This window comes from Haliaeetus leucocephalus, unplaced genomic scaffold (assembly GCF_000737465.1).
Source record: "Haliaeetus leucocephalus isolate CR32 unplaced genomic scaffold, Haliaeetus_leucocephalus-4.0 Scaffold351, whole genome shotgun sequence".
Classification (NCBI taxonomy): Eukaryota; Metazoa; Chordata; class Aves; order Accipitriformes; family Accipitridae; genus Haliaeetus; species Haliaeetus leucocephalus.
The window spans coordinates 800,101-927,290 of record NW_010972787.1 but is presented as its reverse complement, the minus strand read 5'-3'; the positions used below and the strand labels follow the sequence as shown (position 1 = coordinate 927,290).

Here is a 127,190-nt window from a genome sequence, read left to right as displayed (position 1 = left end):
CCCGGCCCTCGGCGCCGCCTGGTGAGGGCCCGGCTCGGCCTTCGCAGCGGCCTTCGGTGGTGGGCAACTGAGGGACACGGGTCACCCGCCGTGTGGTGGATTCCCGCCGCGGGCGGCGAAGGCCCCCGTAGTTAGCACCCTCCCGAAACACCGAAACGTTACCGTCTGCGGCTGGGGCTAGGGGGGAGGAGGCACCGGCCTGGAGCGGTCTGGCCGGCGGTGGTTGCGCGGTCTGGGCAGCGGGTCCTCCCGGCCGGCCTGGCAAAGGTCCTGGTGCCATCTGAGGAAATCTCCGTGTGCTTGTGGACGTTTACTGTGCAAGCCTCCCCATGCCTTACTGCCCCTGCCTTTGCAGACGGGGAAAGGGAGGCCGGAGAGCTTTTTGCCAAGGATAACAAAGTCGGTCTGTGGCGGAGTTGGTAGAAACCTTAATTTCCGTCCCGCGTTCTAATTATGAGATGTTTCCTCCCACCCCGCAGTTACTTTTATGCAGATGAAGTAATCTACCTCTCACCATCCCACCCTGCCTTCTGTGCTCCTGCCGAGGCGGCTGGTTAGAAGACATGAATGAAACGCCGGTGGTGTGATTACGGCTCATGAGCCGACTGAGTGTATCGTATACAACATACAGCTATTGCTGCTCTCAGACTGGAAGTGTGTATTTATGATTGTTATTCGCTCCTATTCTACTACTGACGTTTATAAAAAAACTCTTCCGGTACTCAGCAGAAAATGAGCTAAATTTTTTTTAATTTTACATCTAATCTATGCAAATCCTACACAGAAGTATGAGCCTGAAGGGCCACTCTGCAGGGCTTATTCTCCCAATAATATGTGATACGTTTGCCTGGACAAAAGATTGTAGAGGAACAGGGCTACGTTGCTTTCCGATATATGCTTCAATAAACCCTCCCTCTTAGAGCTGACATAGTCTGTGAGAGCGATGGCATGATTTTGTCCGTTCAACTCATTCAGGACAAGGTCTGTTGAATTTCTCAGTGTATCTTATCCCTGTCTTGGGCATGAGTTTGGAGGGTTCAGCTCATGATGTAAGAGGCTGGCTCTCTCCTCTGGTTAGTTACTTAGCTGCGCAGAAGAAGTTTGAGACCTCTGCTAAAAAAAATAAAATGCTTGTTCCCTCAATCCCAGATGTGCTGTTGCTGTTTCAGAGTCAGAGTGGTGTCCAAATGCGACTGTGAATATTCATTTAATAGAGGAAATTGGTGAAAGCAAGACTAAAGAATTAGACGCTTGCAGTGCTACTTTTCTGCTTATTATGGAAGCCTTTCCCGGTGATTGAGGAGCATATGAGTCAGTTAAAAGCACTGCAGTGCTGGAGAAAGTGATTCTCAATTATCAGAATAAGAGAGAACAGAATAATATGGAGTGAAATTGATTTTGGAACTACTTAAAGTCACAAGACAGTTTCACGTTAACTTTTTTTTCCTTAGTACGCTATAGTTCCTGCTGAGTTTGTCTAAAGGATCTTTTTGACCTCATCTCCTGCTTAGAAGAGATTGTGATTCTGTAAATCTACAGTACCTTAGTAATTGATTGTGCTAGTTATAAGCACAAGTTAAGTCTGCTCAAATGTGAGGTTTACTGAGCTGCTTGATGTCACTGCATTGCTCATTGGTAAAACATTTCCCCTCTATTGCCTTAGGAAGCGAGTTGCTTCCCAATTAAAACAGATGTTTGGGAGTTGGAACCCAGGATTTTTCTGTCTTGTGACCACAAACACCAAATAGGGCAGTAGTACCTTGGAAAGGGAAGTTGTAAGTGTTCAAAGACTTTCTCTGGGTAGGACAGTCAGGGGCTGGGGATTCATACGCCTCCAGAACTTCCCCACATCTCTCTCTTCCTCGGGGTTTCGTTCCCCATTGTACGTCCACAGTCTTTCCCACATCACCATTTTTCAGGTTTTGGCTGAAACTCAGGATTTCCGTAGCTTCTCTGGGACTTTCACACATTGCACAACACTTCCCTGGTCAGCAAATGGAGGAAAAAGTTGTTAATAAATGAGAACACACTCGTGGGATTAATCAGTACTTAACAGCAAGAAAAGGGAAAACAGGACCAGCTGCCCCATTCTGAAACCAGAACCTCCTTTGTTTCCAGAACCTGTATTTGCATAACTACAGCATAACAATACAGAATAGCAGAAATTTATAAACAATACTTTTTCTATAAAACTGGCCTCCTATACATATAAGCTCTGATTTCCCTTCTGTCTTCTTTATGAATCTCTGTCGTCAGACTTGCTTTAGCAGCTTTGCATCAGTTACCTCTTTTTTTAAATTAAAAAACTGCACATTCATATTTTCAGAATTTCTTTACCTTCTCAATTATGTTGTGCATTTAATCTGCTATTTCCGCTCTCCCCTTATGAGCTACAGCTGTTTTCCATGACTTGAATATTTTCTGCCTGTAACCTAGAGAATGCCTCTTTTATTCCTGCAGTTGTCCAATGAGCTGGCCAGCCCCTGTAATTGAACCTACTCCTCACCCTCTCAGCCTGGGAAACCTGCCTTTCGTGCCTCCATCCACAACAGCCCACTTCTCAGGTAACCCCTGCCCAAAACTCTCTTGATCAGTTTGTTCTTGAGATTATCAGATATGCCAGAGCAGATAACTGATTTCAGCAGAATGTCATCACTGTTAGTGCCTGTTGCTTTTGTCTTCTTAAATAACTGCTGCTTTACTTGAAGATCCTAAACATTAAGTCTACTTCTTGCTGGCTTTCTGCTTCAGTCCTTTGTGTACCTTTTGCAGGTAGACCCTCATCCTTTCCTTCCACTTAACCACAGTTATGGTCCCTGGTTCCAAACTGACATCCTTGAAATATCTAGATGATCTGTCAGCTCTTTGTTTAGCTTCCACCTGGCATTATTTTCCCTTTCACCCACCACATTTTGTCCAGTTACTCTTTCATCTCAGAATCTTGTGCTGCTTCTGCTGTTATTTGCATGGAAAAGCCTACATACTTTATATGACAAAGCTGCTATGACAATGTACATTTTGTTAATTTATGTTACCACAGCAACATAAGTCATGAGTCATGCAAAAATGGAATGTTACATTGTTTGATCTTGTACCTTGGTATTCTGATAAAAAGCTAGGGAAATGTAGTCTGTGTGGAGCTCCTATGGAGCTGGGGCTTAACTAGGTAAATAGCTGTGCCTACAGAGTAGGTATCAATGGCTGGTGACAAAATGGGTTTACCAGGTAGGATCCTCTAGGAATCTAAATCCAGTTCTGGTGAGTTCTGGGAGGAATTATAGGCATGTTGGAGGAGGGGATTAGGATCTTGACAAATAGAAAACTGGTCTAGAAAACATAAGGCACAGGTTGGGGGGACAAAAGCAAGCTGCTGAGCCTAGACAGGTGTAAAAAATTGCACAAATTCAGGAAGAGGAACAATTGGTGAAAAAGTAATCTTCCAGAAAGGAATCTGGAGTCTACCCTAAGTCACAAGCTGAACATGAGTCAGCAATGTGTTTTCATGGCAAAAATAGTAAACATCCCAGGAAGAAGTATGTGTGGGAAGCAGTCCGTGGGCTCTATGCAGCATTGGTGGGACATCGGTGGAAGGGCTAATTTTGAGCACCATAGCTCAAGAAGTTAGTGAACCAACAGGAGACAGGGCAGGTGGCAACAAGAATGAACAGAGGACTGGGAAGACTAAAGGAGCTGGAGTTGTTTGGGCTAAAGAAAAGAAGGCAGAAGAAAGACATGCTAAGAGTCTTCATATACGTAAAGGGTCATTGCAAAGAGAAGGGGAATAATCTATCGTTGGTAGGGTAGGTAGGGTTTTGTAATGGGCTTAAATTGCATCAAGGAGAAAAAGCTTTTTTAATGGTAACATTAGTGAGGCACAGCTTTATATTACAAAGGGTATAATAGTGTCTCCATTACTGGATGTCTTTAAGTACATACTGGACAAATAGTACTATTGATCTGGCATTGGAATTGGAGGATGGACTACATGCCTAATCAAGGTCCATTCCAGACCTATTTTTCTGTGATTACTTGTAATCTGAAGCTTCTCATTAATCATCATTCCTTTACCCAGTCCCGTTGCACATTCTGTTTTCTTTTCAAGTAGGATCCCTAGTCATTCCTGTGTTGTTTGGAGGACAAAGTGTTTTGTCCCATTTTTCTCTGAGTGTAGTTGAAGACCAATGCCTTTCTCATTTTCCTGGCAGCCTGCAATGGACACAAGCTGGTGAATTGTACTGCATTGAGCTGCTGAGATAACTATGGTAATTTCATGTGAGTCAAACATGCAATAAAAATTATTTCGATGACTGTCAGACTGATATTGTCAGTCTGTTCAAACACATTCTCCATAGACCCTACAAAATGTTAACATAAATCTGAAATTCTTAAGACATTCTAGATAAAACTACTCAAGTCATAAAATGTTGCTGTATTCCAGGCCTACCTAATGCACACAATCCTAAATTCTCCAATCTTCACTGCCAGGAACCCATGGAAGTTTTTAATGTGAACTGTACTATGTTACTTATTTTCTAGGCTTGGTTTGGTTTTGCGAAGTCTTGTATATTTAAAAAAATGTAGTTTAACATTCACTTCTACGTTTCAATTTAAAATAAATAGCTTATACCAAGAACAATTGGCATTTGTTTACTTGGCAGATCTGATCAACAGACAGCATTCCTGATAGGTTTTCTATTTTTCCAACCATGTTATCTATTCTAATTAGGTATTACTCCTTTCTACAAACTTTTGCTGTTATAACCTTAAATCAGCATGTCTCTGGGAGCAGACCCATGCACATCTTGGGCACCCTAGAATAAAAAAGTTATTGCAATAATTGCCAATGCTGAATACATTTATTTGCTGAACTTTTAAAGACAATGTTCATCATGAGTTTAAACCTACCCCTTTGCCTCTTAAGGACAACTTTGGCAAATTGTATAGTCATTTTATCCTTTCAGAGAATGAGGATTTTCTTCCTGTAACTGATTTCTTGTTAAAGATTAATAATGTGCTTTTCTATGCAGAACACATATTGCCCATATACCTGTGCTGATCAACATATTCATAGGTGATGTGGAAGAAGAGGCAGGGAATGAAGTGGCAAAATTTCATTATAATATTTGGTTTCTCAAGATCATAAGAACTAAAATCCAACAATGAAGTACCATTGACTTCATGTGAGGCAGAGGACATTGGAGTTGTAATGAAAATGTCATTGTTCAGCTGTGGCTGAAAGAAATAGATATTAAGAAAAGAATAGGAAACAGAAAGCATCATTATGCCACTGTTCATGGTGCTTCAGTTTTTTGAATGCTGCAAGCAGCTTTTGCCTTCATATCTCCATAGAGATACAGTAGAACTAGAAAAGAGTGATAAGGATGATCAGGGATATGGGACAGCTTCTCCATGAAGTGTGGCTGAACAGATAAGACTCTTCAGCCTGAAAAGGACAGCCAAGAGAGGGTATGAGAGGGATCTGTAAACCATGGATGGCACAAACCCCATGACTTGAGTACCTGCCTTTCTTAATATAGGAGTTAGGGAACATCAGATTAAATTGTCAGATGTCAGGTTTCAGAGAGACAAAAGGAGAAATTCCCTGAAACTACCAGTGTTTTCAAAAAGCAAGTGGATATGTTCATGGAATAAAAATCCATCTAGAGCCATTAAAAACTAAAGTGCAGAGATCTCTGCTTCAGCAAATCCCTAAGATAGCCCCAAGCGCCAAGTTCCAGCCCTGCTGGAGCCTTTATACATTTGTTTAGTTCTTGTGTTTGGCAGAGGATGTCTTCAGCTGGCCACTGTCAGAGAGAGGTCCTGGGCTGGACCGAGACACGTGTCCCAGTGTGAGCATTCTTACTTTGTTGTTTATTAGCCTGCTCACTGAGAAAGCTCTGAAACCCTTTGCCTTGTCTGGGGCTGTGCTTCTGCAACCTTGCAGCACTGCGGGAGACACTTAGCCTGGGAAGTGATCAAAAGAATAAGCAGGAGGCAGAAATCTGCCTTTGATAAGTCAAAGCTTTTTTTTTTTTTAATTTTTTGGTTTTTGGGGGTTTTTTTAGTAAAAAGAAGATTGCCTCCCACATTCATGGACACAGACAAGCATGGACAGATGCCTGACTCCATTATTACCTTCTCCTTCATCATGAAAAAGCCAAGCAAAATCCTAAGGCACTTTAAGGCCACAAAATGGGTCAGTAATGCTGGGGGTGGGGGAAGCAATGAAGAAATTCCCTTGCTGTGCCTGCTGGAGAGTGAATCAAGCGGATGCAAACCTACTTTCTGCAGCTGGGAGACAGCACTTGAGGGATCCCTGAAGTGGGTCAGGGTGGGGGTCATGCTCACTGTTCTCAAAATTTCCAGGGCATCAGCAAGAAGAAGTATCCTCTGTCAGCATATCCAGAAGTATGATTGAAAACTAGCATAAGAATCTTCTTCCCAGCAGAACACAGGAAAGCAAGCATTTGTTGTTTGAAAAAGTCTGTCTGACAGGAATATTAAACAGGCTTTCACTTAGCAGGATATGTACATGTTGGCTTCTAGAGACCAGGAAGGAAAGAAGTCACCTCAAGCAGCAGCTTATTGGAGAACTGTGAGACGTTGTATAGCCAGAGGAAGAAGGTCAGTGCTGAGGGATTCTTCATACCTATGATCCCCTTAAGGCTGGGGAGAGCACTGGGAGAAGGTGATGGAGAAACCCAATGTTAGCATAAGAAAAAGAATTTTGTCCCTGTTTTAGGAAGGTCTTTGTTACCTCATATATTCATCTATTGCTACTGTCATGCTTTGGTTTAATGAATAAGTGTGACAAGGACATGGAAGTGTAAAATGCCTTCTTCCCATTTATTTACTATTGGGTGTTTGTATTTTGAAGCAATGAAATTTCAAACAAAAGTAGTTGCTACAGCATTTCAAGTTTTGAGTAAAAAACCTTAAAACATTGAGCACTTCTGGATGCATAAATTTTACAGAATTTTCATTAAGCAAAATGAACCCATCCCTAGTTGGGGTTTTTGATTCCTTGATTAGGAAGAAATTTTCACTCTGAGATTTCGTGTAGTTTATCTGAAAATATTTTAAATGCCAAAAATTAAAATGAAATAGCACTTGGGTGATAATTTTCAGATAATCAAATGCTGACCTTAGCTCTTTTATTTTCTTCATAGCTGGCAAAAATTGGCAGAGCCCTACAGAGGAACAAGCTCTTTTCTGCCCTTCAGCATCCAGTATGGCTCTTAGTTATATTCTGCTGTTTCACCTGACAGTATTTTTATTATAAAGCCTTGGCTGCAGTGACCATGAAAGGGTGGAGTTCAAGATCCTTTGGGCAGCAAGGAGGGCACACAGCAAGCTCACTGCCCTGGACTTCAGGAGAGCAGACTTCAGCCTCTTCATGGATCTGCTTGGTAGAGTACCATGAGATAAAGCCCTGGAGGGAAGAGGTGCCTAGGAAAGCTGGTTAATATTCAAGAATCACCTCCTCCAAGCTCAGGAGCGATGCATCCCAACAAAGAGGAAGTCAGGCAAAAACACCAGGAGGCCTGCATGGATGAACAAGGAGCTCCTGGACAAACTCAAACACAAAAAGGAAGCCTACAGAGGGTGGAAGCAAGGACAGGTAGCCTGGGAGGAATACAGAGAAATTGTCCGAGCAGCCAGGGATCAGGTTAGGAAAGCCAAAGCCCTGATAGGATTATATCTGGCCAGAGACATCAAGGGCAGCAAGAAAAGCTTCCATAGGTACATCGGTGATAAAAGGAAGACTAGGGAAAATGTGGGCCCCCTCCAGAAGGAAATGGGAGACCTAGTTATCCAGGATATGGAGAAGGCTGAGGTACTCAGTGACTTTTTTGCCTCAGTCTTCACCAGCAAGTGCTCCAACCACACTGCCCAACAGATGTAACAACAGATGTAATCTGCCTGGACTTGTGCAAAGTGTTTGACACCGTCCCACACAACATCCTTGTCTCCAAATTGGAGAGGCGTGGATTTGACGGATGGACCACTCGGTGGATAAGGGATTGGCTGGATGGTCGTACTCAAAGACTCAACAGCCTGATGTCCAAGTGGAGAGCAGTGACAAGTGGCGTTCCTCAGGGGTCGGTATTGGGACTGGCACTGTTTAACACCTTTGTTGGCAACATGGACAGTGGGGCAAGTTTGCTGATGACACCGAGCTGTGTGGTGCGGTCAGCACGCTGGAGGGAAGGGATGCCATCCAGAGGGACCTTGACAGGCTTGAGAGGTGGACCCATGCAAACGTCATGAAGTTCAACAAGGCCAAGTGCAAGGCCCTGCACATGTGTCTGGGCAATCCCAAGCACAAATACAGGCTGGCAGAGAATGGATTAAGAGCAGACCTGAGAAGAAGGACTTGGTGGTGCTGGTTGATGAGAAGCTCAACATGAGCCAGCAATGTGTGTTTGCAGCCCAGAAAGCCAACCATATCCTGGGCTGCATCAGAAGAAGTGTGACAACCAGGTCGAGGGAAGGGATTTTCCCCCTCTACTCCGCTCTCGTGAGACCGCACCTGGAGTACTGCATCCAGCTCTGGGGTCCCCAACATAAGAAGGACATGGACCTGTTGGAGCGAGTCCAGAGGAGGGCCATGAAGATGATCAGAGGGCTGGGGCACCTCTCCTGTGAAGACAGGCTGAGAGAGTTGGGATTGTTCAGCCTGGAGAAGAGAAGGCTCCGGGGAGACCTTATAGCAGCCTTCTAGTACATAAGGGGGCCTACAAGAAAGCTGGAGAGGGACTTTTTACAAGGCACTGGAACAAGTTGCCCAGAGAGGCTGTGGATGCCCCATCCCTGGAAACATTCAAGGTTGGGCTGGATGGGTCTTTGAGCAACCTGGTCCAGTGGAAGGTGTCCCTGCTCATGGCAGGGGGGGTTGGAACTAGATGATCTTTAAGGTCCCCTCCAACCCAAAGCATTCTATGATTCTATAGTAAGTTTTATAGCTCAGTGCCATGGGTGGTCGGTGCTTTTGTAAGATGAAGTTATACCATTTTGTTTCCTTCATTTTGGTAAAGTCTGATCTTACTGACGCAAAAAAAAAGAATCAATGCTTGTGTGTTTTTTTCCTGGGGGGTGGTGGTATTATTTTGTATATAGTTCTGCTTCACGATGGCTCAGAAGTGAACACAACAGTTACCACAGATGAACAAAATGACTTTCGGTTGCAGCAAGGAGTTGTTTTTTTCAAGAACTGTGCAATTTGGCCAAAAGCTGCTAACTACACACTACCATTTTCTTAGTGGTTTTGTGTATCATTAATGAGATAGCAGTAATACCTTCTCTTCTAATGGCTGCTGTTCTTTATACCTCATCTCCTGGGATATGAGAATCTCTACTTTCTTTATTCCTTCCATTTATATAATTCTTCTGCCCCCTTTTTTTGAACAAAATCCTGAAACAAACAACCATTAAATAGTCTCAGTATTTATTTATTCATTGTGTTTGAGATAGCAATACTATGATAGCTGGGACTGCGCATCCATGTTCTCAGATTTTGGTTCACTTTGATTTCAAAAACTGGAAAAGTTTTTGAACCAATAGAACAGTTTCCAGTGTCTGTATTTTAGTTGGGAGGCAATAATGACTATGCACTCACCTTTTAGTCCGCTTCAGTCTTTGAATCTCTTGAGGCCTATTTCCCCCATTCCTGGCCACCCTTGTATGTCCTTATAAGCAGAATCATAGAAATCATAGAAAATATTATGAGAAGAGACATCATTTGGCCCATCTTTATACGCCACAGCAGGATCATCTCCACATAAATTAGTCCTGAAGGTGTTTGTCCTATTTCTTCTTGAGAGTGCCTGATGATGGAGACCCCATATACTGTGTAGGCAAAATGCTCCAGCACTTACTGGTCTGTACTGTTTGAATAATTTCCCTGGGAAATGTCTTTCAAATAGTCATCGTGGGATTAATTCTCTAAGTGTAGATGTCTACAGGTATATATCTACAAATACTATAGGTTTCTAAGTTTCTGCTGGAAGAAGTGGAGATCTGGATGTTGATTCAGTTGTCTACAGATAGGCTTTTAGAGCCGTCTGAGATGGAAAGAGCAACCCTAATGTCTAACCTGTATCAAAAGCCATTTCGCTCTCTCCCATCCATAGGACAGGTACAGAGTGCAATTTATTCCTTTCCTCTTTGTTGTACCCTTTACCCTTATTTATCATGTTGCCTCTCAACCTATATAGGCTAAACAAGTCCACTATTTCGTTAAACACTGTTTATTCTCAAATCATCCCTTTTGTTCCTCTTTGGACTCCTTCCAGCTAGTTCACATAGTTCTTATAATAAGGAACTCGAAACTAAACATGTGGTGGAAGAGAGACTGCATGGCATTAAATGTACACTGTGTGAACCCCAGCTTATCTTTTAGGGCAGTGGGTGGGGAACTTGGAGGAAAAACTCTCTTCCGTTACATCACCATTGAAGCAAAAAGTAGTACATGCAGCTGTGTAGTGCTCACTTCAGGCTATACTTACTGTAAAGCTGAGCACTGGATATCAGTGAGCCACAAGGCCTGGTAGGAGAGTATCAGAATCAGAAAGCATCATGTCAGCAAAAGTGTGCTGGCTGTTACTTGATGATTTATGTCTACAATGCTTTAAAAAAGATGCTTGCAAAAATAAGATGCCAGAAGTGCTCTTAAGAAACTTTATCCCGTCGATCACTAGTTTAAGAAAGTATTGCCTTCAGTGTTGGAAGTTGTGGAGTAAATTTTCAAGTTCACATGTGGGGGAGGAATACTGAGAGGATTTTTTGCATATATCTAAAAAGCAAGTTGATCTAAAAATATGCTCCATTGTAGCTCGGTGTTCAGAAATATTACTCTCTTCAGTTCTATTTTTATAAACAGCTTCAATGATTTATAATAGTTCCTTAAAAAAATTCCTTATTACTGTAGTACATCTTATGATGGAGGATAATTGTTTCTGAATCTTTTAATTGTTCGTGTGTCAATCAATCTACAAGAAACTTAGAACAGTTTTTTGAGAATAACTGAACAAACTTCAAGTGGAGAGAGTTGTCTGAGGTCAAAGGAAATACAAAGAAAATACAAATGACCAGACTGGCAATAGGACTGTGGGAGAATGCAGGAGTATCTGCAAAGAGCATTTGTGGAAAATCCATACCACTTTGATCATATCTTGATTTTAATAGCATTGTGATACTAATGATGACCATAATGCACATGTAACCTGGGATTCTGAATTTCACATGAATATCATTGGTTTAGAGAAATCATCACATTTTGAAAGATAGAAACCAAGATAGAAGATAGAAAGTTTACTTCACATGCTGTTGCCACTGTTCATCTAGAAACATCATATTTAACTCCTGCTACTTTGATGTTCTGGGTTCAATATCATCTGAGAGGAAAGATAGGACATTCTCTTCTCTGTGGAGATAGAACTGAACTAGTTTTTCAAGTCTGAACTGTTCTTGCACCTCGAGATCCTCAGGGCAGAGCCCACTGAAGGTTTGGAGTGGGCTTTTTGATCAGTTGTTTTGATGCAGAGTCAAGATCCTGGCTGTCTCAGCTATGGCATGTGACTTGACACATGGACTGAAGGCTTTTATGTTAAAAACCTTGTGAGAATTAGTTGGGTTTGTGATTCTGAAATTGAAGACCAATCAACATCTTGACTGGATACCCTCTGCTTTATGATATTGTATAATAATATGTAAGATTTTCCACTCACACCATATATTGCAAAGTACTTTGAATTCATATTGTTATTCATTAATAAACCTCTCCTGGAGTATTCTCTTACTATTATTACTGCTACTTGATATCATTTTAAAATTAAATTATTGGCAAATCAGAATCAGTTTATTATGATGTGCTAACTGCTTCTAAGTTTCTCCATGGCCTTTCAGGTATGAGTTTTGTCTTTATAAAGCTTTACATTGTTCAGGACTTGCTGACATAAAGGACAACCTGCTTCTTCCAGTTATTCAATTATTATTTATTGTTTGTATTATTGTTACACTTAAAGGCTTATTTAGTAGTAGATCGAGGACTTGTTCTAGATGTTGTGCAAACACAGAATGAAAATAGTATCTCTGTCCCATCCATAGCACATAACTTAGAACAAGAGAAGATAGGCGGATGCCACAATCAGAGGCATGTGATCTGAACAACCATTGGTTTTGGAGATATGAAATGAGATATATCTAGATTTATATGTAGACAATTCCATTTTTCTCATTTGAAAGTGACTTTTCTACTGAAACTGTGTGGTGAAAAACCCCAAATAATCCAAATTGAATTGAAATCTCTTTTTAAACCCAAGTAATTTTTTTTTTTTTTTTTTTTTTTAGATTGACATGAACACTTCTTATCCTGATTTGGGGTGGAGATTTTTTTTCAGTTCTTGAAAATTTTCCCTAGGTGGGAAAATAATTTCCCATCTGCCTCTTTCTCAGCAGACAGTGGGATGAGGGAAGACTTTTTGGGTCTTGTGGCAGAGCCTGCACTAACACAAGGATGTATACAGTAAACTGGACAGCTCACTTTCTATCAACATCAAGCAATTTTATAGTCAATCTCCCTGATTTTGACTTTTTCCAAGTAATATGTAATAGCAATTACTAAGCATGCCACTAGTGATTTTCAAAATTTAGAGTTAACCATGTTGCAGGTCACCTGTGTTAAAGGACAACTTCTCTCTAGGAGCACCATGAGAAGCAATGTTATGAACAAAGTGAAACCATGGCTCACTGCTTAGCCATTTGACAGGTAGGATGTGGAAAAGGCCCTGACACTGGTTCTCTTTTTCTCTTGTCAAATGTCAGGTTAATTTTAGTTACCGCTATTGGTTTTTACTTGGTGTTTGTTCTGTCTGTAGTTGGTCTGAATTTGTTTGAACATTGCAGGCTGCTGAACTTAAGGCAGAGTGACACTAAGTAGGGTTGATTTTGTGTTAGCAGAAGATTTATTTCGACACACTGTTGTGGGGTGAAATCTCACCATCTATTTAAAAGTGACAGTGTGAAAAGATCAACACGTTACAAAGGCGTAATGATTTCTGATATGATGTTTTAATATGTCCCACTGCAAAATTTGCTGGCTTGATTGCTGTGTGTACAATTTGCCAAAATTACTTATGAAAAACACATTCTGAAAGGGTGGCATCTTAGGCAGAGGTGAAAAGACAGCTCAGAAATGCTTTCCTAGCCCAAATACACTTGCCCCATGTTAGATCTACCCTAAAAAGGGATGGTTAATCTTTTAAATGTCTTGCAGTCCCCCAAAGTATTCCTGCATTTCACTGTCTATACAACACATTAACTACAATATATTGTGATTGCCACCCTGGTTCAAGTAAAAATAATACTGCAATTATTTATTACAATCCAAAATTAATTTAGTGCAGGTCTAGAGGAATGTACCTAATGCCGGGTGGAAAGCTGCTTCTCTGTCAGCAGCAGCATGTGGGTTTTCAGTAAATGAGGACATTTGGTGATGTTTCAGCTTTCACAGATGAAAGGTAAGAAAGATTTACATTTATACATAAACATGCACAGCATGTGGGAGGCTCGTCTGCCTCACTGCTTGCAGCAACTGTTCAAACGAAAATGAACACTCGTTAAGAGTACTATTCTGGGAAGTGCTAAGAGTCCATGCTGTGCACTGTGCCAGCAGCCCAAAGAGCAACTCACCTTAGATGGATGCCACAACATGGTCTGGCTAACAAGCATAACCTCAGCTTTCAGAGGCTTATGGAGTTCAATGAATTGTTTGTTGATCGTACATGAAAGAGCTCAGCAGCTAGTGGTGGAGGTTCCACCATATACCAGAAACATCCATACCGTGTCCCAGGGAGAGATACAAGCTGGTAATGTAACAACATCAGTACAATTACTAACCCAACAGGAGGTAGGGAGGTGGGAAGAGTCTGGGACGTGTATCTGCCTTGGTACCAGAGCACTTGTGTTTCTGCTTTTAATGAAATCCCGGCCGATTTGGGACAGGCCTCTGTTGCAAAATCCTCAATGGATTTGTCTTACTGGAGGCAAATCTGTCTTGGTGTTTTCTGAGGGGATGAGGGCAGAGCCACTTTCTTCCTGGGATAGATGGGAGAAATAGTGAGCTCCTTGGTGTCCCAGATCCATGTGATGCTGTAGGATCCTTCTTGTTGGAGATGACAGGAATTGCTTGATGGCAACATTAAACAGCTTTGATTTTAGCTCTTGTCTATTTGTGGGTTTTGCCCCTGCTAACAGTCCTACGTAGTGGGTGTGTTCAGGGTTCTGGTACCTAGGTGTTCTGCATGAGGTTTATGTTCGCTCTGTATCTATCCATGGGTAGTTTCTCTCCACTGGGATTTTGGTCGGCAAAGAACCAAACTGTGATGGTTTGTTGAGCAGAGGAATGGTTCCCTACCATGGAAAAAACAGTTCCCCAGACTCTTCTTAGAGCTATAACCTGTTACAGACAGAGCTGGGTGTTCCTGGGACAATATCTAATGTCATATTAGAGGGAACCAAGAGAGTACTGAAAAGAAATCACAAGGCTACTCTCTTTGCCTTCTCTAGATCTTACTCAAAAGAGAATCACTTGTTCTCATATTTGCTGCTTTTTAGTAGGTAGCAGTGAGACTTTAACATAAGAGACAGTTGCCTGACATCAGTCAGGCCATTAATTTAGTCTTACCTCTTTCTGCAAGAGGCATTACTAACCAAAGATTAGAACCTTGCAGCTTAGGCTTGGCTCAGCTGTCTTGATAACAGTTCATAAGCAGCTTGCCAAAATATTAGCATAGTATGTACCAGGACTGGCTCTAGGCATATCGCTGCATGAACCAAGCCTCTTTGTATGCTTCTCCAAATGTGTTGCTGAAGGCTACAGTTGCAGGAGGATGATACTCCAGTAATGGTTTGCATAAGGTTAAGTTTGTGTCCTGTTATCTGAACAGAGCTTGCAGCAAGCCTGAATGAAACTTGCTGTTCTTGCCTCATTTTCTGTTAATACATTTTCAGGATCAGCTGCTAGTATTACTGTGTGTATATTTGCATCACGCTTAATCAGTATGATTAATCTGCCATTTTTACACAGACAACAATCTTCTATATTAGGAAAATGCCAGGTCCTTGCCTTAGATGTCACAACAGCTCTCCCCATATCAGTCCTTATTTTGAGGACTAATTAAATTTGATTGAAATGATGTCATACCCTGGGATTAACCCTCTTTTTATTTGAGAGTAGATGAATGTTTCCTTCTTTAATGCGATTCATTGTTTGTCTGGGTGAGAGTTATGTGTCTGGAAGGAGGCTAAAGTTTAAAACAAGTAAAAATGCAGCCTTCTGGTCAATTGCTTCTTATCCATATAGGGCAGAAATTTGTAAAACACCCAGTTTATCTCTCCCTAACCAGATTAAGACCATGACTTCACTCCAACTAATAGCAGTGTGTCTGAGCAGGTTTAAAACTAGATTGCTTAAGTACCACTGGCAGTTTCAATGTGCCAGCGTGGTACCCCGCATGAGCTGTTAAGCCTGACAGCATGACTTTGGGGAAGCTCTAGTGACTCAGAGAGTTTCGCTGCTGCTCTGTTGCATGCCACTGACACTCGGTGTCACTCTGACTGCTCACGCGTGTTTCTCAGCCCACTCCTGGATACCTAAACTATCCACTAGGGCTCTGATGAGTCTGAGAGGGAATCGGTCTTCTTCAGGATCACTCCTAAATCTGGTGTATTGTCCTGGTTTCAGCTGGGATAGAGTTAACTGTCTTCCTAGTAGCTGGTACAGTACTATGTTTTGAGTTCAGTATGTGAAGAATGTTGATAACACTGATGTTTTCAGTTGTTGCTCAGTAGTGTTTAGACTATAGTCAAGGATTTTTCAGCTACTCATGCCCAGCCAGGGCACAAGAAGTTGGCACAGGACACAGCCAGGGCACCTGACCCAAACTGGCCAACAGTGTATTCCATACCATGTGATGTCCCATCTAGTTTAGGAACTGGGAAGTGGGGGCAGGGAATCGCCACTCGGGGACTGGCTGGGTGTCAGTCGGCGGGTGGTGAGCAATTGCCCTGCGCATCATTTGTACATTCCAATCCTTTTATTACTACTGTTGTCATTTTATTAGTGTTATCATTATCATTATTAGTTTCTTCTTTCCTGTTCTATTAAACCATTCTTATCTCAACCCATGAGATTTACTTCTTTTTCCCGATTTTCTCCCCCATCCCACTGGATGGGGGGGGAGTGAGTGAGCGGCTGCGTGGTGCTTAGTTGCTGGCTGGGGGTAAACCACGACATGTATTTTTGTCTCTACCTTTCCAGCTATCCTAAAATCATTCATAGCATTATGAGTATTAGTACTATGAGAACTGCATTTTAAAAAGTAAAAATTAAAAAAACTATATTACACTAAAGTAGAAGATGTGAGAAAGGCATTGCTTTGTTTAAGGAGAAGAAATGTGTGAGGTTCGTTCTTTCTTGTTCAGCTATGAAGCTCTCAGATTGCTCACTGAATCCAGTTCTTTGATGAGTCTCACCCTCAAATTTGCTTGTCTTGAAATGGATTCTGATTTGGGTTCGAACTTACGCTTATGTCACCATTTTTCTCCAGAAGCCTTCAAGGAAGATTTCAAGGAAGCCCTCAAGTGATCGTCCATAAAGCTCTTTGTGGTCTTTTGGAGTACAGTTTATAACTGTAAAATGTAGCCACTGAAAATGAAATTTTATGTGAACATATTATTTGAGTATCCCTTCTGAGACAGAATGTTTATGTTTATAAAAGGTTGAAAAATATAAGTGATTACTGGTGTTTTATAGATAATAGTTATGAAGATACCAAAATAAATCTGGGAGCAATAGTGTGTTGGTGGTAAATGACTCCTCTCTTTCCCTGTGGTCCCCTAGGTCTGGCTTTCTGACACTGGGATACCATGACGTGTGCTAGAAAGCTGATAAAACCTCAAACAATTAGTTCTGTGCTGTTGGCAGCTCCACTGATCATTGCACGGGAAATAGCATTTTACACTGAGCAGATGCAGTTGCAAAATTTTTATTTTGGAGGTGCCTGGTTCAGCTGAGAAAGTGGCTTCATGGTGCAGCTTCTCACTGTTCATTCCTGGCCTGATGGCACTCGTACTTCACTGCTCTGTTGTGGGTGATGTGTAGGAAACTGAGCCTTTGGGGAGTTTTTTTTTTTAATTCTGTTATTGTAAACTACACTAACTCCAGCTGGTGCTGGAGTAAAGATATCTTATGTGTGCTCATGTATTTTAAGAGCTCCAGCTAATGCTTGGGGGAGGTTTTATATATATAAATACAAAATTAAATACTTTCTGCATATTCGTCTGTGAACTCCTTGTTTTATTCATTGAGGACCAATCAAATGAGGTATGTTTTTAAACTTTTTTTTTTTTTCCACTGGACCCCGACATCCATGTAGTATTAGGGAGGATGGCATTAATTACCCATACAGTGTGATGTTCAGTACCTGTTGCTTGTGCTGTTTATTGCTTTTGATTCTCAAGAAGTGCAGTACTTACTTAACAGACATCTTGAAAAATTGTTTTATTTTGCCAGATTTTTCCCCCTATTTGATGAATGTGGTTTCACCAGGAAAGGTTTTGATAGAGGGTTATTTCCCCCCCCGCTCAGTGATTTTGTGCCAGGCTTTATGAAATGCTGATCTGCTTTTCTGTCCAGAGAAAGCATTCAACAGTGGTATCAGCATTTAAGGGAAAAAAATGACTGCTCACAGAGGTTACGCACTAGTGGTTATGGGAAGAGCCCTGTTCACTTTAAGTGCAACTGCTAGTGGGTTTTACATTAAACTAAAACAAAGTTATCAATCACAGGCTTATTGCAGTAACATGCATACTAGCCAGGGTCATGTTTCTATTCAGTCTGCACCCGCACTCATTGCAGAAAACTGTTGCTATAACCTGTCAGACGGTGTTGATCACAGGAGCTCTGAAGGTTGTTACTTTTGGATAAAGCATCCTCAACTGCTGTTGCATTTGGTGGCATTGCTGTCCATGAGTGACCACTCCAAGCAGCCGCTGTGTAGAGCTGCGGGTGCCTGTCTCCGTGCGCAGCCCCAGCCAGGAAGCAGGTGCTCCCAAATGGCAGCTCAGGGTGCTCAGAGCGACAGTCCCATCATCACCTCCATTTGTGCAGAGTTCGTAGCATGTTTCCCTCATTGTTTTGGCCTGGGCCAGCTGATGCTGTGTTGGACAAAGCCTGGTTTAGCACAGGCCTGGGTCTATTCCCTGCAGGCAGTTTGGATGAGGCCACTCTGTTTTAGTGGATGGAGGGTATCTACATGATTGTAGGCTGTGCTGTGCCAGTTGGTTAGATAAGAGTCTCTGAGCTGTTTTATTTCCTTGTACAGATGTGGCGTAATGGATAGTCAAATGAGCCTCACTATCTGTATTTTAATTATTCCTCTGTCATACGGGTTTAGAAAGTAGTACAGAAGTGCTATGAGAATGAATACATTGAGAAAAGGCTGTGGGATGCTCAGAAAATGTGGCTACCAGGACTACTTAAGAACTATTGATTACCTGGAGCACTGTATTTAATGAATCTCTGCCATTTCTTTTCCTACTTTAATGTTCTTGCATGCTCAGCATGGATGACACTCAAAAAGCATGGAGAAGTAAATGCATATAAGCTATCCTCCCCAAAGTAAATGATAGGAGAAAAATAACCATGCCATCAAGGGCATGTATTACTATATTCCAAGGCATGTGAATGTTTTAACTGCTGTTGGGAGCGAGTGAACCTTTTGTTGTTCCTACCTGTTGTTCCTCTTTGTTTCCCTGTTTGACATAAGGAAAAGCCTTTATAAGGCCCCCTTAAAAAAACTGGCAGTGTGCTACCACCCAAAAAGCAGCTCTTTCTGTCTCCAAGGAGTCCTTTTGGTCTCTCCAGCAGTACTTTTAACACATAGCCTGACTGGAAGGATACAATGCGGTACTCCATCCTGGCTGGCCTGAAGGCTGCCCCTGATCATGTAGAGGCGGACCGAACTGTGATGTGTCATACGCTGGAGCTCTTACGGCTTCATTATTATAACTCCTTAGGTCTCAATCAGCTTAAAAACAACAACAGTTGATTGTGCCAGGTGACAATATGTTTGCTTCATGACTGTGCTCTGCTCTGTATTGTCTCCCCTCCCAGCAAAGTGCCTGGTTCACAGATAATGTCCCCTCAAAGCCCTTGGTGACCCTGGCACGAGCTTCCTCCACCCCTGCTGCTCCTGGGGTGGTGGGCGATGGAAGACGTCCTCAGCTGGAGGACATTCTGGACTCATGCCGTAGCCAGGCATACTCAGCTCCCTCAAGGTCAAAGGCAGTACCATGATCTGAGAGGAATATTTAAAGCCCTGAATGTGCTGGAGCTCGTTTAGTGTCAGAGGAACTCGCACAGACCAGCAGCTAAATAAATACCAAACTAACTGCAGACTCACAAACATGGAACGCCCTTCCAAGCTGAGCTTTTAGTTAAGAATCACCGTTCCCAAAATATCCATCTAGCTTGTCCCATGGGTCACCCCAGCTGTCTACTGTATTAAAGAGACCAGGAATTATTTTTTCTTCCAAGTGAAAATATGTGGCAGGTGTCAGCATCCCTTCCAAGGTAGAAGGCCAGGCTGAACATTTCCTTTCCAAATTAAAGGTCAAATTTGCTAGCAGAGAATTGCAGGAGCCAGAGCAAGATGCTGCTAATCAGATATCTGAAGCATCTTGGCTCAGGGTGAAGCATGGGCCAGAGGAACAGGGATCTGAAGCCCTTCTCTCTCCTGTCCTGCAAGATGTCACAGCCCTGAGCTCCAGCTCTCTGCATGCCATGCGGGCGCTGCCCGTCGGCTTACTTCATCTCTGCGCAGCAGGTTGCCCATCCCTTGTACTCAGCAGGGACTAGCTGCTAGTAGCTCTTTTTAAGAGCTTATATTGAAGGGCAGCAGCTCAAGGGAGGTGGGGTGGGGATAAGTATGGGAAAGGTGTTCACAAAATTACTAGATTCAGTAGTTGAAAAGTTGCGACTCAGATTTCCCCCCCAAATAGGTGCTGTTTTCTTTAAAACACCAATTTGTTTTCTTTCCTGGCCCTCCCTCCACACTCCCTGGCCACATCTCCATATTTTATTCCCCCACAGCAGGAGTTAGAAATGGGATTAATTTGCACTAAAGGCCAAACTCCTCACCCAACCACTGGCCCCAGGGTTTGAGCTGGGAACAGGCAGGAGCCAGGATAACAGCATGGCAGCTGACACCACCGATGTCAGCCACAACCAAGGGTGGAGACCCCACTCCCAGACCTTTAGGTGAGCTCAGAGGCCAGAGGAAAAAGGCAAAAACGGGTGGCAAAGTCTATTTTAGCAGGCTCAGAGGAGCAGGGCTGAGGTACTCAAGGAGCAGTTTTGTAGCTCTGTTGCAAATCTGAGGAGGCATTAAGGAGCACCAAGGTGTTTGTGATATCTCCTCCATGACTCACTAGTGGGATTGCCTGTGGCAACTACTCACCTTACTTTTAAAATTGGTCCAGGATTGGGATTTTTTTTTTTTCCTGATAGTAATTAAGATGCCCAGAAAAATATGTATTTTCTGATGTCTTGCTGATGACTGCTGTCAGCCTGTTGCAGACATTTTGGCTTGTATATGTCAGGATTAGACCTGCTGTGAGTCGGTGGACTGCATGGGCTTGCTCCAAGTCCACTTTATACTGCATCCTGCTAGCTAGACCTGAAAGACCATTCAAATAAACTCCAAATGAATTTAGGAGAGTGCAATGCCTTGAAGGGGACACTGGTGACCATTGCCAAAGCTGTCAGGAGATTTCTTTTCCACTAACTCTATTAGTGAATAAAGCCAGTGCTCATCATTCATCTTCTGCAAAACATGCCCCTTCAAGATGTAAAAAATTGGTACATAAAATCAAATTTTTAAAATTTGAACTATCATTTGTTATGTCTTTAGGTTTTTTGGCTAGGAGGATTGTGAAAAAGAAAGGGAAAATAGGTGAGCCCTAAAAACTGAATAAAAATCTTTTTTTTTCCCCATTATGAAACATAGATTTTCCATTAGCTGAACTCCTCTCCTGGTGGGTCAGTTCCAGCAGCAGGGCTGAACTCTACTTGCATTTAACACCTCTGAATGCTCCTGTGGTCGTTACTTGTGGCGATACCCAGACCTAATTTGTAGAAACAGTAGGCAAGAGAGGGGAAACTCAGTCTGAACATTTTGTCCTTGAAATTATGTGCACAAAGTTAATAACATAGCTAAAACCTTAATTAATGTTATTTTCAATCCCCTTTCTGAACCAGAAGTATTGACGTCTCTGGTGTAATCTCCTGAATGCAACCCCACAAAAGCCTTCGCCCACATACCCGATTTAGGAACCAGAGCTCCTGAGCACATCCTTGTTTGTTGTCCTGTTCAATCAACCTTAAATACCAGTAGCTGTGCTTCAGCAGCAATGCCTTGGGCACGATTCGTCATGCTCTGTGCACTGACTCAGTACCCTGCACTTCACTGTGAATCTAACCTTCCCTTTTCTTTCTTCAATGCCCTTGAGGGTGGAAAACAATTTGCTGGTAGTAGTTCTGCTTTTTTATGGGCGGAGAAAATATTCTATTTATTTCTAGAGACGTACATTTACCTTTCATGTCCTTTTCCTTTTCTTGTTAGCTAAGAAGCTATTGCAAGAGTTTCTTTTTCCCTCTGTGAATTTTTCCACATAATTAGCGAGAAATTACAATTGCAATGTTCACCATGTACTTGTGCTGTGGACAAATCACGTTCAAGCACTGTGAAAAATGTCGTGTCATTTCCCACCAAACATAATGAACAATATCGTATCACCTACTGACTGGCAATCTGTAAAGCACTGACTGCTCAGGAGTTGATGCAGAATGACAATTTAGTGGTTGATGTTCTCTGTTTACTCACAGAGCCTAAGTAATATAAATTTGTAGTCCACAAGATGATGTATAGGGCTTGATTTTTATTTCAGAGTCCTTTTGGAGGGGCTGTGATGGTTTTGGTCTGTCCAAAAAGAGTGATGGCTGTACAGGGCAAATGTGGGCTAGCTTTAGCCACCCATCTCAGGTACTGGTAGCAGGCTAGCTGTGATGCTTGTCTTCTGCTGCCCTTTTGCCCTTCATCCCAGCCTGCTGATTGAAGCTGGCAGCTTTTGGGATGCAGATAAATCCCATTAATAGTGGAACTGGGATCAGAAACCTAGTCATTTCTAAAATTACTTCATCTTGAGAGGACTGAGATAAATGGGCATCTTGCAGGATAAAAAGACATCAACCTCTTCAGTTAAGCCTTCCAGCGAAACCAGTTATGTTTTTGCTGAGATAAAGCAAAGAAACACTCACTGCCCCATCTGCTGTCTCCCCAGGCCAATCAGGTAAAGCTGAGGACTCAAAGTAAAGGAAGGTCATTAATTACCATACAAAATCCTGGTCCGCTCACTGAGCAGTGTCCCTTAAACAAAGCAACAATTCATTGCTGCTACACTGTGCAACATTTCCTCATTCAGTTGGTATGCAAGGGCATGTGTTGCATGGGAGCAATGAAATGGGATGCAAAGGTGAAAAAAAAAACCCCTCAGTCATTTACTGTTATCTGTCTGACAGCCCTAATAACAGTAATTTAATAAATGATTCAATATATTTTACAGGAAGCAGTGAAAGGTCAGTTCTTCGCTGTTGAGGGAACGAGACTTGTATCCCAGATGTCCAGTGTGCAGTACAGGTACTATGTACAACATCCTGAGTATAAAATCTGAGTTTAACTCTCCTGGCCAGATTCTGACTCAGGAAGAGTATGAAGGCCTGATCCGATGGTCCTTCAGAACCAAGGAAATTACATCTAATACAGATAAAGCTCTAACACAGATTAGTTAGGTTAACTTCAACCTCTGATGAAGTCAATGGAATCACTAAATATTCACCTGGGTGTAGCAGAATAGGAAATCCAGCAGGTTATTTCTGCAGCATACCTTAGTTCTCAAGCCTGCAAGCTCTCAGCCTCTCCTTGCTGAGAGGCTCCTTGCTATGCACTTAGAAATCAGTGCAACAGAGCTTGCTTTCTACTCAGGGCTTTCATTGTAAATTGACTGTAATATCAATAGCTTTCAGCCAAAGAAACCTTTCACACCTTTGTTGAAGAAGCCACTTCAACAATTACTTATTAGGTTATACGAAAGAGCATAGGAAACCAACTGCTATTTTTTTTAAATGGAAACAGAATCAGTATCCTTTTAAACAGATGTTTTTCCTAGCAGTGTCAAAACATGTCATGGGACATGCGACACTCCTAATTCCTAGATGGAAACCCAGGTGTGAAACTGGACCACTGGCCAATTTCCTACATAGCTGAGAATTATATCTGGAAAAAACAGGGCTGGAGGGCTCCTTACAGGTCACCTAGTTGTCCTTTCACCCAAGGGAAAATGAATAGTAAGTATGTCATCCCTGAAACATGTTTCTCCAATAAGGACGATGGAGTTGGGCAGGGGTCAGCTGAGGCCTCATCTGCCCTGAGCCAGTTGTGAGTATCTTCCACAGCTTTCCTGCCGGCTCACCTCTGGTTTATTCACTCCCAGGATGATTTATGTCTTTTTGCAAGAGTTTGGCTTCTCTTCATCCTGTGCTTCTCTCTAACTGTACCCTTTCCTGAGCAGTGCTTCATCTTTCTTTCTGTATATGTGTGTCTGTAAATGGGAATTATGGAAGTATATCCATTATGCTAAGGAAAAACAGAAATGTTTTTTCTGATTTTGTTGGGGGTTTTTTGCTGTTTCTGTTTTTGTTGTCTTTGTTGAAACGTGTTTCATCACAGGAGGTTGGGAAAGAAGGGAAGCACTTTTCATCTTGGTTTGGCTAATTCATAACAAAGTCTCCAGCTGTACTAATTCAAAGCCATTATTATGCCTCTTGATTGTCTGGATAATACAAATTAGCTGGATGCATTGTGGCTGGATGCATCAACTGGCGTGTCCCCCATGGTAGGAGGGACATGGCAAGTGACTTAGCCTGTTACTCAGGTATAAGCCTGGTCCAGCCACCCTAAGTTCAAAATAACAAGAAAAAGAGGCACTTGGGGCTGGTTCAATAGATGAATAAAGAGTTTTAGCATTTGTAGCTAAAATTTGACACAGTCCACTTGCAATAGATTTATGAAGACATGTGAACCCAGAGAAAATGGTATTATTTATAGGAGAGTGTCAGAGGTGGAACAGATTAACTGAGATCACGGCCACATCTTTTTAAAATTCAGTAGCAGATCTACATTTCAAATGGTAGTTTCTTTCTGTTGTCTCTCAGCTTAATTTCAGAAGGGCTAAATTCCTGTTTTCAGGCTGATTTGCACAGATGGATTATCTGGCAGAACATAATACGGACTCCTGAAAGAATCAGATTTCTGTAGCTGGTTGCCATAATTCACAGCATATTTAAGGCTGTAAAACTTTGCAGCAGAGAGAAAACAGAGAAGAAAAGACAGGAAGCAGAAGAAATTATGCCAAGGTCATTTCAAGATCATTGAAGTCACGGGAAGGAGATGCATTGATTTCCATAGACTTTGGGTTCACCCCATAGGAGACAATTTATGAGAGCCCCTGGGCATTGGGGTGAGTTTGTCTCTGCAGTTTATTACATGTAGTGGGATTACCACGAGAATATATTTAGCAGAGTCATCAATCTCTCAAACAACTCCTCAACATGCTGTCCCTTCCCTCCTTGTATTTTGCTGTTCCTCCTCTGCACCCTGATTTTGCAGCATGTGGAGTAAGAGGCAGATGCCTTTCAGGTGGGACTGGGACAGGGTAGTGAAGGCTGATCTGATTAATGCACTGTGGGAAAGGAGGGTAGGTCAGAGGAGGAGAGGTGACACCGGGGAAAGTTTACCTCAGAGTCCTCTGTGTGACAGCTGCAGGCACTATCAACGTCTCCTGGCATTCCCTGCACCTGTGAGAAGAGTGGAAAAGAGAATTTCTCCAGGCCTTTTGGACCCATGAGTATTGCTAAGACCTTGAGAAATAAAACTCTGCAGAGGCCACTCCAGATTCTTCAGCAAGATAGTAAAAGACAAGACATAATTGTCCAGCATTCAGGGCAGGACTCAGTTTGAGATTACAAAACCGAAATGTAGGGGACCAAGAGCTCTAGTGCTGAGGAACCTATTGCGGGTAATGGCATCGCAGCTGAGACATCCCTGGGGTGGAGGAAGCTGCTCAGCAGCCAGGCACTAGAGACCTGCAGGCCTGGTTGGGTGCCTGCACATAATGTCATTTAAGCTGCCTGGCCTCCAGCAGGCCGTGGTTCCTTGGAGGTCATGGGGGTGTCTGCCAGCTGTGCGTGGACGTCTTGGGTGTCTCGTGGCATCCCAAACAGCACTAAACCCTCGTCTATGGAAAACTGAGTCAAGAAGTAGGTAAATGTGTCAGGGTGAACTGAATTGTTCTTTGGGGTCTGCTAGCTGTACTTCCTCAGGATTCAATCCAGTTGTCTGCACGTAGGTGCCTGTAGTGGTTTAAGCCCAGCCAGCAACAAAGCACCATGCAGCCGCTTGCTCACTCCTCCCCCACAGTGGGATGGGGAGGAGAAAATATAAAGAAAAGCTTGTGGGTCGAGACAAGGACAGGGAGGGATCACTCACCAATTATGGTCATGGGCAAAAACCAGACTTGACTTGGGGAAAAAAAACCAAAATCAATTTAATTTATTACCAATCAAATCAGAGTAGGATAATGAGAAGTAAACCCAAATCTTAAAACACCTTCCTCCCCCCATCTTCTTCCTGGGCACAACTTCACTCCTGATTTTCTCTACCTCCTCTCCCCTCCAGCAGTGCAGGGGGACAGGGAATGGGGGTTGGGGTCAGTTCATCACAGGTTGTCTCTGCCGCTCCTTCCTCCTCAGGGGGAGGACTCCTCACTCTTGCCCTGCTCCAGCGTGGAGTCCCTCCCACAGGAGACAGTTCTCCACAAACTTCTCCAGCATGGATCCTTCCCACGGGCTGCAGTCCTTCAGGCACAGACTGCTCCAGCACAGGCTTTCCCATGGAGTCCTGGCCATCTTTGGGGGCATCCACCTGCTCCGGCATGGGGTCCTCCATAGGCTGCAGGTGGGCAACTGCTCCCTCATGGACCTCCATGGGCTGCAGGGGGACAGCCTGCTGTCTCACCACAGGCTGCAGGGGCATCCCCTCCTCCGGCACACCTCCTCCCCCTCCTTCTTCACTGGCCTTGGTGTCTGCATAGGGTTTTCTCTCACATCTGACTCCCATCTCCTCTGCAGGTTTTCCCTTCTTAAATGTGTTATCTCAGAGGCGCTACCACCATCGCTGATCGGTTTGAACAAAGGAGGGAAAAATAATGGAATTATGGACCAGAACTTTTATCCTTTACTTAGGCAAAACAACGTTCAGGGTTATTGGCAGTGCTGGTGAAAAGCATTACTTCACATTGAATAATTATTTAATACTGTGTAATCTTGCTAAGATATTGCAGTCATTTCCCAGGAACTAATCTCTAACCACAGAGAATGATAAATTGACTGACATCCATTGATTTGTTTGTGACAGTGTTTAAAAAGTAGACGTTATTAAAGCGCTGTTTTGATCAACACAACTTCACTGATTATATATCTCATCTACGTCACTAGGTTGATTTCCCTCTATGTTATTAACTCTGAAACTTGGCTTCTTCTAACAAAGAGTTATTTCTAAATCAAGTATTTCCATTATGCAGTTAATTCCATCTGTTTTTTGCACATGTACTGGTTAGTGTCGATACAGTCAGTGTTGGCAACATGGTATTATGCGAAGTGCCAAATATAGGAGACCAAGGTACCCCAAACTGCTGACTGATTAGTGGCAGACTCCCCTCAAATACTGCAAACATGCTGGAGAAATCAATGCCACCCAAGCTATTTCTCCACACCTCCAAGAGCCCCTCTGTGGGGTCTGTACCTGTGGAGCATTGAAGTCATGGCAGGCAGACTTCACTTCACCTAACTTCAGTCACCTAGAAGTAAGGTCGAAGCTAAGCTTATGAAATAGCCTCCATCAATGGCCAGAGAGGCAGAGAAAGGCATTTCAAAGGGTGATTCACTTCCCCCATTGACTAAAGAGGGAACTTAATCATTAACTGAGGCTGGATACCTAACTTCTAGACAGCTGAAGTTATGTGACATGAATACCTCCAAAGCCTGAAATCTGTAGGAACATTTGCAACAGCTCTGGAGCGTTTTGCTCTGTACTTAGAAAATTGCTGCATCTGCTGTGATTTTAAGTAAAGGCCTATTGTCAGTAAAATTGAGGCTTCAGTAATAAGCCTGACATTTAAAATTGTGTTAATGAATTGAAAGACCTGGAGAGACCATTTAAAATTACATGCCTTTCTATCTGTGCACTAAATAACTAATGCTGCTCTGGTTACTAATTTCTGCATAGTTTAGCACGGTACTCAGCCTATTATCTTACTCATTTCATCTGCAGCAGACCTCAAGACTGACAAGTACCACTGCGCATATCGTTACCAATCACTGCTACTCTTTCTGCATTTGCCTTAATTGTACTTCATTACTTGTATCAATATCTTTTATTCCAGGACTTTAAATAAAATGGTCTTAGTTTTAAAGGTGCTAGTGGAGATGCTAGTTTGGACTTCGGCACCTCTGGAGACTGTTTAATAGTGAAAACAGATTGCCAAATGCAGAAAGCTTACATTTTTTTCTTCTATCTGATACTAACTTTTCTCCAAGTGTGATTTTAACATTTATTTTCCAGTCCAATGAATCGTATGTAATGGATTGTATTTTGATTATCACCTCTGATTTTTGAGATTTTAGAGTGAGGTTTGAATCTCCTAAAAGGACCTTGGTTTTCAGTTATATGAGCCTATAGCTTCTTTTTGATGGCATCAGGAACCTTAATTTTCCACTTTGGGTTCCCTTTACAAATCCAGGGTCATTGGTTGAAATAGGCAAAAAATAACAGAAGTACTAAGAAATGGGCAATTGTTACCAACTGTGCCCTACATTTCATTATGGTCACAAAGCATTTTAGGAGTCTTTGGAATGATCAAATACTAAAATGCAAATCTTGGCCAGTACCTTTCAAAGCAGAGAAATCATTTGGGACATCTTATTTCTTAAGTACGCACCTTGACACCTTGTCTAAAATTGCTGGATTTGACAAATGTTCCAACTCCCAACCTCTAAAAGTCAATTCCTTTCATTCAGTTGAACTAAAACTCCAGAAACATTGACTGCTAAATGTACTGATCTTATGTTTAGGAGGAAAAAGGCATGCTTCTTACTTCCTGTGCTACTTTTTCTATCAATCAGATTAATGAGCAATCTTGGCTTAGATAGAGATTTTCTGTGCAAGTTTTCTTTTGACCTTGAATATTAAATTTGGCTCTGGCAAGCAACACCAGTAAGAATTTAAATATACGTACTTGGGATTTCAAGGTTTATTTATGTATTTGTCCCTTTTATCTGGTGCCAAGAAGTCTTTCATTGCAGAATTATTTCTCAACTCCTTTCCAATGAATATGTAAAATTCTACCTATGGCAGGGAATGATCTCCCTTTTGATAGATATGTTTGCAATATCTTCTGCCCATTTCCCCCTCACATGCCAATTGTAGTGACATAATTTTGCACTTGTGATCAACAACAAAATTCCAGTTTTCCAAATGCCAGTTAAGAAGTCTGAATATCTCAAAACAGAAGCAGCAGGGGCCTCATCTTCACAAACTGTGTGTTACCAAGTTCAGAGAATAGAGTTGTGATATTAAGTTAATTAAGGCTGCTTATGATATAATCTCATATCCAGGGCTTAAGCAAGAAGAAACCCATCAGCTATGACTCCAAATAGTATCTCTTAAACAGAAGTACCTGTATTTGGAAAGACATATAGCCTATTATTAGTCTTCTTATTTTGATGGGTAAATCTGAGAGCTCCATCAGACACCGCTTCTTTTCAATGCATCTTTTTCTTTCCCTGCTGCTGCTAGTAGCTGATGGGTACTTCGCCTGTCCGATGCCAGGCTCAGTTTTTGGTGGGAGTGCTTTTTTCTCCTTTGATTATAGGTCAGCCTCAGACAGCTCAGGACTTGGCCAGCTTGCTGCCTGCCTCAAAGCCTGTAGATAGCCACTACTCCTCTAACACTGAAAGCTGCAGCATTCCCATTATATGCCATTTCCTTGCATACCTGAGGTGATGGCTGATGGGCCTTCTTGGTGCAGAACAGCTTAGTGGGGAGGGCAGATGTAGCAATGTTCTTGCCTGCAGGTATGAAGGGACTCTGTTGTCTCCTGCGTGAACAGAGATTGAAAGGGTTGCTGACATTTGGAAGATTTTGAGAGACTTTATGGGCTGGTAGGTAAAAACAGGCCACCCTCTCTTCTTGAGCTTTCCTGCCTTTTCCCACTGCCCTGTAACCTATCATGGAATAAAAGTGACAATGCAGGAACAGTCAGCCAGAAACAGCTACTCTTGGATTAGTCTTCCATCAGAAAAATCAAGAATAATTTGTCTGTCTGATTTTTGGAGCAGGAGGCTCTGTGGCATCTGCAAATCAGGACTTGTATCCAGTTTCAGGTCCAGTTTCTCAAGTTGGCCCTCAGATACTGAGGTCACCAGAATCAGTGACTGCTCTTTAAATGTGGACATTGATCCGAAATGCTTCGCATTGAGATCAGAGAATGCACAACGAGATTCAGTGGAAGAGGTGTGAATATTAAGAGATTAAGAGATGACTTAGCGGATTTGTCTGCTGTTACTCAGAGTGCATCACTTAAGTTGACATAAAGTTTCAGCTTAGTTGTGGAATTTGCATCCTGGTGTGAACGAAGAGGTCACAGAAATGGTTTGCCAGACATTGCTATAAGCACATCCCTTGGAAGCATGTGTGCAGTAATTGATTCATTGACTCACTGAATTAAATCGTGTTTTAAGCATTGAACTGGCAGCTGCTAAGCAATTAGAAGAGATGCCTATTCTCAAGTGCTGATAGAAAGAATATAGTCAACATCTTTAAAAACATACCATTACAGCATACTTTGTGACAGGTTTCAGTCCCTTACACTTCATGAATTTTTAGCAAGTTGACACCATAGGACGGCTTTCATCAAACCAGTCCAGTGCTTCAACATTGCCCCAAAATGGCAGACAGGAGTTTCTGGAGAAAAATGAAACAACTTTCCTCCCTGCTTAGGGCCACGGTGAGTGTAATTGCTGTTCCCACATAATTTTCAGCAATTTTCTATTTGTAATAATGGAAACTTTTTTTTTCTTTTCTTTTTCTTTTTTTTTTTAATCACAAAGGAGCCGATACTGCAAAGAGACAGTTAGTTGTTTGTAGGCATACCTTTGGTACTGGCTGATTAGGAGCCAGGCTCTAGCTGCTGACATCAGTGCAAAGCATCCCTCTGAGCCTGATGTCCCACACTGGCATGCAAGCACAAACCCCAGCATTGCTCCACTAGCAGGCACCCACCAGAGACATTCGTGCAGCTTTTTTGTTATCAGAGACTTCATTTGTGGGGATGAACTTCCCAAACTCAACACATCCTGGCAGCATCTTGGCAAGATAATGGGTCTATCTGCCTGTTAGGTCCAGACTGGCAAACTGGTAACAACAGACGCAGAGAAGGCTGAGGTACTCAAGAACATTTTTGCCTCAGTCTTCACTGGCAATCTCTCTTCCCACACCTCTCGAGTGGATGGACCGCAAGATGGGGACTGGGGGAGCAAAGTCCCTCTCACTGCAAGAGACGATCAGGTTTGTGACCACCTGAGGAACTTGAACATACGTAAGTCTATGGGACCTGATGAGATGCATCCCAGGGTCCTGAGGGAATTGGCTGATGGACTTGCCAAGCCACTCTCCATGATATTTGAAAAGTCATGGCAGTCAGGTGAAGTCCCCGGTGACTGGGGGGAAACATTGCACCCATTTTTAAAAAGGGCAGAAAGGAGGACCCTGGGAACTACCAACCTGTCAGCCTCACCTCTGTGCCTGCAAAGATCATGGAACAGATCCTCCTAGAAGCTATGCTAAGGCACACAGAGGACAGGGAGGTGATTCGAGACAGCCAGCATGGCTTCACCAAGGGCAAGTTCTGTCTGACTAACCTAGTGGCCTTCTATGATGGAGTGGCTATATCAGTGGACAAGGGAAGAGCTACGGATGTCATCCATTTGGATTTCTCTAAGGCCTTTGACACGGTCCCCCACAACATCCTTCTCTCTAAATTGGAGAGATATGGATTTGATGGGTGGACTGTTCGATGGATGAGGCATTGGTTGGATGGTTGCATCCAGAAGGTGGTGGTCAATGGCTCAATGTCCAGATGGAGATCGGTGACAAGTGTCATCCCTCAGGGGTCCATACTGGGACCAATGCTGTTTAGTATCTTCATCAATGACATAGTGGGGTTGAGTGCACCATCAGAAAGTTTGCAGATGACACCAAGCTGAGTGGTGCGGTTGATATGCCTGAGGAACGGGATGCCATCCAGAGGGACCTGGACAAGCTTGAGAAGTAGGCCCATGAAGTTTAACAAGGCCAAGTGCAAGGTTCTGCACCTGGGTCAGGGCAACCCCCAGTATCAATACTGGCTGGGGGATGAAGGGATTGAGAGCAGCCCTGCCGAGAAGGACTTGGGGTACCGGTGGATGAAAAGCTGCACGTGAGCCAGCAATGCGTGCTCGCAGCCCAGAAAGCCAGCCGTAGCCTGGGCTGCATCAAAAGCAGCATGGCCAGCAGGTCGAGGGAGGTGATTGTCCCCCTTTATTCTGCTCTCATGAGACCCCCACCTGCAGTACTGCATCCAGCTCTGGGGTCCTCAGCACAGGAAACACATGGACCTGGTGGAGTGGGTCCAGAGGAGGGCCACAAAAATGATCAGAGGGATGGAACACATCTCCTGTGAGGAAAGGCTGAGAGAGTTGGGGTTGTTCAGCCTGGAGAAGAGAAGGCTCCAGGGACACCTTATTGAAGCCTTTCAGTACTTAAAGGGGTCTTATAAGAAAGATGGGGTCAGACTATTTAGCAGGGTCTGTTGCAATAGAACAAGGAGTAATGGTTTTAGACTAAAAAAGGGTAGATTCAGACTAGATATAAGGAAGAAATTGTTTACAATGAGGGTGGTGAAACACCGGAACAGGTTGCCCAGAGACGTGGTAGATGCCCCATGTCTGGGAACATTCAAGGTCAAGTTGGACAGGGCTTTGAGCAACCTGATCTAGTTGAAGATGTCCCTGCTCATTGCAGGAGGGTTGGACTAGATGACCTTGAAAGGTCCTTTCCAACCGCAGCTATTCTATAATTCCATGATTCTATATGTTTTTTCTACTCATTTTCACAATGCCTTACAGTAATTGTGCCTCTTCCCTTCTCTCCCCTGTCATTTCTTTGGTGAAATAACAGGGTCTGTAGCTATCTGTTTGAAGAATGCTCCTTCACTGCTTCTGAAGACAAGCAGACAGTACTTTTGGGATATCTTTCCAGTGTTAAACCCTAATTTGAAGAAGCTTATGATTCACAGGGCACATATAAATGCTACCCACTGTTCACCACCTCTCGCTGTTATACAATCTCGCAAATCTGATAAACACTTCCAGGGCTTTGTTATATTCTCTTTGTTCAGGTACATGAACAGTCTTCTGTAGGATAATATGTAATTGATATAGTTTGACTTTCATTATACTGCAGATTCAAATCCCCATGGAGGATCCTAGTTTATCAGAGGCGAGAAGTCTTCCATTTGGGAAAAAAAGGACTCAGTTCAGTACAAACTGCTCTCTAGTGAGGCTAAGGGGAAAAAAGAAAACTATTTCAATGAAAAACTGAATCTGGGAATAAAGAAAAAGTTTCATCATCAAGAATTTGAGGCAAATAATAGAAAAATCTCACTTCTAGGCCAGCAGACCCAGGCTGCTGCAGGAGAAAAGAGTTTAATGTCAGAAAGGCAGCAAGCTGTCAGAGGGGGAAATTATCCTGTTGGTAGAGCCCTTCTGCCCATTGAGGACACTCTGTACCCACTTGCACTGGAGATACTCCCTTTGGGAGTGCCATGGGGAATTTCTCCCCATGGATGGGAAGAGGCGAGTTAAAATGGAAGATACTTCAGTTGTCAAGCATGTAGATAACTGGATTTGTGATGCCAGCTGTAAGCAAAAGTGGGAGATCTTGTAGGCCTCTACAGAGACTTGTAGGGAGTAGCTGCATGGTGGTTTGCCTTTTCCCATGACTGTCTTTGCTGAAATGCTCCTAGGTAGTTGTAGAGAGGGTGATAAGTTCTCCCCTCAGCCTCCTTTTCTGCAGAATGTCCTCAAGCATGTCTTCTGAGGTAAAGGAATGAAAAACTCTACATCTTCAGATGAGTGGTAGTGTAGAGACTGATAACTCAGGAGAGAAACAGTGAAGATCAGCCTGAAGAAAAAAGTCTTATTTAAACAAGATGCATGCATGTGTGCATGCACACACACACAGAGGTAGCTGTATCAAGGGGCATGTGCTTCCATTGAAATGCTAGAAGTCTAAAAGCTGAAATCAGGGAACAGGTATGTTTGCTTTTAAATTTGGAAGTTGACATAGCAGACACCTCAGAACTGGAAAGGAAAAAACCAATAATAATTGGGATATTGTAACACCTAGGAAAAAAAATATTACAAAAAAAAAGAGTGGCTGCCCACTAACAGTGGTGCTATGTGTTAAAGAAGATGTGCAGTCAAATCAGGTAAATAGGTTAAATGTGTGACTCAAAACACAGTCACCATGGGTAAAAATTCCAGACCTAAATAGCAAAAAAATGCAGTGTTAAGACTATACTTCAGACCAACATGGATGGAGACAATGACTATAAGATACTAATAGAAATCAGAGAGATAACAAATGCAGAAAATCTAGTAAGAATGAGATACATGAGTTTCTTCATATAAATTAAGTACCTGCACTGTGATTGCAACATGATGCTGGGAATACATTTTTAGACTGCACCATTGAGGAGCTAGTCAGGGAAAAGACAGGTGGAGCAGCAGCTCTCCACTGAATCTGGCCTGTTTTTAAAATATTACTGTCAAAGCTGCAATGTTCAATTTAAAAAAAACCCAACAAACAACAATATAAATATGATTATATTTGTAAAGAAACAGACAAAATGGTGAATTATTCATAGGTGACATAAGAATTGTCTGAAAATATCAGAGACTTGAGCAAATGCATGATACTGCTCACTAGCATCTGTAGGAAGACCACCAAAAAATGCCACCATCAAACTACTGTGGTTCAAGAGTGGGGTAAGGCCATCCTTAAAAAACTGAACTTAGTGAAAAAGAAAAGTAGAAATAGACATTAACTCTGGGAAGCAAAATAAAAAAGCATGGTAAAGCAGGCCAAAAAGAAACACAGAGCTTAAGGCATAAAAATTAAGATATCCTTTCTTAAACACACATGAAGCAAGAAACCTACCAGAGTCTATAAACACTCAAACTGCTAAAGAAGTTCTGAAAGAGTATGGGTCTATAACAGCAGAAGAACATGAATTATTTGCGTTGTTTGTTTTAGTGAAGGAGGTTGGTGTTCCTAAGGGCATGAGTGTTGGAGGATCACTCCTAAACCAGACCACCACAAGATCACAGGATGGCTCAGGCTGGGAAGGACCTCAGGAGTTCTCTGGTCTAACCTCCTGCTCATAGCAGGGTCAGGCCTGAGGTCAGACCAGGCTGCTCAGGGCTTCATCTACTCTAAAATTAGTAGAGGAAATTTTACAACATGGTGCTTAAACCAGTGGAAGCTGCTTAGTCTTTGTGAAAGAATTTAAAGGCCATTTTGAAGTTGCTAAATAGTAAGTTGTTATGAATGTCCTGTTGATTAAAGCTGCCCCAGTGACAGAGAAGCTGACAAATGTGTCTGTGATTTTCCACCTGGATTCTACAGGTGGAGTCAGAGATCCATGGGCTACCCTCAGCAAACTGAATGGAACTACAGCAATAAGGAGGATAAGCAGATTCAGGGACAAACATAGACTTGGGAAGGATGAGCAGGTCTTCTGTAGAGTTCGTAGCTAGGAGGCAGTGAGCACAGAGCTAAGGCAATCTGGTTCATGTACTTGGGTTTCCAGAAAGCTTTCAGGAAGATCCATCACTAAAGGCTCTCAAAGATAGTAAGTTGCCAAGGATCAAGGAACGCATTTGCTCATGGATTAATAACTCATTAAAAGATGGGGAAAAATGAAGCCATGGATATAGAGGTATTGCAAAGACTTTTGAATCCTCTGTGGGAGTTATTAAATCTCTTGCTGGAGGTAGGGAAGTATCAGATAAATATTTTGGGGAAGGTCATAGCTGTACTCTCATTTAATAGCATTTCCTTCTTGAGTGATGTGTGACGAAACAAATGTCTCTGAGTTGCATAAAAGCAGTAACATGTCAGGACCTCACAGAATTTCATTCAGTTTCTTCTTTTCCAGTTTCAGTCCAGTCCAATCTTTTGGTGAAAGTGATTCTGCACTGTGAAGACTGGTGTTTCTTCTCTGCCGCCTAAAAACTTTACTTCATTCCTTTTTTTTTTCTAATGTACTTGGCTAATTAACTGATTAAAGAGGCTTTTATTTTGAAAAAAGAAACTATTTTCATAGAATCATAGAATCATTTAGGTTGGAGAAGACCTTTAAGATCATCGAGTCCAACCGTAAACCTAGCACTGCCAAGTCCACTACTAAACAATGTCCCTAAGCACCACATCTACAGGTTTTTTTACATACCTCTGGGGATGGTGACTCAACAACTTCCCTGGGCAGCCTGTTCCGATGATTGACAACCCTTTCAGTGAAGAAATTTTTCCTAATATCCAATCTAATCCTCCGCTGGTGCAACTTGAGGCGGTTTCCTCTCGTCCTCTTGCTTGTTACTTGGGAGAAGAGACTGACCCCCATCTCGCTACAACCTCCTTTCAGGTAGTTGTAGAGAGTGATAAGGTCTCCCCTCAGCCTCCTTTCCTCCCGGCTAAACAGCCCCACTTCCCTCAGCTGCTCCTCATAAGACTTGTGCTCCAGGCCCCTCAACAACCTGGTTGCCCTTCTCTGGACACACTCCAGCACCTCAATGTCTTTCCTGTAGTGAGGGGCCCGAAACTGAATGCAGTATTCGAGGTGCAGCCTCACCAGTGCCAAGTACAGGGGGACGATCACTTCCCTGCTCAGACTGGCCACACTATTTCTGATACAGGCCAAGATGCCGTTGGCCTTCTTGGCCACCTGGGCACACTGCTGGCTCATATTCAGGCAGCTGTTGACCAAGACCCCCAGGTCCTTTTCCTCCAGGCAGCTTTCCAGCCACTCTTCCCCAAGCCTGTAGCGCTGCATGGGGTTGGTGTGACCGAAGTGCAGGACCCAGCACTTGGCCTTGTTGAACCTCATACAATTGGCCTCGGCCCATGGATCCAGCCTGTCCAGATCCCTCTGTAGAGCCTTCCTACCCTCAAGCAGACCAACACTCTTGCCCAACTTGGTGTCATCTGCAAACTTACTGAGGGTGCACTCGATCCCCTCATCCAGATCATTGATAAAGATATTAAACAGAACTGGCCCCAATACTGAGCCCAGGAGAACACCATTTGTGACTGGCCACCAGCTGGATTTAACTCCATTCACCACAACTCTTTGGGCCTGGCCATCGTTTTTAACTCAGCGAATCATAGACTCATCCAAGCCATGAGCAGCCAATTTCTCCAGGAGAATGTTGTGGGAAACAGTGTCAAAGGCTTTACTGAAGTCCAGGTGGACAACATCCACAGCCTTTCCCTCATCCATTAAGTGGGTCACCCTGCCACAGAAGGAGATCAGGTTAGTCAAGCAGGACTTGGCTTTCATAAACCCATGCTGACTGGGCCTGATCACCTGGTTGTCCTGTACGTGCTGCATGATGGTACTCAAAACGGTGTGCTCCATAACCTTCCCCGGCACCAAGGTCAGACTGACAGGCCTGTAGTTCCCTGGATCCTCTTCCAGCCCTTCTTGTAGATGGGTGTCACATTTGCTAACTTCCAGTCAAGCGGGACCTCCCTGGTTAGCCAGGACTGCTGATAAATTATTTTGCTTCTATTTAGACTCCTTAAGGTAAATTCAATAATTCTAAAAGTTGACCTGGCTGGGGATCTCAATAACAAGCATGCATTGCTATGTCCCATATCTCAGGACAAGAAGGTACCCTGCAGGACATCCTCTGGAGCTGTAGAGCACCATCACCTCTGCAGCTCTCCTCAAGATGGAGGTCTGTGCTGCAACCTTCTCTGCTGGCCTCTGCCCCTTTGAACGAAGGATGCCTGGGCCCTGATGTCTCCCAAGGCCCACGCTGATCTCCCAGAGACAGTGCGTCCAACGTGTTGGTGTACATGGGGTTTAGAGGTTGCTGCGATGAGCATCCCGCTGTGAGGGCTCCTCTCAGGTCGGTGCTGTGCTGGGCAGGGCCAGTCAGGCCCCAGCCACTACAGGGACTATGGTGCAGAGGCCCCGGGCGCTCAGGTCTGATTGGCCACATCCTGATGCCTCAGGGCCCACAGGACAAGCGCTCATGCCTGAACTCAGGCTGTCCTCCAGCTGAGGGAGGAGTGGCAGGACTGGTGGTGTGGTGCTCAGAAATACTGTTTGGGCCTCTTCCACAGGTTGAAACAGGGATTTTAAACTCTGCTTCAGGTCCAGAGATGATGAGGGCAGGGGACTGGAGTTATCTCCTCAGTGCTGAGGAGGCTGCAGTGGGAGGCAGAAGAGCTCAGGCTCCACTAACTTCCTCACTGTGAGCTACAATGAATGCAAACCAATAATCTCTCAGTGAAAATTTTAAGAATGATTACAAAAAAACCCTAGATAGATGTTTTGTTACCAAAATAAACCCATGAAAAATTGAAGTAGGTTGTGACGATAACTTTCAAAATGTGTTGTCTTATTTTGTGCAGCCTACATCATGAAGCTAAAAATGATACTTACATTTCAGTGTTGCTATGGTTACTGATACTATTCTTCTGAGTCTTCAGAGGAAATGAATTGATTGTGTTGTGATGGTTTCATTTATTTTGGTCTAATTTCAAACTTTCATGGCCTAATCTGCACTTAGCTGAAGTAGCTGTAGTTTCATTTTTCTGTCTTTGTACAGACAAGTAAGTTTGAACTTTAACAGACAAGGATGAAAGTTTTGGCTTGAACTCCCAGAAGACAGAATTTGTTGTTCATTTACTATTGCTCCCCAAAGCACTCTGTGAGATAAATACCCTGTTGAATGTCCTGATAGACTTTTCCATTTAATTTGATGAATTCTATATATTTAAGAATGCAGAAGGTATTTTTTGTAGTAAGGATGATCTTACAACCAAAAATATTTGTTCTTTGAAGCCTTTTTCCATCCTCTTTCTCCCAACACCACACCAACTCCATGTGCTATTTGCTGTGAATCACAGCACCACAGGGTAGCTCAGGCTGGAAGGGACCTCACGAGCCCTCTGGTCCGACCTCCTGCTCACAGCAGGTCAGCTCTGAGGTCAGACCAGGCTGTTCAGGGCTTCATCCAGTTGTGGCTTGAAAACTTCCGAGGATAAAGTGTATGTTCCTGCCTCAAAACACCTGTGACTTCCATATACAGGAGAGACGAAAAGGCAGAAGAGGAGCCAAGTCACGGGGGGGATTAGGGCCATACAGAGAGCTGGTGGCAGAGCCAGAAGCAAAGGCCTGATCTCTGGTACTCAAGTCAAATCAACAGAAGTCAACAAACTGTTCCATAGACACTGATTTTATGTGGTTTCAGATTTCTCCAGTAGCAACAGAGCTATGCAGCCCTTCACTGTAGGCAGGCCTCTCTCTGGGGTGGTGTCTATCATTGGGCATGCAGTCATGCAGCAGTTAGGAAGACCATCTCATAGCTTTGGTGCCAAGACCAGGCACATTTAGCTTGTGCCCACGCTGGGAGAGGCTGAATTCATTAAAGCAGACATGGTTCTGCATTAATCTTCCTACCTGGTTGTGCTGGATGTAATGGCTTATGGCTGTTAGCATGTAAAGGTGGAGTGATGCCCCAGGGGAAGAAAGATAAGAGGTGCTGCTGCTTGACAACAATGTTGTTGACCAATGAACTGCAAGTGGTTTGAGGTCAGTATGTGGATGATTTAAAAAAAGGAGACATGCAGAATTGGCCTTGTTCTCAGTATGTTTGTGCTGTAATCACGCTGCGCTGATGACAGCTTAAGCTAATGTGCTAGCAGTGTTCGGAGCCTACTCACGGCAGCCTAGAGCTAACGCACATCTCGTCCTACAGTCTCACGTACTAATGAGACCATTTGTTTCTCAGCTGGAGAAAGTGAAATATTGTAGGGACAGCTTAACTTTGTCTAAACCTAGTTTAGCTTAAATCAAATGGGTAGTTGTTTGAATTCACACACACAATGCCTGTGGTGTTTTCATTAACTCTGTTTGGAAATCACTCTAGCTAAATCAGGGCATCCCCTGGTGTGATATAATGAGGTCTCTCCTCAGATGAGTTACACTGATATAAAGAAGCTATACAGGAATGGTCAATGCAGCATAAAACTGTCTGTAAAGAAGCCTTAAGGCACAGCAGATTAAGATGGCCTGCTCAGGGTTATGCACTGGTTTAATTAATTTGGTTTCTTAACTGAATTCCATTAAATTACAGAAAGTTTTGAGTTTAGACAAAGCCTCAGGCCCTGATCTTCCGTTTGGACCTGTCAGTAGCACTGGCTGAACTGCTTTTGGTGAACATTTCATTTGCAACAGCGCAGTGTTGGTCATCACCAGACTGTTAGTGTGTATGACCCAATTTTCCAAATGTTTTCCCTGAAAAGCAGTTTCGGGGGCTGCTAATAGGGGTTTCCTATATACAACCTCTGAGCTCACTAGCTACAGCACAACTCAGGGCAAGACCCAAGTTCATTTTGAATCGTCTGTCTAAGGTGATGTGAACTGATAGCTCCTTGGCTGAGCAAAAAGTTTTTCTTCCTCCTCTGCCTTGAGAGCTGTGTGCCCTGTGCTCACCGCAGTAATGCCATTTCTTGTAGGGTTGGTTCACACAGCAGCTTGGAGTATCCTGGTTGTGGCTGCTCCAAGACCAAGGAAAATTGGAGGGAAAGAGTGGGAAAGCAAGAGGAACATATTGACTGAAGTCAGGGAACACGGGTTTTTCATGGTCCCTTCTGGAGACCGTGTTAGGTGGCTGTGCCTTGTCTGAGCAAAAGCTGCAGGCTGTGCTGGCTCCTCCTTAGACATGGGGTGATGCTGTAATCTGGACTGGAAGAGCCATAAAAGGGGGTTTTCTCTAGAAATTAATGTGAAGATCTGGTACAGAGAGAAAACCTCATGTTCTAACTCATTGGGTCACCGTGTTTCCACTGCTGTTTGCTTGTGCGATGTTAAAAACCAAACCAACCATACAAACAAAAACCTAGGAGTTTTGGACAACAGGGTAAGTCACTGTAACTGGGATGGGTGTGTGGTACAGAGCACAGCAGTTATTTCTGTGAATTGCACACTTACAAAAATGCAAGAAAGGACCTTTACACCACATAAAAGCATGCAAATTTAATGTAACTTGATTAAGATTTGTGTGAATGGTATATATTTTCTTCAAGTGCCAAATACGAGCAAAAAGAAATAACCCAATGAGTCAACTGCAACATTTCCAAGATAATGCTGCTGTGTGCTGGCTCCCTAATTCCTGCTCTGGGAGGTTTTGCTGGCAGTGATGATGGCGCATCTTCTGAGGGTCTAGAAATTACCTGTGCCTCATGGAAGTAGCAATTTGGGTGACTAACCCTTCCATTTTCCTTCTCAGGTGTGCTCTCTGGCTAAGTGACACCTTACCAGGGCAGTGCATCTCCTGGGATGCCTCGTGGCAGTGGCACAGCCGCTTGCCATTGAGGAAGAGATATGATAAATCCTGGGAAACACAGCCCCTCCAAACAGGCTGGCTTAGGGAGAAGGAAGCAGAGGGTCTTCACCTGGGCCAAGGTTGTGTTACATCTTGTTTGGTGTGAAGTGGGAAATACCTGGCATGAAGTGGTTGATAACCATGTTTCATGTGCTTGCAGCTCTGATGGGCTGCCAGGATGATGTGAAACCCTTTCCCTGCCCTGGAGCCAGACCCTGTGTGAGGAGGGAGCGAAAGCCCTTCATTTCACCAGTTGAGGGAGAGATGGGATAAGATGCCAGGAGTTGTGTAGCAGGATGGACAGGATGGGTATCTCCTCACACTGCTGGTGCTGGCTTCCCCTGGGTCAAGAGCTGGGCTGCATTCGGGGCTGATCTCCACACCATCCAAGGGGATTGTGCTCTGCCGGCTTTGGGACAGGGTATGTTCGTGCCTGTGGCATGTGGGTGCAGCCAGGTGAGGAAATACATCAGCACTTCTTTGGAAATTTTGATCATGTGGTTATTTTTTTGCATGTATTTGGCACTCTGTAAGAGTGCATGCATCTGCCTGCATCTGCCTGCAGCCGCAGGACCCACGTGCTGTTGCAGGGGACCAGCATTGCTTCCGGGGCACCCCGGGATCCCTGGGCCTGCTGGGGTGGAAGCAGGGGCAATTCTGCAGCGGTGCCTGCAGCTGGGCAGGTCTCACGGGTGGGTGCTCGGGTGGGGATCTCCGGGCAAAGGGGCGGCAAGGTTGGTCCTTCCGCGGCCCCGGGCGTTGTTCCCGCTGCTCAGCATATGCAGGGCATCTCGCAGCAAAAGCAGATTTGGCGTCTAACGGCTTTTTTCAGCTTTTAGGACGGCACCGTCTAGCGGGCTGTGTGAGTATTACTGACTGCCGGAGGAGCTCCCGTCCAAGCGCATTCTTTCTCACAGCCGGGGGTGGAGGACAGGTACCGCTGCGGCAGCGCCCGCACACGCCGTTGGCCCGGGGATGCTGCGGTCCGGCCCGGAGATGCTGCGGTCCGTTCCCGGGGATGCTGCGGTCCGGCCCGGAGATGCTGCGGTCCGGCCCGGAGATGCTGCGGTCCGGCCCGGGGATGCTGCGGTCCGGTCCCGGGGATGCTGCGGTCCGGCCCGGGAGCTTCGTGGCCTCAAACCCAGCTAATGGCCTCAGCGCAAGCATTGCTCTCCAGCCTGCTGCAGGGCTCACTGCTCCCTGTATCCCATATCCTCAGGGAAAGGATGGGAATTTTAATCCATCATTCAAACTGGCCTTGAGCAATAGCGATATTAATAATTCTCCACAGTTACACTCTTTTTTTTTCCTTGGTGGCTTTCTAGTGCTACTCCCTACTCCCCCCAGCCTCAGACAATATCTTGCTCAGGTTTTTAAGCAATCCGTAGTCACCAGAAAGCATGCAGAAGAAAGGGAGAAGGAAAAGGAGAGGGAGACGGACAGGAGAAACTGAAATTGTTGAGATGTGCCAATGCAGATGCTGCAGATGGAGAGAAGGGAGAGTGCTAAACTCCAGAGGCCTGTGCAGTGTTCCTGTGCCTGCAGAGGTTTTAGGCAAGATGTGGAATAGTAATTTCAGGGTCAGAAGAGACAAGAATTACTCACTGAAAAAAGCAAACTCTGAAAGCTCCAAGCCACCTAATATTATTTTGAAGTTGTCTCTGCTTTGAGTGGACACTGGACTATATGACCGGCAGAGGTCCATTGCAGTCTAAATTATTCTGTGACTCTAATTTTGCTCTATGTCTGCATTTTAAAATAACAAAATTCTCCTTTGGTGATACATGGTCTTTTGGGAATCATATTACTGGCATTAGCCTCATAAAACTGACCACTTACATGTCTAAAGTACTGACACATCTGTCTGCAGCACGGGCACATTTCAAAGGTTACTGGGGTCATCTCCCTTCCTTGGAATTACAGGGCATTTTCTGACAGGTTTGGAAAAGAAAAGAAAGACTACACTGCAGGGTCTGGCTGTCAAATTAGGGCTTTGCACATTGACTACATTCTTAAAACTATATCTTAAGAAGTAGAGAAATGTATTTGCTGATCACAAAACTGACCCCATGCAGGGCAGAAATGAAACATTTTGGATTTGAGGGAGAAGCACATAATGGATATTTCCCGGTTCTGCAGAGTTCGTAGCAGCAGCCCTATTCCATACAAGCAAGAAGAAGATCTACAAATTTCCAGAAAGACAGCAAGTGCATGTTCCAGGAACACTTAAATAATAGTTGTAATAGAGTAATAGTTGAATTTCTGAAGAAAAACTGTAAGGTCAGTTAGTGCCTTCTGTTAGCATGAGCAGCATGTAGAGGAAAGTCTTAGTTAACTTCTGAAATCAGTTGGACTTGAGAGCACAAAGTGGGGATGACATTGTTTGTCTCCCCTCCCTGCTGGAGAAGTGATCCTGCCACTGATTTTGTCCCCTGGCAGGGGTTCAAGGTTACATATGGCTTTTTGAGGGTGCAGTGACCGAACAGCTATCAGTGCAAAGAGATGAGAGTGAATAGCAACAGACCTGGGCCATGTTGCACAGGTCAGGATGCCCTGCTCAGTCCTGCTCTTCTCCCCTGTGCCCACAGTGGGTATGAGGTTTGCTGCTCCCCCTCTCCCCACCCCCCCATTTCACAGCATGGTTTGGAATAGCTGCATATGCTTAAATTTATAGAGACATCAGAAAAAGGCACCCTTGTGCTTATTCTGCATAACTAAGATATGTGAGGTGGTGAGAGGGAAAAGAAATCCCAAGAGGAAGACCATGTCTGTAGCTGTCTGCAGCAGCATTACACAGCCATGGCACTCCCGGCTCACTAAAAGCACATTTGCCCTTCAGTAGTTTCCACATTATTAATGCCTGGGAAAAAAAGGATGAGCTTTGCAGAGATTTATGTGATGTGGGGCACGGCAGATGCCCAGATGTGAGACCACGCTAAGTATTAAGGCAGGACTACAACAGACCCCTCAGCCCTGCCAGCTCTGCCCTGTCTCCAGCGGCTGGCTTTTCCTTGGGGTGACATGTGCCCACCCCAGCATCCCTCTGTGTGCCCCCTGGGGCAGAGCAGCCCCCAAGAAGGGGGCTGGGGAAGGAGCTGGTGCGAGACGGCAGCTGGTACGTGGTTCCCAGTGCCAGCTGTGGCTCCGGACCCGCTGCCACACAGGCCATGGTCCTGCATCCTCTGTGCGCTGCTGAAATGAAAGCCTGAGAAGAAACAAAATTACGGAATTAAAAAAAAGAAATCCCCTCAGAAGCAATATAAAGAACAGGATTTGCACTCCCCCATGCCTTCTAATATAACCATGAAGCAGAGCAATTTTGCATATTTATATTCTTATTCTCCAGGCACCTGCTGAATATTTATTACTGTAATGTCTCTTGCGCCTTTCTGTCTGTTCATAAACAGCTCAATACCAGTGATTTGAGCATTCATCGCTTTAAACTGAGGCCAATAGTTACTGAAAGAAAGTGCTTATTCCGCACAAATTCCCCACATCTTCCACAGAAAAGGTGATTAAGGGACAACTGTAACTCAGGGGCTCTAGAATATGATAATGATGCCCTGCCTTTGGGAACGAGCCATAATTAATTACCTGCCTTGGAGTGATTTTGATTGTTGCTGGCAGGTTTCAGACAAGCCAGCTCCCAGGTGCAGCTCTCCTTTTCCTTGTAAGAGCAGAAGCATCTGCATAGTTGAACACAGCATTTCAGAGCTGGGGGTCCTGGAGCTCTGCCTGTCTGTAGGGCATCAGCAAGTGCTCTGCAAGTTAGGAACAAGGACTTTACATGTAGGCAAGGAAAGATACCAAATGGGTGGATATAAAAAATAATAAATTAACATTCAAAGCTGAAGCTTTTTTTTTTTTTTTTTCATTTTTCATTGGAAGTGAGAACTGCACAAAAAGGTTGATTTCTTTTTTTTTCCCCAAAAGTGGCAGTTGGCCTTGATGGAAAAAACCCTTTATGCTCACTCCTTTGCTTGGACTTCACAGTTTTGTGAACATGCTTCATTAAGTCCTTCTCAGTCAGATCTGCAGGATGGGGGATGCTGATGAAGACACCCAGACCATGGAGTGTGTGCTTAGAGCTGAAACTGAGCTGGGTACCTGCCCTGAGTTCCTGCTGATTCCTGGGCAGGCAGTGCCTGAATCCTGGAGCTGAGCTGGCCATGGGAGCACCCCCTGCTCTCATTCCTGCCAGCACAGCTCCCACAGGATGCTGGGAGTGTCCTGGTCACTCCTTCAGAGCTGTGACCTGCATTAGAGTGAGGTCTGTAATCAGAAAAATTCTTTTCCATCCATCTTGGCCAAATTTCTGTCTTCTCAGAATGCATTTGGCTTTTCTTTTGGGGTCATTGTACTGTGCTTGTTTTCACACAGGATGGTGAGAGGAGGATTGGTGTAGGAGACAAGGCCAGTGGATCCACACCGGGACTATGCCTGTTCTTGGCTGTCTATTCAGACAGACTATTCACTGTTTCTTGGCTTAATTTCCTCTCAAAGTGAGGTTTATGGGATCATGTCATTGGTCTCTCTCTGTTCTTCTCTCCCTAGTAACTTTTGGATCCAGTTTCAACCATGCTGGACAGGAAGGTAGATGTATCAAATAATCAAATAATATGAAATGTCAGCATGTATTGAGTGAAAATAGCTGGAGAAACTTGGTTTCTTATGGAGGGGAAAAACCAAGGCGGTCCTGCCTTATCAGACACCAGACAACCCAGCCCGGGTGGCTGGGATTGAGAGGGAAATGCCAGATACTGGGACACACTGGTCCTGCTGCTCACACAGGCACTGACTCAGTTCAGCAGTGGGGAGACATGACCCAGACCACCTCCAGCCACTTGCCAGTGGGGCACTAGTCTGAGCACTGAGTCCTGGTCTCTGCTGCAGTTCGTGGGTGGGTGCTTTGGGCAGTGGAGATTTAGGGGAAGGTCTGGTCCCACTGTTTGAACAGGGATGGTGGATGCCTGGGCCAGCAATGCCTTCAGCACCTTGTGGGAGAGACCGCCGGACCCTCACAAGGTGACTGGATGGTGCAGTCTCGGCCCAGCCACCCCACCACAGATGTGGTCTGTGGTGGTGACATGGTGCATGGGTTGGCTGTACCCATTTTTTGTAGAAGGGGGATGGAGGCAAGTGGTGGCAGAGTGTCTTTCTGTGCTCCAGAGGGGATCGTCCAGTGGGATTCGGAATGTGCTACTGCAGAAAGAGAAATAGCGCACCAAGCTGTTACTGCTATCACTGTGTTCAGAAAAATGGGATAGGGCTTAAATATGAACTTCATCTTTTTCCCCAAGCTGGGTGCAGAACTGAGCCAGATGGGTGCAGTCTGTGTCGACAAGGGCACTTGCTTTCTAAGAAGGAGTTTTGTTAATCTATCCATCTGCTTAGTATCCATGCAACAGCGAAATGGAGCAGCCTTTGCATATTTATACCCTTGTTCAGCCTGCAGCACTATGAGAACCAAATGACATGATCACAGGGAAGTTTGCCCACTTAGAAACACTCCAGCAACCATAGCAGGATAAATGTGAAATGAATGTTATAATTTAATTATTTTTAATCAGTAGTAGAGCTTGGCAAATTCTGCAAAGAAGTATTCGTCAGTGTTAGCTCAAACAAAAATTGTGCTTTTGCTTTGGTATTCACTCGCCTTTTTAATGGTGTTCTGAGAATACGCATACAAATGATTTGTGCTCAGGTGAATGCAAGTGCGGTGCAGAAAGGCTGTTCTCCAGAAGGGAGGGTGGCCTTGTGATTAAAGTGCCATGACTCAGGAGCTTGGGGACAGGTACCTAGTACTGTCGCAAGCTTTCTTTGTGACCTTGAGCAAGTCATTTCAGGGAAGCATTTTGGACCATGTACTGGATCCGGCACTTGACCATCAGTTAGAATTTGAGTGCTGGATCCTACCTGTGCCTTTAAAAAATTTTGCCGTGTCTGTATCTAAATAGCTTCAATTCCCCTTCTGCAGAATTTGGATAATCACATTTCCTTCTTGTCATCTGTAATTTGTCTTGTCTACTTACACCATAGACTGTTGCGGGCAGGGGCTGTCTCTACCTCTGCACTTCTGGGGTTCACAGAGCAACTCTGAGACCTCTGGAGCTACCATTACAGAAATAAATTTGTGCAGAGTGAAAAACCTTTCCTAGGTTCCTGAAATGGCCATCTTCAAACTCCTTTGATTTCCTTCTAGCCGTGTATCATGCTGGGCAGGGAGCAGAGAGAACGGGAGCATGCCCTGCCAGGTCTGTGTGATCCCTGCTTGCTTCTCCTGGGCTGTGAAGTCTCAGGCACTACCCTCAGGCTATGCATCCACCATGGCTAGAAGGTCTGAAATCCTGGACATCCAGAAAGATCAAAGCACAAACCTTGCACAGACTTTTTTTACCTCAGTTAGATACAAGAAAAAGTTCACACACCATACTGAAGAGGAAAGTAGAAGACCAGCCTCAAGACAGGACAGCCTTTGGCAGGGTGAGAGCAACTGTGAACAGCTTCCCAACAGTGCAGAGAAGACCAGGGGAAGTCTCAGGGCTTTTAAACCCTTCCCATTAAGTCACAGGTTAAAAATGACTTCTGTGGATAGTTCCCAGACACAGGAAAGGGCTGTCTGAACCTGCTAAAATATTGGCTACTGGCCACTATTGTGTAAATGAACACCATGGTAACGGGATAGTGTCTTTTCTTCATGGTGCAGCAGGATACGTATAACACACCTTCGTATATTCCAAGATACATACCCTTATACATGTTCAAAGAGATTATGCTGAACAGAGGCAAAGTGAACACCGCGTGTAGAGGCAGAAATGGCACATCTTTTGGAAGCTTTTGTATTCTCAAAAAAAATTCCAGAATTATCTCCCAATTCAAACAAAATCTGTAACCTCTCTTTCTCTGCAGGTTCAAAGGCCAGTGCAAGTCAAGGCTGAATTGAGGTGTAAGTGTTTCCTCCAGCAGCACACTCTCAAGTCCAGATCTACTGTGCCATGAAGGACAGGGGACCTGGGCTTCAATGAGAGTGACCTCAGCCTGGCTGTCACTTCTGCTGGCTGCTGTTACTATCCCTCCGGCTCACCCTGTTTGGGCAGCATTTGGCACATGCAAAGAGAGGCTGCAAGCAGGACATACGCAGCTCCGCGCATTTCCATGTTGGGGTTTTCCCCCTAACCTTTGAGCTGGTAGTGATGCCGTGTCAACACCCTGCCTCTGTCTGTGGTGTCACCTTTGTGTCCTTGCCTGGCTCTGCTCTGCGGATGTCTCATGGCTTCTCCTGATGACTGCCATGGCCACAGGAGCTGGAGCTATGGCTGTGCAACCAGAAGGACTGTATCAGAGCTGGGCTTTGGGGCCACAGGTACAGGCGGTTGGTCCGGGGGTGCGGTGAGGAGGTGACAGCTGGGGCTGCAGACAGAGGTTGCAGCTCCCAGCATCCATGGCCCGATTCCATTTGATCACGGATGCCATCACCACCTGCTATCATTTGAGCGTGGATGCCATCCCCACACATAGTATTAGGGCTTGGTACCAGGCTAAGCCTCCCCTGGCACTTCTGCCTAATGGGCTGCAGCCACTGGCTGGGATAAGGGTCTCCACAGGTCCAGCCTTTCCCCACTCCCTCGTCTGTGTGGGGCGTGATGCTGCTCTGCTCCCAGGTCTGGAGCCATGCTGTTATGTGGTGCTCTCTGCAGCCAGCTGGAGGTACAAGTGGCTGCTGCAATGTTCGAGGAACTGTGGCATGGTGGATGATGGAGCTGAAAGTTGCATTAGCTGATTGGAGGGTGTTTACAAAACCTGACAGTGTTTCTTTACCTGACAGTGCAAGCTTAGTGCTAACAATGTGAAGACATCAGCTGTGACTCTTTCTCTCCAGCTTGAACATATACAAATCAAAGTGTACATATCGCAAAACATTATACTGCATAACAACTTCAGACATATAAAAGTGGGTTTCACTGATATTTAATACTTGCTCTTCAGTGACAGCAATGTTCGCATTTATGTATTTTCTAGAAGATATATAAAATATATTTGTCTCACATTGTTATAATCTATGCAAACGTCAGTAATCTATATAAACTCCAGTAGCTTGTAATGACAGGGGATGGCACCAGAACTGATCATCCATAGAGCGAGTTATTCTATTGTAAGTTCATTCATGCAGCAAAGCAAATATCTTATTCTAATTTATAAGCTAATATTCCAGCCCACAAGGCACTATTTCTCTGTGATCTTTTGATTGCTTTTGTTCTCTACTTGCTTGATATCCATCAGTTCCATCTTCTTCCACTAGTAAACAAATTTTCTTTATATTTGGCATAAATAAGCAAGCAGTAATGCCAGGGTGACATTGTATGGCAGCAGAACAACAGCAACTGAAATCCTTGTGTTTTCTAGGCATAGTCAGTCTTACTGCAGAGATCTTTTAACATTGCTTCTTAATGCTTTGTTGCAGCTTGGACGGAAAGAGAGATCTTTAATGGCTAGGGTGTTCAATACTATTAAAAATTGGTGTCTTTATCTTTCTTCTTTCCCTCTAAAAGAGATTTTGATTTAAAACTGATTAAGGTTTAAGTTTATCAGTTACCAATTAAGTTTTTCAGTTAACCATCTGCATTTGAACCATTATGTATGTTGCCTTGGTTAAGCCCTGGTTACTAGACAGGTATAAATTTCATCTAATAGCTATCTGTACAATCTGAGAATGTTACTTCTGTCCCAATTCAATCATAGTATTTTATTATTTATTACTTACCTGTCCTAGATTATTTCCATACTTACACACCTGCTTGACAGGATTTACTGGAGTCAACAGTACTATCAGTTAAGTTGAGCTGCTCTGCTTCGAGTTCTTGTACCACCCTGTAACACAACCAAACAAAAACCATCAAGATGGTTATTATATTTTTGAGTGCATTTTCCCAAAACTTGAACTATGATTGATGAAATCTCTTCTTCCAAGATGGATTGGCTCTTTGTTTTGATATTTCTGTGTGCTACACTGTAGGGCTGACAATTTCCACTGTTAGAACTGGACCTTGCCCTTTCCTGGAAAGCCCCTGTGGGGTTTCACTGAAGTGCTGGCACACAGCCTGCCCTCCTGCATTACACTCTGTGGTTTTGGGGCTTTCCAAGTCCCCTGCTTTTTTTTTTTTCCTTTTTTTTTTTTTTTTTAAGTTGCAACCTAGCTGGATAGCTATCTTGATTTTTTTGTTTGTTTTTACAATTTGTTTTATTTGAATATGTAGCTATTTAATGCTTAATACTTTTAGCTGATATTCATCTGGTACTTCACTATCAATGCACTACAACTGAGGTGTCTTATTTCTTGGCCAGTCACTGCCATGTGAGAAGAAGATCCATGTACGACAGGGACAGAACTTACACCATTAGAATGACTGGAAGTTTTTCATCCCAGTCTTTTCCTGTACTACTGGCTGTCTTTCTCAAGGCTTCCTTTGATGTTCAGTTTGCTCTTCCCACTGAGTCGGAGCTTTGGGAATGTCCTTTTATGTGAAATCATTGCTTGACTCCTAAAACTTTGTTCCATTTTGGAGCAGCTGCTCTATCTCTGTGTCTCTGTACACCCCACGGCTCTTAGGGCTGCAGCCTTTGCTAGTGCATCCACTTTGTTACCTCAGTCCCCTTTTTCTGTCTGACTTTTGGTGGGCTTACACATGCAATGCTTGTTTATCACCATTTCTTTTCCTTAGGGTTTGGGCCACTTGTTCCCAGAGGGCAACATGTAGTATTAGCTTGCCATCTCCTGACCATGACCCTTTGTTTTCCCCTGTTGGTGGCAGACAGCAATAGCTTGGCAAATGTATGAAAATAGCAAGTAATTTCTCTCAGTTCTCATTTTGTAATATTTCTTTAGCAGCCCAAGTTTCAGCTGCTGGAGCTGAATGGAGGAGTACTTTCATTTTTGTGTATGTTTTTGTGCTTATCCAAATAGCTGCAAATCCTCTTTCAGGTTCCTCATATTTACCCTAACTGGATCCATCAGTAAACAGTATTAGTGATTTTTCTTCCCTCCGTTTTTTTTTTTAAGTCTGAGTCTGGATTTAACAGCGAAGTTTTCTTCCTGGTATATTCATATTCAGATCCTCATATTTGGTAGAGGTGCAAAAACCTTTCCTCTTCCCAGTGTTTTCTGCCTTTCATCTCATTAAGGCTGGCATCTGCAGTATTAGCTGTGGTTACTACCTGCTGTTTCAAGCGTTCCCAGCTCTGTGCATTTGATAGGTCTGTGCCAGGGGTGACTTCCCCATGTCCCCTGACCCGTGCATGCTCCTCTGCATGGTGCAAGAGCTGGCTGCAGGGCTGCCAGAGCTCTTGCCCTGCACATAGTTTTTCCTTTTGCGTCAAGACTACCCCCACCTTGTCAGTGATGGGTCACTGAACATGCAACAGGCCTCCTATGCTGGGGTATGCCAGTGCAGGAGCCTGAGCAAACTCTTCCTTCAGCCGCCTTGGTGCCCCTGCCTGGTCTGGGCCTCATGGCCACCATCTCTTCTCCTTGAGGGACATGGTCAGCATCTGGCTGTTGCCTGCTAATATTGGAATAAAACCTCTGGAATGTTAAATATTCCTTGCAAGACCCATAATCCTGATATGTTTGGGCATGTGTGTATGTGCTTCAATGAGCTCTATACCTGTTGTTTATCAGCAACCTGACCTCTTGAGCTAAAATTATGCCCAGGTCTTTAAGTTCCCACTGTACCAGTTGGGTCTTTGGTCACCTAAACTGAAAGCCAGTTTCCTCTGTTACCTGCAGCACTATCTCTTTATTTGCTCTTATGGCTGCACAAGAGGGTCCATGGATCAAAATACCATCTACAGAAGGTGTAACTGAAGCTTGGCTGTTTTCCAAGAACTTCTCCACATTTACCATTACACACACAGCACAGGTTGCAGGAGCATTAGGATCCCTAAAGCACTGGCTGCCTGACCTGACTATGAAACAGTCCTAAAATCTGTGTTTCTACTTCATGTCCAGTATAGGTCATGGCTGCTTTGCTTGGTGGCTCTCTGGGCTCCCCCAAGAGGCTCTTGCATTGACCCAGCTGAGGGTCCTGCACCAGTTAGCATTTTGTGACTATGTGTATTCATTTCGTTGTGATCAGCGCTCTAGTTGCTGGTTGCCCCCTGTAAAGCATGGACAGATCTGGGCAGGAGCAGCTGGAGATTTTGAGGAGGTGGGCATCCTTACTGTGCAGAATCAGGTCTGTCTGGGTCAGGCTTTACCACTTGTTCCTTTTCCAGCTCTTGTGGTTTAGTTAATTCAGCTTGTTGTTCTTAAAGGTACTAAAGGGTGCCGCTCTCCTGGCATTTATATTTTCTCTTTCAGTCCTCAGCTCCATGACCTGCTGAAATTCCCTTTTCCATCTCTGTCTCCAGTACTCCAGCAAAATCACTGGCCTTTGCCTCAACTGTGAAATACTGGCTTTTCTCCATTAACCTTGTTTTCTATGGAGCAAACAATTAGTGGCAAATGTTACTGCTTGGACTGTTTCACTGACCCTCTTCTTTCTCTTTACATTTTATATTTATCTGTGCCCGGTAAAATTGTTCTGCCTGAATGGCTTTCCTCTTAAGCTAGAACTGAGTCAAATGCTGTTGATTTACAGGTTCAGTAATTGCCCTAGCAGCTGGTACCAATCTATCCATCATTGCAGGTTTAATTTTGAACCTCAGCATTAGGTTGCTGTCTTGGTCCCTCCTGCATGAAATCTGATCTTGTATTCAGTACCTGCTTTCTTGATTAAAAAAACCCCCTCTGGTCCTTCCTCAGCTTTCTCTTCTTCCAAACTGAGCAACTGCACCATGATTAGGGACAGCAGCGGTGCCTCCGCAGTTGTCCACAGCGGGCTATGGTGTTCTCCCCCAGCTTCTTCCCCCAGTGCTGCTGACACTGGGACAAGGTTGGATGGTGCTGTGGTGGGGTTACGGGTGGCCGTTTCTGGGGCTCCTGCAAATCCCACCACCCCTGTACAGCAGTATCCACACAGGGTCCTAGCAGCTGTCATACAGCTCTAGCTTGTTCCAGGCTCTGAAGTGGGTCTGGCTGAAATTGGCTCCTGCATCCCTTCAGCAGCAGCTGTGTGCCAGCAGTGACCAGGGACATGAGGAGGGTCAGGGTCCAGCGCTTTGCTGAGGAGTGGTCAGAGGGGAGGGGAGTAACCTGGTGGCTCCACATGAGCCGGCCTGGGATCAGACCACCCAGCCCCCTCCCTGGCCCAGTGGTCAATATCTCCCCCCAGGAATCCCTCTTGGAGGGCTGCAGCCACAGCCTGCTGCTGCACAGCTCTTCCAAAGACTCAGTCATCCTCTGGCAAACCAAAGCATCAGATCCACGATGCTGAGTCTCTCTTGCCATTGTCTTCACAGGTGCTTGCTGCTGATCTGGATCCTGATCTCAATTTTCTGCTGCATTAGCTCTTGTAAGCTGTCCATTGCATCCTGCCTGGTCTCACTCCCCCACTGGTGCAGATGGCAGGTTTTCTCCTGCAAGAGGCACATGCGTTTCTGCCTCAATTCCTTCAGCAATTCAGTCTCTTATTTTAAATCCATCTTTCTCTTTTCTAGACATGCAATTTTCTCTCTAAGCCTTCCCTTTATCACTTTTACTAGACTAGTCAATGTAGCTGCAACTTTCCACAAAGCCCATAGCCAGCAACCTGAAGTGTTGACTTTACTGCCCTCCTGGCAGACTGTAAATGCTTTTCCTGCCTCCCCTGCAGCACTTTCGCCCATGCAGTTCACCAGCTGCCATGGCTGGGCTCATGCTGCATGACCCAGATCCTAAACTTTGCTGTGGATGGGAGAGTCTGTCCTTCCCCCTGTGAGCAGTCTTGTTTGTATCTAGGTTGTGGCGCTTAGTACAGGAGCCCCAGTGAGATGCAAGCCTCCCCTCCCCGGGTCATTTTTTGGGCACTCCTTGCACAGGCAAGGAGGTGCTGCAAGCAGGACACACACAGCTCCAAAGAACAAAGCTAGTATTTGCTAGCTAACACACACAGGATAGCGTGGGCTTAACGAGCTACCCAGCTGAGCACAGGGAGCCCACCACCCCTGTACGGCACCCCAGTGCCTTGGCTGGCTGCACGGGCACCACCTCAGGGGAGAAGAGTTGATCTCTGCAGCCCCAGGTCGCATCCTCGATGGTGCTGAGTCTCCCTATTTCATCTTCCTATTTGCTTCTTGAGGGTTTTATACTTTCCCATGATGGGTTTTTTCTCATGAACCCTTGAGCTGGTAGAAATGCCATCTCAACTGCCCTATCTTTGTGCCTGTGGTGTCACCTTGTGTCCTTTCCTGGCTCTGCTCTACAGATGTCTCCTGGCTTCTCCTGACAACTGTGCAACACCTGCAGCAGCCTGAGCCACAGCCACACAGCCATGAGGGCTGTGTCAGAGCTGGGCTTTGGGCCCTCAGGTGCAGGCAGTTGGCCCCAAGGGGGTAAGGACGTGAGGACTGGGATTGCAGACAGAGATTTACATCCCCAGCTGCTGCTGGAGACAGTGCAGGTCAGGGAACTCTGGTGATCCCCTGCTCAGCTCATGTGAACAAATGGAGGCTGCTGATACCAGGTCTCCAGGACTGCTATGTCTCCTTCCTGATTCTAGCAACATCAGTTTTAGGATGGGTGCTGTGGTCCACCGTGCAAGCTGTAACACACCGAGCAGAGACATACACCGGTGAACACTAGGAATGTCATCAAGATTTTTCACTCCTGCAGAGAACAAAAAGGTTTCTTCTGAGCAAAAGAACTGGCAGTCATTGGTGTGTATCAGCAGGATGTTTGAGCAGCGGGGATTACAGGAGTGCAGTAAGTAACAGGGCTGAGTTGTAGTGGGGCAGAGAGAACTCTTAAGTTGTATGTTTTGTCTGTGTATGTAGGCTGGCACGTGGCTTTTGTAGCCACAAATCAAGCCCATCTGTATGATTTACTTTCTCCTCCTACCATCTCCCTTTATTAAGTTAAATCAATCATCCCACTGCTCTGTGATTTATGGCTTTATGTTTTGCTTGGAATGTGCCACAAAGCAAAAAGCGGAAGTTTTGATGTATTAGTAAAACCAAACTTGTCTGCCTAGGGCGAGATTGGAAGAATTTAGTTTCCTCTTGGGTGAATTCTGACAGATGATATAAATTTCCACCCCTCCCTCTTCTTCCTCCTTCTCCTCAACCCATACATGGCTGCAAAGAAAGGCCTTGAAATAGGTGGTGGCCAAGGCTCAGCCATTTCCCAATCTGTCAGCCTGTCCTGGCACACCTTGACCAGCATCCTGCAATACCTGTGGGACTTTAGGGCTCTGTGTCAGCTCCACATGAAGCTATGGATGGATGGATGAAGCTGAAGAACTCAGCCCCATCCCAGGTTTCACTGATGGCCTCCAGCATCTGAGTGTGGCTGGCATCGGCCATGGCCAAATGAGCGTTCAATGACTCCAAGGATGGAGATCCCATCAGCTAGCTGTCTGGGCAACATTACGTGGTATGGTCAGTCTTTGTCTTTACCAGGGTTCATCCAAGGAAAATCTGACCAATGTGGGAGACCTTGTGCTGGGAGGGAATGGAAAAGGAGTTTCCCATTCAAGTGGAGGAGGAAATGACTGGCCAAATACCAAGGCCACTGTCTGGGGACCACTACAGTCCAAACATGCTGGCTTATCCACCCCACGTGCTCTCCAATCCAAATCTGGACGTAGAGTTTTATCTTTGTGTTGAAGGAAACAGCAGAGGGGAGGTATGGCCCTACTACAGCATTGTTCCCTCTTTCACAAATGGAGACATCATCTCTCCCCATTACATCCCTTTAACTGTGCTGAGCAGCTCCTGTCACCCCCGCTCTCTCTGCTATGCCATGAGTATGTCTGGCCACAGGGCCTTAGAAGCCCCACCCTACCCCTATTAAAAGCCCCTTTTCACCGAAGGAAGGTCCACCATGTGTCAAAATCGCCTCTCCTTGTCTCCTGTTCTTCCCAAGGGTGGAAAGCAGCTATGCCCCAAGTCCAACTCTTCTCCTTTCAGTTGGAGGCTTGAGAGGTAGTGGACTGAGATAGTAATGATGTTTATTAATTAAGAAAAACACACCTCTAAAAAGCTTGTAACACCTTAACTACCTTATAAACACACCACTTTTTAGTAGCATAATTCACAATTATGCCACTGCAAGTAATACAGAGTGACAGTTCTATTGCTTATTACTAGTATTAGTACTGATCATAATTATATTACTACAAAGAAATCTTATAAATCAAGCACTTATTAAGCTGCAATTCTATTGCCTTTCCTCCTGCACTTAGTATTAAGGTACCAAGTCTAACCTTCCTTATAAGTTTATGCATCTTTGCTGCACCTTCCCACACCAAGTCTTGTGGACCAGCCTGGTAAGCCCATTTTTTTCCTTTTCCTGAACCCACATTTTTGCCTCCTTTGCACTTCTTTTTTGCCCTTCAGAGTCCTCCCAAGTAAACAATCCTTAATTACTCCTTGGTCTCAACTCTGTAACATTCATACCCAAATTCAACGTTTCTGACACTGTTACTTGGGCATTTTAGGCCTATTACGGGATTACTGATACAATTCTTTAGATGAAGGATGTCTTATGCTGCAAGACTGCATGGTCCATAGCGGTAGCATCTGATTTACATTTTATGTTTTTGGGGGCAGAATTACCTTACTTTAGCCTTACTCACCTACCTAAGTTTAATTAAGCAAAAGCAGTTTCTCATCTCAAGCACAGAGTTTGCATACCACAGCAACAATATTTGTGCATTTTGTTCTCACATCCTATCTCTGTATTGGAACAGTTTTCAGCATGCTCCCGGTTCCCACCAGAGGTCTTGGCCAGTTTTGGAGCCTGGCAATCCATCAGGGCCCCTGGCTCTCAACCCCCAGCCCTGTGGCAGACCCCACATCCAAGTCTCCACAGAGCTGCTCCAAGAACACATCACTGTGGGTGAGCCCAGCTGGTTTATTCCCGCAAAAGCCTGGCTCACCTCCCGTGTCATCCTCCACTGGCTACGTGGAAGAAGATGAGCCAGTTGTTCTACTTCTTGCTGCTCAGCTGCAAAGTTATGGTGGGGAAAGGGGATGCCGAGGTTTTGCTTTGCACCAGCGCCAGAAGGATCCCTCTCTTCCTTCCTTTCTCCACAAGCTTATAGCACCTAAAATTGTCTGAGCTTTAGTGCTGTATAACTGTGTTTTCTACCATTACAATAGTTTTTCTGTGTGCACGTGTGTATATATATTTATACATGTGCATGTATGTGTGTATATATAAATGCATGCATATATACGTATGTACATATACATGTGTATTTTTGTGTGTGTGTATATATATATACACACACACACATATATATATAGTGACTAACACTAGTAACAAGTAGTTACTATATGCAGGATAAAGTACATATGACCCTAGAATAAAAATGCAGTGGAGTACAGGCATGAGATGAGAGCAGAGGCCTTGAAAATACAGGCACAAGGTTATATTTGAAGGCCCAGGGCTATAAATTACTCACCAATAGTCAATCACTCATCACCAGAGGAATTCAATCTTGGGAACTGGGATTGATTTGGAGGACACCAAAGAAAACAAAGTTGGGACCAGTAAGGAAGCACAGCATGTACTTCTATGTCAGGATGACCAAAACTGAAGACCTGATCTGGGCCAACTGAAGGGGTGACTTATAATCTCTCTCAAGGTGCAGAGTCCCCAAATATGGATATAAAATGGGTTTTCGCTGCAGTTGTGAAGTGTGTCTTTATTGTGGAAGTACCACTGCTCATCCATGCCGCAGAGCTGCAGCTGCTCTGTTTCTTGCTTTTGATTTTTATTTCTAGGCGTATTTTTGCTTACATTACTTTTGCTGCCTTGAATATGCTATCACACCTATTAGGAAAAAAGCACAAATACTGTACTAAGCATTAAATGAGGTTCCCTTTCCCTCCCCCTTTCCAGTTGATTGTTTTTTGGTAACCTGCTCTGAAACTTAGATGCAATAACTTGGCAAAGAACTGAATGGTTGGTGGGGAGATTTTTTTTCAGGGAGCAGCAGGCATGGGGCTGTTCCACACATGAAAATGAGCTGGGAGCAGAGGGTGACCCCAGAAAAGGCAGGAGAGTGTCCCCATCGACCAGGCGCAGTCCCACAGAACCTGGGCAGAGACAGATTTTATTGACTGCCCAATGATCATCAAACAAGGTGAGGTGATGAGACAGGTCCAAGGTCAAAGCAGGAAGGCTAGTGAGCAAATCAGGATTATCAGGGCACAGGGTTGGACACCAATGCACCTACAACATAGCTCAGGCAGGGACAGAAGGCCCAGGGCTAAGCTTAAGTGGAGCTCCTGGACCAGTGGACAGTGGGTGCATGGGTGAAAAGTCTTGGTGAGGTTGGTCAGGACAATTAAAGCACTCAGGGTGCTGACAAGTGGGCTGGAGAAGCTGCAGGTAAGTTAATTCCTGGGGGACTAAGCAAGAGTTAGGTTGGTCTCTCCTGGATGTAAGTAGAGCTATGAAGTTTGCTGATCCTCACAGCTGTCTTCCAGATGGAAACAACATCCTTCAGTAGTAGGTCTGGACTCAAAGTGCCTGTCAGGTTCGCAATGGAGGCATCATCTTGCCTGTCTCCCAGGAAGGATATGAAAGTTTCCTTTAGCCTGTGGGTGACAGATGATAATTTTAAGTGTCTGGTCTGCTGGGTATCCAAATGCCCTGACCTTTGGCAGGCAATACTGGCAGTCAATGACACTCAGTGCTGGTACCCCTGAGATGGCCTCGCAGCTGGAAGCCAGGCAGTAGTCTCTGGGGCATCTCTGGTGGTATCAGACAACAATGTGGGCAACTGTTGGTCAATATTGTCAACAGCACCCAAACAGACGTTGTGGCCTCCTCAAAGCTGAGCTCTCGGCTTCACTGACCACCTCTCCCATCTCAGGTATAACACAGCTTGCTGAACTTACCTGTACTCAACTCTATATATCCCCAGCTCCCTCCTTCATGGGGCCTGTCATGCTGTCACAGTGGCATTAGGAGACCTTTCTTATGCAAGAAACAGGGAAAGGGAGGTGGTGTGGCCATATCCTCACATTGGCACATTGGGGTTTCTCATTGGTCCTGTATAGGGGGCACCTTTTCTGTTCCCTTACGTGATCCTTTTTTTTTTTTTCCAAAGGCCAGACACATATGGAACTGTATTAACAGGAATGTAGCCAGCTGGTTAAGTGATTTTTCTCCACTGTTGGCACTTGTGAAATCACATCTGGAAGATTGCATCCGATTTTGTGCTGCCGGTACAAGAAAAACATTGACTTTTTGGAGTGAGTTCAGTGGAGCACAACCAGTATGATTAGAGATCTGGAGCACAGGACATATGAAGAGAAGGTAGAGAACTGGGTTACTCAGCCTTCAGCAGAGAAGGTAAAGGGGAAGTCCAAATGCATCTTTAACTATGTAGTGGGAGAGTGTCAAGAAGATGAAGCCAGACTCTTCTTGGAGTGCCCAGGGAAAAGACAAGAATTAACAAGCACAAGATGCAACAGTGGAAATCTTGAATAAACATAATGAAAAAAATATTCTCCACACAGGTGGTGCAGCCCTGGGACAATGCAGAGTGGTGGTGGCACTACCCTTGGAGATAGTCAGAACACAACTGGACAAACAGTCTGCTGTAGCTTTGAAGTCAGACCTGCTTTAATGAAAAGGGGGGACTAGAGACCTCTAGAGGGCCCTCCCAACCTAAGACTCCATGATGGTATGATTTCTAGTGGTTCTCTTGCTTCCCCATGACATGCCAGATGAAAGGTGCTGGGGTTTCTGCTGTATTTTGCTCCCACTTCTCTTTATCTGGGCACCACAAAAAAACTCGATGATGCTCATCACAGCCACAGTAACTCCCACTTTTGGAAGGCATGGCCCTTCTCTCCAGCAAGCTTCAAGAGCCCACCTTAAAAGGGACTTCAAGACCCCTTCCATCTGGGTCTAAAGAGTTGGCATCTACCCCTGGAACAAACCAGGAAAAATCTGCTCTTACCCCCACTGTGGATCAAAGCTATCCAGAGGCACAATGATCATCTCGTGGAGCTCAATGAGGAACAAATCCAGGTTAACTGTGCAGAGTGCAGTAGTCAGAGCCTTCTCCTGCTCTGCACTCAGCTCCTCGTGGTACTGCTCAGAAACCAGGCAGAAGGGATTCTGCAATGACAAACAACATCAGCAAGAGGACAGCCTGGGACTACCCACAAAGACTGTCTGGGGGCTACATTTGATAGAAGAGGTAGAACTGGGACCCTCTTTGTTCCTGGCTGTTATGCCAGGCCCACCAGAGACCACAGCACCAGCTGCTGGTGTGACCCATGCCAGAAAGCACCACTGCTTCTAGCACAAAATCTTGTGGATGGCCCTTTTCCAAGGGTCTTAACGTGACTTAAGTAGATTAATATTGCTTGGCTCTTGCTGAATGGTAAGATATTAAAATCACAAAATTTTCCTATTGTTTTCCTAAAAAATTCCAAAGTTTTCCACAGAAAATCCACTTTGTCAAGAAGTTTCTCTCTTCCCCTAGCTCTTGTAGACAGTTTTGTGAACCAGGCTGTCTCCCTCACCTGATTCATCTGCACCAGCAGCACAGATCTCTTTGCTGACAATGTCTGCCACAGAGACAGGATGTGCTTCAGTTGAGTGTTTGGTACCACCTGGAGGAGGAGAAAACATGGGCAATCAGTCAGCCAGTTCCTGCTCTTCAGAAAGGCCATGGCTGAGTTGGCCATGTTCTGGGTTAGCTCACAAAAGAGTGTGTGACTTAAAAGGTGATGTCTTAATCCTTAGGGGAGGATATGAGGGATGGAAATGTTCAGCCAGTTTCCCATTTAGTACAAGGAAAGCGCCTTTCTTACCGGCAACTCTCTGAACTGTTCCACACCTGCATCCATCTTCAGCTCATTTTTTACATACGCAGACAACTGGCACTCTGGGTGCCCACCAGTCACGGCCAGGAACTCAGCAGCCACTTTCAAGGTGGCAAGCGTCTGGGAAATAGCATTCACTGATCGGGCTTCTGCCATGATCCGTTTCAGCTGGTTCACACTTAGTGATTCCTATCAATAGGAGAAATACAGCCAGACTGTGACCCTGACACATGAGGTCTGGGTCCTGCAAGTGTGCCTGTACAGCAAAATGACTGTAGAATCTTTGGCACCAGTTCTGTCCTCTTATCAGAGGGAGAGCTAAAGATATGTGGGTGACGTGCAGGGTCTACATGGGAAAGACAGAGACACTACAAGGACATGGGTTCCCCAGTCTAGTTGCAAGCAGGAGCAATAACCCTACAGCTGCCACCTGTGCTGATCCACCATGCCAGTGAATGGCATGCTGTGGTCACCATATCCCCCGGTTTAGACACTTGTATAGGTGAGTCCATCTGAGTGAGTTGCCTAGATTCACTTTAGAGCCAGCAAAGAAAATTGGCTCCTTGTGAGGCTCCAGCCACCTGCCTGATTTGGACTTGGACCTTTTTACACATTCTGCGGGTGCCGTATTCTCTGTTGAGCTCTCTGTCCCCTGGGGTGGCTTATTAATAAGCATTACAAGGCAGAAGGAAGATTGGATAGAAAAAATGATGGTAAGCTCTTTTCGTACCTGTTGCAGCTGTTCTCTCACTTTTGTTTTTGTGTGCTGCAGGGTCTTCATGCTGTTCAGTGTAAACGATGGAGCCGTCTGGAAAGCAAATGAGTGGCTATGAAGACAGAAAGTATCAGTTGGTACAGGCCAAATGGGAAACCCATGACCATGCAGTAGGACACAGTCACCCATGTCTTGGTTGCAGGGCCAGTAGCAATGATAGCCTAGTAGAGGAGGTATAGGGAAGGCAGAAGCAGGGAGGAGCTACCCAAGTGGAATATAGAGACATTGCCTAGGCATGCACGGGTGGAGATAGGAAGGACAAAGCTCATCTGGAGTTGAAACTGCTGAGGGATGTGAAGGCCAACAAGAAGGGCTCCTATATCAGTACATCAGTAGCAAAAGGAAGACCAAATGAAAACTGGGCCCACTGCTCAACAAGGAAGGGGACCTGCTGACAAAGAGACATGGAAAAGATACTCATTGAGATATCCGGTGCTTTCTTTGCCTCACTCTTTATTGTAAAGGCCTGCTTTCAGTCCTCTGTGTTTACTGGCAAAGTTTAAAGGCATGTCACAAAAAAAAAGAGGACCAAATTAGGGACCACTGAGATAAGTTGCTGTTGTGGCAGCTAAGCACCACAGTGCTGCTCACTCACTTCCCTCCCCTCCTTACCCTCAGTGGGATGGCGAAAAAGGAAAGGAAGAATAAAAGTGAGAAAACAAAATGAGTGATGCAAAGGCAACCACTCACCACCTCCCATGGGTAGACCAATGCCCAGCCATTTCCCGAGCAAAAGGTGACTAACCTCCCTAAAACACCTTCTTCTCTGTTTTATTGCTGAGCATGATGTTATATGGCTTGGAATACCTCTTTGGTTAGTTTGGGTCATCTGCCTGACTGTGTCCTATTCCAACCTCCTGCACATCCCCAATCTATTCACTGGGGGGGAGCAGAATGAGAAATGGAGAAGGCCTTTGATGCTGTGCAAACACTGTTCAGCAATAACTGAAACATTAGTGTGTTATCAACACTGTTTTGGTCACAAATCTAAAACACAGCACCATATAAGCTGCTATGATGAAAATTAACTCCATCTCAGCCAGACCCAGTACAGCTGGATAGAGACAGGTCCATGGGACCAGACAGAACACATCCAATGGTGCTGAGGGAGCTGGCTGATGTTGTTAAGATACTTCAGCAACAACTGACATGACATCTCAGCAAGTTTGTGGATGATACCAAATTGGGGAAAAGAGCTGATATGCTAGAGGGCATGGCTGCCATTCAGAGGGGTCTCAACATGCTGGAGAAATGGGCCAACAGGAACCTCATGAAGTTCAACAAAGGCAAATGCAAAATCCTGCATCTGGGATGGAACAATCATATGCAACAGCATAAGGCTGAGAGCAGAGCAGCTTGGAGCAGCTTTGCAGAAAAGACCTGTGTGTCCTGGTAGACAGGTTGAACAGGAGTCAGCAGTGTGCTCTTATGGTGAAAAAGGCCATGTGCACACCAGGCTACATTAGCAGGAGTGTAGCCGGCAGCTTGGGGGAAGTGATTCTTTCCATCTAGTCAACATTTATGACATTACATTTGAGTACTGTGTCCAATTTGTGGTTCCTCAGTACAAGAGACATTGACGAATTGAAGCGAGTCCAGCAGAGACCAACAAGATGATTGAGGGGCTGCAGAACAGGATGCAGGGGATTGTTCGCCCTATAAAAGAGAACTCTGTGGGAAGAATCTAATTGTTCTTCCACTACTAAAAGGGGGATCGCAGTGAAAGCAATAATGACAAGGGGCAGCCATAGATCTCCTACTTAAGCATGCAGAAAACATTTTCACGGTGATGGTGCTAAAACATCAGAGGAGCAGAGAGGTGGTGAATGTCTACCCTTGGAGATTTCCAAAATTCAACTGTACAACAGCCTGAGCAATCTGCTCTTGCTTTGAAGTTATCCTTACTTGGAGAAAACAATTGGACCAGAAACATTCAGAGGTGCCTCCAGCCAAACTCTTTCAGTTTCTCTGTGACTGTGTGTCAGTTTCTTTCCTTATCCTACTCTACTACTGTAGGACAAGCATGTGGACCTGAATCACTACATGACAGCCATGTTATAATGCCCTTGAACCCCTTTTTCTCACTCCCTTGTGGCCAGATTTTCACATTTCACAACTCCAAACACCCAGTAGGCCCTTCCTCTGACATAGGAAATAGCTGGGACAACCAGCAGTCATAGGAGAACCCCAGCTGAAGTTTACATAACCATCTGAGGGTTATGGGAAGTTTTAAATGGGCTGAAGGGACTTAGTTACCTAAGTTCCTTGCTGTCCTGCAAGACTTAATTTTTGAGGTATGTACCTCTGGCCTGCCTTTTCAGATGTGAATAACCGTTTGCAAACCTGGTCCCCTGAGAGCTTCTGGAGGAAAGCCAAAGGCTAATGTAAGTGAAGATGAATACCACAGCAGAAGACTGGCTTCTCCAATATGGACCCACATTAGACCCCAGCCCTATACTATGCCCAGGAACTCAACTCTCTTGAGTCTTTTTAGATAGTGTCTGACTCCTTCTTGGTTGTAAGAAAAATCCAGGCCAACTTCCCCTGCAGGCTTTGAACAGAAAGGCGCACATTGCCATTCACACCACCAAGGTTTGCCGAGCACAGTGTGTTTTTTGACCACACAACTGTTACAATCCAAGGAATGCAGACAGATGCAGAGTGGTGGGTGGCCAAACGCACACGCACCCCATTTGTATTTCCTCCAGCTCTGGAGAGGTATCAGGTGCTGGAAGTAAAATCCTACACCCTCTGCTGGCCTGGAGGACTGCAACTTGGCTTGTGCCGAAAATGCGTCATGCTGAACTTTGATGATAGGTCTCCCACTGATAAAATGTTGGATCACTTGCCGCTGCAGTGTCTGGAAGTCAAAATGGGTTGTCTTGGTGCCGTCTTCCTCTATCACATACTGGGAGTTGGCCAGTGTCGCAGTGATCAGATCATTCTCAGTTATCTTCAGCACTGAAGATGGTTTCACTTCTTCTGCAGAGATGATCCTGGGAAAGAAGAAGTTACCCTTTGCTGTTAAGGATAGCAGCTTGCTTCTTACCTCATCCCACTTTGCAATCAGTGACACGTGCAGCTCTTAGACGAGTCCTGATTTGCTCCAGAGGGATGGTTTGCAATGTACCATTGCTGTTCGTTTGTGATCCGTGTAGCTGTGTCCACACAACTGTTCTGGAGCTGTATGAGAAGCCTCGTCACAAGGTAACCAATAGAAAGTGGAGTTGGGAGGAGTTTCAGGACAGCAGTGTTGGCATTGATGTCCTTTTGCAACAGGTCCAGGGGGACTCTGACATCTGTAACAAAATGGAGGGTTTCTCTTCTGCCTCATGTAGTGTTAGGAAGAATTCTTCCAAGGGGAAAACTGACTAGCCTTTGTTAAAACCTTTTTGAGTTTTTTTATATTAGGTTTTGAATTTTTGGAAGGGTTTTTAATTTGTTTTCAGCTAGAGGGTCAAAACAAAGCAAGCCCAGCAACTGGCATGGGTTCTAGCCTTCATCAATGGCTTAGGAAAGGGAAGTAACAATACCTGGGAAGTCAAAATACCTGAGCATAGTGGTTTCATTCTGATATTACTCCAGACTTTCTGGATGGTCCCTATAGCTCGGCAGAAAGCTGAACGCTGGTCCTCTTCAGGCACAGAGAGGGGAGAAAAACAGCAGTGTCAATGCATGCTCCCAAGAAAAAGGAATTGAAAAAGATTTATTTTTGTCTCCTTGAAAGATATATCTCAGGGTGTGCAACTGCTCAGTAAAGTGTGTTAGGCTGGGCCTTAGTTGCCATTCACAGCTGTGGCTCCAAGCTTAACCAGAGTTAATTTTTTTCTAGCCCATATTATACCATATCTGGCATTAAGAATGCCAGGTGCCGAATTCCAGCTCACATGCACCGTGCTAATACACCTGCTTACAGTCTTAAAAACCTGTCTTGTGTACATTGCCCATTCATAGGTGAAACATCAGGAAAAGTCTCTACAAGTTTCTCAAGTCCTGCTGGCTATACTTACTCTGAGGGTGGGAGGCAATCTGCTCAAGACCCATTCCAATGTTTCAGAGGTCATTCAAGTGTCTCAGAGATCTCTACCCTCTCCCCCAAACCCCAAAGATGGCCATAAAGATGGAGATGACTGAAAAAGTCACCACTGTGAACTTGTGTCAGGGCCCTGAGGGCACTAATAGGCCTTAATAGCTCTGAGCAGCCTGACCTGGGGGCTCTGCCTCACCCCTTCCCCATGGGCCCAGGAGACACATGAAAGCTCAGGGCAGTGCCTGAGTTGTAAGCAGCCCTGTGTCCTGCTCTCATAACTTATTGGCTGGCCTTCCTAGACTCCTCCTGGTCTTATTACCTTCCCTGGTGGTGTGATCCCTTGTCTGTTGACAGAAACTGGCTCTATCACTACCCTTGTCTTGCCCCAATACTGTGGGACTGCACCCTGCTCACTGCTATGGTCACCCTTAGCTCTTGGCTCATCTTCCCTCATGGAGCAGTCTTGTGTTTTCTGCTCCCTCACAGCTTGCAACAGAAATCACAGGTCCTGCTGTAACATTAGAGCAGAATCTGTGGGTGTTGAGGAGTGGTAGAGGCCAGTTTACTGGGATCGGAATAGGTCCGTGTCATACCTGAACCATGTTGGTCTAGAAACTGTTGTACTGAGTACATTTCCCCTCCATGGCTGTTCTGGAAGAAGTGGATCAGAGCTTTCTGCAGACTGAAAATGTCAGGCAGGTGTTGGACATGCTGGATGTTTTGGAGCTGGAAGGGAAAATTCAGCATGACTTTGCTATCCTTGCACTTATCTGAGGAACCAGGATTGTGTCTGGCATTGTGTGGTATTCAGGAGAAGGGCACTGTACTGGGAAATACAGGGAAATGAGTCAACTTGGTGCCCCACTGACACCAACAATGGTGCCTGTCTCTGCTTTGAAGGGGAGGAATGATTCTACAGCAAACCTTAGACATGAGCTCCAGAAGAACAGGGTAGGGGTTTCCTTCACCCTCTCTGTGTTCTTGCTGAAGGAGATGCATCAAAGTCTGGATGGATGTCTTCTGTTCAAATCTCCACATGTAGGACACGCCAATCAGTCCAAGGTTTGGCTGGTCTTTGAAAGGAGTCATCTGGCCATAAGCTATTTGTAGGAGCAGGTTGGAGCCCTGAGGATCTCTCATCCTCTGCTGCTTGACAGAAGTAAGGCTCTGCTCCAAGGCCTGCAGAATTTGAAGGGCTGTTAGGAGCTGCCTTTTGTTACAAAAGGGTTTGGGAGGACTTACAAGTCTTCTCATGAGGGAAGACAATGGTGGCTCTGAAGAAAGGGAAGAGACAGTAAAAACTTCCTGTTGAAGAATGAAGCTGGGACAAGAACAAAATTGCCTAAGAAGAAATCAACAGGGAATTTTCTTGCCCTCCAAGGCATAGAGCCATTTTTTGTAATGGGGATTTGCATCAGCATAGAAAAAGTATCTTAAAAAAGAGGTGATAAACCTGTTTATTGTGTGTGGGAATGTCCCAGTTCATTGGATGTGTCTGGGTATTCACCAGAGCCCATGTGGGCTCTGCACTTGATCCCTAGCAAAGTGGTAGTTTGTACATGGGATACCTGGAAACTCAGTGACCAGTCCCTTGCATACCTGGAAGAATGGCTGAGTCAGGGTTTTAAAGCAGGTTTCCCACTGTCTTCGGTCTTCTTGCCTAAGCAAAATATTCAAGGCCGTGTTTTGTCCTGTAGGAAATGCAAAGCAAAATAAGGACCCTCACCCAGTAGACACTGGAGTCTGTGCAGAACAGCTGCACTCATGGGATGAGAACCACCACTTCCAGTGGCTGTGTGAAAACCAACGTGATGTAAGCCTGCTGGTACCCTCCCTATGCATGGAATGTACCTTCAGTTGTTGTACGGTTGTTCAAGTGCTGGAGAAACAGATGGACAGTCACTGTGGCATCCTCCGTGTTTCTGCTAAGTGCCTCTGCCAGGCATTCAATATCTTTTTCAAGATGGTCCCAGAAGAATTTTGCCACATCCTTTGGCTTCTCTGCCATCAGACTCAGAATTGCCTGGAAGACAGGGTGGTTTCTTAATTTAGCTCTGAAGAAAGCTTACTCCCAGGGTAGGGCAGAAGTTATTCATCATGTGGAAGCTGCAGGCTTCAGACAGACAGGAGGTAAGGGAGAGAAAAGAAGTAGGAGCTGTCTCACCTGTTTATCTGTATAGATTCCCAGCAGCATGGATGAAGGCAGCAGAGCTCTTGCAAGACAGACAGAGGCAGGCGACAGGTCTCTCTCCAATTCATTTGTCCGTATTGAAGGGCTCCCAAGGATGTATCCTTTTCCTGTTTTATCCTCTGTGCTGTGATAAGGAATGTAATTCAATTTACACTCTCAATGACTGGGCTCCTCTTATGTAAGTTAAGATTGACAGAGGCTTGGCCATCACTGGGTCAGAACAAATGTGAACTTGGGGTGAGATGAAACTTTTGGAAGGGGTGAACTGCTGCTGAAGAAATGCCCTTTCCAGCTGTTTCATGCCACTTACGCTTTCTTTCATTTCTGTTCCCCCAGTAGGTATGTCCAAAATTTCCTCCTGCAATTGGACCCTGGGTCACAAAGACCCTGCTTTAGTCAGCTACAGTGTTTCTCCTGTGCCTGGAGAATGGAAAGAGGGTCAAGTGGCCACAGCCCTGTTCATCAGTCTTCGGCTGTAGGGCAGGGAGCATCAACTTACATTTCCTTCCTCACAAAACCTTTCTCAGGTTTGTGATTAATTCCTCCAACTTCAGCACCACATGGGCATTGTTTGACTTCCCCAGGACACCCACACTGTAGGTAAAGAAATAACAGCAGTGTAAGATGTAGGGCAGAAAACCTAACAGCATACAGAAGACCTTCAGCATCACAAAAAGCCAAAAGACACTTACATTGGTGACAATCCAGTATGTGCCACACTGACAAGCTGTGTATGAAAGGGAATTAGATTAATCAGTCAATTTTCTCCCAATTACAAAATCTTCCATGATAAAAGCACAGCCAGATTTCACTAGGAGGGCAACAGCCCAGACTTTTTTCAAGTAAGACCTTCTTCCCATCTGTTGGGATCTGGTCTCACAGAGTTTGCCATAAATGGACCTGAGGTTGCTGCAGCCAAAAGGAAGTTGGTAAAGTACTCAACAGAAGCACAGAGGTAGCCTTAAAGAAAGCCACCCTTCCCTCCATCCACCTGTTCCCCCTTTCCCTCCATCCTCTGGCCAGTCTGTCTCAGGGCACATTTATAGCAAGTTCCCTGTGTCTGCCATCCACATAGGAGCAGCTGGGCTGGACTGAGGTAAAATTTCCCCAGCACTTACTCCAAGATGTATCATATTGACCAATTTTCCAGTTCTTCTGGTCAAAAAGCAGGTCTCCAGGCATGGTGGGAAGGTAGGACCCCTTAGAAAGAAAACACTGGTGTAAAGAAGGATTTGAGGAACTATGTAACCATTTTCCTAGTTTGCTTCTCATCTACTGGAGAAATAACAGTTCTTGAGATAAACACATTAGGTGCAAATGGGTACATGAAAGCTTGACTGAGACATGGACCAAGGGACACAGCATTACATCAACTGGAGATGCATTGAGGATGGCTGGGCTTACAAGAACAGCGATGCCCAAGTTAGCATCTTCATCACTTCTTTGGTATCTGCCTACCAAACTGAGGATTCAGAGGGAAGGAGCAGGATCTGGACACTGCCATTGTCTTCACAGCCAAGAGATGGGCAATGCACGTCTCAATTGCTTTCTGCACTTCTCAAATAACAGGAACAATTTATGCATCATAGATGCAAGGGAGGGCCTAGTCTAGTAAAAAGTTTATCTTTACCTGACAGCTGGCATATTTGTGGTCAGAGTGAAGAAGTTTGGGTTAGGATTTGAGTCGTATAAGCTCAGTCAACAACTAATACTTGGCAGACCCTCAGGCTCCCTTAGACTTACTGGAAAGAGATGGGCATCTTCAGCAGGCTGCATCCTCCACTTTTAATACGGATAGTGATGGACAGTCTCAGTTTGCTCTCAGTGGACTGTCCGGAAGGAAGCAGAAGAACTAGAAGGCTCCATATGGTGTTTGCAACAACCCAGAAAGCTGCAAACTGACCCAAACCAAATCTGGCTGTAAGCTGACAGAGCTGGTTGTATAAAAGCAGGTCCCACCCTGACAGTATTGTCATGAAGAGAAGTATCTGTACCCCTACATCTTGACTTACCTTCACCACATGAGGCTTAAAGCAGATATTTCTGAAAAGTTGAGCGAGAGGACTTTGGGATAGGGCCAGAGTAAGTGCAGTGTGAAACACCACCTCCATCAAGACCTTGTTTTTGTGTCTGCACAGAGCATCCACGATCTTCTTCATCTTGTTTTCCAGAGGCTCTTCGGGGAGCAACGCTGTTTAGAGGATGTTTTCCATTTGTCTTATGACAGGCTAGGAAAGAAATTGAACAAACCAGATGGAATCTAAGGAGATCCATAAGACACCTCTTGATGAGGGGCCCACTGGGAGGCTTCAAAAGTGGTGGTTTAGATAAATGTGATGATCCTTTTGCCTCCAACTCAGGAGGAAATTCTCATAGCTTTCTACAAACACCGCATAGAAATCTTCTGTAGGAGATACAATGGATACTTGGATACTCACAATCAGTCCCTGGGTTTCCTTGGGATTTTTGTTCTTTATTTGATTTTCTGCTCTGTCCAGCACCGAAAGCATCAGTGTTATATTTGAGCAGGCACCCATATGCTATGAAACACAGATGGAAGTTACGTTATGGTAATGAAGATACCACTAGCATGTAGAAGGCTATCTCAAGCCCACTGAAGCATTCAGATAGACCCCTCACAAATGATCATGCTATTTTTGTGTTGTGAATATTACAAACTGGTTTTGCATCTTTTAAAAACGTGTATTTTTATCATGGGGGCAAGCTTGGGGTGCTGTAGAGATATGGGCTCTGAAATCTGTTCTGCCTGAATTTTACTGTGCAATGGTTTCATTTCTGCAATCTTCCAAATACAAAAATAGGTCCCTCCAGGAGAACAGTCACATGCTAAGCAGGTATAGGGATGAATTGTTCTCTAGAGGAGCTTATGTCTCTCCCCAGACTGGAAGAAAGCCCCCAAGAAGAAATTTTTTGTGACTTAAGTTGGGTGTTTCCTATCCCATCGGCTCTAATAAGGCACACAGGCTACAATACAAGATGTATTTCAACAGGCAGGGCTCCAGTTAGCCAGCTGTACACCCTCAGAGCTGGCTGCAAAGAAAAGCCTGGGTGCATCTATGTGCTTTAGTGGCACAACTTCAGTGACCTGTAGATGGGCTTTTAGAAGATGCTTACCTGTGAATTTTCAACCCCTCTGGGTAAAATCCATTTTTCTGCCTGAAGAATCTTCTGCATTGGGATGAACCCATAGTTGTTATAGAGATTTCTAATGAGGAATATTTGAGGCCATGGTGTCTGTGCATTTGCCACCAGCTTCTTCATTGCATTCACCAGGTCTTGCTCCTCTTGCTTGTTCCCACCAGGAGACAGTATGTTTGGATCTGCAGCTACCAGTGAGATTTCTTATTAGACTCACTCCCATGCAGTTGTATATCATAGATCCTTTTTGCAAACACACCACCTGCTTAGGTTTCAATAACACTTTTCCCCCAAGAGTAGAAATATGGCCTGCAACCATAGTATCCTGGGCTTCTTAATACTTACAGCATGCAGGGAAGTTGAATACTAGGCAGTGAATATGGGGACTGAATGGCCCACTGTTTTCCCATTTTTGGTCCTTACAGGATCTTGGTTGGGTAATCTTCTCTAGCCTCTATCTTAAATCAGAGAGGAAAGCTCTCAAAGGCTGTCCAGAAGGTAGAGAGCAATCTCATGGCTCTGTCCTAGGTAGCTGAGAGAAGTGGGAATTATCTGGCCTATTTTACATCTTGGCCTTATAAAGGGTCTCCTGTATCTCCGTTGATTATAAGGGTTGAGGTAAGATTGTGTTGGTCTTGTCACTCAGACTTTACTTGGACACTCTTCAAAGCTGACAAAGATGTAAGAAAGTGACTCAACAGAGTCTAAAATGCAATACATCCGCTTCTCAACCAGGAGACTCACACATGTTCAGTGTGAACTCCATTGACTCTGCCTGTCATTCTCAACAGACTAATGGGAGAACAGAGTGCCAGCACATGCACCTACCTGTATACACTTAAATTATTATACACTGCTGCACACCACTCCTTAAGTCTGGTGAACTATTTATTCAGGGGAAATGCCAATATTCAGGTAAGTTTCTTTCAACTCTGAACAAAACCTGGATATTTTAATACTGAGAAAATAATCCAGAAAAATGAAAATGGTTTCAGAGGAAATCAACAAGTTCTAGGTAATGTATACATTTTGGGTGCAACATACACATCTTTGGATGCAACGTATTTATATACAAAATTTAGCTACCTTAACCCCATTCAGTTTCAATCTTGCCAAAAAATAGTTTTATAATGTCAGAATAAGAGGATTAAAAATTATGTAGATTTAAAGGAAATAAATTAGCCCTTCTGATCCTGAATCACCTCTTGAAAATTCATCTGTTAAACCCCCTAAATTTAGACAAAACTTCGTCTTTTTTTTTCTTCTTTTTTTTTTCCTTTTTTTTTCCTTCAGAAACCTCCTATAATAGTGAATGTTTGCCTTGTTCTAAACCTGCTTATGAGGAAACACAACTCTCATGCTCTCTGCAGCTAGCAGAATGACTCACCACAGAGGACCTGTCTGCCAAGCACAGTGGCCACGTGGCTGATGGAGAACCGGAGACAGGCTATGAACTGGAGGGTGTCAATTTTTGAGGCCTTGGGTGAGCAGAAAGCAGAAAGGTCTGCAGTAGAGAGGCAGCTTTCAGCAAGCTGGTTGACATCATCTTGCGAAGGATACATAAAATCCTGTTCAACGGAAAGACAGAGGGAACGTTAAGAGTCCAAAGCTGCCATAGATTCTGGATAGTCCCCTCTTCATTCCTAAGCCTTTTCACCAGGTACAGAGCTCATTTCTGCTGTGATGTTGTACCCTGTGAATTTCAAGTCCCCAGCAATGACCTGCTTTGCAGGTGTACTGTTTTTCACCACCTTTGAGGGTAGCCCCAACTCTGCTTCTCTGGCAGGACAGGACTGCCTCCTTTCTTGATTCACTTGGTGGAGAATCACATGTTGAACAGATGTGCTTGTGCACATCTGTGGTGTACCGGTTCAAAACGGACCAGAGACCAGGGACAGTTCTGTTCAGAGTATCAGCTGTGCTCAAGGGAGGCTGTCATGGCTTACAAATCAGGCCATGGGCACCCCTGGACTCCAGGAGCTCCAGCTCCAAAATTCAGACTGTACATTGGACCTTATTAACTCAGGCCTGGATTCTTCCAGACTACGCTTAGGCATATAAGCAAGGCAGGTCAGCAGCCTGTTCCAGACACCCTCAGGAGCCAGTGGGGGGAAAGAGAGACGAAGAGTGTGATCTGCAAAGGGCAGGACAGAAAATGAATGTTAGTTTGAGTGTGAATTCCAGGAACACCTCAAGATATTTGCACCTACCTCCAGACAATGCACCACCATGAAGTAGAAATGGTTCCAGTTGCTTTTGTTGATGGTTATCTTTTCCTCCATCTCAGAAAGGTATGTTTCCAGGTGAACCTTTATGTTGTTGAACCTATGGCAAAAAAAGACAGGATGTGAGCATCCATGTAGCCCGTGTGGGTCAGTGATCAGGCTAGGAGCTAGCTCATGCTAACCCATGTCGTAGGAGCAGTTTCAAGAGGGAGGACTTGATTGTTGGACTGGTGTCCATGCACTCTTCAAAGGGTGACAGCTCACTTTTTGACTTGCACACTAAAAATGAAGGATGACATTCATTATTTTTTTTCAGTACAAGATCGGGTCAGGGTCCCAGTGAAATTAGGCTCTTACCCCTTTTTACTGCCTGGTGCTCAGGGCTGGATGGCTTGCAGGCCACAAATTGGGTCAGCCGAGTGATGACTTCTGGGGATGGTGTGCCTCTGTCTCCCAAGATACAGGTGGTAACAAACTCCACAAAGAAGGAGTTACATTTCCTCCTGAATTTGTTATGACATGCAACAGCTTCCCTGTAAGGAGGAATAAAATCAAGATCTACCATCAAAATCCAACAAAGCAAAGAAACAACTTCTGTTTTCTGCTTCTCTGAATGCAACCAGGAGACCAGGTACACCTAGACTGTGGGGAATAAATAAGCTTTTTAAATAGAGAGGGGAGTTAACCCCCAGAAAACCCACTATAACATTTTTTCTTGAATACCAAGGACAAACTTTCTTCTTCCCTGTACTCTCCCTCTCTCCTATCTCCACTCAAGATAGCTAGAGAACAAAGACAAATGGACTCTCATGTAGGATGTATGCCTGGATAGACTGCCTGTTGAGATGGAGGTAGAAGTGCTGGAACTGACCCCAAATCACTTCACATGAATCCTTTCACCACCAAGAGTTTGCTACACATGGTAGATACTGACATTTCCATGGAGATCACGTGTTAATACCACTTGTGTAGCCTCTGCTCTGGTAACTATTCCAGTATTTTATACAAAGTGATAGAGACTGAAACAACAAAACCAGTTGTTTTACTAGTTACAGGATACCTTGTGGCCGCTGTAGCTGTGGGTGTGTAGTCCTCCGGGAAGTTAGCCTTGCAGATCTTACACTGTTTGCTTCTCCACTCACAGATGCACTGTGAGCAGAAAATGTGGCCACAGGGCAGCTCTGCTGGGTCAGTGATCTCAAGTAGACAGCTCTTGCAGTCCTTCACACCCTTCCTGAAAGATGCCACCAAAGGAAGACACAACTCAGGACTGATTTTACACTGGTGCCAGACCTGAGGGTGGTCATGGGATTCTCATGCCCAACTTTTGCTGTGGGCATCAAAACTGGATGGTCATTTTTAACTAGCCTTACTGGTGAGCAGAGAATAAGGGCAACACCTGCTAGTTTAATAAGGGGGTGGCTCCACCAAGGACCATCCCATCTAAGAAATGTGGCCCATCATGCTAAGCATGGCTGGGTGAGGGGGGTGGGTGTTATTCACAGCCTCATTAGGCCTGTGAATACCTACATCAATTACACTGCATTCAATTCCAGGTTGTCTCTGTCATCAGCCAGGCACACCACTGCATAGGAAAGACTTTGCTCCATGGCCTTCTGAGGTTGGGCATTAGGAGTCTCCAGGAGGAATCCTTTGGCCTGAGGAGATTCATCCCCATTGACTAGTGACAATCTTGCCCCACCCCTTAGAAAAAATGGTTTTGATGTAAAATGTCCCCAGAACAGATTTTTTTTTTTTTTTTTGACTTGGACTTACACAAGGTACACAGTGTCAGCATTTTGGTTGCATATCTTGAGTACTTCTGTCACCAACTCAAAAGTTTCTGCTGGCTCAAAATTTTGTGTTTCAGTCAGGCACTGTAGGAAAGAAAGAGTGGTGAAAGCTCAATGGAAATATCTTCTTGGCATATGAAAGAGGAACCATATGGGATGTCAGCACCACAAAATTACATTAAAAAACACCAGAATCAAACAGACCCACCACGTATCTTTCCTCATGTAATGCCAGGAATAATTGGCCTGAAATATGTCTTAAGCTTTCAAGGAAACCTTCCTTTAAATAAAATTCCGATTTTGTGGGGCTATCATGATGAGTCTGAAATCTCAGTGGTTTTTTTGCACTGGATGGTGTTTCCACCCTCTTCCCATTTCTATGCCCTCCCTCAAGCTGGCATCAGAGGAATCCCTGGAAGATAAGGCTCCTTCCAAACTCTGCTGGTCTCCAAGGCTATAAATTGTCCAGGCAAGCACTACATGAGCACATACATTCCAGGTGAAGATGAACTGCTTCACAAGAATTCTCAGAAGCTTCTCATCTATTTGTGTCTCGTTGTGCAGCAGGTGGTCAAAGAACATGTAGACAATGTTGGTGCAGGTCCACTGGTGTCTGGAAAGCACACACACATGGATGTTGAACAAAGCTTCAAGACTTGCCAGAGAAAGCCACAGCTGACCTACTCTACTGTTGGCAATGGTGCAATTTTAAATGGGAGGCTGGCCTACAGACCTCTGAGGTCCCTTCCAATCAAGATTTCTGTGACAGGTCCCAGGTACTGTGAGATGATCTGAGGACACAAGAACTCCTGGGCTGGCTTTGGAGGACTAGACTAAGCAAGGAGAGAAAAATACAGCATCGTCCTGTCTACGTCACTTGTTGGAGTGTCCCCAGACCAAACTGAGTTATTGAATCTTTACTGGGTTTTGTCTATGTAGATACCTACTCTATTACAGCAAGCATCCTGGGCATGATCAAGCATACAGTCAGATGTTCAGGGAAACAGGTCTTATTGTCAAGGAATGATGGGTGCATGACCATGACCAAAATGAAGAGTTCTTAACACAACTTTTTGGGGTGATTTTGCGAATGTTTTTGTGATAATCAGACAACAGAACGAGCAAAGGATTAGGAAGGAGACAACAGTTTCAGAGATCAAGGTTCTTAAACTAATTACTATGGCTTCCCAAGGAAAGGATGGATTAAGCTCACAGTGTAGACACCTAGCTCATGGAAGAGGTGAGATACGGCCCCATATATTTGTCTGAAGTTTTTGAATTCACTGAAACACCGGATTAGGAGCTCCAGGGAAAAAGGGTAGGCAATGAGCAATCCTTCTCCACAGACTGTATTTTTAACCTTCAAGCATTGTAGTTTTCAAATCTTTTGGTGAGAGCTGGCAGAATCATTTGGAAAACAGATGCCAACAATTTGAAGGAAAAAATTTTGGCTTGTCTGAAAGAGGACCTGTTACTTGAAAGACGAAGATAAGGCTGTTGACAAGGGTCAGACTTACAACACACTCCTCAGGAGTTCCCTTTTCTTCTGGCAAAGATGAATCTGGTAATTGTCCATACTGATCCACTCCATCCAGGGCTTAATGGACTTGACCCTTCTAAGCCATTCTGTACAGGCCTCAAATGACAGAAGATTATCTGTGGGCTGCACCTTCTTCAGGAGAATGTTCAAGGTGTCAGGAGTGACAAACTGAAACTGTATTTGAAAAGAGAGAAGAAAAACATAGCCTTTATAGCTGACCTAGCCCCATTGGACCCTGGTGAATAAAAAAGCTTTGGAGTCTGTGATGGGGAATTCTCTGAAAACCTTAGCTTGGTGCACATGGCAACAAATACCATAGCAGAAATTTATTAGGTAGGGAAGTGAGAACAGTACAGAAACCATAATTGTACCATAGTGTAACTCTATGTTGCACTTGCGTCTTGAATACTCTTTAAATACGTGAACCAGACCACTGGTTTCCTTCCACAGGGAAACTTTCAGCTCTAAGCTTCTAAACTTGTTGCCTTCAGTCCCCTTGACATTCAGGAAGGAGAAATAGGTATTTCCAAAGAACAGTTCTTCCATTTCACAGAGAGATGTTTAAGATTGTTGAATGAATTGTTCTTTGGAAAGACTTAGATATTTAGGTGTGATCCAGCTGCTCGATTGTAGGTCTCTGCTGTCAGCTGAAATGCCTTTGGATGTCTGAGACATCTGTACAGAGCCAGCAGATAGGGCATAGGACCTACAGGAGACTCATGCCCTACTGCAGCAGGAGCTGGAGGCCAAACAGCATCTGAAATGTCGGTAGATGCCTACTTGTAGGCAACTGAACTGCACCTCTCCCTTCAGTAGTGAGTCACTCTCCGCTGTCTCTGTAGCTCATGTTTTCACTAGCAATCACAGGAGATCAGACAACCATTGCAAATGCAGACACATCCCTGTAGACATGTAACCTACAGTGTCTGAATCTAGACTTGGACCCCACCCCAGAAGTTAAGTACTATGACCATCATCTATAAGGTCTGAGTGTCTAAGAAGAGATCAATGTCATACCCAGAACACAAGCAAAAGGTTGTGTAATATTTTTCTACATAGTGCAGATTAAATTATAGAAGTTTTGAAGACCGAAAAGTATAAATGTAATTAAAAAAAATGGGTAGAGGAGGATGAAGGACAGGTCCTTTGGTAGGGAATGAGCTGGATATGATCAGTAGCTCAGAAACTCCCTAAGACTTACTGGAAGCTGGAAAACACTTCCAAGGAAATATCTCCTGAAGACTTGACTCTTTTCTTACACACTTTCACTGAGTATTTGCTAGTGACCATTGTTAGAAACAGGCTGTGCCACTTTGCTCTGTGAAACACCAGCTGTTCCCTTTTGCTCACCGTTTCTGGTGGGTCCTTCTCGTACATCTTTTGCAGCTCGCTTGTTACAGTCTCATCACTTTTTACCAAGTCAACAAAGAGTTGATATTCCTCTCGTAGGTAGAAATATTCTATATGAAGCCAAATGGGGAAAAAACTTATCTCCTGCCCCACAGAAGAGCAGAGCTGTTTCGCATTGACTAGGAGAGCCTTTGACAGAATCTGTGGATAAAATAAAAGGTGTTATTTCTGTTCCAAACAAACAACAGGGGACTGAGGATGACATTCAGCATTGCTGAAGCAGTTCACTCAAGTTTCTACATCAAAAAAACTTTTCTTAAGGTGGAATTAAGACTGAGCACCAACAGTTGCTGGGAAGTGTGCAGAACATGAGAAGCTATTTTTTTCCCCCTGTTCTTAGAACCATAGATATCTGTAGCCCTGTGACTCAAGCCAGTGTCATTTAAAGCCTGTACTCCACCAAACCCCATTTACCTCATAGACAGAAAGATCTTGCCCAGGAAAAGTCATTCTTAGAAAGTCATTTGTGTAACACTGCATCATCTCTGAATTACTGCCATCTGGCATCAACACGTCCTTGATCAGCGTTTGGAACAATTTGGCTGGTTCCTTCATAGGCACTTTTGGATGACCTAGAGGAAAGGACAGAGATGTCAGGTACCCAGAAAATAGAAGTTGACAGGAAAACAGGAGTGCACAACAGATGTTCTGAGTCATTATGGTTGTGTGGGGAACAGAACTGCCATGGTTGCTCCTACCACAACTCTGGCTATTGCGGGAAACTTTGGAGATCAGCTTCCCTGGGTTAAAGAACAATACCTGCTTGAAAAGTCTGATGTTACCTTTCATATTATAGACTCTCTCCCACAGCTTCTCCAGGTAGGCCTTCAAAACCCAACTGAATGGGAACTGGCAAAACACAGATGTGTTGGGGTCTTTAGTCATTGACAACACAGAAATCTTAGCATCTCGTTTCCTTAAAAAGCACAGAATGAAACAATCACATAATATGCTCTATGTGTACTGAACTGAAGCATCACAGAGAAATTTCTGACTGCCACTAGTATATGTTCTGCTTAAAAGGTTAAAAAGAAGAGAAAGATATTTTGTTAAAAACTCAGCAGCAGTGAAAACAAGGCAGGAGGAGAAAAAGTTCCTGTCACTGGGAGCTGAAGGCTAAAAAAGGCTGCAGCAGGGGAAAGGCAACTGAGTTGGACAACATTTGTCTTGTCTCTGACCACAGCTGCTGTTCAGAGTAAGCTGACTGATCAATTAAAATGTGATAGTTGGACACTAAATGCATTTTATGCTGGGGAGGGGATTCATCAGCTCTGACCTTAGGGAACACAAATTCAAGTTTCTAAACTCTGGACCTATTGTTTCTGACTTTACCATGTGTTAATCACTATTCCAAGGAACTGGAGTTCCTTGCTAATGTTCCTGGGTTGCTGAAGGTTTAAGAGAACTGGAAAGTTCTGATTCCAGTGTCACAACACAAAGGACTTATCATGGATAAGTTATGAGTTGTGTGAGCTTATTGTAACTTCAGACTTGTTGTTTGATCATTTCCTTCTGTAGAGGGTTGCGTTATGAAAGCAGGTTTTTATTCTCCTAATGTACATACTGTATTTTTCCACCAAGTCTCTTACTTGCTGGTATATTTAATTCTCAAGAAGGATTCTTCTTTAAACATCTGAAGCCACAGTTCTGAGAATGCAGACAGTGGAGAGAGATGATCCAGGTTGTTGTTTGCATCCACCACTGAGAGAATTTGAGCAAATAAATTGGCCACGATGTCTTCTAAATGCATCCAGAGTACATGCCTAGAAGTGATAACATGGCCTGTCAAGTGTCTTCCTTGTACCTGACCAATCTTCTATTCATCAGAAACTCACATCTATTTCTCTATACCAGATAGCAATATCCCTCCTGGTTGTCATATCTGAGCCCCATTAAGTATTGTGCTTCACACACCACAGCTCTTTTAACAGACTCAGAAACAGACCTGTCAGAAATTTGGAAAGGGCTGCACAGATAAAAGTACCTGAATGAAGTGTCTTCAAGGATGAACTCACTGGAGACAGCTCTGCGGAAAACCCAGTCCCTTGGTTCAAGGCTTATTTTCTCACGTTCTTGTAGGAGGTGGCAAATTCTCCTTTTCAGCACAGTCATAAAATGACTATAAACTAATAATAAAAAAAAGTTTATGAAAACATTTGAATGAAAGGGGTTCCCATGCAAAGTTTTCAGTCGAAGTAAAGCTAGTCATAGAAAGTGACCTCCATGAAAGTTCTTGGTTTGCCTCCACAATAAAATCCAGGGACTTTATATTCTAGTCTCTTCCCTTTCCTCTTTATTTCTAGTGAGTTGATTTTGGGGGCAACATTTAGTAAAGACATGCCATTTTTGATGGAGGAAAGAAAATCCACTTCTCTGTCTCAGTCTTTTAAAAATAATTAGGCTCTTTGGTGTATAAGTACTCTGATATTCATATTGATATAGAGAAATGTTTAGTATTGTATGTCACAAGAATAGTCACAGTGCTGCAGAAGGTTTAACATCCCATTCTTATCTGTATGACACTGGTATCAATATAAAATAAAATTGATGGGATTGTTTCTATTTTAGTACTGATATAACGACAAGCAAAATTCATCCTGCATTGTGCTGAGGAATGAAGGTGTCACTACGCAATCACAAGAAAACACCTTTTCCTGAGGAACATTTTCTTATAGTCAAAATTTAGTACAGATTAAATTCTGGTTTTGCCATGTGACCACAAGGACTTTCCAGACCCACCACATCTTTTAAGTGGCAACACGGTCTCTTTTCTTTTTCAGTCATTAACAAACATCCTAGGCACCTGACAGGAACTTATTGTTCAAAGAAGAGCAAGTCATGCACCATAGTGACAAAGTCTTTCCATATGCAGGAAAGAATAATTTCCAAATGCACCTACAAGGATTTTGGTGCTTGGTTTCTGATGAAACCAGACCTTTTCCATTTTGCTGAAGCTACAGTTTTCTATCAAGACACCACATCACCTGCACAAATAATTTGTATCAATTCTGTGTAGAAATCAGTTGGGTGGCTTTGGACTCCAAAATAGTCATGGTGGTATAAAGTGACCTCTGCCTCAGATTGTTCTGCCAAGGTCTCCATCAAAGGTCATGTGAAAAGCTGGATATTTCAGTACAGATTCTGAGAACGCACAACGTGGGGTGCATGGAGAGAAGAAGAGGCCCTGAGAAAACCTAGTCCTCTCTCCTTTGGGACCTCCCCCCATGCTGGCCTAGACCGGCACCAGGATAGTTCATTAAACCACTCATTTCGTTCCCCCTGTACCATGGTTTGCAATGTGCAAGATGCAGCGATGTGTAAATGAAAAAGCCCAGCCCTCTGGGCCTTGGTTTGTACTTACACATGGTTCTACTATGATCCTGGAAAAGCAAGTTGTGAATGATCATGATTCTCTCAGTGGCACGCCGACTGTTGCCAGCCTTGTCCTCCAGCTGGATCACAGCTTTCTGGATGCTCTGTTTGATCATAGAGTCCATGCTGAGGAGCTGTGAATGGAAAAGACTGGAGGTCAGTGTATTGCCTAACACTCCATTGCATTTGCTCTGTCAATTCCTACTTAACTTGACACAATGGACTCGCAGGTATGTATCTACTTCACCACACCATCCCTAGTAAATCAATCCCAACATTGCAGAGAAGTGCTAAAAGCCCTGGCAAGGGATGGAGAAATGGGGAAAGAGATTTCATGCTTTGTTAAAGTTCACAAAAGGCTTAAATGTGCCTACTCTGACCTTGTGCTGGTCTGTCATAGGGTGGGGACAACTTCACCCTCACTGTGTGACTCACAAAGACCTGCAACTACTTTTTCCTGTGGTAAATGTACTATTTGAACCAGGGACCAGCATAACTGGATCCCTAAATGCCTATGAAAGCTATTGTTTCCTAAACCAGTCCCTGTGTAATGTCAGGCAGCTGAAATAAGAAAAAAAAAAATCATACATTTCCTTCTGGAAGAAGACTAGACTTGGCTGGATCTTCAAGAGCAGCAGATTCCTCTGGAGAACCTGAAATCACAATCAGTCATAAGACTCCTTTGTAAAAAATGTAGAAACCTGAAAGACAGATACCTCTATCCAAATGAAGCATCTGGAGTATCTCAACAATCAACGAAGGGTTGCAAAGCTGTCAATCTCAGAAATTTCAGCCTGGGCTTTGTCCCCTCTGGGGAGAATTGCCCAATAACCAGATCTCAGTTTTGGTTGGCACCCCATAGGAAATGTGGGTGTGTAAGGACAAGAAATGGAGTTCCTCCCCAACTGCTCCTGCCTCCCCTTGTCCATACATCCTGAAAACAATGGAAAGGATGTATTGAGTTGGCTTTGAACTCACCAGATCATGAATATTTAGTGGTTTTATTTGGGCAAGGTGGGCAGAAAGACTTGCTGGGAATCAGAGTGTGTCTACTGTATGCTGAATGCCACAGCAGCACAGCCAATTTGCTATTGTAACTGAAAGACTAGCTTAGGTACCCTGCTACCCTACAGTCACAGCTTTCAGAACAGGAGGAAAAAAATGCAATGCTGTGAGGACTTCAGAAACAGCAAGTGAAGGAAGTCCTGCTGAGACCCAGAGCCAGTGCCTTCATGGACCACTTGATCTAGCTGTACTTAAAGCTGTAGGAGGAGCAAATGGGACAGAGGAAGGGATGGAGCTGTGCAGGTAGTGGGTGAAAAGCAAGTGGCTGGTTACCTGTTGGGAGATGCTCCTGGAAAGTGGTCATGAAAATCTCAGCAACAGTCATTTTGGCGAGATGGCCTAGATTGGCTGTAAAGTTTTCTGGGGGCATCAGATCATCCAAGTGGATCGACATCCATTCACCTGGGGAGGCAGTAAGCATGGCAGAAATAGTAATACCGGACATAACTGCTGTGAACAGTTGACCTGCTCTCCTTGGTGTACCACACCCATCCAGAAAAATCAATAAACTTTGGCTGCCCTGACCTACCAGCAGCCTGGATAATAAGATATTGAGAGATGGAAGATTTACCACCTCCTGTTTCTTTTTGCTCTGAGGAAGGACATGCTTCTCTTATATCATTCTGTTCCCCTCCTCTCCATCTTCCCAGTGCTAATGGGCACAAATGCGCTAACTGTCATTCTTGTCCTTTAACTAAGGAAGAGAATGATGCTATAACCCAAAAGGTGTTTGACCACCTTCAACCTAAAGAAGTTTTTTCTTATGTTTGAATGGAATTTCTTGTATTTCAGTTTGTGCCCATTGCCTCTTGTCCTGTCATGGGACACCACCGAAGCATCTGGCTCCTTCTTCTTTATGCCCTCCCATCATGCATGTATACACAGTGATAAGATCCCACGAGCCTTCTCTTCTCCAGGCTGAACCGTCTCAGCTCTCTCAGCCTCTCCTCATATGAAAGATGCTCCAGTCCCTTAATCATCTTTGTGGCCCTTCACTAGGGTTGTTCCAGTATGTCCATGTCTCTTTATATTGGGAAGCACAGAAATGGACACAGGAGATGAGGTGTGGCCTCACCAGTGCTGAGTAGAGGGGAAGGATCACCTTCCTCGACCTGCTGGCAGTGCTCTGCCTAATAAAGGCTATGTTGGCCGCCTTTGCCACGAGGACGCATTGCTAGCTCATGTTAAACTTGATGTCCAACAGCACCACCAGGTCCTTCTCTACGAAGCTGCTTTCCAGCTGGTCAGTGACCAGCCTGTACTGGTCTTTCAACAGATGCAGGACTTTGCACTTCTCTCTGTTGAACTTCATGAGGTTCCTGTCAGCCCATTTGTCCAGCCTGTCCAGGTCCCTTTGGATGGCAGCATAACCCTCCAGTGTATCAATCACTCCTCCCAGTTTTGTATCATCAGCAAACTTACTGAAGGTACACCCTGTCCTATCATCCAGGTCATTAAAGAGGTTGTTAAACGGTACTGACCCCAGTATCGATCCTTGAAGTAACACCACTAATGACTGGCCACCAGCTGGATTTCGTGCTGTTGAGCAAAACCTCCTAAGCGCAGCAGCTCAGCTACTTGTCAGTCCAATTCACTGTCCATTTATCTAGTGCATACTTCATTAGTTTGTCAGTGAGGATGTTATGGGAGACAGTGTCAAAAGCCTTACTAAAGTCAAGATAAACACCATGCACCATTCTCTCCTCATCCACCAAGCCAGTCATCTCATCATAAAGGGTATCAGGTTGGTCAGACTTGATTTCCCATTCATAAATCCATGTTGACTTGCTGCTTTTCATGTGTTTGGAAAAGGTTTCCAGGATTATTTCCTGCATCATCTTTCCGGGGATCAGTGTGAGGCTATCTGGTCTGTAGTTCTCTGGATCCTCCTTCTTGCCTTTGCATAACCTCTCCTTTCCCTCCCACTCTCACCCTCATCCAAAATAGCAATTTCAGCCTTACCACCGTCAAATGCCATGTAGCCGCAGCCTCCCAGAACTCGCGGGACTTGAGTGGCCAGCACAACATGTGATGAGCCTGTGCCTGTTGATTTCCTTCTCTCATCTATGATACAGTACCTAGAATCAGGACAGGGAGTCTAAAAAGTCCATTCTCTTTGTCAGTTGGGCAGAGAGTCTCCCAAAACCACCCCCTGCCTTTCCAGGGCTCAGGTAGAGCTTTTGGAAAGACTAACAGCTTGAGGTGTGCCTGTGCTGCAGCGATGGAAAGGGAAAAGAGAAGGTCAGCTCAGCCGAGCCCTGGCTGGGCCAAGAGCCAGTTTGGATCTGGCTACTTCAAGACTCATGCCCACATAGCTCCCCTACACCCTCTCCAAACAATGACTAAGTCACACACCTCAGCAAACTCTTTCATGACAAATTTCCCTCTCTGCTGAATACTGAATCTTTATTTTAATCTGAATTTGTATTGTTGTATGTATGGGTCTCTGCCCAATCATATGTTCCTTCTGGCAATCACGGGAATAATATTAGCAATATCTGCCACAAACATACAGACATATTAGACAACAAAATCCACAACGCAGACCAATCCAGGACTTGCGGGGAAACAGGCCAAAACCCAGCACAGCTTTCCTAGAAGTAGGACGAAAAAAGTTCAAGTCCCTCTCTAGAAAAGCACAAATCCACCCAGAAGAAAGCATTTCAGGAGACAACATGCACATTAGCTGAGATGGTGAAGAGAGGATATGAACAGGAAATGCAGGAGAGTGAGGAAAGGGGTAAGAGGGACTATATTGAGAGAGGATGTGTCTGGCTGGGGGAGGATGTCACTAATTTACTTCAAGGGCTTGAGACCAACCTCATATAATGCTACTCAGACAATATTCATAACCTCATATAATGTCAATGACTTCAGCCCTCACTTGTGTCAAGAAGGGCTTAAGTCTCCTGAAGGTCCTGTGTCCTATCAGCCAGCCCTAAGAGGTGTCTTGGATCCCTAGGATGTCTCAAATGGCACCAGATGTCAGTTTAGGTGCTTTGGTTTGATGACTAAAGAGAAAAAAGTCATCTGGTGTTAGGCCCTGTTTGGAGTACCTTGTGCTGTAAGTCAGTCATGCTAGGGGAAGGTGGTTTTAATGTGTGAAGGATGTATAAAGCATGCTCCCAGAATGAAGAAGATGCTCTTTTAGACAAAGGAAAGCTGAGATGTTAGGGATGCTTTATCTTAATATCTTAACAAACACAGGCTTGGAAATTTAAGCTACAGAACATAGTCATGAGCCCACCCACACAGATATACACATAAAGATATATGAGAACATCTCCAATGACTCCACTGAACAGGTCACTAAAACCAATTCTGTATCCCATGGCTATTTGGCCACTGCATCCTCCCTTACCTTTGCACCTGACTAAAGAAATACAGAAGGAAAGAAGAAAGAAGGAAGGATGTTTACTTGGCACAAGCTAGAAGCCTTTTGCTGCTCTGTGGCTCATCAAAGTGAAACTGGATCAGGAGCAATTTCTCTTCTGATGATTGTGCAAAAAAATTCCTGCAGACAATGAAAGGGTGTGTCATTGCTCTATTCATAAAACCACCTCTGTTCTCCACTCTCCCTACTCCCCCCTTGCCCTCTTTCCCCAAAACCCCAGTCTATAAAATTAACAAAGGTGAGAAGGAAATCTCTCCTCACCTGAGTTCCTGGCAGAAAGTGTATTTGGTGTCAAACTGGCTTAGAAAGAGGCAGTGGATTTTATTTTGAAGGTTAAGTGTCTTCTTTATCTCTTCTAAATCTCTCTCATTTAGAAGTCTTGCATGTGTAGAAACCTGCAGTGAAAGGGAAATAAATTCCAGGGAAATATCATAATTGTAGTATTACCATTCCTAATGGGTGGGAAAACTGAAGTGATCCCCTTATGGACTTTTTTAAGTGCTTCCTAAAGGCAAGACACAGAAATGTGCCCTGCTTACAGGGAAGAAGTGTAGGAGCACTGTTAACAACCAGAAGAACCCTGATTCCTAGTGCTACAAGTGACTTAGACTTGAGATGCATCCTTAGCAATGACTCAGATGCTGTGAGGCAGTGACTCCAAAGGAATCCTGCTGGGAGATGTACATGAGCACTTCAGACCTTGAGGGCTGGAAAAGCCTTTCCATGCAATGTTATGGACCCAGCACGATGGTCCCCACACATGACTCTACTGGGCTGACTCTCTCTCAAGGCTGTGGGCTCCCAGTACTGTAGATGCTGTTTGGGGATTCAGCCGATACCCTTTTAGGTATCTGTATGCAACATAGGTTCCTGAGCTCCTGTGATGGTCAGTGGAGAACTGATCAGGATGCTTTCTTTGGCATGGACAACTCCTGATAATAGATGACATGGGCAGTGGGCATGACCCAGGATCTGCAGAATTGCCTGAACCACCTAAAGTCCTGCTGGATGCTTGGTGAGATCCCCACAGCATCACCAGTGGTGCTTGTCACTTGTCTGCAGGCAATGAATGATGGCCTGGCTATCTTAGCCTTGAACCTCCAGAGCCTTCAGAGTTAGGAGCTGGCACCCACTGCCTGTCTGTTAGCAGATACACCACATTCAGGTCAAGAGGAGAAGCAGAGCCCACCCTAAGTGCAGAGGACCACAAGGCAGAAGCCAGGCACATGTGTGATACAACTGATGGGGCAGGAGCCAAAGAGGACAGGTAGAAGCCCATCACTGTTCAACAGTGGAAATTATCCAGTGGCTTAATGGAGGTTGTGTTGCAACCTCCCTCATTGGGAAAACAAAGACTACTCTCACTGCTTTACAGTGAAGCACACGTACCTGCAGACAGAGCCCAGCAGTCCTCTCTTTCCTTGGCTGCCAGTTAGCTGTCTCTCTCAAAACACTGACAAGGCTGTTGTGCTTCTGCTTGTGGAAGTACAAGTCTTGGATCTGCTCAGCATCATCCACAAGGGAGTATTTAAGGCGCAGGATGGAGTCAGGGGTTGCACCCTGAACAAGTTTCCTTTTGGCAATAGAGAACACTGGCTCTTCATAGGGCTCAAAGTCTCCCCAGGACCTACTCTGAGTGCTTTGCAAAGCAACAGCTGCAGATGTGTCATTGCTGAAACCGATGAAGACATCCTGTTCCTTGGTGTTCAGCCTGGTGGACCAAACATTGGAGAACTTGCTGCTGTCAATGAAGACAAACATCCTGGCCCAGGTCTGCAGGTCCTGCTTCAGCTGTTGCTGCTGCCGGTTCAGAATGGTGTTCATGTCCAAGCAGTGCTTCTCCAGGCGGTTCAGCAGTGGGGTGGGGAACTGGGTGTAGACTACATTCTTCTCCTCTATCACAATGAGTCTGAACTCATCCTTCACACGGCTTTTCACTCTGTGAGTGCCAAGACCCAGGTCCACATAGTAATTTCCCCCCAGACTAACGAAGCACTGGTTGAGTGCATCGTAAAGGCTCTCATAAAGGTTGTGTATATTTAAAAGAACAACAGGCCTGCCTGTCTCCATGCAGATCTTCACCCTGCTGACAGACCAGCATACCTGGGAATAATCTTGGTCCTGTGGAAAACCAGAGCCAAATATGATTTCACAGTGCTCAGTATCTATAAGCTGTGTCATCTGGATGATGTGGAAAGCTGCGTGGTTGGTTGTCAGCAGCAGGAGATATCGAGACATGAGTCCTGCCCCCTGTTTGCCCATATTTTCCTTCAGCAAACAAAGTGTGTGGCTGGTTTCCAAGTCAGGGGGAAGATACACCTCACTGATGCAGTTTTGGAAGAGCTCGACAGGATTAATATCACTGGAGCCTCCAAAGTTTCTCTGAATGGCCTTTATAACGATGTCCTTTTGAGAATTGCACTTCTTGTCTTGGGTGTAGGACAGTATCATTTTGATCAAGCTGTAGAAATCACGGAGCCCAAAGAACTCATTCTTTTGTGTTTTTAGCACCTTGCAGTAGAATTCTGCCAGCAAAGGGAGCAAATCCTCAATGCTTTCAAAGTGAGGCTGTGCAGCACAGATGCCCTTTGCAGTTTTAACTAGCTCTTCTTTGCTAGGGTCAGTCCGTAATACTAGAAGACCCCTGTTCATTTTGGCAGGGTCTAGGGCCCAGTTTGAAATGCCCACAAAGCCAACTTTTTGGTAAGATTCTGGGGTTTCATCATCAACACAACCATCTTCAAGAAGAGGGTGCAGTGTCTTCAGTGGCATCTCTGGCGAGTCTTCTGCAAGGCCAATCTCATCCAGGAGGACCACGGATGCCAACTCATCCAGATTCTTCCCCTTCTGGAACTGAGCACATTGTCGGAAAGTGGAGATGATCCCTTCTGGCTTTGAATGGGGACTGCACTGAAAAGACATCAGCTGGATCTCCTTGCATCTTTTGAACAACTGGTTTTGGGACAGCCTGCCCACCATGGCATCCACAGCAATGGTTTTAGACAGGGATTTTGAGCTTCCTGGCTTCCCAACCAGAAAGAGTGGAACTCGTAGGTCCATGCACATAACTAACATGAATATGTTTTCCCTCAGAGCATCATTGCGGCCTGTTGCCTCAGGAATAGAGAGGTTATCAAGAAATACCTCTTGGCAAAGCTCAATCTCTTGCTGCAGCAGGGATGCAGGGACAGAAAAGCATTTCGCGACCTCCTCCAGGTAATCTTTGCGGCTCTCCAGAGATACATAATAGCAAGCTCCCACTGAAAGGACCAAGGCCCTTTGTGCATCATTTAAGATTGGCTTCTGTTCCTTTTTGTACTTCTTCTTATCAATCTGAGGAAACAGCAGGTCTCTTAGTTTATAAAACCAGAGTGCAATGCCCATGCAGCGCTCTATATCCCGAAGACTGGCAACCCTGCATTCATCCTTCTTCTTCCTGAGGAACTTCTGGGAGGCTGAAATGACACTGGTAAAGACGTCCAAATTTCCAATGGTGATCTTGTTCTTCATGGTGGACTTTACAATCTCTCTGATGTACAGGCTCTGTGTCTTTTCATTCAGCTGTCCAAAATCCCAGACAAGAGGCAATAAGCTAGGTGGCAGGGGCTTGACCTGATACACCAGCTGCCGCAAAGGAATGTAGCCTAGTTTCTCCAGTGTGTCTTCACTCCAGACTCGGTACCCCAAGCCAGCTTTTTCAAGTTTCTCTACAGTTTCCATGGTGTGCCTTTTGTAAGGGTTGCAAGAAGTTACTACTTTCAAACGGTCAGTGAGAATCTTCTCTCCATTTACACTGTGATCACACAGCACCTCTTTGATTGCAAAGATAGCTTCTGATGTGTTGGCTTCATCAAAAAAGAGTACGGTGTCCACTTTGTGCCTTTCTTCATTGGTGCGTGCCAGCTCAATTGCCTGCCTAACATTCTTGTGTATGGTCTTGGAGGTAGTGCCACCATGCACACGTACCACCACCATGTTCTGAATGTCCCTGCCTGCCCTTTGCAGGCTGCACATGAACTGCACAAGCTTTGTCTTCCCACAACCTGTTTCACCCATGATGATTACAGGGATCCCACACTGGAACCGCAGGTGAATGGCAAGCATCTTCATGGTGTTGTCCAGTGTCAGCTGATATGATTCATCTGGATCTTGGGTGTAGCTCACACCAAAAACTCTGCAGAGGGCCTCCAGCTGCATTGTTCTGGGCAAGTCTTCAAAGTTCTTATTGAAAGGAACATGCTGGGCTTTCAAAGTGCGGTATAATTTATGTGTGATAACATTCCTTTCTAAAACAGCTTGAGAATGGGCATCGATAGCATCCAAGTTCTTGCTGATGTGGAAACCCAAGAACTCCATGGAGTCATTGTCTGCATGGAAGACTATATAGGGGTGGGACTCTTGTTCCCATTTTCGTCTTAGCTGGTACTGTCTTATAATGCTGTTTTCCTCATCATCATTTTCTGCACTTGGCACACTTTCATCAGAGATGTCAAGAGAGGGCACTGCAAAGTCCTTGGACATGGTGATCATGAACTTTACCACAAATGTTTTAAACCCCTGGAAATCCTCTCCAGCTGCTGAGCTACAGAAAACGGATTTCTCACACTTGCTTAGCTGGAAGTTTAGGAAATGAGTGAAGTTGCTAAGCTCAGTCCAGGAAGGGTTGTGTCTCCCACAGAACTCCAGTAAGAGCTTCAGGCACTCTTCCTCTGTCCCTTCAGTCCTCTCAGGGATGAAAAGGAAACGGTCAAGGTCTTTCTTCCTCTTATATCTGCTGAGGTACTGGTAAGACCTCTGGAAAGCTTCACTCTTTAACTTGTCTCGGTCAAACTGCTCCTCTTTCATTTCAGAAAGACGACCAGAGCTGGGGTGTTCCAGCAAGTCAAGTACACGCATTGGTGAGACACATTTCACAGCAGGAAAAAGATCCAGGAACTTTTCTTCTGTTTCACTGGACATCTAAAAGAGAGTCAATAAGGAGTACACAGATTACAATGAGGACAGTTGCCCAACCTTCTGCATTTGCCTACAGTTCAAGAGCTTTTTTTTCTGCACACAAATAGGTCAGGAAGCTGGGAAAATCATATGTAGATCAAATTTGTCCAAGCCTGCATGCATGCTCCTAGATGAATATGTACTGACATGACCATAACCTGTAAGGTCCTGGTGCTGAGTTGATGTCCAATGAAAAGCTAGAATACAGCAAGCATGATTATTTCCACCCAGAAAATGATATTCCAAACAGACAGGTTTCAGCACAGGCTACTCTCCATTTTCATCTGCTTTCTTTAGTTAGCAAGCCAAAATGGCTTTCCCTTCCAAATACTTGGCCAGACTCACCTTGCACCTGTGTCAACCTGTCAAAGGGGGCACACACAGCCCCCTTTGGCAAGGACCCTCAGAGGTTTATGACCCATACCATGAAGAATCACCCCCTTTCCATTTGTTCTAAGCTGATCTTGTTAACATTGTTTGATGCTCCTGGTTCTTGTGTTGGAAGAGATGGTGGATGCTTGCTCCCCATTCACCCTCTCCAGGCCACTCAGGATGTTCTAACTCTGCATCACATCCCTAATTTCCTCTTTTAGAATGTCCTCCTTCATTTCTCATATAGGAGACTTCTATTATTTTTTGAACATGTGGGATGTCTATGTCACACTAGGAATGAATTGGAAAAAAACCCAAACCCCACACAGCATCTTACATTTCCTTTCCAGAGTAGACACATGCTGGGACTGCTTGTTTCTACGTAGATGAGCCATCACTCCAGTGGAGAGACAGACCCAAAAATTACATGCAGCTTTAAAAGAGACTTTGGATTTTGGCAGATTTACTGCAGGTGCAGACCTAGTTATGTTAACATCCTCCCTTACTATTCCTCTGACATGAGCACACTATCCCCAAAGCAATACCTCTTGTTTCCTTGTTCTGCTAAGACCTCTTCCTTTTGCCAGGTACTCAATCAAGTAAAGATGAGAGGATTTGCACTTCCAGACTAAGCCACTGGGACTCTGGATGTGTCTTAGGATGCATAGCTCAACCAGCAGCCGGTAGAGACCTGTTGACACCTGACAGGGAAGAAGAAAACTGGTGAAAGAAATGTCTACCAAAAAATACTTAATCCACTACCCATGGCAGGTAGTAGTACCTGCAGCCAGGCTACAGCTTTGCTTCTGTTCTTGTGCTGGATTGCTATTCTATCACACACTGAGACAGCTGTAACTGTTAATATGATCAGATGCTTGGTGCTCTGCAGCCTTCTGAGGTAGGACTAGGTCATCTGGATTCACCCTCTGCCCTAAGCCCACTACCTTTTGTTTAAATACAGCTCATTCCAGAGAGGTACCAGACTGGATGTGAGATGGAGAATCCACCCCTTCTTCTCCCTGTGTATGGGGGTTCTATGTCTGATCACTTGGTTTGAATTTGGCCATCCTTCAGTGCCCTACATGCTGATTGATACCACTGTAGGAAGAGAGATTGCTTTTATGAAATGGGACCCATTTCACACAGCTTCCTCACCTGTGGGCATGGAACAAGGCAAATGCTGGCACCTGAGCTTCCAAAGTGTACCCAGAACTCTTGTTGTTCACTTTAACTTTTAAGCACCTGCTGCTACTACTGTAGATGAGAATAAGCCAGCACAAGAGGCTGTGAAAATACCCTCCTCTAAAAAGCCTATGAGGTCTTGGACACTCCATGTTCAACCACCAAGAAAAAGTCTCTCACCACTGGTGACACATCGATATGGAAGACAGTTGGCTGAGCTTCAGTCGGAAGTTCCTCAACAGAGAGTAGGTCCTCCAGAAGGAATTGGAAATCAATCTCTGACTCCATTAGCCTAATAGTTTTGTGAACCACTGGTAAATCACCCGGCTGGGCACGGATCTTTTTGAGGGTATTGTCCACGAAGAGAGACTTCCCTAAGGAACAGAAGAGACAGCCAAGATTCACCCTCGGAGTCAGTCTGCCCTTTCACATGCATGGGACTGTCTTTCTCCAGACATCTGAACTCACTCCAAACTGAGTGGCCATCTCTCAACAGCCTTTTTAGAACAATACCTGGGACCAGATCCCAGTCACAAGGGACATCCTCTAAACCTGTGCTCACAATTTTAGCAGTATGGCCCATTGCAAGACAGAACTCATGCCCCCACTCCAGCCCCATTGAGGTTACCAATATAGACATAGCCAGAAGGCCTGGATCCTGACCAACTTGCTTCAAATGTGCCCTACAAAATGTCAAAAAACCTTACTGTCTAAAGAGACATGTCTTGAAATGTTTCAGAAATAGTAGGAAGAATAAGACATCCTGCTGAGGCTTGCAAAGGGCCTACAGAACATTTGTTCCATTCTGGGATGGCAGGTGGAGGCCAGCTAGGCTAGCCTATGGTCTTTCAGAGGACATCTGGGCTTATTTAGGCAACTGACTCCCATCCCTATGACCTAGTTTATCCCATGGAGAAAGTCTTGTTTCTTGCTCTTTCCTAGAGTCTCACACCATTATTTATTACTCTTTAGATTGGACAACTGTAGCTCCCTCAGAGATCATGTTTTCTAGACTGCATTGTCATTCCCCTTTGGATTCTTTCCACATGGCCTAAAATCCTTCTTAAAATTCACCACCCAAAACTAAGCATGTGAGGAGAGTGGAGGGCTCTCCATTGCGTGCCACATTCCTCTGAAGGCCTCCTGGTTTGAGATATGACTCACAGTAGGACTACTAACACCTACCCATTCCTGCTTGATCTGAAAATATGAACTTCATGTTCTGCTGATAGGGTTCTTCAAAGGCCTGAGCAACAGGGGCTGTCCCACAAGGCACTTTGAGATGCGTGCTCAGGTATGCCTGGATTTCTGTCATAGAGTAGCATGGGATAGTAACTTTGTAGGTGTCAAAGGCTGTGATAACATAAGAATTGTGAGCTTTGGCATTGCAAATGATAATGAACCTATAGTCAGGGACTGTAGAAGATTGCAGCAAGCGGAAGAAGTGGGACTCCAGTTGTTTGGAAACTTTGTATGCTAATTTCTTAGCACCCAGCAAGCAGTAGATTTTCTGGTTTTGAGAATCAGATGAAAGAGCTCTCCTAACAATCAGCTCCACTTCTTCCTCCTCTGCGTTGTGTGTGCACACCAGGACCTCATCATATGTTGGGAGAGGTGCTGTCTTGGTGTGTCTGTAAATGGAGAGCATGTAGAGTAACATTTCCTCTTCTTTACACGTGATGAGAGAAGGTTTGCTGGCTTCGAGGCCTACTGGTAAACTTCTCTTGACACATGTTTTTTCAAGAGCTGCTAATTGCTTCAGTGTTTCACGTAAGACATCCAGGCTGATGTATTTGTCTGACACAAGGCCAGTGAATTTCTTACAGTAAGCAGATTCACCTTGTCACAGATGGATGGCAAACTCTCAGAGGAAGTGGCCAGTTCATCTTTTGCAAGGGTGCTAAAAGTTGCCTGGTCAACATCTATGTTCTTTTTTTAAAACTTGCTTGACTTCTGCAGGAAGGCTGCTCGCTGCTTCTCATATAATTTGCTCAGATTTTCAATCTCTTCCTTGTCATTGCGTCGTTTAAAGGCAAAATTCATGAGCTTCTGCTCTGTAATGTCAGAGTTCGGAAGGCAGCTCTGCAGTGCTGCCTTTGCCACTGATGTATCATAGCCAGATTCAGCCAGGCTTTTGATGAGCTGGGGAAAACGAATGACATAGTCATGCCAGGTAACAGACTTCTTGTCTCCTGTTGCTGTGTTGACAGGGTCAACTGGTGTCATGAGGGCTTGCTCCAGGGCTTTTCTAATATCTTCTGCTTTAACGTCATGCTTTATGACAGAAAGCATATTAAGAATCTGTGGCTCTATTACACTATTGTGAGCTTCGGCCAGTTTGCTACATAAATAGAAGAGCTGGCGTGCAGCGAACAGGTTGAGATGATAGTAGGTGTCCCTCTGAGTCTCCAGATATTTCTTCCACTCTACCAGGCAGTGCTCCATTGCTTTGCAAAGGCCATCCAGCTCCTCCAGGACAGGTCTGGTGCTCTGAACAAGGATGCCAGCAATTCCAAATTCTGTGTAAACTTTTACTCTGTGTTGGGCATTGCAGTAGATGTCAGCCTTCCAGTCTATGAAGAGGATATTTCCAACACTGAGAAGCTGCAAGTACAACCTTCCAACCATTTGAACTTTTTCCAGGATCTGTAACATGCCACACACAAAACAGGGAAATGGATTATCACGTGTTTTCAACAACTACTGAATACTTCTCACATTACATTTTCTTCCACAGATCTATTAAAACCTGTTAAACAACAACAACAAAAAGATTTGGCTCAATTTTTATGTATAGCTTCTTCTCAGGATACATTCCTTGGCCAAGGACGTGCTCTAGAAGTGCATGTTTTCCTAGAAGACTTCTACTACTCTTCAAAAATACTGGTTCCGAGGTAAATAGCACATGTCTACTGGGGGAAGGAGGTCCACAGAGGACGGACAGCTCCATTGTCTCAGGTAGCAAGCAAACCCCACCCCTAAAGATTATGATGAGCTGTATTGAACCCTCAGAATTACCACCTTTGAGATATTTGGCCCTTGTCAGGTTTCTTCATCTCTGACTGAGGCACTGCAATTGATCAGACAGCATGCAGTTGAGGTGGTTCCTCAGGTATGTAAGAGAACACCTCATTTCAAACACCTTCTGAATAAACAGCTTGTATAGGAAGTAAGGAAAAGGCATTTTTGGTATGTGAAGCATCTGGCTTGTGGTGGGTGCCCACATTGGGGTGACCGCCATCACACCCCTGGAGTTTCCTGTTTCTCTTCATTCACCACAGCAGGAGCTTAGATGGTTTGCATGGGTGGAGATATCCACATCATTAACATGCAGGTGAGGCCAAGACCTCAGAGAGCTGGACTTCTACACACTCCACCATCACCTTGCAAGAGAACGGCTGTATTTATAATTTGCCTTACACATGAGATCTGGGAGTCTGCTACCTCTGCTCCTGAAAAGTCAGAGCTGAAGGTCAAGGATGAGTCTCCATGAAAGAATTCTAGCAAAAAAACCCAAGCCTTATGGACACTGTTTTCCAAGCACGTATTGTTGTTGCACTGTGGCTTACCTCCAGGAAGCGGTTTGCCTCCTCTCTACCTTGCTCAGTTTTTGTGGTGATCAACATAAGCTTGTTCTGGAGCTCTGTGAGCTGAGCCAGGCTGTATTCTTTAGCATTCTGATCTGTCTGAGATGCTTCCTCTGTGGTGTCCTGCAGCAGTTGCACTGAAACACAGTCCTCCAGGGCAGCCTGGAAAGCAGGTAAGAGGATAAGCCCCACTCTGCCTTTTCTCTGTGTAATTCCCCATCCTTGTGCAATGGGCCTTCAAGAACAGTAGTACATCCCTGCATATCACAGCCAAACATCAAGTTTTCCCATGTCTTAAGATGTGGAACATTCCTTCCCTCTTCTATTGTGCAGGGCTCACTCTTTCAGGGTATGCTGCAAGCACCACTCTACTTGAACAATGGGGTAGCACTTCTCATTTTAAATCTTTCCCTTTCCTTTTTTTACTTTCTCAGTGACCACATGAGTTCTTTTTTGTGTTAAAATATTGCTTTCTCTCCTCCCTGGGGACAAAAAAAAGCTTGTTTTGCCTTGAAAATGACCAAGGCTTAATGGAAAATGTGACATGAGGTTGTGCTGCTTTCAAATCTGTCTAGTGATCTACTGGCTATCTGATATACTCCTTGGAAATGGATTTCAAGAATGTTAATTTCTTTGGGCAGATGATGACCCCCCGGGAAAACACTCTTAAAAGTGTGGAGAACCATTACCTTGCATTTCTGAGGTGCTGAGATGATAAAAATCCCTCTGCTGTTGATGTTTCTGGCTTGAGAGATTGAGGAACACTCTATGGAGCCACGAGAGTCATGAACCATCTGTATCCAGTCTCTGTTATTACAAGAATCTTTCTGTTAAAGAAAAAACCCAACACAACAGAATGAAACCTAATAATCAGTTGGCAGCCCTGTAAGGACAATTTTGGTAAGAGTGGGGTTTCTTGTCCCTGCTTCACCTGAAGAGACAAAGCACAGCTGTTGCACCGAAATCTACGTCTATCTTAGCTTTCTGAAAGCCAAAGCCAGTGAATAAGTTTTTTGTGAAGCTGCTGTTCTCTGCCAGCCTTTGGCAATTTGGAGGAAGGGTGTCAGTTAAATGGTACCCTGAGTAGGATGTTGTAGTTTCTGTGGAGAGGATTATGCAAGACAGTGGTAGACTAGACTCTCCTAAAACACAGAGCATTGGATTCACTTTCTTCTGCATGTGACACCTAATGGGTCTCCTCCACTTGCCCTCATATAGGCATGTAAGGTCTTTTAAGGTGTCCCAACTGGACTTCAGTACCAAATAGCAAGGATTTATCATAGGTTTTATGTCATATCCACTATGCCCACTTGGATGTCTTAACTCCCCTAAAGTATGGCACCAGACTTTGGCAATTCATTCTTCTAGTACAAGTCCAAGTAATTTTGGAACATGGGATTTGTAGACTCACCAACTTCTTGGGCAGATTATTGTCTTTTGCAGTGGCTTCACTGATGAATGACAGGGCTGCAGAGAACTGTTCAAATCCAGATGTGGGGCTCAGGTAAAATATAATGGGTGCTGAAGCAGCCATGGCATCACGGAAGAACCGCACTTTGTCAATATCGATGTCATTTTCACCTGCAGAAATTGATGCCAGGTCCACAAATACAGGGATTTCTGTTTTGTCTAGGAAAAAAAGGACAAATGAAAAATCAAAAAATGAAACACATAGCTGAGGAGTTTCATGGTTGACTCATAGCTGAGGAGTTCACATAATTGATTCATGCAATGCCTCTGGCTGTTGTGACAGATAGGGACTAACTGATCCCTTTCTATTGCCTCTCTTATCTGATGACTCTGTTACATCCTGGTACAACTCACCTTTTATTATGGTTTTGATCCAGGAGACAAAGCCTTTCCTTGTGCATTCAAGAAGTTCCCTCAAAAAGTCCAGCATGTCTTCTGGAAGGTTGCTCAAACTATTTTTCACCTTCATCAAGTCCTGGGTCATATAATCAAGTCTCTTATTCCTGAATTCTGGCTCTTCCTGCAAAAAAAACCCAAGACATACTGATATGTGTCCCTTGGTAAGAGAAGACAGAAGGTAAGCTCTGCCTCCACCCCACACATCAAAGTTTCATCAGCCACTCAGGGTCTTTTCCAAAGGGCTAGCTCCCCAGAAACTTCTGTTCCTCTCATCCAATCTATTTCATAAACCCAGTCTGGTTATTTCAGTACAAGTCCCTGCAGCAGAGGCACAGAGTCATGATATAAAACTTGTCTGACATCTGCACTGAAGTCCTGAACAGTAAAAGGACCTTTCCACAAAATTTATAAGGTCTGCTCCAATTTTAAATTTCTGGGGAACCCTGTCCAAAACATGGAAAGCTATCCAAAGTACAAAAAGTTACAGAACACCCAGCTGCTCCTTGGGAGCTACCCATGCAGTGCCCCATCATTGCTACTATAAGAGAAAGGTCATGGCAATATAACATTTTAGCTTTTACAGGATTGGAGCAATGAGGCTTGGAGATCTGCAAAAAAGAACATGTGGAAAGCAAATGAAGAATTTCTGGAGTTGGTAGAGAATATTAGGTTGGGATCTGTTATTTAACTCCTGGAGTTTTTAACTCCAGATCCTGCCAGAAACTTTCCATGGAGGTTGGGAAAGATAATACTTCCCTGTCTATTCCAAATCACTTGATGCAGAATTTGTTTGCTGACACACAGAGATGCCTGCATCTATTGGCCTCACACAGTTGCCTCAGATGCCTTTGGGCATCTCTAATGGCACTGGGACCTCATTTGTGGACAACCAGGAGTCTGATTAAGGGTGAGCTGAATCATGTTTCTGACTCCACTTACTCCAGTATAAAGGTGCCAAGCTAAAAGAGAGACTGCTACAACAGTGGAATTTATATTCCAGAAGAAAAATTCCATCCACTGTGTTCAGTATGATTTAATTAAAAATTAAGACACACAAAAGCAGAGGTTCCCCATTCACACCTGCCAACACAGAAGCCACAAGAGCACTCAGTATAAGCCAGATATCCATGTGTGTCCTACATACATATTTTATTAGGTCGTTGAGAATCTGAAAATTTCCATTAAACTCAAGTGTCTTCCGCAGTTCATCAATCATCTTGGCAGTGTTCACCACTGTAGACAAGGTCAGGTAGTTTTTAATCTTCTCCACTGCATCATCTACCCAGGCAGCTTTTCCATTCCCTTTCCTTTCACACATCTCCATAATTTTAAACTCCTTTGTGAGTTCACTCTCATTTGCTAACTGCTTCCCAAAATGTCTCTGCACAGTCCCAAGGGTGATGGAAAAGTCTTTGAGGGCCAGATAGGTACTCCGAAAGTCAGCAATGGCTGGTTTATAAATGTTTTCTTGCACATCTTCTATTAAGAGAATTTTCTCTTCAGGGACTGTGGCTTTGATTTGCTTTGCTTTTTGCTTCCACAGTCTCCAAAAATAATTATTTTCCTCTAAGTTATAAATTTTTTTCATCATGTCACTATATTTAACAAGGGGGTGTAATTCAGGACTTTCCTTCTTGCCGTTCACTGAAAATTTGCTTACAGATATCTGATCCTTAAAACTTCCTCTTTTTCTGATGCTTTTCTCCACAGCACTTCTATCCACTAAACAAGGTGGAAACAAAAACATTAGTGCATTTCTCCAGCTAGAAAGACACTTACCCGCTAAGCATAGAAATATTCTGAACCTGATTGCAACACCAAAGAGGGGTGTGCGGGGGGTGGGGTGGGGGTGTGTGTATTTGTTTGTGGCAAAGTACATGGGGGAAAAACTGAATCCAAGATCAGCACCAAAACAAATGGTGGGCAAAATCAATTGCTCCGTGATGAGGAAGGGAGCCTTCAAACTATGGCCTTGAAACTGTGGTAGTGTCTGTACTATCAGAAAACAACCTGGCCCTGAAATAGAGGTGGAGGGGACTTCCCCCCCCCTTTTCCCCCCCCCGCCCCCCCCCCCCCAGCTGAAGAATCACTTCTGTTGATTCTTGCACCCAATCCGAGAACTTCAATGCTGGGACGTGTGTGGCCCACTGTCCAGCAGGAAGAGCTCACTGCGGGAGTCTTCCCAACAAATATACATTTCTGTTCCCTTTTGCTAGCTCTGTCCTCCTCTTTTCAGGTCCCAGATCTTGTCTGAAATTGTTTGTCCTGTCTGAAATGCACTTTCCCCCTACAAACATTTGTCAAAGTAGGTGATCCAACCTTACATGTCTCTTAGAAAAATGAAATACCTGGCACTGTTTAATCTTCCCCCATAAGACAGATTTTCCCACTATTCTGAACTCCTTCCATGTATAAGCCTCTACCAGACTTTCCCAATTCCTTTTTTCCTTAAAGAGCTCCCTGCTTACTCTCTAGACAGTCATGCAGCACCATTTCCTGGAGGATTTGCTACCAGCTCTCTATTTTAGGAGACAGCTCCCCATTTAAGAACCACATAGGCAATCCCATCCTCTCAAATAGAATGGGATGGTACCTCTTATCACATCCTCTATGCTGCTGCATAGACACAGAAATGAGCATCTCTGCTTCTTCTGCTCTTCCAGTTGCTCATATTCCTCCGTTCTGACTTTCAGCACTGTTGCTATACAGCTGGAGACAGAGGAATCTGGGGAAAGAAACAAACAAAAAACCCCATGCCCAGACCTCAGATATAAAGAATTTTTTAAGAAAATCACTTGGAGAGAGAGAGAAGAGCTACTGGAAATATAACCACTGCTGTTTAAAAATGCATGCTTGAATTTGCATAAAGGCCGTGTCACTTGATCTAAAAGCAGCAGTATCAACCCAGAGCCACTCTGATGTGATCACTGACAAAACACGACAAAACACTCTGGGACCCATGGATGAAGTTTATTATTGCAGAAGAATCTAGAAGAGATTTCTTCCAGGTTTTTGTAAAATTTAGGCAGATTTTGAAACTGGCCTGTGTCCTTGAATGTTGTTCTGTAACCAGAATAAACAGGAACAGGAAAAAAAACCCCTAAAGACACTAAACTAATCTGAGTGTTGCGGTTGACATAGCTGAGGGACAGGATGCCATCCAGAGGGACCTGGACAGGCTTGAGAAGTGGGCCCATGGGGTTCAACAAGGCCAAGTGCAAGGTCCTGCACCTGGGTCAGGGCAACCCCCGGTATCAATATTGGCTGGGGGGTGAAGGGATTGAGAGCAGCCCTGCCGAGAAGGACTTGGGGTACTGGTGGATGAAAAGCTGCACGTGAGCCAGCAATGCGTGCTCGCAGCCCAGAAAGCCAGCCGTAGCCTGGGCTGCATCAAAAGCAGCATGGCCAGCAGGTCGAGGGAGGTGATTGTCCCCCTTTATTCTGCTCTCATGAGACCCCCACCTGCAGTACTGCATCCAGCTCTGGGGTCCTCAGCACAGGAAACACATGCACCTGATGGATCGAGTCCAGATAGAGGGCCACAAAAATGATCAGAGGGGTGGAGCACCTCTTCTGTAAGGAAAGGCTGAGAGAGTTGGGGTTGTTCAGCCTGGAGAAGAGAAGGCTCCAGGGACACCTTACTGCAGCCTTTCAGTACTTAAAGGGGTCTAATAAGAAAGATGGGGTCAGACTTTTTAGCAGGGTCTGTTGCAATAGAACAAGGAGTAATGGTTTTAGACTAAAAAAGGGTAGATTCAGACTAGATATAAGGAAGAAAATGTTTACAATGAGGGTGGTGAAACACCGAAACAGGTTGCCCAGAGAGGTGGTAGATGTCCCATCCCTAGAAAGATTCAAGGTCAAGTTGGATGGGGCTATGAGGAACCTGATCTAGTTGAATATGTCCCCACTCATTGCAGGGCGTTGGACTAGGTGGTCTTTAATGGCCCCTTCCAACCCAAAGCATTCTATGATTCTAAAAACACATATACAATTCCATAAATAAATCATAAGAACACCACAATATTTTAATTGCTATCCTTTGTACAGAGGAATAGTATTGTTTTCTGTCCTTCATAGTGTTAACAGGGCTTAAAAATATTGCCTGTATTCAACTTTTATATTTTTTGCCCTTGTGTTTGTTCTCTTGCAGAGAATTTTTTGTTTTCTCTGTGTTTTAGATACCTTTCCAATAGATGTATTTTCTATTTGCACCATTGCATAGGAAAACACACCACATGAAATTACTGTTTTGGGAAATAAATTTGGAAACTGTGAGCTTACCGCACATGCACAGTATATTCTGAAATGTCACTTGATGCTGCAAGATGATGGACAGTATGTTGCAGGGGATGTCTCCTCAGAAAACTCGATGTCTCAAAAAGCAGAAGAAATTGGAAAACTGGGAAAGCAGGATTTTTGCTTTTTCATTGATCTGATTTTGAAGCTTGTGCTCTGATTTTTCTGTAAAATAGATGAAATCTAGTGACAGAGCAGTGCTTTCAAAGAAGCAGTTTCCCCACTGGATTTCTTTTTAACATACATCCTCGGGAAGAGTTAGCAGCTTTGTAGCACCCTGCCTCCAAGCCACGAGTAGCAAGGGGATCTGTTACAGCCACGTTTGTGGAATGCACAGATTTGGTTGTTTTCCAATTAAGTGGCCAACACCAGCATACGGGAAAAATGTTGCTTTGTTCCCAGTCAATGTAAAATAGCATTTTTCAATTGTCTCAGGTACATGAAACCCAAAATGTATCTTTAGAGGACCCTGGCCTAGCTTTGGTTATAATCCTCCTTCATGCAGGAGACAAACCTCTAGGGTGCTTCACAATTAGCATTTCTGTTATTTTTTTTCATTTTCAGGGAATAATTTTTTCTAATAGGCTTCATTTAAAAAAATGAAACACCTCCCATGAATGGGCAACAAAACACCATTTTGACTGGAAAAAGAAATCGAGATGCTTCTTAGTTTCTGAAATGAAACATCATTTTTCCAGGGTATGTGCATATATTGTTTCTTCCATTTTGTGTTGGCAACAAACTTGGCAGATCTTTGAACAGAGCTGGTGAAACCTCATCTTCCCTTCTAGCAAAAGAAAGGACTTGATCACAAACTTTGCCCAGCTCCATGGCTGAACTTTGTGATTTTAGTGATATGTGCCTTAGATGTTGCTTGGCCTTCAGAACCCATCAAAGCTTACTTCCAAAACAAGAATTTAAAAAAAAGCCACTCTGTGGGAAACTTACTGTCCTGGTTTCAGCTGGGATGTAGTTAACTGTCTTCCTAGTAGCTGGTACAATGCTATGTTTTGAGTTCAGTATGTGAAGAATGTTGATAACACTGATGTTTTCAGTTGTTGCTCAGTAGTGTTTAGACTACAGTCAAGGATTTTTCAGCTTCTCATGCCCAGCCAGGGCACCTGACCCAAACTGGCCAACAGTGTATTCCATACCATGGGACGTCCCATCTAGTTTAGGAACTGGGGAGGGGGGGGGGGGGATTCGCCGCTTGGGGACTGGCTGGGTGTCAGTCGGCGGGTGGTGAGCAATTGCCCTGCGCATCATTTGTACGTTTCAATCCTTTTATTACTACTGTTGTCATTTTATTAGTGTTATCATTATCATTATTAGTCTCTTCTTTTCTGTTCTATTAAATCGTTCTTATCTCAACCCAGGAGTTTTACTTCTTTTCCTGATTTTCTCCCCCATCCCACTGGATGGGGGGGAGTGAGTGAGCAGCTGCGTGGTGCTTAGTTGCTGGCTGGGGTTAAACCACGACACTTACTGACAGCAGAGAAGAGATCATAGGTCACAGAAGAGCTGAGCACCTCTTCAAGAACTGGGCCTGTGCTGTCAAATCTGTCTACTTCTTTCAATGTTCTCATCTTGTCTGAGAATATTTTCTCAACAACAGCAGAAAGCACTTTCCCAACAGTTGACCTGTCTGTCTTGAGGAGTTTGGAAATATTTTTTGCTAATGTGTGTTCCTGTAAGGACATGAAATTTCTCCTCTTAGTTGTAAATACACTTTGCAGAACCTGTACCTTTACAGAAAATTCCTCTCCCACTCCATTAACCCACAGCAGGCCAAGTAAGCACAGCTAGCAAAGTGGGTCAGCTCGGTGTGGCAGGAGGTAGAAACTCCCAGCTGTGCAAGAAGGGACAGTGGCATTTAGACAGAGACTCTGTACCTCACTTTTCTCAAAGTATTTAATACTTTGAATGACACAATCTGTAAAGCAGGTCTCCAGATTTGTATGCCAGCACTTGTCCTTCTTCATGAATTCCAAGTAGAAGTCCAGAAGTTTTCTGCCATCTACCTGCAGGAAGGAAATGCTTAAGCTGCAGTTTCTTCCTGGAGCCTTGCAAAATATCGTTGGGTTCTTACAGTGGGGGAGGAGTTATGCCCCTCTACACCAGCAAAGAGCTGGCTGCTTCAGCTCCCATCATCCAAACACTCACTGAGACAAAACAGAGCATCCCGGGGTCAGGAGAAGTCTGAGCATCACACCCCTGCTTGAAGTTAAGTAACCATAACTTACTTTCGCCAGCCAACTTTCAACCATGCTGTATATCAGGCTTTGCCATTTCTGGGTCCATTCCACACAGAGGATCTCAAACAAGAACAGCTGATGCCACTCCTGTGGCAGAAAAGCAAAGCTGGTCAACTGGGCCTCAAGGTATAGACAGACCTTCCAGGGTGGGTGGTTATCCCTTGTATGGGTTCTTGCTACTCACATCAATGTTTTTCAGGAACTGCCTATTTTCCATGGGTGGCCTGGGCAAGGATTTTTCCAGCCACTTCTTGATGTAACCTGCGAACTCGTTGTACATTTCTGATATAAACTGCTGAAAATTATTGGGAAATAAAAAAAGGAGAGAATTGGCAAGGAGAGCCAGATTTTCACTCTAGCTTTTGATCCTTAACTGCTGTGTACACAGTGAAAACAAAGTCCTTCCCACAACTGTCAAGGGCCTTCAAGAAGAGAAATGGCTGGCACACTCTGAGATGCTACCAGCTTTGTTTGCACCGCTCTGTCCATGCAAACCCTGCTTGTCCACCCTAGCACAAATTCTGACAAGGTTAGAATAAGTAACTGAGAAAGGTGGATACATGTTCTGCTGTCACTCCTGTAGCTGGCCACATTTGAATGAAGCAAACCTGAAGTCTTGGCCCTTCTCAGCTAAAAAGGCATGGGTATATGTCTTCATGAAAGCTACGGGTGTTGTTTTTACCTGATCTACTTGCAACACATCTGATTTTGCAGCACACATGGCATGATATCCTCCTTATTTGCGGGCTTCATCAGCTGCTCTGTACCCCCTGGCAAGCACCTGTGGACACAGAAAAACACTGTACACCTCTTGTGCTAATTCTAACACACTAGCATTTAAAAAACAGTCAACACAACCTTGAGCTTAAGTGTCCTTCATTTGCTGGACAATACTATGCAATCTCAGCCAACCAGAGCCACTTATGTGTCTGAATTTGGAGCTGAATCCCACAACAGGAGATGGATATACACTGTCTGACAGGACAGATTCCCCTGTGGACCTTCTTCCCACATGATACTCCTCAGCCCCACAGGGGTTTAAAAGATTATGGCATAGAATCATAGAATGGTTTGGGTTGGAAGGGACATTAAAAATCATCTAGTTCCAACACCCCTGTCATGGGCAGCGACCCCTTCCACTAGACCAGGTTGCTCAAAGCCCCATCCAACTTGGCCTTGAACACTGCCAGGGATGGGGCATCCACAGCCTCTCTGGGCAACCTGTTTCAGTGTCTCACCACCTTCACAGTAAAGAATTTCTTCCTTACATCTAGTCTAAATCTACCGTCTTTCAGTTTAAAGCCATTACCCCTTGTTCTACCACTACATGCCCTTGTAAAAAGTCCCTCTCCAGCTTTCTTGTAGGCCCCCTTTAGGTACTGGAAGGCTGCCATAAGGTCTCCCTGGAGCCTTCTCTTCTCCAGGCTGAACAACCCCAACTCTCTCAGCCTGTCTTCATAGGAGAGGTGCTCCAGCCCTCTGATCATCTTCATGGCCCTCCTCTGGACTCGCTCCAACACGTCTATGTCTTTATGTTGGGGGCCCAAGAGCTGAACGCAGGACTCCAGGTGGGGTCTCATATGTACATACATACATACATACATAGAACTAACAAAGAAAATTACTACAACCTCCCTTGTTCTGCTCAACCACAAGTCTAGCCATTCCTTCCCACCTCCTCCACAGAGCTGTCCTAGTATAACTCCACTCAAAAGGTTAGCACTTACAAGTCCTTGAACCAGAATGCCATCCTTTCAGCAATGTTGTCCAAAACTCCATTCAAATCTATTTCCTGAAGAGAGGGTTAAAAAATACACTGAAAACAACTGTGAAAACACATCCATTCCTAGAGCTGAGGCAGTCTCCTATGAAAACTGGTAAGTATGAAACCTTCAGAGAATTTTTTTCTGCCGATGTTTGATTAAAAAAAACAACCCAGTGCTTCCAGATGGAAAGGCAGATCTAGCTCCTACTATAACAATCACTTCAAATCCCACAGAAGCCAGCTGTATCCAAGATGTCTGGAGTTCAGAGGATGGTGTGGGAGGGCTTAGCTCAGATTTTTTTCAAGTACAAATCAGAGTGTGTTGGGGGTAAACCCTATAAAAAGCACCAAGAATTAGATTTTAAGTGGAATTCCTCTCCAGGGCCTCAGAGAATATTACAACAGTCTAGTTAAAACATAAGTGAGAATGATAGAAAGTAGGTTCCCACAAACAAGTCCAATTTAAATTTAAAAATAATCACCCCCCCAAATGCAAGTTAGAACTTTAACTTCCTTCTTTCATCCTTTCCATCTTTAAACAAAGTTCCAATTGCTTGATCCCCACAGTGTTCATTTTGGGTACTGCTTTTGGAGACAGGATATAAAAATTGCTTAAAGATTCTGATTAAAATTCACTTGATACAGCATTTGCTAGTCATTTTTCAATGAAGGCAAAAACCAGTGAGATCCCCTTGCCCTTTCTTTTTTGCCAGTTCTCTCAAAATATGGGTATTGAACTCTCACTCCAGGTTCCTATGTTTCAACCCCTTTGGATTTGTTGAAAATTTCTTCAGGAGCCAGGGAGACTTTCTGGCTCACCTGTACAAAGTTGCACAACTTTCCATAAGCTAGGAAAGAAACACTAACAAGAAGTTGATCTATTGCTGTGTGTATTGTCTGATTGCCTTACATGCACTTGGGATGGTTTACAGACGACATTAACAATGCGTTGGTACACAGTATCCAGGAGGAGCTGAGGTGGAAGCTTGATTTGCAGCATGGAGCCCTTGGTGAAATTCTTCAGTGACAACATCTCCAAGACTGTCTTTGCCAGTGGAGAGCAGCTTTCAATGAATGACTTGTGAATCTTTATCATTGCCAGGATTTTCCTATAAAAATAGACCATCAACAGCAGATGCACTTTGAAGCATCAGGAGGCACTTTGTGGCTTTTTTTTTTTTTTTTTTTTTTTTTGGGGTTTTTAACAAGAAATTCTCTGTTTGAGACTTTCAGTCCAGGGGACACCATCTTGTGTGAGTGCATATATGTGCCTTTGCTCCCTGTCCAGTTTGTCTGCAGACAGGATATTTTGGAGTGAGTCCACCTTTCTCCCTGTGAAACAACACCCAAATGAGGATCTAGGGGTAGTTCTCTCCCTAAGGCCACTCCTAACAGGCTGTCTGAATGTGGCTGCACAGTTCTTAGCTCAGTCTTCCCCTTCCTCCAGCTCACCTTCAAACATCCTCCTTTTCTCCTAGGTAGAGCCCAGGGCAGGAGTAGGATGTAATGAGAAAGGCAATGGCTTGCATCCCAGGGAAGAAACACAAAGTTTCTGGCGGTTGGAAGTCCACAAGCAAAAGCAATGAAAAATTATTCTAACAGTGCAACTGCTTATTTCCCTGACCCAGCCTTGAATGCTCTCTCCCTTTCAAACCTACCTCTGCTTCTCTTCATCATTTCTTAGCTGCGACATGTGTTGTAAGTGAATGGTTTGTGGAAAAAAGGGGTCCTCCATCTTCTCTGTGATTGCATACAGCAATGGAATCAGCCAAATACACAAGGTGTTGCCTTTATTACTTAAGCAAATTTCCTTCACAGCGGAAATGTAATTGCTGAAAAGAAAGAGAACCACTAAAAATCTCCTTTAGTGCTCAGAGCTCCCATAACCACCTCCTAGGATGGCAGTGGGAGCTGTGTGCTTTCCCTTCAACACAATGACATTCATCTTGCCAACATGTAGCTGCATGAAGGTGTGTGAGAGAGAGGGAGAGCTTGGTTCTAGAGACCTTATCAGCAGACATTCATGTACAACAAATGAATCCCACCCCAGCTTTCCCCAAACAGTCTCCCTCCATAAGTTTTATGTAGCAAAGGAAAATCAAAAGAAAAATAACACAAATGCTATAGGTTATATCAAAACAGCATAAGAGAATACAGTAATCTGACTTGGTGTTCTAATATATCCATTTATATAGGGCTCAATTCAGCGGTCTACACAAAAGTGTCTAATTCTCTTTGAGATGTCTGGGACATCCAAGACAGACCTGCAGGGTTTTCAGATATGAACCAGAACTTCTGGGAGATACTGATCCTTTCAAATTGTCAGCAGGAGGCTTGGTGAGATAGCACATGACATCTAAAATGACACTGATGCCCAGCTGAGTCTTGGATCTCCAAAGATTATAACAGAAGCCCAGACACCTACAGATGTGCATAAATGTAAGGGTCTGAATCTCAAGCCAGTCCCTGCCAAAAATAAGATCCGTGGCTCTCCTTCCATTGGAGACCTGTCAGAAGGGACAGGCTGCACAGGTTATGCAGCCAGTGGCAGAAATATAGCTAGGAAGCATTGAAGTGAAGGGGGAAAAGTGTTGGGGGATCATATTCTACCTCTGTCTTCATATAATTGCTCCATAGAGAAAATGGCCCAATGAACTGAATGACTATAGAAGGATCTATAACTCAAGAAAGTAGGAGGACATTTTAAATTACCTCTTTCCTCTCAGATGCTTGAATTTGCCTTGAAACGGGCCAATGTCCTGGAAGAGTTTTTCAGCCTTGATTATTAACTCTTTGCTTAGTGGGATGTTATAACAAAATGAGGTGTGTAAGGCAAAAAGCAGCCCATCATCTTTATGCTCCTCTTCTTCCAGGTATCCAACAATCTTGTCCATGAACTTTATCATGTTATTGTGCAACTGGACAATGAGAATAAGGAAGGTGAGTTTCACCAAGCTAGACAAGACAATTTTACTTGAGGAGCTGGGAAGGGTTCAGGAAGGAGGATGGAAGTTGCTAAGAATCATTATTTGGAGGCAAAAGACTTGCAGTTAGACCACTTACCTAAAGACAGATTCCTGTCTTTGTAACAGCTAACAAATTTCTTAGCTTCCATTGTGTCACATTACCCTGGCACTACCACAGGGAGAATGTTTTCCTTGCTGTCACAAGTTTACCAAGTAGTTCTTATGTGCTGAAGCCATGTCGGCAGCAGAAGCCTACTGGCCACCCATTCTAGGATGCTCAAGCCCTACCACAGATGAAGTATAGGTAAACAGATCTTCAGTCTCCCAGCTGAGCTGGGAAATCAAAGAGAATCAAAAGGAATAGTGGAGATATTCTCTCAGAGGCCTAGCTTAGTAGAATCATAGAATCATAGCATCATTTAGGTTGGAAAAGACCTTCAAGATCATCAAGTCCAATCATTATCCATGCCCACTAAACCATGTTCTGGAGTACTTTGTCTAAGCGCTTTTTTAATACCTCCAGGGATGGTGACTCAACCCCCGGGCAGCCTGTTCCAATGATTGACAACCCTTTCAGTAAAGAAATTTTTCCTAATATCCAACCTAAACCTCCCCTGCCACAACTTGAGGCCATTTCCTCTTGTCCTATCTCCAGCCACCTGACAGAAGAGACCAGCACCCACCTCACTACAACCTCCTTTCAGGTAGTTGTAGAGAGCGATAAGGTCTCCCCTCACCCTCCTCTTCTCCAGACTAAACAACCCCAGTTCCCTCAGCCACTCCTCATAAGACTTGTGCTCTAGACCCTTCACCAGCTTCGTTGCCCTTCTCTGGACATGCTCCAGCATGTCAATCTCTTTCCTGTAGTGAGGGGCCCAAAACTGAACACAGTACTCGAGGTGCGGCCTCACCAGTGCCAAGTACAGGGGGACAATCACTTCCCTGCTCCTGCTGGCCACCCTATCTCTGATGCAGACCAGGATGCTGTTGGCCTTCTTGGCCACCTGGGTACACTGCTGGCTCATATTCAGCCGGCTGTCAAACAACCCCCCCAGGTCCTTTTCCGCTGGGCAGCTTTCCAGCCACTCTTCCCCAAGCCTGTAGCGCTGCATGGGGTTGTTATGACCGAAGTGCAGGACCCGGCACTTGGCCTTGTTGAACCTCATACAATTGGCCTCGGCCCATGGATCCAGCCTGTCCAGATCCCTCTGTAGAGCCTTCCTACCCTCGAGCAGATCAACCCTGCCTCCCAACTTGGTGTCATCTGCAAACTTGCTGAGGGTGCACTCGATCCCCTCATCCAGATAATTGATAAAGATATTAAACAGAACTGGCCCCAATACTGAGCCCTGGGGAACACCACTTGTGACCCGATAGTATAGGAGTATGACTCCATGACTGAGAAACCCAAAGGGCACTTAAACAACTTTCACCTAAACAGAGATGCAGCACCTGTCACTCAACTCCTCTCATTGGGATTTCCCTACAGATGAATTACAAGGCATTGCTCTGCATCCTGTGTAGCCCAGGTATATTTTAGGCTTTCCACTATGTGTGACCTATTAGGATACATCCACAATGTAAGACAACATCCCCACCTAGATGTTTGTAACCTAGGTACCCAGTCCTCTTCTGGATATACCCTGCTGACTCCCTCTGAGGCAAGCCCCAGACTATGCCAGGTGGATGTGGCACCTCAGTTCAAACAGGGCTTTCATTAAACAGCATTGGTGGGTTGAGCCCAGCCAACAGCCAAACACCCACCAGGCTTCTCACTTAATCTCTTCTCCTGTGGACCAGGATGAAAACAGAAGGAAGGTGAGAAGACTCATGAACTGAGATAAAGACAGTTAAACAGGGAAAGCAAAAGCTGTGCATATAAACAAAGCAAAAAGAAGAATTCATACACTACTTCTCATTGGCAGGCAGATGTCCAGCCCCTTTTTGGGTGGCAGGGCCTCAGCACGCGTAACAGTTGCTTGGGAAGACAAATGCCATAACTGTGAACATCCCTGATTCCTCCTCATTTCTCAGAGCTATTATTGCTGTGGACAACATCATATGGTATGGAATATCCCTTTGGTCAATCTGGGTCAGCTGTCTTGGCTATGTCCCCTCCCAAACTCTTGTCCACCACCAGAATACTCACTGTGGGGAGCCAGGGGAGAGAGGAAGCCTTGATGCTGCACAAGCGCTGTTCAGCAATAGCCAAAACATTCATTTGTTATCAACACTGTTTTAGCCACAAATGCAAGACACAGCACCATATGCTATGAAGAAAGTTAACTCCATCCCAGCCAGACCTAGTACCATCTCAGAGAGAAGTCAGGCTGGGATGGGAGTGGACATCAGACGTCTCCTTTAGCCATGGAGATTTTGCCTTGTTATTGCATTTACAGGACAGGGATTCACTTCCATGAACAGTGAAAATACTGACTTCGACTTTTCTTCCAGGAATCCTGCTCAATCCATGGCAAGAGATGGATGTGTCCAGGGCAAAATTCCACCTGTCCACCTTAGGATAAGACAAACATCCTCCCCTTTACTGCTTGCAGATGGATCTCTGCTGGTAATAAAGGGAGCTGGGGAGGGGGGGCTTGCTCAGGAGGACCTGTTCACACTGAAAGTAGTACTCAGCTCAGGCGAGTAAACACCTGAAAGAAGCAATTTCAGCCCAGAGAGGATCCATCATTGCAGTTGATAAGGACTGGTAAACTGTTCCTCTGACTAAACATCAGTGCCTACTGAATGGTTGACTCTCCAATCCTTCAGTGACTCTGTTGACTACTTCTCAGCACCTACAACAGGAGCTAAGACATTCAGCGTGTATGCACCTAGTTATTTTTCAGTATGCTAGTTTTATTTTAGGTGTCTGCAACCTTAAACTGCACCCTACCTTTGGTTCATACCCCTGAGAAATAAGTCAAAGGGGAATCTAATTTTAAACTTTGAAATGAGGCTTTGAAGCCAGAAACTGCATATGAAGTTCTTTTTTTCCACACAGGATTCTCAAAAACAAGGTAGTCTTTCCATGACCCACCCTCAAAGCTAGTTCTGCAAATGACACCATTTGGCTCTGATTCCAACAGAAGACCTCCTTTGACCTCATCAGGCTTTGGGTCCAACTCAGAAATTGGAAAAAGCAATGAATATAAGGTCCAGCCTTTTGATGTTCTCTGGCTGTGGTTCAGAAACCTACATGGAATTAGGGGTAGCTGCAGAAATTTCTCTTCAGGGGTCTGCCTACCTGGGAGCTGCTTGCTACTTTGGCTTGGTGTATACTTACCACTTGCTCAGTAAGATCAGCTGGAGAATAGGGTTCACCTTTTGCAGCATCCTCAAGATAGATTTTGAAGGTCTCTGTGTAGATCTTCAGTTTCCTTTCTATATTCTTAAAGCCATTCTGGAGCCTGATGGGCCGGAGAAATTCATCTGCAAGGTGTTCTATGATACTACAGTTGACTGAGTTTTGGGGCATTGTTGAAGACCATGGATTGAAGGAAGAAAAGTATTTGATGGTTTGGGTTTTTTTTCCATGAAAATAGCACTTCATGTTTTCAAAGATGGTCCATGTTCCTGGGGAGGAATCAGTGTTTGTGAATGAACCTTTAAACTTTAAAGGATGAGTCTTAAACTGGCCCTGAGCTAATGAGACCAATTGCTTTATATGAGTGTCAAGCCCAGCTGAGCCATAAATGAGCCACTAACGCACAAAACTCACCATGCATATTTAAATTCAGCCCTAGATATCTCACCTGCACTTTAGATGGGCCTGGTATGCATAGCCCATGGCTGATTCAATTGCCCCAATAATAGGTGTCTACTACTTTTTGAGTCATCCTGGCATATTCAAAACATCTATACAGGGTGGCTGATCCGACACTGGACCACCAGCTCACCTGCGCCTTTCTGGAATGGCAAGTGAAAGCCTGATGGTAGATGCAAAGGTGATTCAAGGCTTCATTATACACTCTCCTTTGTGATATATAACACTTGCCATCTGTGTTATATGAAGAATTTTTTTTGTGTTAAAAAAACACCCCATAAGACTATGTGCAAAAATCCCCACATAACAATGCTTCTGTTGTAGGAAGCAGGTGGTGCCCCACTGTGAAGCAAAACAAGGGAGAGTTTATATTTGTCTGCTGCGTGCAAGGATTTATTGGTCATACTTCACCCCAGTCCTACCTTTGAAGAAAGTACAACACTTACCATCTGCTTTGATCTCTTCCTTGGGAATGTTTATGACTCGATGTAATTGATTCTCTTTATTCTTGGAGTCCATTCCATAAATGTGCTCTAAATCACATAATCTCATGTCACAGTCAGTTGAGAGCACATTGTTAAGGATAGCATATTTATAAAAAATTGGTCCTCTCTGTAGGTCAGAAATGGGGATCATTGCATGGCCCATGATCACGTTTTTTCTAGAATAGAATAAAGAAGATTAATTAGTTACTACACCATAAGGACCTTCCATCAGGTTCAACCCCAGATGGACTTTAGCTGTACAGATCAGTTAATGCAGCAAGAATGAGCAACCAACACTCACATTCAAAATGCAAAGTTCAACAAAATGCCTCTGGCCTTTATAATGGCAGACAAATACTTTATGTTCTGACCTGAGCTTGAAGGTTAATCAGACAGGAGAGAAATGAAAATAACTGGTAAGAAGTGAACAACCCTGGTTCTAGCGAACGACCCTGGTTCTAGCCAAAGTTGCAGCTGCCTTGCAATAGAAAGGGAAATATATCTAGAGATATTCCTGCTGAGTGCTGCAACTGTACCAGAACTGAGGTGACTCTATTCATTCTATATTCTCTCATGCAAGGCATCTGGTGACATTTGAGAAGCTCCGTAATGTTTTAGACCTCCATGCAGATCTGACGCAGGACCTACAGAAGTTAGACTTAACACTGTAACTCCTACAGTGTCCTAAGTTTAGGTGTCTTTGTCTGGAGCTGAAGCCCAGGCTGGAAACCTAAATGTGGGGTGAGCTATATGTTTTCCAAAAATGTGATATCAACCTACATTTAGGTATCATTTTTACCTTTTTTTCAGAACAGCAAATTCCTGGTATTGTCCAGGTTGCTTGTACAAAGCAACACAGATCTTGGATGACTCTTCAGAAAACCTGGAATTTTTTGACATTACAGCAACAAACTCTAGGGTCATTGTTTCTTCTGTTCAAAGTCTTTCATTGGACAGATACGGATTCTCCAGGCAGCTATTGGAAGGGAAAGAAATACTGTAATGTCGACATCAAGCCCACTTACACCACTCTTGCTATTTTCACCTGATCCACCTCAGGACTTCAGGGCAGCATTCAGACACTCACATGCATTTCTCCCAGCCTCTGGCTGCAGCTCCTGGCAGATGAGTATTTTCTGTATCATTTCTTCCAGTCCTGTACAAATATCCTGATTACCATAAAGCATTTAGAGTGGTCCCAGCTGCCTACATGGAAGTATCAAGCCACTATGTGAATAACTCCCATACAGACAGCATGCTGTAGACCAAGGATCATTACAAAGAGACCAACTCCTGTCCTGGAGGGCCTCTACCTGTCTCCATCTCCATCTGCTGGTGGAGGAAGGAGTTTAAGGGTGGAGTAGCCTTACAGTACTAAAGCTACACCTCTCCCCAAAGACAGCTCTTTTCCCAGCAAGCTCCTTGAGGTCTGATGGGAAATCCCACAGCTTAGATCTCCACATCAACAAACCTGCTATTGTGTCCTAGGTTTTCTTTGCTTTCATGGTCATCTGTAAGTGAGGAGAATGCTTGGGTTAACATCAGCAGAAAATGCACCAAGCCAAGAAAAACTAGAAGACAGTTGCATACTGGGAATGGGAGAGAAGCTCTTGAAGTTAAAATACTCACAGCTTGGGTATGGTTCTCTGGGCCTTTGAACCAAGAAATCCAGCCCACTTGTTGTGTGACCTCCCACCTATCTTGCCAAGCTCCACCAATGCTTGGTACAGCTTTCCTGGGGATAGGGTCATAGAGCAATCTGTGCTGCTGGGGGTGAGGGTGGTAGCAGGGAATCAGCCTGAGGACAATAGTTAGCACACCCCACATTGGTGGAGTTATGGATGGGGGCAATGAGTGGAAGGACAACACGTACAATTACGCTGAACAATCAGCTTTGAGGCTTCTTTTACCAATTGTCTTTCTCCTCCATGGGCAGTTCATGATAGCAAGCCAAGTACCTCTAGGCATTCAAACAATTTACATGTGGCATTGCCAGGAGCCTTTGACTCCCAGCCAGGCCCTGCACACTCAGGCCTGCTCTTCACAGTAGTCAGCAACAGATTTGCATTAGAGCAGAGATGGGAATGCTAAAATACACTTCGTCAATACCTCTTCTGTTACAGTTTCTTTGCTCCACTGGTTCGTCTTTTCTCTGGTGACCCAGGATCTTTTTCTTGGAAAATAAAGTTTTAAAGTTAAAGAGACTCCCAGCAATGATTCAAACCCAAAAGCCCAAATGACACAAGAGGCACAGGGCCAGCGAGGGTGCAGAGCGGAAGAAGCCATTCAGCCTTTCTTCCAATATTTCTTTTCATGGCTTTTGCTTTGCACACAGCAAATTATGAGTGCAAAGAGCAGAGCTGCGTCTCAGCATAACTGCAAGTGAACTCAGGGTGTCACCTTGCAAACTGTGTGCTAGTGACCCCACACACCCAAAAGAACAATGCTATCCAACATGCTGTAGGGGTGGAAAACACAGCCCTCATCCATTGCCCTCAGGGGTCCCCAAGGAGTTCAGCCATGACTGAGTTTGCTCTTTGACAGTTGCAGTGTGATTCCCACTCAGAAGGTGTTCTGGCTTCCTTGAATGCTAGGGGTCCTGGGTTTCTGATAGCCCTACTTGACTGGGACCAGCACTCAAATAATGCTCCCTCTCCACTGACAAAGAAGACTGCTGTTGATATGCTGGGTCTTGTTGGGTATGGGTCTCCTCCCAGGGTGGAACTGCTGGGCCATAGAAAGGAGAAGAATATGTGTACTAATGGCCGTAATTAGAGTTTCCCTGCTGTGTGCTGCATCAGCCCAGGTCTCCATCAGTGCCAAAGGGCTTTTGGAGAAACTCCAGCATTTGAGAACATGTCAAAGCAAAGCATTTCCTGGCCTGGCCACAGCCATAACGTGTACTGGAGCAGGAAAAAAAAAAGACATAAACAGTGTAGGGCGTAATATTGTTTGTCTCAAAGCAGGAATACTGGTAGCACAGAAATCCCAGGCTCTTAGGATATTTTAGCCCAATCCAGTAATGCCCAAATGTTCACGAGAAGTTCTGAAATTTGAAGGCGTACTTGCACTCAGAATTTTTACCCTGCTCCTAGACTGTAATACATCAATACAATCTGTTAGACCAGAACTTTTATAGTTTGGCAGTGGGGTTGATCAGCAGCAGAAGGAAGACAAATTCAGTGGGAAATCTTGAACTTTCAAGCAAAGATTTTACTTTTTATGTGAACAAAATCAAATGGCCTTTGGCAGAAATTGGCTTTCTCCAAACTGTTTTCTCATGATGGATTCCTTCCATGGCAAAAAAAATAGGGCAGACCTCAAATTTTACATCTTTGTTTGTTTTATATGGATGAAGAAAAATAAGCAAGACACCTGATTTCATTTGCCATGATGATGGTGATAAAGAAGGCAAAGGCAAATAAAAAGTTCCCAGAACTATCCTGAAGACATAAAACAACTGGATATTGGGTGGACACAGCCACATGGAGATCTCTTCAGACTACAAGCTGCTCTGTGTTTCTGTCAGAGCCACCCTTTTATTTCTGCTTCTTTCACCCCAAAAACATTCCCAGAGCCCAGTGCTGGGGCACAGCATCTATTGGGATCACCACCTTGGAAAAGCAAGCAAGGACCATGCTCAGGCTTCTTAATGGGGCCTTTTGAGTGAGACAGGAAGAGGAAAATCTCTTCTTTATCATTAAATATCTCAGTTTAAGGGTTTCAATCACCAATAATAGGAAAGTGCCCTAAGTAAAGCCTGATTTTCTCTCTGCGTGACGTCTGTCACAAGTTTTTTGGCCTGACTATGTTCATTTGACATCAGTGATAATCAATTAAAAACTCTCACCTCATTAGCTCTGGCAGAGGTGTCATCTCTGGACTGCGGGGGTGATTTCTGTCCAGCACAGTGATCTCCTGAGAGTTCTGCACCTGTCGTGTGCGCCTGGAGTTTCTCTTCCTCTACAGCATTTGGAGGTGAGCACCAAGTGAGATCAAGGTTTCCACCTGATCCCATCACTGGTGCCCACCCTCCCCTCTACGACCCAAAGCCACCAGCTGGCCAGCAGAGAGGCACATAGGAAGCCCTGCAGTCCATGACACTGACTGCAGGGAGCTGCAGACTAACTTGTCAGAGAGCTGGGCAGAGCAAAGATCATCCAGGAGGGGTCTCAACCAAGCCACTTTTTAGGGGTGTTCCCTCGAAAGGACAAATCCCAGGGCTGGCCCCATCTTTTGTCTCACACGCTGACTTCTTGGGAGTCAGGAAGTGAATTAATGGTGCTGCAACACAGGCAGTGAGGGGAGCAGCAAGGTAATATATAGGAGAGAGTAGAAACGCCCTTCTACTCCTCAAGATGGAATACTGACCTTCCTTTTGCCTGGGTTTTCCTAACCATTTCTGTCTCATCAAGTTACAACGTACCTGAATCGGTGGACAGTATCTCCGGGGAGCTGCTGTTATATGCAGTTGAGGGGTCACTTCTCACCCATCCGAGAGATGAACTGGTATCACAGCCTCCCTTCGGGAATATTTCAGAAATCAAGATACACTCTTCAGACAAGATAATGGGGGAGCAGGTTTCAGAGGGAAGGACTGTGAATTCCAGCTCTGAGGATCTAATGAATGTGGTTGTGTCATTCCCAGCTACCCTTCCCTGCCATAAGCCCCTTTCCAGCCAGCTGTGGTTAAGGTATTGTACAACCTGCAAGCATCCACTCATTTTGCCAGCTTCTCTGTGGGACACCAAATAGGGTGAAGCTCAGGTCTTACAGGATGGGTCCCTGGATTGCCTGCAGCTCCAGATCCTGGCTAAGTGATGCTCAGAAATCATGTAACTTGACCACCCTGGACCTAGAGAAACAGGGTTCCTGTCTCAATGTTTAGTCCTAGAGCTTATACCTGGGATGCAAGCACGGTATCTGTCAGATGTTCTGTGCAGAGAGATTGCTGCTTGTTGCTTTTCGGTGCTGCAGATTCCATTCCTGGTGCAAGAAAATGCATATATTGAGCAGTGTCTATCTTCACCATATCTGCTACAACGATGCTAAGCCTTCTTACTTTGCTCCTAATGATGAAGGAGCATCAGTTGCTTTTAAAATGCTCCCCTTTTCCAGTTAGAATCTGCTGAAAAGTCTGAGCTGGGCCAGCAGTCACAGAGCCCAGATTTCCGCCCTAGTGGGTGGACTCAGATGAGCCAGCTAAAAGCTGGCACATCTAATCCAAGCCAGTTAGCTAGATTTTGTAGAGACAAGTTAACAATAGTGCAGCAAAAGAAAATGTCATTGAAAAGGATAAAAGAGAAGCACATGGAAAAGAAGACAAGAAGGACTGATCTGGGGCAGGGCTTGTACCAAGTTTTATGAAGTCAGGAAGCTCTGATTCCTGCTGCTGAAATTCTGCCAATTTTTATGCCCCTTCCAAGGAAAACCACCCAGGAACAAACTTGCCTGTGTCAAAATCCTGTGGTAAGAGCAGATTGTGCCTGCTATGTAATGCTCAGCCAGCCAGCCAGCCTGCTGACAGCACCATAAAAATGTGCACATCAGCGCTGCTCCTCCCCATTGTTTGTCCCCCACTGCTCCTCCCCGTTGTTTGTCCCCCACTGCGAACAAAGGTTATTACAGAGCCTTTAGCGCAAGTTGCAGCATCTTCTGCTTCTAGTTCTGCAGACTCCCTGATTAAATCCCTGGCGTAGAAAGTAAGAGACTGGCTGTCACACAAGTGTGACATGCTGCTTCTTGCAGACAGCTTTTCTTTGGGCCTAAGGAGACTGGACAGTTTGCTATCTTCTTCTTTTTTCTTTTACCAAGTGAAGCAGCCTTTTTTTCCAGTAGCACTGATGGGAGATCAGCTTTATACACATTTATATACATTTCCTTATAAATAACGTTCAGGTATTTTAAACACAGGATAAAGTTCACACTCCTTTACAGGAGCTGGAAGTCTTCAATAGGCAAGTACCCTTTTATAGTTAGTTTTACTGGGCTTTCCCATACTTTATAGAGGAGGAAGTTGCTAGGTTAGAGACACCGGATATGGGTTGGTGGCTGTTTACATTGCCTCCACCTACAACATTTTCTGTTACCTCCTTTCTCAAGTAGCAGGTTGCTGCTGCCTTCCTGGACAGGTGGAGGCACAGGATGAGGTTTCTCTCTGCTTTCACCCTCTCTGTCGCTCTCTGCACTCTCCATCGCAGCAGCTCAAACCTGGGCAGTCAAGGAGAAAACTTCAGCAACAAGACTTGAAGCTTCAAAGCTAAAGGTCTGAAGGAAAGTTTAAAAGATAACAAACACCAGCCTGAGAAGCCCAGGCCTGGTCATTTTACCTCCCCCTCTCTCCCCCCCTGCCCCATGCAATGAGGATGAGAACCTCATTTAGTGGTTACAACCTCACTGGTTTCAAACCCCTCTTCCAGCCATGTAGGGGTTTGCCAGCACCTCTGAGAATGCTCAGGAGCGTGGAAAAATCAGGTGGTTTTTACACCCTTGCCTGGCAACGTGACTTCATGGGCACATTTTGAGAAACTTCTATGGACTGGGACTTTCCACATAAACGCAGTTCAGCTCAGTCCAGCTCTGCTTTGTGAAAGCGAAAGAAAAAGAGCTGAAGTTTCTGATCTGGAGTCTCTCTCTGTGCACTGCTTCACCCATTTTCTGGTGTCCTTCCCTTCCTCCTCCCCGATACTGCTCTCAGCCATACTGTGCATTGCTTGCCACTGTCTCTGCAGCTTGGTCTCTAAAAGATTAAAATGTGCTCAATCCCTTACCCGTGCTTGCAGTTATGTTTTTTTCTTCTGAAACAGCAAAATTAGAAGACAATTCAAAAGACAATTAATTTTTCCCCTTTCCCATCAAGTATTTTTCCTGCAATGCAGGAAGGGGTGAGAGCGGCATGTTTCGAACAGCCCTGTAAAGCCTCCTGTCCCTGCTTCAGGTGCACGCGGAGACCGGGCGCCCTGTTCTGGCGTGGTTATGAATTGGGACAGGGGAGACTGAGGCAGGGACGGTCTGCCCTTGCCCTCACCCAGGCGGTGAGGCTCCCTCTGCCCCACTGGGTGCCTGCCAGACCAGAGGCTGGAGGCAGCAGCTCGGGGGCAGCTCAGGCTCTGCATGGTGAGCCCTGCGGCCAAGCCATGTGGGAGAGAGTAGGTCAAGGCGTGGGAGAGACACAGGGCTCCCTGGACACTCTGCGGGGGGAAAGCACCCACAGAAACATTCCCCCAGAGCTTCCCACTTCCCTTGGGTTTAAAGTCCACAAAGACCTGAGAAAACCCCCGGGACAGGACCCTGCCCCAGCCCCTACCTTGTGCTGTGGCCACCTCAGGTGCATCTCCCCACGGGGCTGGGCTGTCTCTGCCTCTTATAGCTGCCTGGGTCTGCTGGCTGCTATTTCTTGGAAATCGGTGGAAAGTGAAAGCAAAGGGTCAAGAGGCAACGGAGCGCTGTTTGTTTCCCATCACAGGGTGGAGGAGGAAATACTCCAGCAAGAACAAAAGGTAGGGCCTGCAGTGGCCCTGCCGGGGTGTGTGGTCGCCCTGCCATGCCGTGGGGCAGCCCTGCGCTTCCCCGGCACAGATGTCATGTGGCGGTGCCTCAGCCCCACAGGTCTCCCCCTGCCCCAGAGGTCCTGGGGTGCATCAGCCCCACGGCTCTCACCCCCCTCCCACATTCCCCTGGATTCCCCAGTGATCCTGCTGGTGTCTCTGTCCCACAGATCCTCCCGTGGCCCCAGGGCTCCTTACCCCACAGATATTCCCCCGCCCACACGCCTATCCCTCTGTGCCCCAGGGATCCTCAGGGTATCTCAGCTCTGCAAATACCTTTGTGCCTCCAGGGACCTCGTGGCTTTGTCCCCCTCACCCCCCTCCGGCTCTGGCTGTCTCCAGGATCACGATGTCCCTGCCACATGTCCCATGTGGTCCTTCTACACAAGTCCCCAGATATCCTTGATGTGTCTTTGTCCCATAGATCTCTTCATGGCCCAGGGTCCCTCAGCCCCTTCCTGGCCCAATGGATGCTCTAGATTCCAGCCATGACCTTCTGTCCTTGCACGTGGGGCCAAAAGCCAGACCTCAATGCCCCACTGCCCAGCATCGTGGAGCAGTGCCGGCTGAAGAACATGCCGAAGGCCACTAGCAAGGCTGCCATCAGGAGGGCACCAGGCCCTGGGGCTGCTCAGGGGCAATCCTCAGGCTCCTGCAGGGAGCCCTGATGTGTGGCCTCCGCTGCACATCCCTTGAGGTCTTGACTGACAGCCCTGGACTGCTCAGTGAGTGACCCAGCTCATCCTCACCCACGGTGGGTGACATGGTGCCTGGGATGCTCCACAGGGGACCCAGGTGTCTATTGAAGCTAGACCTTTATAGTATAGTTTTTGGTCATATGAAGGTACAACTCTATGAATTCAGAAAATTCAACTTTGCTTCCTGCTAAAAAGACAGAAGATACATTTGTCCAGACTCGGCCTCCCCACCCACAGTCCATCCCCCAGTCATTGCAGTACAAGGTTTACTTCATTCCCTCTTCTGTGACTTGGAACGAAGAAACTATGTCAAGACCTGAGGAAGAATAGCAGGCAAGTTAAATACAAGGCATTTGTAAATTCAGCAGAGCATAATGGCAGCCGGACCTCTTCTGTCCAGGAGGAGGACCCTACCCATAGAAAGCATGTTTGGAGCAAGGCGAAGAGCAGTGGGATGAAAGCTCAGCATAGCAATAAGACTGCTGTCTCAGACGGCTAGGGAGAGACTGACATATCAATGAACCAAGGACATGTGCAAACAGGGCCAAGAGGACTGCAGCCTGTGGGCAAGCATTGACTGTGCAACGGTTGCTCCCCCTTGTACGACAACAGAGATGCTGAGCTGTCAAGCAGTTGCTGGCGAGCATCTTCCCCCTTGCCGCCTTATCCAGCCCCACTGAACAGGCAAACTGCCACAGTCCTCAGCTCATGCTTCGGCCCAGAGTGCTGACATTTCCGTCAGGATGGCTGGTCTCCATGCTGAGCTCCTCAGGCTTCTCCCCCAGCTTGAGGAGGTCCTCTGCACTTCTGAGCTTTGCACCCATATGTGGGGTGGCCAGCACCCAGCCCCGAGGCCCACAGGTGGTGAAAGGCACATGCAGAGCTGGCTGCTGAGACCTACTCCTGGTCCCAGGACTCACAAGTGCCCTCCAGCAGAACAACCACCGCTTCTGGTACTTTCTGCCAGAATGAGATCTGCTGTACCTGCCAGCCAAACTCAGAGAAAAGGCATCTTCTAGACTGTTCAGGAAAAGCACAGAGGACCTGCCAGCCTGTCACTGAAAACAGCTTATAAGAAACAGAGTTTAAAAGCTGCCAGCATTGAGGTTTTTTTCCATATTTGCTACTTTATACAGCTACAAGGGTGAGAACGGAAGAATGCTGAGCTTGAAGCAAAAACAGAGCATTATAATGTTCTCTTTGAATGTATTTTTGTGTTACTCTATTGAAGCTCTTTCTTGGTTTACCTTTTAGGTTTTACATTATTCTAAAGCTTGTATTTAAGCCTCATTCTTTTCCTTTTCCTTTTTTTTTTTAAAGAAGCCAACCAACCAGCTCATCAAAAGAAGACACTGGAAAACTCAAATTCCCCTGTAGAGTTTTCAGTGTTCAAAGCCCTAAATCCTGCTGAGAACCACAGAAATCAGTATTGCAGTAGATCATTTTACACAAGCTCTATGCGTCAAGGGATTCTGCAAACAGAGCAGCAGATATTACAGGATATATTTTGCCTGTTTCCTTATCAAAAAAACAAAGACAAAGCCTAGTTCTGTAACATAAACTACACTATCTAGGAGAGTACTGTCTCTGTTAACTTTAAATTGACATTTGCTTTATCATATTAATGTTATTTCATCACTGTACCAAATTTTAAGAATAGGGAAATATTCCAAGTTATCATGTTAAACTCCATATCACTATAGCAAGTAGCAGGTATAGTAGCCTATGAGCACATCAGCTGAATGGCCTGTCATTTTTATTTACTCAAATTATTCTTGCCTGAGTAATCCTTTTGTGTGTGTGTATGTGGCACGGGTCAGGTAGGAGGAGCTCTTCTTCTGGGGTTTTAAAGTAGCAAAGTTATTTAGTCCTGATGATGGGCTAAAGTAATTACTTACAAAAAGTCTGAGCCCCTTCAGCTAAAAGAGATTATGTAGTTTGATATCTTATCTGCTGATCTTGTTAGGAGCTGCCACTTTATCTTACCACCAAAAGCAATACCCTGGGGAATGATTTGTATGGCAACAGATACAGATTATCTGACTGAAATAGCAGTTTCTTGAAATGGGGTCTTAGTGGGTGTCAGCCCTTAAAAGGTTTTCAGCTCTGCCGAAGTACAAGTAGAATGAACTAGCTGCTTGAGATGTCCATATCATTCAATGTAAGTGAATGAATTGTGGATAGGATGATATATGCAGCAGCTAGTTCTTTACCAAGAAAAGATTAAAGTGATTTTTGCTTCTTAGAAAAATATCCCTCCTGAAGACATGGCATTTCTGTAAACTTACAATGCTTGGGCTTACTTAGGAGGATTGGTTTTGTGTAGCAACCAAGTGCAAGCTTTAAGCTGTAAAGTAATACTATTATAATGTCAAAAAGTGCTGAAGCTGGTATGATGCATGTGAGAGAGACATGGTTAACCTGTAAAATTCAGATACTGTAGTGCAGAAAGAAAAACTAGATCAGGAGAGGCTTGAAAAAAATAAATGTGTAAATGTTGCAAATATTCTGGTAAAGAAATAAAAATTTAACCACATAAAAGAGCTAGGTTTGATTAAGAAGTAAAATTATGAAGCATAATGTATACGATTGTTAAGTTTGAAATGTAGCCATAGAAACTTTAGGAACTGCGTTATCTGTGACTATAGGAACCTTAATATTGTTAAAGTTTGAAATAGCTAACCATAGAAACCTCACCAGGAAGTTACTGGTTTTTCTATGTTTTGTTTCAAGAAACTAAGGAAACCGTCATGGACACCAGTTTGCTGCTTGGAAACCCCCTTACCCTTCCCATCTCGATTTGAGTATCGAAGATTCCAATCAGTAGAGCTAAGTGTAACTGACCAATGATTGTTTTTAAATAAGAATATAGATAAGGTTATATAATCAAAGGACCAATCATTATAAAGGTTAAATTTAAGAGTGATCATAGTATGCATTTTTATGTGGAGAGCTTATGTAACAATGACCTGACAGAAAAAGTCTACAAAAACGGATAGATTTTGATACTAAGTTGGGCACGCCTTTGGAGGAGTGATCCCCCGTGTCCCCAGAGCTGCAATAAAGAAGTGCCTGCTTCTTAACTTCTCATTGCTGTTAAGGAGTTTTATTCCGGATTTCGGTAACATAAAGGTGAAAAGGTGTGTGTAGAAATTATATATATGTTTCGATACGTTTCTAAATCTTCCCCTTAGCTTGCCACTCTAATTAGCATCTTGCTTTGCCATGCCATGTTAGAAAGCTAAAGAGTACTAGCATGCCATGACAGGTCATGCGCTAAAGTTGGTCTTGTGGCTACATTTTATCCCTTGACGGAAAGCAACTGCTTTGACTTAGTAATGAAGAGGTATTAACTCATGTCTGTGTTCACTTTTTGTTGTGTGAACATAGGACCTCCTGAAGGAAAATTGAGAGTTTAACAGGACAGAAATAACACAAAATACCTTGTTTAAACTTCCTGTAAAGTTTACCCTCTGCTCTCTTGAATAGCCCAGTTCTTGCCCCACACACCAGACATCTTAAAGATTCCCTGTCCTCACTAGTCAGGTTGTGTCTAGAAAACACAATTCTCAGGCCTCTCTTACTCGCACCAGTCTCTGAGAGGGCTGAGGAGTCACTACAGCCAACTGCTCGGCTTCCGTCCCTTTCCCTTCACTGTTGGTGATTTCAGTCAAAGTTTCATACCTAAATATCATTGAGGATCTGGTCCCCATGATGCCTCTTGAAAATAAGTTTTTGAAACTGGTGTTCAAGACACGGAAACGTGCAGCAGGATAACCCTTCATTTTCCTCACAAAAAATCAAATCCTTCTTGATTCGATACAAGTGTAGAATTCAAAATCATTGTGCTTTAAATCATGAGTTTGCAATTCTGGAAAATCTGATGTTCCTTTTTTTATTCCCTGATGTGGTTGATTTTGTGTCCCCTCGCCTTTCTTTTCTTATTTTACTTTATCTCTTCTTATTTCAGAGAGCCTTAGTCCTGTTGCATTTTCTGGGGAGTGAATGTTCTGGTGTAGCAGTGCTGCCTAATGTCTGTACCAAAGTGTAAACAAAGCCAAACATTTGCATCTGAAATTCATGAGGCTCCTGATCTAGGGACTATTTTAATCATGGTGCTGCTTTCACAATCATTTTACTAAACTATTAAGAAAGAGAAAGAATCATTAGGAATGACTCTCAGGAATCTCAAAGAAACCCACCCTAAAACATTTTGCAAAGCACAACATTTGTTTTAAATAAAAGGAAATTCTGCCATGGCAATGCTGTGATTAAAATGCCATGAAAAGGCTTTAATAAACATCAGAGATGTCACAGGTATCTCTTGCTTTAATGACCACTGATTATCATATGGAGCTTATGCTGAATGTTATTTGGACAAATTAGGAATTCTGCCTCAGGCCATCAGACACTGTACTCCTGGTGCTGCACAAAATGGATGTGTGCTAAACAATGACAGGATCTGATTCAAAATGCTGAAAGCAAGCCAGAGCAACTGCTTGCATTGTAAATTGTCCCAGGGGCTTCATCTGCAGGAGGAAATTACAGGTTTGCAATTGTCCCACAGCACAGCTGTACCAGTGGGTTGTGTGAGGGTTATGTAGTAGGCACAGAGGACACATTTTAACTCTAGAGCCTCTTGCCTCCTTTGGGTAAGGTTAGAAGATGGAGCTAAACATCCCTGCATCTGGTTTCTGGCACCTCACGTCTGAGAGACTGACAGCACATGCAGGTAATGCAGTACTGCGTACATATGTGTGCACTAAGGCACCTCTCAAGCAGTACAGGACAGAGACACCTTGGTGCTGTTTCTGAAAGATCTTGTGCAGGCTGTGCTACGCAATTTTCATAGCTTGTTCTGAAGCTTATTTTATTGTCAGTATTTTCTCTCCTAATTCTTCACTGACATCATGCTTACAACACTACCTAAAGTTTTGCAAAATATTCAGAATGAAATCAGCAAAATTCATATGCCAAGTTTAGGGATTAATCTGATAAATTGTGGGTGCAATTTACTTGTTTGTGCATACAGAGACCCAGGAGACATGCTTGGTCTGTTAGCCATGTAGATTTTTCCTCACTCCCATAAAACTTACAGAAATCTCAATTTCTAATTCTGCAAACCATTTTTAGCCCTGTGAATATCAACACAAGTCCTTCTGTTTTCTTACCATGCAGTTATAATGAGCAATAACCTTTAATCATGTTTTCAATGGGCAGAGTTCAAACTGTAGTTCTGTTCTCCCAAGTATTTTAGCAAAGGTTATTGTCTTAGTGTGGCATGCTCCCCTGGCTGCATCTCATCAGTAATCTTTCTTTCTTAAGAAAGAGAAATAAATGCTTAAATCCTTCATGTAACTAAAGTCTCTGTTAAATCATTTTGTCATATTAAGAATAGAACAGTGAAACTCTTTCCCCTCTATTATAATTTGAATTATTCTGTCTCTACACTTATCATTGACCAATGTGCCTTTTCCTTCCCTTAGGGCATTTTCGGTGTAGTCTCTGTGTGATTAACTTTTTCTGATGGCAAAAAGCAATACCTTTTCAAAGAGCAGGTCACT

The 127,190-nt window shown here is 44.5% G+C and overlaps 4 protein-coding genes across 5 annotated transcripts; all 4 read right to left on the bottom strand.

Annotated features, from left to right (window-relative positions):
• Positions 1-57,672: 57,672 nt before the first annotated feature.
• On the bottom strand, positions 57,673-70,059 carry LOC104834925 (E3 ubiquitin-protein ligase RNF213-like). 2 transcript variants are annotated; one of them, XM_010572598.1, is made up of 17 exons: positions 69,895-70,059; positions 69,001-69,082; positions 68,575-68,609; positions 68,382-68,476; positions 67,856-68,006; positions 67,553-67,714; positions 67,291-67,386; positions 66,616-66,870; positions 66,285-66,417; positions 65,212-65,295; positions 64,792-64,960; positions 64,462-64,657; positions 61,617-61,694; positions 60,875-61,075; positions 60,584-60,673; positions 60,013-60,173; positions 57,673-58,639 (listed from the first exon to the last, which is right to left on the bottom strand). In XM_010572598.1, exons 1-17 carry the CDS (start codon positions 70,039-70,041, stop codon positions 58,462-58,464), a joined length of 2,313 nt encoding a protein of 770 aa, XP_010570900.1. In that variant the 5' UTR covers positions 70,042-70,059; the 3' UTR covers positions 57,673-58,461. The 2 variants fall into 2 exon arrangements, with proteins under 2 accessions (XP_010570900.1, XP_010570901.1); XM_010572599.1 differs by having other exon boundaries at positions 61,617-61,697; positions 64,465-64,657.
• Positions 70,041-94,228, bottom strand: LOC104834926 (E3 ubiquitin-protein ligase RNF213-like). The gene is made up of 26 exons (XM_010572600.1): positions 93,575-94,228; positions 92,570-92,763; positions 91,753-91,908; positions 87,230-90,799; positions 86,102-86,235; positions 85,865-85,960; positions 84,409-84,524; positions 82,720-82,848; positions 81,970-82,034; positions 81,371-81,515; positions 79,994-80,135; positions 79,599-79,772; positions 78,792-78,925; positions 78,424-78,581; positions 77,950-78,150; positions 76,577-76,773; positions 75,552-75,672; positions 75,043-75,143; positions 74,327-74,500; positions 73,624-73,799; positions 73,449-73,545; positions 73,252-73,366; positions 72,429-72,609; positions 71,018-71,229; positions 70,321-70,422; positions 70,041-70,110 (listed from the first exon to the last, which is right to left on the bottom strand). Exons 1-26 carry the CDS (start codon positions 94,047-94,049, stop codon positions 70,078-70,080), a joined length of 7,398 nt encoding a protein of 2,465 aa, XP_010570902.1. The 5' UTR covers positions 94,050-94,228; the 3' UTR covers positions 70,041-70,077.
• On the bottom strand, positions 94,228-105,118 carry LOC104834927 (E3 ubiquitin-protein ligase RNF213-like). The gene is made up of 13 exons (XM_010572601.1): positions 105,082-105,118; positions 104,584-104,694; positions 104,388-104,486; positions 104,037-104,165; positions 103,631-103,832; positions 102,130-102,309; positions 100,439-100,570; positions 98,990-99,567; positions 97,801-97,966; positions 97,388-97,605; positions 96,666-96,803; positions 95,959-96,138; positions 94,228-95,035 (listed from the first exon to the last, which is right to left on the bottom strand). Exons 6-13 carry the CDS (start codon positions 102,134-102,136, stop codon positions 94,325-94,327), a joined length of 2,130 nt encoding a protein of 709 aa, XP_010570903.1. The 5' UTR covers positions 102,137-102,309; positions 103,631-103,832; positions 104,037-104,165; positions 104,388-104,486; positions 104,584-104,694; positions 105,082-105,118; the 3' UTR covers positions 94,228-94,324.
• On the bottom strand, positions 103,892-112,640 carry LOC104835015. The gene is made up of 9 exons (XM_010572793.1): positions 112,417-112,640; positions 108,877-109,082; positions 107,823-107,996; positions 107,075-107,273; positions 106,127-106,191; positions 105,117-105,180; positions 104,584-104,694; positions 104,388-104,486; positions 103,892-103,993 (listed from the first exon to the last, which is right to left on the bottom strand). Exons 1-9 carry the CDS (start codon positions 112,606-112,608, stop codon positions 103,892-103,894), a joined length of 1,212 nt encoding a protein of 403 aa, XP_010571095.1. The 5' UTR covers positions 112,609-112,640.
• Positions 112,641-127,190: the final 14,550 nt, after the last annotated feature.

What these genes read in the sequence shown, in the direction of transcription:
- LOC104834925 (XM_010572598.1), bottom strand. Translation starts at nt 70,041, where the DNA reads ATGAAGAAGATCGTGGATGCTCTGTGCAGACACAAAAACAAGGTCTTG. An exon ending in TCAATATGATACATCTTGGA is followed by an intron (nt 68,610 to 69,000) that starts GTAAGTGCTGGG and finishes TTTCATACACAG; the next exon opens with CTTGTCAGTGTGGCACATAC. An exon ending in GACCTATCATCAAAGTTCAG is followed by an intron (nt 61,695 to 64,461) that starts CATGACGCATTT and finishes TTTGCTTTCCAG; the next exon opens with ACGGCTCCATCGTTTACACT.
- LOC104834926 (XM_010572600.1), bottom strand. Translation starts at nt 94,049, where the DNA reads ATGTTACTCTACATGCTCTCCATTTACAGACACACCAAGACAGCACCT. An exon ending in GGATCATAGTAGAACCATGT is followed by an intron (nt 80,136 to 81,370) that starts GTAAGTACAAAC and finishes TTTTATTATTAG; the next exon opens with TTTATAGTCATTTTATGACT. An exon ending in AGGAAACCCAGGGACTGATT is followed by an intron (nt 70,111 to 70,320) that starts GTGAGTATCCAA and finishes TTTCTTTCCTAG; the next exon opens with CCTGTCATAAGACAAATGGA.
- LOC104834927 (XM_010572601.1), bottom strand. An exon ending in CATAGAGGATGTGATAAGAG is followed by an intron (nt 99,568 to 100,438) that starts GTACCATCCCAT and finishes CACCTTGTTTAG; the next exon opens with TGGATAGAAGTGCTGTGGAG. An exon ending in AGGCAAACCGCTTCCTGGAG is followed by an intron (nt 95,036 to 95,958) that starts GTAAGCCACAGT and finishes GGCATGTTACAG; the next exon opens with ATCCTGGAAAAAGTTCAAAT.
- LOC104835015 (XM_010572793.1), bottom strand. Translation starts at nt 112,608, where the DNA reads ATGCCCCAAAACTCAGTCAACTGTAGTATCATAGAACACCTTGCAGAT. An exon ending in CTGATCTTACTGAGCAAGTG is followed by an intron (nt 109,083 to 112,416) that starts GTAAGTATACAC and finishes CTCATTGTCCAG; the next exon opens with TTGCACAATAACATGATAAA. An exon ending in GCATTCTGGTTCAAGGACTT is followed by an intron (nt 105,181 to 106,126) that starts GTAAGTGCTAAC and finishes CTGTGTCCACAG; the next exon opens with GTGCTTGCCAGGGGGTACAG.